The 130,296-nt window shown below is 41.2% G+C and overlaps 7 protein-coding genes across 11 annotated transcripts; 1 reads left to right on the forward strand and 6 right to left on the reverse strand.

Annotated features, from left to right (window-relative positions):
* Positions 1 to 3,108: 3,108 nt before the first annotated feature.
* On the reverse strand, positions 3,109 to 24,207 carry LOC145456690 (interferon regulatory factor 8-like). 2 transcript variants are annotated; one of them, XM_080334791.1, is made up of 6 exons: positions 23,533 to 24,207; positions 19,594 to 19,762; positions 18,861 to 19,037; positions 15,585 to 16,162; positions 6,628 to 6,798; positions 3,109 to 5,523 (listed from the first exon to the last, which is right to left on the reverse strand). In XM_080334791.1, the coding sequence occupies exons 1-6, from the start codon at positions 23,719 to 23,721 to the stop codon at positions 5,143 to 5,145; spliced, it is 1,665 nt and encodes a 554-aa protein (XP_080190917.1). In that variant the 5' UTR covers positions 23,722 to 24,207; the 3' UTR covers positions 3,109 to 5,142. The 2 variants fall into 2 exon arrangements, with proteins under 2 accessions (XP_080190917.1, XP_080190918.1); XM_080334792.1 differs by having other exon boundaries at positions 18,921 to 19,037; positions 23,533 to 24,202.
* Positions 24,208 to 28,637: 4,430 nt separating this feature from the next.
* Positions 28,638 to 37,318, reverse strand: LOC145457040 (dual specificity protein phosphatase 22-B-like). The gene is made up of 8 exons (XM_080335197.1): positions 37,147 to 37,318; positions 37,047 to 37,080; positions 36,594 to 36,676; positions 36,357 to 36,406; positions 35,939 to 35,983; positions 33,915 to 33,944; positions 33,291 to 33,462; positions 28,638 to 28,934 (listed from the first exon to the last, which is right to left on the reverse strand). Exons 1-8 carry the CDS (start codon positions 37,219 to 37,221, stop codon positions 28,722 to 28,724), a joined length of 702 nt encoding a protein of 233 aa, XP_080191323.1. The 5' UTR covers positions 37,222 to 37,318; the 3' UTR covers positions 28,638 to 28,721.
* A 1,841-nt stretch (positions 37,319 to 39,159) lies between these two features.
* LOC145457039 (UV radiation resistance-associated protein-like) lies at positions 39,160 to 41,514 on the reverse strand. Its single transcript, XM_080335196.1, has one exon. The coding sequence runs from the start codon at positions 41,384 to 41,386 to the stop codon at positions 39,302 to 39,304; it is 2,085 nt and encodes a 694-aa protein (XP_080191322.1). The 5' UTR covers positions 41,387 to 41,514; the 3' UTR covers positions 39,160 to 39,301.
* A 3,986-nt stretch (positions 41,515 to 45,500) lies between these two features.
* On the forward strand, positions 45,501 to 52,316 carry LOC145457395 (uncharacterized). Its single transcript, XM_080335596.1, has 7 exons — positions 45,501 to 45,661; positions 46,586 to 46,732; positions 46,920 to 47,039; positions 47,163 to 47,319; positions 49,358 to 49,668; positions 50,216 to 50,318; positions 51,745 to 52,316. Exons 1-7 carry the CDS (start codon positions 45,614 to 45,616, stop codon positions 51,825 to 51,827), a joined length of 969 nt encoding a protein of 322 aa, XP_080191722.1. The 5' UTR covers positions 45,501 to 45,613; the 3' UTR covers positions 51,828 to 52,316.
* A 1,195-nt stretch (positions 52,317 to 53,511) lies between these two features.
* On the reverse strand, positions 53,512 to 68,830 carry LOC145457389 (uncharacterized). Of its 3 annotated transcripts, none has more exons than XM_080335591.1 (29): positions 68,649 to 68,830; positions 67,018 to 67,083; positions 66,861 to 66,958; positions 66,706 to 66,787; positions 66,172 to 66,328; positions 65,576 to 65,658; positions 65,444 to 65,518; positions 65,263 to 65,386; positions 64,579 to 64,731; positions 64,081 to 64,255; positions 63,706 to 63,817; positions 63,505 to 63,645; positions 62,767 to 62,849; positions 62,071 to 62,184; positions 61,877 to 62,003; positions 61,680 to 61,809; positions 61,324 to 61,509; positions 60,559 to 60,685; positions 59,686 to 59,782; positions 59,019 to 59,071; positions 58,903 to 58,947; positions 57,957 to 58,099; positions 57,783 to 57,894; positions 57,340 to 57,434; positions 57,248 to 57,276; positions 56,898 to 57,014; positions 56,153 to 56,404; positions 54,198 to 54,278; positions 53,512 to 53,765 (listed from the first exon to the last, which is right to left on the reverse strand). In XM_080335591.1, the coding sequence occupies exons 1-29, from the start codon at positions 68,761 to 68,763 to the stop codon at positions 53,656 to 53,658; spliced, it is 3,282 nt and encodes a 1,093-aa protein (XP_080191717.1). In that variant the 5' UTR covers positions 68,764 to 68,830; the 3' UTR covers positions 53,512 to 53,655. The 3 variants fall into 3 exon arrangements, with proteins under 3 accessions (XP_080191717.1, XP_080191716.1, XP_080191715.1); XM_080335590.1 differs by having other exon boundaries at positions 56,162 to 56,404; positions 62,767 to 62,933; XM_080335589.1 differs by having other exon boundaries at positions 62,767 to 62,933.
* Positions 68,831 to 79,592: 10,762 nt separating this feature from the next.
* LOC145456877 (phosphoinositide 3-kinase regulatory subunit 4-like) lies at positions 79,593 to 97,913 on the reverse strand. Of its 2 annotated transcripts, none has more exons than XM_080335011.1 (26): positions 97,769 to 97,913; positions 96,920 to 97,126; positions 96,217 to 96,401; positions 95,813 to 96,010; positions 94,008 to 94,250; positions 93,224 to 93,356; positions 92,597 to 92,737; positions 92,380 to 92,525; positions 91,258 to 91,443; positions 90,286 to 90,442; positions 89,569 to 89,821; positions 88,893 to 89,044; positions 88,188 to 88,295; positions 88,006 to 88,133; positions 87,794 to 87,881; positions 87,561 to 87,735; positions 84,517 to 84,626; positions 84,337 to 84,456; positions 83,575 to 83,717; positions 82,659 to 82,888; positions 82,330 to 82,491; positions 81,972 to 82,131; positions 81,331 to 81,553; positions 80,594 to 80,682; positions 80,002 to 80,113; positions 79,593 to 79,833 (listed from the first exon to the last, which is right to left on the reverse strand). In XM_080335011.1, the coding sequence occupies exons 2-26, from the start codon at positions 97,034 to 97,036 to the stop codon at positions 79,654 to 79,656; spliced, it is 3,939 nt and encodes a 1,312-aa protein (XP_080191137.1). In that variant the 5' UTR covers positions 97,037 to 97,126; positions 97,769 to 97,913; the 3' UTR covers positions 79,593 to 79,653. The 2 variants fall into 2 exon arrangements, with proteins under 2 accessions (XP_080191137.1, XP_080191138.1); XM_080335012.1 differs by having other exon boundaries at positions 84,337 to 84,453; positions 97,769 to 97,912.
* Positions 97,914 to 104,450: 6,537 nt separating this feature from the next.
* On the reverse strand, positions 104,451 to 114,570 carry LOC145457290 (uncharacterized). Its single transcript, XM_080335479.1, has 2 exons — positions 114,064 to 114,570; positions 104,451 to 107,973 (listed from the first exon to the last, which is right to left on the reverse strand). Exons 1-2 carry the CDS (start codon positions 114,233 to 114,235, stop codon positions 105,098 to 105,100), a joined length of 3,048 nt encoding a protein of 1,015 aa, XP_080191605.1. The 5' UTR covers positions 114,236 to 114,570; the 3' UTR covers positions 104,451 to 105,097.
* Between the last annotated feature and the right edge of the window lie 15,726 nt (positions 114,571 to 130,296).

Consider the following 130,296-nt stretch of genomic DNA (forward strand, 5'->3'; position numbering starts at 1 on the left):
GAACAAGTCACACACAATGCACAATGCGATAAAACACAATACGATGTCATGAACAGATAGGAGGAGGTCGAACGACACGCATCAGTAGCGATCCTTTATTCTAACATTCACCTCGGCCTAGAGTGCCCGATTTCACAGTTCTTTTCGATGTTGATCTTTTTTGAAGCCGCGCGGCCCTTTCTACTAGTTCTTTCCATTCCTTGTGAGTGCTTCGGGTCTTTTACTGGGCTTTTTTGTCGCCGTAAGAACGGCAACGGCGGTGGGCCTCAGTATTAGATGCTGTGCTATTTTTGACATGACGAAAAGTGCAGGGGGGTCAGCGAGCGCAATATTTTTGATCATCGCCAAGGGGGCGCATGTCCAAAAAGGTTGAGAACCACTGGTTTAGAGTAAATCTCGTGTATTCCTCACAATGCATAGATACAGGACTATTGTTAGATTACGACTAGAACAAAGCAATCATAACAATATACCAAGTATATCGTCGCTAAAGTCACTGTTTCAGCAATTTATATAACTGTATTCAACCGACCAATCATCGACAATTTGCCAACTCCATGGTTTGCGAATAAAGGTGTTGATAGAATGGAGCCCTCTGATTCGTAGGCTGGAAATTGAGTATTCAAGTGGACAACACGGGCATGAATTTTAAGGTAACATTTTGGAATAATTTGTCTGGTGCGGCCCGCGCGCGATTTGAAGGTTTGAATCCGGCCCGCAACTTGAGTTTGACACCCCAGCCGTAAATACCATAAATTCAAAATGGTCGATATTTCAATTCAAGATTGCACGTCCTTTACTGGTCGGAATTGACTGAAATTTGGTGTGTAGCGTTTTTTTTTTGGCGGAAACCTCACAATTATATCACCAAGCGAGTGAAATTTGGAAAAAAAGGTTATTTTGAAAAACTCTAATGCGCACTTGTGCAGCACACTGAATGAAAAGTAAAAGAAGTTAATATAAAAAGCAAGCAACAAAAGGAAGGGGCATGTCACGAAAGGCGAGATCGATAGGTCAGGTATTGGTCCGGTAGTCTTGAGGACACACTAGTATTCATTTAGTAGAAATGGATGTGGACCCTGGCCAGTGGGCATGCTCGTCGACTGTCGACGAGTTACTGTTCCACACGTCAGGTCAGGCATATTTGATAGAGCGATGATCATTTAGGTTGATCATATGATTATTGGACGAAGTGGACGTGCGACGAGCATGTGTCGTATTTACTAGGGATGGTGTGAACCTCTGAAAGGTTCAGGTTCGTGTGAACGCGAACATTTTTGAAAGGTTCTGTGTGAACGCGAACGTGAACCTCATGACGTCACGTGACATCATATTGCAGAATCCAACCCTACATTTCCGTGAAGTCGTATAGCCTTTGTACACGATAACTAGCGACGACTTGGGCCACAAGATGCCACCATGCTGAAGTACATATTGACGTTTTAAACGTCGCTAAATGTATAAACTGGGGCAATCGAATGATATAATAATCCCATAAAATCAATATAAAACGGGTTTCTATACTTGCTACCGATATTACCCCATTAACTAGTTATACAGCAGTAGCCAACACCCCAATCGCACGGACTTGGGTTTTTATGATACAATAAACATATGAAAGCAAGATTTACCCGTACGCTGCTAGATTTTTCAAATCAGACAACGATGTCAATTTCATTGATTGGTTGAATAAGCATCATTCGCAGACTACCTACATGTAGCGTATTTTGTTCTTGATGTTGTGCGGTTGGAGGTCGAGCTCACAGCAGAGAGTCACTAAATATTCGAGCAAACTTTTGTAACAAAGCAAGTAAATTTTTTGAGATTGCCAAGGTGCATGCTCGTTTAACTCGCCATGCATGTAGTGGCTCGCAGTTGAAATGCAATAAATTTCAACCAAAGATGTTATAATGAAGTGAAAAGTGTAATATATGAAAAAGGTTCACAGTGCAGAACCTACCAAGGTTCGTTTGTGAACGTGAACCTCTAAATTTATGAGGTTCACACGCAGAACGCGAACGTGAACCTCACGTTCACACCATCCCTAGAATTTACGCGCTTTTGATTCCGAGGTAAAGAACTTGGCGATTTCTAGTCTCCGCATATCTTTCATGTTTAGGACACCGAATCTCTTTAGCAGCGACTTGTTGGATGGACAACCAGGCCACTTCGGGGCCTGAGCTATCATAAATGTAGGCCTATGCCCAATGCCCATTATATCTAGAGTAGTCCCAGCCGGAGCGGAATTCCCCACTGGTGGGGATTTCAATGATTTCTGGTATGGAATAGACGCATTTGTTAAACATTATATATACAGGATAGCCTTCATATTGACGGAGGCACATGCGCTTAGCAGTTAACTGCTCTGGAATGTGCATTGTATTTATCGAAGATTATATTGCGTGTTGTTCACAAAAACTCATTTCCAATTGTGGATAACCCATGATGGAGTCACAAACGCATCCAGCACGACAAGTATGACGTAAAATACCGCTTTCGTTAATTTTTTAGGGTTACCGGTATCGGTTCAGAATACGTTTTATGTATTATGTTGCAGTCATAGACGATTGTCTTGCGTAATGGTGTGGTTGTGTGTCTTGTGTACTAAAGCAAGACAAAAGTTGAAATACGACGATAGTTTTGGGTAGTGGGGAATGAAGACTCGGAATAAATCGAAAGTGGGGAATGAAGACAAAAAGGTTGGGAACCAGTGGTCTAGAGCCTCTGTCGACGTCTATTCACTGGAACACCGGGAAAGGCGTCGAAACTATAGGGCTGGACAAAATCGAGTACCTGAAGAATTCCATTCTGAATCGAGTATTAAAGGCCTTGAGTCGTGTCGAGTATCACTCAGTATGACGTCACAGTTATATGAATGATGGATCTTCTATGCAACTACAAAGAATATAATCTTAGTTCTACATCACAATAATATGCCATGTTGTTTCCATTGGCTGATTGCAGAAATCAACGCTCTGAGATATCGTAGGAAGGATCATTATCGTTGCAGTTCCCAGTAGCGCAAGACTTCCAAGTTTTACAACGCCTATAAAATTTGCCCTGTCGAATCCCCAAAAAGACGCAATTTCGCAATGAATCACACTGAAGTACAAAGTGAGAAACATAAAATTACGATAAACGCTCTTTTTTAAGAAAAAAAAACTGGATACATATACAATACACAAATCCTCCAAACCAACGTGGCATTCTTTTTGACGATTCAGCGTAGCGGGATCAGAGCGAATTGAAAGTAGTTCGAGGGGGTAAGCAATAATAAGAAAACTTATCAAACACAATCATCGGCCCCAGTCACTCTACCCGACGAAAGAGTGGGCGCGATATATAGCAGGGTAAATGAGTGATGATAAATATTAAAGATTTTGAAGATATTACAGTCAGTGTTTCAGCGGCCAATGAGGTAAACAATTCACCACAAAATAATCGCCTTCGACAGCTACTGCAGACAATATCCGCCTTATTCGTAGTTGGTGAAGGATTTCTCCCGCTACCCTGACAGGCCAGATGCATACGTGATAAACAGTCTGAGAACTACATCGTTCAAGAATCAAAATAACGGAACTCGATATAATATATGTACACAATTGAAGGGAACTCAGCGAAAACATGCATAGGTTAATAACACGTAACATGCCGGCTGTATTTGCAGTAAACGCGGCTGCGTTTCGTTGACGCATTGAAATGCGCTGCACGCTCGGGGAATGATTGCATATATTCTTGACCGTCGGAACTCACGATATAATATGTGGAACTCAAATAATGGAATGGTATGATAAAAGTGCGAGCGGGTGTAACCATAATGAAAGTATGTTTCGGGGGCGAGTAAGACTGCTAGTAATAGAGCTTAAAATGAATTTCAAGTCCAGGTCATGGGACAGGTGATTTCATTCCTGGATACGCCTAACGCAAATAGATCAATTGGCACCGAAGTGTATGGCAAGCTCATATATCAGGATACTTCCAACCTGAAAGCATGGAAAGGATTTTCCAGTAGAGGATTACCGTAACTTATATTGGCTATAGTTCCTATTCAGCAACTCATATGTTCTTCAGTGTAAAGAGGGCTTGGGGCAGTGCCGTCTAAGTGATGAACGTATAGCTAAGATTAAGATACCAGAGTACTTGCGCATACCTTGAAATCGTACCTCAACGGATGCATAAGAAGAGATTTATAAAAGCGAAGCGAATTATTCCGAAAAGTCGGTGTCGGATAAATATAGATTATGTTGAACATGGAAGGTGGCGGGAAAACAAAACATTACGCCGGTTGTGAAATCACAATTATAACCAACATGGCTAGTGTTCGGAGGTGGATGGAGTTCATACTTAGTAGACTGATGTATGGGACGGTATTGGGGAGCACGAAGCCGGGCCCAGGACGGATCCGTGCAAGATTTTGAATTTTCTATGCAGCCGGAGTGGCATGTGTGGCAGACTGGGACAAGATTACCACTCAAACTGACCCTAAAGCTAAACCTTTGGCCTGTTCGCTATAGCATAGAAGCATCAAGTGGTGTTTTTTGGCGTATTGCATGCCGGAGTCCCATTTTGAAGTCATTTTGGAAAAGCCAAATTGTATGTGGAGCTATAATTTTGGCAAAGGTGCAGCCGGCATACCATAAGTCATCTTGGGCTTCGGTATAGATAATGATAGGCCGGGGCAAATTTCAGTCCTCGCGTCCATCCAATCAAGAGAAGCGGTGTCCGACAAAGCCTACAAAAGTGGACAGTGCTATATAAGTCGGCAGACCACACTAAAGAATATGGGCCCGGTGTTACATGAACGTAGTTGTCGAAACACCACAATTATTAAAACTACAACAGCCCCCCATATACGTCTCTGACATTACAGCGAAACCACGATATCAGCACACCGTTTTTCGTGATCAATTCGTGAGAGCAGGTCGTAAATACGCTGAGTAAGGTCAGAACTTCCTATTCTTTTACTTGAAGGGGCTTCCTTTTATGTAAACTGGACTGCAAATAGTCGAAGACAAGGGCTGAAATCCAACTGCCGGGCTCTGCCAGCACGGTCAGCCTCCATCTCTGCTGCAACGTTATCAAACCGCGTATCCTCGCGTGTAAACGCCACGCTAAGCGAGGAATGTCTTTTGGGCGGGGGTTTTAATACGCGAGGGGAGATTCGTCGATTTGAATCCGCGCTTGAACCTCGTCTTTATGCTGCTGCGCCGCTCTGTCCATGGAAGACTTATCGGAGATGCAGATCTCGTACATCTGATCCTCGCAGTGCTTCTCGATCAGCGACTTGGCTTTGACGATAGACAACGACAGCGTGACGAGATTGCATTCCAGATTCTCTCGCCTTGGCTTCTGGCCCACGGCCAGGTTGATGGTCGAGCTTGGCGTCGGGCCTTTGCCCGTCGACCACTTGTGCATTTCACGCATGAACTCGTTCCCGTCGAAGATCTTGTGCCATTCCATACGTTTCAGGCCTTGGTCTTCGAGAGTCACGCTGTGCTCGACGTTGGTGCCGAACGGAAACACCTGAACGAAACGGGTCGTGGTACTGACGAGGGTATGCATGGGAAATTTTCGGCGAGGTCAACTCAACGTACGTTATTCAATGCAGATTGCTGCAACATTTGTTAGTTATAGTAGTAATTTGAAATATCGTTGTGGCCTATTGCTTTTTTTCATAATTTTAATATATGTTAACGGGTCTTCAAAGTAGTCAGCATTGCTACTCAATTGGTAGATTTCCAAGATACACAAAAACTATTTCACGTAGATGCATATCGTGTAATTAGTTTCAAAGAGTATAGTTTTGGTCGGTCGAGGTGCGGCATAGTCAGTCGGGGATGGGCTATATCTTCGAAATTGCTATAGATGTAATGAATTTCTTGAAGTTGTGTATAATAGTTCCGCATTAGTCAACCTTCCGAATGCACCAAGGAGTATCGTGCATTGTTCCTATGTGCGGTTATTATCTAGGGACAAACGATGGGCACCAGTCAATTTGGTGGGATACATCGATGCCACAACCAAGGGCCAGGATCCAGGTGGACATAGAGAATTGTAGATAGGATATAATATGTTCTCTCCTTGACAGCGACAAGAGATTGTAGTTTATATACTTTAAAGAACGATAGTCTATATCTATAGCCATTCACAGTGTGATGATAGGCTGGCTACGTCAATATTTGTACTGACGCAAATCACAATTCTACGCTGTACGGCGATATCCACGCGGCGGTAGAGCTCAGCATACGACATTACAGTTAGGTAAAGGTCATAAACATAGTTAAAATGAAACCAATTGCACAAAGCACACATCGATTTACAATGCCGATTCCAGCACATGATCAATAGATCAAATACAAGTACGCTGGCTGCCAAGAATACGTTTAGCTTGCGTTACTTCTCATTTTGAGACTTACAAGCTGCATCATGTTCATTAGTTTCCTTGTTCAAAATAAGAGAGTGTATTTAGTCGCGAACAATTCGTGAACTCCCCTGGTAATTCTGCATGCGATGGCATAGCCGCTTCATATACATCATACATATAAATTCAGTAATGCTTCGATGCAATGCGAAACCAAATACGATTGTGGCAGTATACGGGAACTGAATGTCAATGTCAGCACTTACCCGGGTTTGGCAAAGACGAATCGCATACACGCTCGGTATCCCGGCATTCAGGTACGGCATGGCATCGGATTGGTGATGGTCGAGAAGGAATATCACTCCACGATCCATGTTATTGAGAACTTGCGAGGTCCGCATATCTTGCCGATGTGCGCACTCGCGATAAGCGGGCATCTGAAGGCAAACAAAATACGATGTTTTATTAGGACGGGGCTAGAAAATTGATGTGGATGCTGCATAGACACGCACTTATAGAGGTGCTCAAAGTAGTCAGAATTGATGCTCAAGTTTCCAGGACATGCCAAACCTACTTTTCAGTGGAAATATACAACAGTACTTGAGTACAAGGTACTTTGAACATGTAAATTCGGTCGGGGAGTCGAAATTTTTGCAGGTAATGACAGATAACTGCATCTGAAATCGCGAGATGCGTTTTCGCGACTGGCACAGAAGACTAATCACACTACAAACAGGGGCAATCTCAGAATAAGTACTGTGATACAGGGATTGTTCTTATGACAATTGTTGCAAACATATTGCTCATAGAGTGTAAAGCATCACATTGTTGCACAGTATTACATCCATAGTTAACGTTGGTGCCTTCGCTAAGCACCAGTCTGCGTGTACCGAGGGATAATTGTTGCTGCAATAGGATACGGACGAGCTTGTAACGCATTTACACCGGCGCCAATCGCCCTAACGCTAACGGATACTGTTCAGCGGATGTCCGGGATCTAATAGACAAGCGATGACACGATATCGTGGCGTGATACAGACTAAAACTATCTCCTAAACACAAACAATCAATATTATGAACACTGCGGCAGGACATGCTGCGTGTCACGTATTCGCCATATAGCGGATAGAATTTCGAGACCGAAGATCGGAAAACCCGTACCGACCACACAGCATCCTATATATGCACACTAAAAGGGGTTTACGTGTCTCTATCAAAGGTACTCACTATTCATCATCGGAATGGTACACCCTTTTAACTTTCGCACCACATCCCAATTCACGGGTAGTGGTAGCCTATGGCCTAGGCCAGAAGCTGATGGCTAAAAAAGTCAACCATGTCGCCATGTCCCAATATTTCGCCTCTGTCGTCATTAAAAGTTGGTATAGTTTCATTGTATCCTAGCGTGTATCTCGGTTGTATATGGTACACTGTGGGTTGATCGAGACTTCAAAGAAATGTGATTTCCACTAACGTCCGATGCATTGTACTGCATGTGTTGGAAGATGTGATACGACCGATCGAGGTTTCAAGGCTTTCACGGCGTGAGATAAGTATAGAAACTATGATTCTCATTGCTAATGTAACTCTTGGTCGTAAGGACGATACTCACTACTCGAATGACTAATGACAAACGTCGAAGCATCATGAAAATCCACTATATACGAACAAACACATATACGGTCATGGTCATTGGTCAATAATCCGTTTTCGCATTACACAACAAACCCAAGTTCACGCGGAGACACTTATAATTTCAGATGAAGTTACATTCGTTGTCGCAATCGAAACTAATATAAAGCATCGGTCCTCGGGCGTGTTCTAACACAATATATAGGCGCCTGCCGCATTGTACATCTCAAAGCAAACATGAAAGTCAGTTTGCATGCAGCGTGTTATTTCAAGTCTTTGAGGATCACGATGTCGAAGCACTACATGAAACGCAGCAACGTCACAGTTCTCGATGGAAGTCCCACGCTTCCTGGTTCCGAGTGCGGTCACCACGTTACAACAACAGATCAGGTCATGGAGGGGAATTGACGCCACAACAAAGCCATCCCATATCAACTAAATTCAACTATCAACACATACGAAGGCTTGATACACGAGTGGTTACTTTGAACAGGGGTGAGCATGAGCATTGAGCAAGGTAGCACATAAGATATCGAGGTGAATCCGTGGACCGTATATCTAGGCTTGCCATTAAGAAGTCTATCATCACATCAAACTTGATAAAGGTGCCGGCAAAACTTATAAATAAAATTCGGTATCGCACTACAAATAAAAATCATCATACCTGGAGGTAAATCACGCGTAGCGTGAAAAACAATTTTGGATTTTTGAATTAATTTTATTACAAATATTCATGTGCAATTGTGCATAGTCAACATATGCATACATTAATGATACTATTGTTATTTTGTCCTGTCTCTAGTCGTCTTGAGCCCAGCTCAAATGCATCAGAGTATGAGGTAACGTTGAATTCACTGTTCGCCAAATGCATCTTCATTATTAACACAACCCTACATCCCATCAAAGTATGCGAAATGCTAATTCGCAATAATGCTGAAGTGATTTGGTGGCGGGACTTTTCTGCACCGAGATAAAATTACAAACTTATAGTTTTAATATGTCATTTTGGGGTATTCATGGCTTCTACAATGGTATATTACACCAGCCTAATATTCTTCACTACGATTATATCTGCGGCTTTTTAAGACATCGCTTTAGCAGAACAGATGGCGATTAGGAGACTAGACTAAATAAACCTCCAACACTTGTGAAGGAATTCTGGAATCAACCTCGGTCTGACCCGAACCCGCAACCTATTGGTTTTGCAGATATTTTAAACATGGTATATAAGCATGCTCATGCTCAGCTATTTTCCTGTCTTTGGCCATCCGTATACGTCTACTCAAGATCGTCAAAGCTAGGGTTACCATACGTCCTCATTTAGGAGGATTTGCCCTCCTTTTTCAGATTTTTGAAAATGTCCTCCGAGGACGCCTCAATGTCCTTCTTTTTGATATTTGAAAACTGTAATAACCTTTTTTAGTCAACCACCTGATAATGTGAAAGAAAAACAGTATTTTCATCCGGGATTCTAAGTTTGAAAATTTTGAAAAATTATTCTCCTTTCCCGATTCCAAAATATGGTAACCTTAGCCAAAACATACGCGGACCGACGACGGAAGTTGAAATTTATCCGGGGGAACTATTCATGAATCACGCATCTCAACAGCAGTGACATATTTAGCAAAGTGGAAACCGGCAGCATGTATACTGTATGGCCATTGGAAACCATCTTTCGTCGAATAAACAATCAGCTAGGTGGAGCTAAAGTGCCCTCTGGGCTTAGTTCGGCGGAGACTTTCGTTGCTCCAATAAGATTTATTGGCTGGTCAATGAGTGGTCATTAGGGCTCTTCAAAAATGACTTTTTTTCTCAAATCGTACTGGCTACTTGATAAAATTGTTAGGTTTGCCTAATTTAAGCCTACACTCAAAATTTGGTTCAATTCCAGCCAGTAACCGCTTTGCTACAGGAGAAGAAAGTTTCTATTTATTATATAAAAATTTGAAAATTTTCTGTTCACCCCATGAAAGTGTTAGGCTGTCTATAGAAACGATCCTCACCAAATTTGGTCCAATTCCAACCAGTGGAAGCGGAGTTATTGCAGTCGAAAATTTCGATTTGAATAAAATAGTATTTACGGTGAGTACAACTATAATAAATAAACAAAGAATCGGTCACCGTAAATACTATTTTATTCATAATCCAAATTTTTCGACGGCAATAAATCCGCTTCCAGTGGTCGCAATTAAACCAAATTTGTTGAGCATCGTTTCTATAGACAGCCTAACACTTTCATGGGGTGAACAGAAAATTTTCAAATTTTTTATTATTTATTTTTATATAATAAATAGAAACTTTCTTCTCCTGTAGCAAAGCGGTTACTGGCTGGAATTGAACCAAATTTTGTGTGTAGGCTTAAATTAGGTAACCTAACAATTTTATCAAGTAGCCAGTACGATTTGAGAAAAAAAGTCATTTTTGAAGAGCCCTAGACTGGTCATGCAACCGCCAACTACCATTTGCATACAAATGATCCGGTCAAACCCGTACTGCATCCCTTACATTAGTCGATTTAGGGATTCCTTGAATTTGATCTCAAAATCCTAGCAACTCGCAAATGACCAGATCAGCAATATATACCAATCCATATATAGACGCTCTGTATATGTGAGATGCGACGGCGGCGCATACAATTCACAAACAATACATATGTGTCAATGCATCGCGCGTCCCATTCTTCGTAATTTGGTTGTTTCCAATTTTATTACTGAGATCATGCTTCTAATGAGTCGAGATACTGTATGTATGATTATGTAATCGCGCCAGTCACAATATGTGTTGCATTATGACAAGTTCTTGTGGCATCGGAACATGATTCTAAAATCTAAATGAATGTTATTACTCACAGATTTATCCTTTAGGGACAGATTCGAAATCGATGACAAATCTCATGGAACACTATGGACCATATATAGTCTATGGAGTTGGTTTTCACAATGTAATTCCTAATTGGCGTGGCATTAATTGGTGGGACCATGAATTTAGATTTTCACTGTAGTAGGCCTACATTATATACCGAGGTTACTCGTAGACCAGGGTTGGGCAACCCGAGGCCGTAGAATGGCCGTTGAATATACGAATTCACTCCTGAATTTACTTATCTTGAAATTTACTTCGCGCCCTGCGCGATTCAATGAGACTTCATTCTTCGATTTTATTCGGAGCCGAAATCGAAATCGCGTGCTTCTCACGAAAGAAATTTGTTTCTGGTACATTTGGGCATTCTAATATATTTCCACTATACCGACAAGTCTGACGGGAGGTCAAGAAACAACAGCATGCAAGAAAGTGACTAATTAGAATTGGCCCACCCGAAGATGCATAATCAATTAATCATTTATAACTTGCCCCAAATATTCTAAAGCACTCCCTCTGTCAACTCTACCGGTGAATCTGATCACACGGGCTGAGAAAGGATAAATATTTGATAGTAATATGTGATACTGCTACTATTAATGAGGGAATCCATTTGTGAATCAGAAAAATTTTCGCGAGTGGCGCGACCATAACCCATCCCCGTAACTATTCATAAAATTACCACTCGCGATTTCGGTGCGTATAGTAGGCCGATATGGAAAGTAGAATAGTCCGGAGTTCATCGAAAATGGATATGGACAGTTTTACGTAGGAATTTTGCGTCCAGTTATAGTCCATTAAGGATATGCCCTGTAATGCGGCCGTAGGCTACATAAGTAATCGAAATGCGGCCGTGAGTAGCAAAAAGGTTCCCCACCCTTGCGGTAGACGTATACAATTTCGCGAATATTTAAACGCATTGCTTTAAATCACATCCTATTCTCAAGTTTACAAACTGGCTAGCTCGAGTGTATATCCGTAAAAACTAGGTGACCACTCGACACGCGCCGGCATATTTTAGTTTAGCTCTAGATTGCACTTCACAAATCAAAGCTCGGGAAAACGGTCCGTGAACACCTCGCAAGATAAACATTTGAAGCCGGTGTCTGGCGGACTGCAGAAGCTTGACGGATCGCATACGAAAACAATGCGCGGCATGGGCGGAGTCTCAGACAATGCGGAGAATTTAGTCACAGCGAGCCGATGCCAATAATTGCAAAAACTCCGGAAGATATATTGCATTCGAGAAGGAGTAAAGTCATGCTGTGGCTAAGTCGCAACCGCACCTGCGACCATGAATGGAATCCAAGTTTCGATTGCAAACACTGTACACGCCACCTAACATTCACGAACGTGGTAACACAAGACAGGGTGTAAAATACATCAATACGCGAATCCTGCGGAAATTAACGCGGGCCATACAAGCTGGATTTTCGCCGCCGCGAATAATGCCGCCGTTCGCCAGTTAATGGACTCGGCGACCGAAGACGGGATGCAAAGGTACAATCGATTGGAAATGTCCTCGAAAGTGACTAATATTAGCGCCGGATAAACAATGCCTCGCAAAGTGCGAGTGCGGGCCCTTATCACATGATGCGTGGAATCTATTGATAATGATATAATATAGACGGGGGAATTTCTACTTGCGGCAATGATGCAATGAACCTGTTTAGCTGCCCGAGTGTCAATAATGTCGCCAGATTCAAGCGTGGTGCCAGCTGTTATCATACCAGAAACGGTGAAAGCAGTCATCGCTGATACTCAAGTATATAGAAGTAGAAGCAGCGGTCACAAGTAGAAGCAGCGATCCCCAGTCGTGACATAACTACTCAATTTCCAAGTGTAAGTATAGAAAATGAAAGGAAAGAACGTTACGTATTTTTGTTCTTGATGTTTTTGCGGCATATACACCGACTCATGATATACACACACACGATATGTGCATATGCAATGCATACCATGCGTGAATGATGTGCATACCACTTGATGGAGTAGAAAATGTAGATGTACTTCTGCTCATTGCCCATCGTCGATATAACTATTACTGTCCTGGCCGCCTTATTGCATTGGTGCAGTTTCGCCGATTATCAATATCTAGGCCTGATTTGATAATAATAAGTTCTATAGGGATAAATGCTTTGTAATGAGATACGCCAATAGTATCGCATGTAAGTTTATATTGACAACCAATCATGGTATTTATAGCATTCATTCATAGTCCTCATGATTGTCTCGGATACGGCAATTTATCAATCTAAGCAGGAATATATCAACACACGTGTCGTCACGAAAATGCATGGCATCGTTGCCTACTGAATTTTGAAGAAGCGAGCAAGCGATCAGTACCTACACCTACACGGCTGTAATCAAGTTCGCGGCAACCCGACATCACTTAATCGCAACAGGGACAGAGACACCGCCATAAAAAAGGGTGTTACAAAGTGTTAATGTTTCGCAATTATCGTATGGGTCATCATCCACTATTTCTGTATCTGCATTGACTCAGTAAAAGGCGCATCTGTTTTGCTAGATAGTTTCGAAGGTGTAATTGAAACAATGAAGTTATTCTTAACAGCGTAAATCTGCGACACTATAATTTACCATGCTGTCAATATTTGACTTTACCCGGTCGGTAATAGACATTCAACTATAACAACAACCAAGTGTGCCACGCAGACTGTGTCACGCCAATTGTGAAGTCGGCAAGTAGCTGAGTCAACTCGTAGAATTATAAATTACCGGGCCAGTGTCGATTAAATTTCCTGCCGCACATCGGATGACGAAGCGAAATTAGTGCATACAGCATCACAACGGATCTATTGTCAGTTGTATAACGGGCAGGGGTTTTCCAGCCGAAGTGTAACATGACTACGGTAGCTTTTGCGTCGTGATGAGAATCGCAACGTTACGAATTTAATCAAGGATTGCGCCACCCCGATAAAAACCAATGAGGCGTCAAAACCCTGATATGTTTATAGTTTAGTATCTCAAGTTGTGAACGCACAGAAGAGGATTGTCACGTCTCAGGCCTATAACATACCCGGAAGTAACTCTGCGTGACGTATATGACCAAATGGTAACCACACGATGCCTTCATCAGCAGCGTGTAGCGCGTGGAGTTTTCATGGCGCGCGTGACTTCAAAGTCGCGCTAAGCGACAGAAGGAAATGCCGGAGTAGAATATTAACTGCGGCGGACATACAACATGGAAATTGTAATTCTAGTTGAATTTAGACACAACACTCTACAAGTCTACCTACACAGCCTGTGGTTTGTGTTCCATCAAAATTTCTTAAGGCACGTTTCGAGGTGCCTCAATACCCTTTTAAAGTGACTTCTTTGATAGCGAGAGTGTTACTGGGGTAGTCAGCAGATTCGGCCGATACGTAATCGGGTTCCACCGCAGCTTGTGAAATCGCTACGGGTTGCGTACCGGCAAAAGTTAACCAACGCCGGCGTTAAATAAGATCGAAGTTTTAATAGGGACATTGCGAGCGGGCAGTTTTGTATGGCTGATATTACAGAATGACGACACTAGTCGGCAACATCTGAAAAGTACTCATTGGCCTGCATGCTATATTGAGTCCCTTTGGATACGGGTCTTCTGAAAAAGGTTCCACGTCGATAATACACCAGTATTAACTGCTTGTATTTTGCATCAATAATGCCGACATATCGCCTTAGCTTAGCAGCCTTAGCTTCACCGTATTCACATTTCTCATAACCCCATACTCGAATTTCCGAGTCAGTAACAGGATGTGGAAGTTGCTTCATGCGTGATCACAGCACATCCGTGACTTTCGACGATTCAGTACGCGGATAGTATAAAACTATTTGATTCCACGACCGAGTGTCAAATTTGGCTAGAAGCTGTAGCAGTCACATTATTTCACGATATTACCATTCCGTCATGATATCAACAAATGTTTCATAATAACGCAAAGGATTGGGTCGCTGGGTGTTTTAGCAATTTGACAAGATTCGATTAGCCAAAACTTACGGTCAATAGAATCCACTCTGTATCGTGCCATCCAAATCATAGCATAGGCTACTTTGTCTTAATATCACCAAAATGGAATTGCAAGCCCGTACCATATGCCATCAAGTTTAAATACAGTTTGGTACCAGTTTGTAGATCCGGCATAAACAGGAAGTCAAATCCCGCTGACCCCAAATTCCGCCTCAAAGTTTAGAACATATATTGTGTCGTTTTTGATTTATACTTAGATGTTAGTGCAGTGTAAAGAATAAGAAATTAGTGGATTCTGTAATCAGAGAATCCGGATCGAATTTCACTTCAGAAATAATAATATACTACTACAGGGCAAATCTGATTGGAATTCTCAAAGATTTGATGCAATATATTATTGTTTCTGAAGTAAAGTCCGATTCCATTTCGAGAAATTCGCTATTTAAAAATTCGAAAATATCCCAAATTTAGTCATATGATAGAAAATCCCGCAATTATTACAAATTCACGTGTCACCGCTCGTTTTTGGGGCCCATATATTTCTGGGTTGTGCTAAAGTCCCGATTTACGACATCCAAAGACGCATCAGCGTTCTGACTAAGTCTGAAACAGTGTCCGAAAATATCCGAGCCCGGAAACGCGTGCCAAATCCGCATCAAATCGTAACTTTCTGAAATAGGGCGCAATCCGTCCCGAATATAATCCGAAAGCTAATTTTGGTCATCACTGAAAATAATCTACAGCCAGAGATCAAACACTAACCTCGATTTGGTCCACGTACTCAGGCCCGTACAGCTCGTCGCAGTCAAACCTCGTGAGCATCTGAAGCTGCATTCTCTGTTCGTCCCCCAATAACCGCCTCATGTCTGGAATATTGTTCCCGGAATAGAGCCTGAAGCCGCGGGAATTTGTAATCTCCTTCTGCATCACTAACTGTCCGCGGAAGGACACTTTTAGTGACAGATGCTGGGTCTCATGTCCGTTCATATGCACTGGGTGGCCGGCGGTCGAATAGCCCTGTACGGCTAGATTGTTAGTTTGCGGTGTAGGGTAGTTACCCTGAACGCCGTTTGGCATTGTGACACATTGCTGGCCGTTGTAACCGTAGCCACCGCCGTTCGCTTGCCCGTACGGTAGCGTAGGTTCCGGCGTGTTTATCATCTCTTCTATCAGAGTGCCTAACGAAGGCTCTCTGTTTTCTTCTTGCATGGGCGCCGCCGCTGTCACCATCATGCTCGATTGGGTGTACGGAACGATTTGTGGGTTGCCGTACACCGGCGTTTGGCTTGGTGATGGCGTGATTGTGATCGGGCTGCAGTTTTCCCATTCGCGCACGCCGTCTGCGATAAGGAAACGAAAATCTGAAATGTGCCGACCGCGCGTCATTGTCAACTTACAACTGATTCGAAAATAAACAGATTCAACCCTCCCTCGAAATCATGTCAATGTAAATTGTCAAATCAAATTAGGATCGAAATCGTAACAAATTACGGACTGGTCATCGTTCACACTCAGGTGTATAACTGACGCTGCAAATTTCAGCTCAGACAAGCAGCGATTTCCGAGACATGCCAAACAAGTCAAGTAGAAGTGAAAATGAAGGTGTGATGAGTCCTGGAGTATGTAGTTGCAAAAAGTCGATCTCTACTATCGAAATCGGAAGGCACATCTCCACGACGAACGCAAAATGACTTGTGACACTTCAAATCGGTCAATGTTCGATAAATATTCAGCTACCGTGGTGGAGCAGGGGATATTTCGCATGGGGTCATTACTGGCAGTTCCATTCGTAAACATTATGAGAACGCATGCCCAAACTTCTTTCTATACCTTACAGAATTCAAAGTCCACAAACTGATTAATTTCAGATAAAAAGCTGAAGTAGAAGTGGAATAGTCAAAAAACATAGGCAATTTTGTAAGTATGTGCAAGTATAGGCATAACGAACTTGAGTACCCCGAAAAAGTGGTACTTCGTTACCGACCACCTTTGACAAATTATGGAAACAGCATGATCTGTGTTTATACTACATTGGATTCCTTGACACCGTCAGAATACTAGCATAAGTGCGCAATCCGTTTTTGTTACGGTTCTGTCTCCCTATATATACGTATCTATATTTTCTATAGACAGACAAACAGTTTCAAGTTTGAGATGTGGGATTTGGAATATTACTGAAGGACACTCGTCTAGTAGCGCATTTATGGTGTACCCGAGTAAATTGATAATGTTACGTGTTTAGTATACGATATTGAACAAATTTCATTGTATATGTAAAGTATACAGGCTCACTCTACCGCACCGGAATGCCTCGAGGTTGCTTTCATGCCAAAACGATGCCCCACGCCTCAGCGATTATTAGCTACCACGCTGATATAAGCGGCGATGAGAATGCACGGGTGACTAATTACAATCCTTGCAAGTCAAATGCAATCTAGAAAGACATAAAACGGAAATGGCAGCGGCTAGAGCGTTTTTTTGCGTTAAATTAACAGATTCTGCTTCTGCTTACAAATACTATAGAAGAGATTCAGCGGATTTTCTGAATGTCATTGGTTCGATGTATTTTACTTCATATCAGAGTAATGTCAAGGATTTGGGAATATCGGGTTATGACAGGCACCGTGGAGGAGGAGTATATCCAGCGAAAACGTGACGTAGCGGTGCAATCAAATGCGTTAAATATGTATAATGTATATACCGAGATTGCAACGCGCACAATGTGGCACATTACTTTATCTTAAGAAAATGTGTCATCGATAAATGAGTTAAATCAATGCCTATAATCGCAAATATAGCATATGATACCAAAATGAGCCTATACAAAATCCAAACCTACATAATTCCATCCTACAACATCCGAAAGTTTCCTTAATTCCGCACAATGGCCCGATTGAACGTGGCGTGTGAGGGTTTCAATGGGGGATTTTACGGCTGTCGAAGGCACACAATGACCAAGCGTCGGTATTCTTATAACAAACTGCCGTATGCTAACACAATGTGGCCAACGTCACTAGTAAAACATTTATAGAATGCCGTCGCGCGTCTGCTAATCAAGGCATACACTTCGGTGAATTCCTATCCACTCAAAGTGTGCACGCGATAACTGAGTGGCCTCAGGTTAGCTGCAAATGATACTACATATTGGTTCGTTAGGTCACGTTGATGTACGGTCAAAGTTCGCGGGGATACGATTCAGATACTTCATGTAATAGGGGTTAGTCAAAACTGCAACAAGCTATTGTATCCGAAATAATATCAATCATCACTTACACGAGAGAAGTCGTGATTCTAGCGATTTATCTGTAACGTATTATATAATTGTTCCTACGCCCTATACATAAAAAAAAATTTGCATCTACCGAATCACACCGACTGTACGAGTGTCTTGCACGTGAGAGGATATCTTAATGAGATATTTCCTTACAGCGTGTGACTCAGAATGCGATTTCCCTGAAAACAACAGCGCACTGCCAGGGATCCGGTGTGAGTGCAGCGGCCAGAAATTACGTTTTCGCGCCAAGATTTTTAAAGCTGTCTCCCGGAATTATGTGCAAGCTAAGAAGATATTTTACGTAATATTCGGTAAATTTCGACAATAAAATTTAGCGTCATTTGGTAGTATGAACAATAATGTATAGCTAACAGCAAAGTCCCGGTTCTTTCGAAAGCAACCGTGGAATCAAAACCAAGTTTGTGGTTTTTTACCTCGCCTTCCAGAAACTCCACTAGAACCACGCATAAAACGTGTAATATCAGAAACGATGGAGCTAATTTATCATTAAATTGCAGATTCCAATGTTTGCTTATTAATCGCATGCATTTGTTTTAATTACATGTTGGGTAGTTTTTATCAATGAAGATTCTCCAGTCCGCCAAATTTGCTTTGAAATTATACCTGTTCCCGAAGATAAAAACATTGATAATAATCACAGGGGTCAATACACCGCGGTCGCGTATCTATTCATTCAACTCCAAATCAACGAAACAAATTTCAAATCTGCGCCATGCTCGCGGGACACACCGGGCTCAACTTACACATTTCCGGCAATCCCGCTCCTGACACTACCGCGTAAGATGTCCCGTTTTTTCGCTCACCTGGGACGTCCGCGGGGTTCATGATATTATAACCCTGCGCCGCGTGGTGTTGATAGGTCATCTTCTTCGGATCGACGTAAGGCGGCGAATTCCTATGTTCTTTATCCTTTTTGGTGTCTGCGAGGCAGTGGTAGTCCATGTAAACAGGGTCGGCGCACAATAACGAGTTACATTTCTACTCAATTCCAAGGAACAGTTGCAATTTCTAAGACATGTCAAAGGCACTTCAAGCGGAGGTGAAAATGAAAGGTATGGAAACTACTCAAGCAAAAGATATTTTGTACGGATGTCGCAGGTGGCTATACTTTCGAAATTTCAAGAATCATCTTCGCGGCAGACTCAAAATGACTGATCGCACTGCAAATACGCTGAACCCTAAGGAAATAAAATCTATTCTGCTACAGGGATAGAAGTTCTACCTTCCGCGGTTCTTATGACAATTTTGATGACGAATGTGATACAAATTTATCACAAAGTTGCGTTCTGCATTTCTAAATCCAAATTGTCGAAAATAAGTAGTTTCGCATAAAGAACTGTTCAATCAGAAGCGGGAGTAGTCGAACGCAATTAAGAGGATTTCGAAAAGGTAGAAGTACTTCATTACTGCCCGACTCTTCCGAGAGTGACGGAATGAACGGGCGACTTTCGTTGCCTGAATTGCGTCTTAACTTACCCACAAACTCGTAAACTCTGACTGTGTCCGAGGACATTTCTTTTACGTGTCGGATCCCGTCGGCCCGTGCCAGCGCGTTACGGAAGCGGTGCTTTTGCGCGCTCAGCGCTTCGTTTTCCAGTTGGTCTCCGCGGTTCCCGCGTTTTCGGAAAGACAGATACGCCCATTCCTACAAAATAAATCATGTCTTATAACTAGGGCGATTTTTTTAATTAAAAAATGAAAGATTTTTACCTAGCAAATTCAAATTTTGACATTTTTTACCCTAAAAAACTTAATTTTGCCAAAATTTTGCCACCATGTTTGTAAATTAGGTGTTTTCGCACATAATGTTAGAATTGTACTATACTGATCTTCATTTTTGGTTGGAACCGTCTGTACTTACGAAGTAGTTAAGACTGAAATCTACGAAACAAACGAAAAAAGGGTTGCAAAAAAAATTTGAATTTGTAAACGATTTTGTCAATTTTTTACCTAACGCCACAATTTTGATAAAATTCGGACTTTTTTTGACATGTCAAAAAAATCGCCCTACTTATAACCAAATATCTTCAGCAATCGCAAAAACTCAGAGGCGGTCACAGTAGCCATCGTTGATACTAGACTAAAATTGAATTGATATTGAAATAAACCCGGATATATTATTCAACTGTATACTGAGGTTTACGAGAGTTTCTTCAGATACTCGCGTAAACGCAGAAATAACGTCATAAAGTTATACTCAAGTACAAAGAGAGATTTCCAAGTAACTACAGGCTTGGTTTTGCCTAAAACAACAGAAACACGATGCTCTGACATTATCGTGTAAGGGTGCTGCGCAGGGATATCCCTGGTGCTGGGACCGCTGGTGCTAATTCCTTGCTGTCACGTGTTTGTGACCTATAGTCCTTGTCCAGTGTGTACGCCGGTTGTCGGGGTCCTATATGTAATCAGCTCCTATAGCCCGCATTTTATATCAAGTCATCCAATTGCTATGTGAGGCGTTACGAACCATCGAAGTTGAGCAAATGAATATACAAGAACTCCGGCGGTCACGCTTGGGTCGCAACAAAATGTATATTTTTCACACCGTGAAGTATTCGTTATTGTTGTTTAAGCTGGACTTTCAATCACAGATTTTTTCTCCCGTGATGGTAACACGGTCTGCGGCTTCAGTGATGACAGATAACAACTTATAATGCATTTGGCGAAGCTTCGTGATTCAACTTCGACCACTTGAATTGACCTACCGTATGTACAAATTCTAGGGTACGCTGCGTTTGCGTACTAGGAATCAAGAATCGAACATATGTTTCGTATGTCTGTGGATGTGCGCTTTCTTGCCCGTATCGCATATAACGAAGTTACGAGAACCATGTGCTGACCATGCAGGAGGGTCATTTTCGGTAGTTAGTAAGTCATATCATTCGTAGACGTAAACCCCTAATAATGGATTGAGAACCAAAGACTCTAATGTACAAAACTAGTCCTTTATTAAACAACAACCTTTTTGCTATAAATGTGTCGTTATTATAGTGATAGCGCAGCGACTTGGTACTCAATGCACTTTAGATGACTTATGAAGCCGCCAACATTCATCCCATCTATACATAATAAAGATTGGATTACGTCTTTGAAGCATTGTTCTATTGCATTCTGGCGTGTATTTCTCGTGCAAATTCACATTAAACGATGTGTAAAAGGGCACTATTAATTTCTATGCGCGCGCTTCTATTCCATTCAAGATGAATAGACATTAGACACCGTGAAAGCTGCAGAAAAATATCACGCTATAGTCATTTCCCTTGTGGAAGCATACAGATTCCATACAATCTCGCGAGACATAGTTTCGCAGAATTCATTTTGACTGAATCGTAGATGCGTTCAGGTCTTCCAAATGTTACCACACAATGAGTCGATCAAATAGGAAGTTGATACCGTGTTCCGACCCAAGTCGTGGAGAATCGGAATTCAGTTTGTATTGTACAATGTTCAACAAGTACACTTTGGACTGATGCGCTGTCTTGTATCGATTCATATTCATCTACTATTTGTGTGATCGTCTGGAAAACAGTGGTGATTTTTTGCAAGCAGCATGGGCATAGGAATGAGGACGGTAAAACTCTTGATACAATGCATATCTCATTCAAAGTAAGGGTTTGATGCTCTCCCACCAGTTATCAAATAAAGCAAGATATCAAAGCCGTCGCGTAGCAAGCGTGTTGGTATGTCCTCCATTGTATGCGGCTGATCGGTAAATGTCTCTTGTCTATCATATATTGGCATGCGTATTGCGTATGGTCATGATAACAATATCCATATTATAAATGGATTTTGTAACAAGGAAATGGCTCTAAGTGTGTCCATGAGTTGTTAAACGTCTCCTATTACACGATGAAGTAATAATAGCCGGGATCGTTAAAAGTAATATTCAGCGTCACAGCATGCTTGCTACAAATCACATGAGTGTTGCAACGTCTGCAAGGGACATCATTAACACGCACAATAATATACAAAAAATACATCACATCATACTCTATGTTCAGTAGCCAGTCGCGCATTTGCAATATTCATTGTGCCCATAATATATTTATATATATAATTTGTTAATGTTCGGTATATAAGACATACAAAACTAATCTTTCCATGTTTAGGCGGTGCATGTCTTGCGAGCATATAGCTGCCTAATCCACGTGCAGTGCTCAGGCTCACACAAGAAGGTTATCCCTGTCTTCAAATTCAACATTCCATTTTGGAGTTCTTTATCATTTTAAAGTTGGTAACCTTTTCCAAATAAGATTCGTCACCGGCTAGAAGTGTGCATTATATCTGGATTCGAAAATATTTCACCAGAATGTACGAGTATAAGTTCCAACTTGATTTGCATAAATTTTCTATGAACGCGTGCCGTGTGTGGGGTCTCCAACTCATCAGTATTTTCCAACGGCGCCTTCGACCAAATTAAAAATCGCCACTCACACGGAAATCACAAATTTTAGCAGGCGATTGGCTGTCGTATCCAGCGCCTGATTTGAAAACTAGAAATAATATGTGACAAGCGTGTCCACAGCACAAAGCGTATCCAATCCATCCGAAAGGTACATAAGACATACAGCGGTATAAGCAATAAACTTAACATTCAATGATGTAATTTTATGTAACTATATATCTGGACATTGCGTAGCTCATGACTAATGACTACATCTGTACATTTGGTTTTGTATGCAATTATTTCTTCACATGGTGTCAACATGAATGTTATATGCATAGTTGAGAGTTATTTCAAGAAACAACGGTTCGTTTGCGGAATATCTGATCTGGTCATAACGGAACCATTTGCCATACAACCATTGAATACTGCTTTGCTGATATCAACGGTTGCTTAAATTACATAAATATAGCTATGACATGCGATAATGGAGAATATAACGGAATATAACTGGACCGAATTTACTTCTTGGGTATCGATGGAGTATTTTTTTGGGGGGGAGGTGGATATAAGAACGTCAAATGAATAAGTGAGTGATACGGATACTGGGGATACCTAATATGCCCCCATATGCATTGTTCCGGATTTCCACTATAGTTACGAGCGTTATACGATACATTGGCGTGAACAATTACAATGCGGTCAAACATTCTATTTGCCTCTCAATGGATATTTGTGAGCGGTATCGTTTAAGCCGAGCATAATCTGGTTGTAATGTCGTTACAGCTGACATTTCACAATTCCTGAAATACGGATTCTGCATGCTTTAAGGGGCTTACATCACGATCTGCTGCGGTGCATATGCTGTACGTACGACGGTCAAACCAAAATCACCACTCGTGCACAATTAGGTTGGCCTTCGCAATCGAATCGACGAAGCAAGCGCATGATTAGAACGCTTTGTAAGATGTGCAATTGGGAAATGAAGGATGAAAATAATAATGTGACACAATCGATAAAATTATCCTTACTGTGAACATTCCAAAGTTCTCGGATATGTCTTCATTCTGACGCGGCACCGTAAGCCACGGTATTCTGATGAATCTTTTCTGAGGGTCGACATACGTGAGACCGTACTGGCCACGTTCACATCTTTCACGCAAAAAGGCGGCCATCTTTTGAAGTTCTGGTTCCGTATAACCTCTTTTGGTATCCATCATAATGTCTAATATATATATCTCGTCTAACAAATTTAGAATATTATATGGTAAGCATTTCGATATTCCTTGTTGTTTCTGATTCTGATGAAGAACTACTACAGACGATATACTCCGTATTGCTTCAACTAAGCTCGACGTAAAATTCCGCGTTGCACTACGGCTGAACTACTAAGGTAGGGGTATGTTTACATATCTTCGATAAAGCTTGGGCTGAGTTCCGCGTTTCTTGAAAGCGGAACTAATCTGAAGCATACTGGCGAGAGCAGTGAGCAGACGCTCCACTATATTCGCCTACGAATATTTTTACTCAGCGCGGCGACTGCAAACGCTGTAGTGAGAGTAAATAAACCAAATGACAACACTGCAGTGCTCCCAGGATTAGTGGTTCATATCTAGTCTCTCGTTTCATTAATGTTCGAATTCACTCGAATACGAAGTAAAACATGCCAACACGATAAGTATGCATGAAGGCACTGTTATTCTCTTTCTATAGATTCCAACCAGTCTTTCTATCGGACACCGAACCATATGGTGACGGCCATACGGCACCAACGAAGTCAAGACTGAAACTAAACAGACTGCCACAACCGCAACAATATGTCCATGAACTCTTGGCATCAAAATGCTAATGTTGCAGATTACCTCAACTCTGTCACCTAGCGTTTGACTGATATTACTGCTGTAAATGTAGGCGCAAGGATAGTAGGCTAAGCAAAGAATAATAAATCCGCAATAGAATAGCTTGGGCTCTCTTACACTGCAATATATTTTCAAGTTTTAATGTGATTTCACTCCCGAGACTTGTCGGTTTAGCAAGGTATGCCATCCGCTATGGTCTGACTATTAGCGGCAGACTAAGTTGGTCCCGATCGATTAGCATCTATCTCGGGCAGGGGTTGCCAACCTTTCTGCTATTCACGGCCGGATTTCGATTACTTATGTTACCTACGGCCGCGTTCCAGGACATAGTTGCAATTAACTAACTTGACACCGAATAGCCCACTCATGTTAAACTGTCCTTGTCAATTTCTGGTGAACTTCGGACAAATCTACTTTTTCATATTGCCTTACCATAGCACCCCTGTAAATTGGTATGGTCTTACCGCATCGAAATCTCTAATGGTCATGAAATTAATATATCAATAGGGGTGGTCATGGTTGCGAGAAGCGCGGAATCTGTTTAACATTTACGAATGAGCTTCGTCAATAATATTAGTAGTTTCACATATTACTATCAAATAATTATCCTTTCTCAGCTCTTGATCAGATTCACCGGTAGAGTTGATGGAGGGAGTGTTTTCGAAAATATAGGGTGGTGACTCGGAGCAACATTCACGAGTCAATTTCAAGTCATCAAGTAATCGGTGTCGATAAACATCACTGTATCTTGCATATGTTCGGATTGTTCGCGAAACGCTGGTGTAACGCGCGAGAGCGACCAATCACTCAATGATCGTGCGTTTTAGTGAGCCTCTATTGTTCTCTCACAAATAAATTGACCGCAAACGAAGTGATCAAAGCTCACACTAACTCAAACTAATATAGTAAAGTAATTTAATAGCAAAATGTCTATTTCTGTACTCTGTTCTTACCTTAACCAAACATATTGGTATTGAAATTGAATTCGAATATTGTTTATTATAGTCCTCAACTATTGGCGTTGGCTCGAATTGTATCATATCAATTTGTTAATGGATAATGTATTGAATCTTATCAATTTGATTCTCTATTCTCTAGTTTGGCTGGTAACTATAAACTATGGATATGAAATTACTCACGTAGGTTAGCAATTATACCTATATGTAAGCGATACAGCGTCTTCTTGCGTGTATATTCAACTCTATATTGGTTCATCGGCTCAAACTCAATGACCAGTCAATTTGTATTTCAGACACCTATCAAAATCCAATGACATAATCATGCCTCATACTTCCAAAAGGCAACTTGACTTGAATTGTGACTTGACTCGTGACTTGACTTGACTTGACTCGACTTGACTCGAGTCATCTCCAAAATTCGCGTGACTTGACTTGACTCGAGTCACCTTCGAAAATCGATTGACTTGACTTGACTCGAGTCAAAATGTGCAATGACTCGAAATGACTCGTGACTCGAAGTAGTGACTTCATCCCATGCAATTTAGTTTAGCATAGGGTTGCCATAGGTTCGGAGTTTCCCGGACATGTCCGGAATTTCACTGCTCAAACTGCGTCCGGGAGGAAATTGTAAAATATGCCTAAATGTCCGGGATTTTAAAGGCTTGAAATAGAATCATTTTTTCGTAAATCAGCATAAACGATAGTATTCTGGGCAGATTTATGCCACTCGGAATTTTTCCTCGGGCTGCGCGCGACTCAGTGCCCATTTCATTGACCTTAATATGGACCAGAGTTGGATTAATTACAATATTTTAATTCAATTACAATTACTTCCTTGCATGTTTCAATTACATTACAATTACAATTACTCAATGCTAAAAATGTCAAATTACAATTACAATTACAATTACTGTTAAACATGTAATCAATTACAATTATAATATCAATTACAATTACTGTTAAACATGTAATTGATTACAATTATAATTACAATTACAATTACTTTTAAACGGGTAATTGGTTCAGTAAAGAGGTGTTCTTTGACAACCGTAGCGACGTAATTAGCAACAATCTAAATCTTGCTTGCATGTTTCATTTCTGATATGTAGAATACCCTTTAATTATAAAAAAAAAAACTCGAACGTATTCGAACTATTCCTAATCATGAGTACTGAAAACTACAAGCACAGAAAAATGTTTCAAGCGACTGTTAAGAACCAAAGGTTTGAGCGACTAACAGCAAATAGGCTACAGGAGAGTCAATGAAATGTAATCAAACGATTAGGCTACTCAGAGCTCGGTCAGGATAATGAAATGTAATTGGTAAGGCGTCAGCGATAAGGATGACTCCGATAAGGTGCGTGAATTTAAAATAAATGCAAAAGGAAAGAACCTTCTGATAAGTAAGAATTACATTTTCACTTGCTCGGAAACTGTTAGATTGCATTTGATGAACATTAGGGTGCGAAAAGTTACTGGCCCCAGTAAATTTGGCCAAGATTAGAGGTAAGATTAGGATAACATCTCTACAAATGCGTGATCAAGTTTGATGAAGCCTTGGTTGGAAACTTAACATTTTTGAAATATTAAGATTTAGTTTAGCCAACTGGTTCTCTAACTTTTTTAGACACGCCCCCCTTTATGACAGTGAATATTTCGTGCCCCCTTATCTTCATATCACACAACGAAACTACAAAGTTAGAAATCCTTACATATAGTTTGATGGTATGGAAGGTTATGACTGTTGATGAGAGAATTCTCCAATACGAAATTCAGACTATACACCGAGCAATGACCATAAAACGGAGGTGAATCGGGCCAAGCGCGGAAAAGATTTCACTTCACTGGAGTGTCGCGCCCCCTTCAGATGCTTTCACACCGCCCAAGGAGGCACGCCCCCAGTTTGAGAACCACTGGTTTAGGCTATATTGTAATTCAAAAAGTTTTCTGTTGCTACTTTTAGCGTGACTGAATTTTCTAGTTATAACGCAGCACGCATAGAACACCGATGTAAATAGGCTAATTATTACATGTGGTGACTGTGCCTTTAAGGCCCCTCCTCGTCATCCTGGTTCGTACCGGATTGTCACTGGTGCGACGAATAAATGATTGATTAAATTATTATTTTATGTTGTGATTGTCAGGTTTCTATGAAAATGTAATTGAGATTGTAATTGAGCAAAATTTTGATCAAATTACAATTACACAAAATAGAAATGCTTCAATTACAATTACAATTACATGAAAAAATGTAATAATTACATTCAGCTCAATTACAAATTACAATTGATCCAATTCTGATATGGACCACCTCCGACCTTGCAAAACATGCAATCAAAATAAATAAAAATAACCGTTATATACTGAAATAAGTCTAATTGTAATCGCAATTATAGGAGGACGGTATATTCCTAGAGTCGGCTAAGGCCATTTAGATGCTTTAGTTAAAAATAATGGCTCTAAGCCTGGGGGTCGCTTGCCTTTATTCTGGGGTTCGCGAAGATGTTGAACGTCTGGGCAAAGGTGCTGACCGTTGTTCAGTAATCAGCTTATCAAATTTTGAGCTGGGCCACAGAACATTTTCAAATTAGAATGGAGTCGCGACCGTAAAAGGTTGAAAAACACGGGTGTACAACCTGCTGGTGCGGAACGGCATTTACGCTCATAAATAGTCTTTTCCGAGTGACATGACATGACTTTACGATTTATAATTACGTTCCCTGCATTTTCGAAGTCGGGTAAGTATTACCGGACCACGGCTGACCTATCGATCTCGCCTTTCATGACATGTCACCCCATTTCTTGTTGCTTGCTTTCTTCTTTACTTTTCATTCAGGTGCATGCCTCCTCTTTACATCGCTTAGGCCAAGGTGGGTGTCTGATTCCATAGACTACTCCAAGTCGCTTCGACACCTTGGCCTAAGCGAAGTAAATAAGAGACATGCACATTGCACAGCACACTGAATGAAGAGTAATGCAGATAATATAAGACGCAAGCGATAAAATAAGGTGACGTGCAGGAAGGCGAGGTCGATGTTAGGTCGTTGTCCGGTAATCCTGAAGGCTGGCTAGAAGTGAGATAAACTCGATACTGAATTCTCGGACCCGACCCATTGCTCCCTGACTTGACTCGGTGGCGAATTGGAAATAACTCAAGCCGAAATAATACTCAAATTGACTTCCGACTTGGTTACAACCCCGAGTTGTATTGCCAGTTTACTTTAAAACTAGGGAACCAGATCGAGCCACAGTCGCTATTTTGTGACTCATCAATCCTACTTCTAGGCTACTCCCCCTGACAAACACAGCAAGACACAATCTAAATAGCAAACGTGTTCACAAAACAAATTCCAAATCATATAAGTGCTTATTATCTATATCATAAACCAACGTGCGAGCGTTTCAATTAAAATGATGAGATTGTCTATTAAGCGGCGTAGACGACGCGGCGTACGAGCCACTCGTCCTGTCCGATTCCGATTTATTTGACCCCGGAAGCCTCGTGGCTTCGTAGTGGAATTGCGCACTCGCTTTCTTGTGTTCTTCGTAAAGGTTAGCTATAAATTCGTGGTCCTCTTTGTTGACCGGGGCGATCTGCCGGACATGTCTTTTCTCCTGGTGAACAATAGAGTAAATTGCAATGAAAAGTTGGTCTACTCATCCCTCGTCGGAATGGTACAATGCTGAACGGAGGCGGTCGAATTATAGTAGAATAGCAAGACACAAGCAAAGACCCTCGAGTGGCACTATCAAGTTAAGGCGAAATATTGGAGTTGTTAACTCAGCGCCGAACTAATCCGCGAACAACGACCTCCGTGGTGAAATCTTCGACATTGGCATTTGCCCATCACCATCACAATTAGGAACAGGTACTTGGTATAACTGGTGAGCAGTGCACAGTACCGGCAAGTGTGAAAAACATCATGCCATAGGGCAGTGGTCGGGAACCTATGGCTCGCGAGCCATATATGGCTCTTTTGGGTATAAGATATGGCTCTTTGCCAAATATTTATTTTTGTACTGAATTGATCAATATCGCAGCGACTTGTTGGTAAACTTTCATCACGGCCAAAATAACTATTCTCGTGGCAGTATAAACATGTCTTTGAGAGGTAAAGACAATGCCGTCTTCCGGTTTAGGGGCTCGGACCCCCTCTCTTCAAAATCATCAAATTTAAGTTACTGTCACGCCAGCGGCCAATACCACTCGCAAATTCCATGCGCTAGTATTGTTTGTAATATACTGGAGCCGAATCCCGGCACCTGTTACTTGGCAGGCTAATGATTAGTTCTCTGGTTGCGCCGTTTATTTAGTTGCCTGACATAACGACTACTCGTGCTGTTAAGAGGTCTCTTCTGTAATAAACGTTGATCGTGTGGCGACATCGTTTCGTGGTGCAACAGGTAGTACAGGCTCTGTATTCTGGCGTGGTGGCAGCGAAGGGATTCGAACCCACGCCATCGAAATGACTACTGACTCAAACCTCCAGGCGATGTATCCGAATCGAAATCATGAATTGTGCGATACGTTGACTCGAAGAGCACAGCAGATATGGCGCCGCCCATTTCAAAACCCAGTTTTCAAATACAAATTGTCTTCCTGATCTACGGCGCGAAATGAACTGTCGTGGATGTGACACTCACAATTACAAACTCGAATTACAAACTACGCCATAGCTATCCACTTTCCGTTTTCTCCACGTTCCGTGTAGTATAAAATTTATGCGTGTACCGCAACGTTATGTTACCGTCGAATACTTTGAGAATGGTGAAGTCGATAAGTATTTAGGGCGGAGATAATAAAGTTGGATTAGACATAAAAATCGATTATCGCGTTCGTCAGGATTTATCAACCCAGGATTAAGGAAAGCGGTTGATCGCAGCGCATAAAGTTAGTGTCTGTTGATTTATCAAACCAGAACAAACTATGGATAACTTGTTATCTATAAAAACTGCGTACCATTCCTACGCACAAATATTTCTGATAATGACCGTGCCTATGGTCTCCTAGGTAATAGCTTCACTAATTATAAGTAATTATGTACCCGCCATTGCAGAGCGATACCAATATTCTATAATCCATTTCTTAGCTGTACCGAACGAATTGGACACGACCTTCATTTCGCGATGATGATAATTCGACATATTACAGTGGCAGTTTCGCTATCATCAGGCTGCTGTTTCATTCAACAAATTGAACTGGTGGCCTTTAACGCGTTTTCGCATTATGATGCAACAGATAACGCCACTTGATTTAAAACTCGGGACACCTCGACTAAACATCGGGCGTAACCTTTCCAATTTGATGAGTCGCGATTAGCAGTATTGAATCACACGATTAGCAATATTCCGGATCAGCTAACTTTATTATTTCCGCCTGAGATGCGTCCCAATTAGCAATCTTTAATCACATGATTAGCATTCTCCCAGATCAGCTGACTTTATTATCCCCGCCCCAGATTTTTGGAATCAGTGTGACAGTCACATTCGCTTAATATCAGTTATAATAAATTCTAAGCTACTTATACAAGGAATTGCCTTATCCTTGGTGGAGGCTTGGCCCGTCTGCGTCTTACCCCTTGTTTCGAGCATTATATTCGAACAATAAATCCCAGCTTTTACTGAGAAAATGTGGCGCACACGAGGAATCCCATGTTGTGAGTTCGAATTAGTGCTACCATGACGTCACGAATTTCCAATTGTGACGTAACAGTTGATTGACATGTATGGCTCTTTGGGAGTTGAGATGGAAAAATTAGGGCCAATATGGCTCTTCGGGCAAAAAAGGTTCCCGACCACTGCCATAGGGGAACGGAATTTTTTAGTCAAAATTGAGTATTCTCAAGTGAATATGTCGCTTTATGGCGGCCACACGAGTCACCAGGTGTGCCGTGAGAGGTGCCTTTGCGGGCACCCTTCGTTACTGTCACGCAATCAATCAAGTCAAATAATATCCACCTAAAGAATTTCCTTCTCATCGTAGCCACTGAGGGACACTTCACGAAATCCAATTGCATCAATCCTTCGAAAGAGAACATGCCGTTTCTTACCTATCTATGATCCGGCAGACAGACAAGGAATAACTTCCATTGGGCTGTGACATGATACTCACTCTGCCTGATAAGTCATATTGAACTGCACTATTTATGTGGCCGGTTGGTGTGATTTCAGACGCTGACAAATGCTGCAGATGCCACACCCAAGTCTTGTTTCAGCATGACTCAATGCTTGTGGTACCAGCGGTGTCAAATGAATGACAGCACACTTTTTAAAACAATACATAAGGCATCATTATCCGCGTTATACTTCAGTCATTCATTTCTATCCAAATATGCAGGAAAAAAGGTATTCGTGCGTTTTCTTTGCGCGGACATTGATGGTAGATGGACCGAGTCAAGTTATACGCACTACTACGGGAAGAAAAATGCATTTCCCGACTACGCTACCGCAACTGTAGATAGATAACACTGGTCAACACACATTTTTGTGCCAAGAAAGTTTCAACGTTTTTAGGATATTTTCAAGTCGCTGAATTCAAAAATGACACTATTTTTTTGAATTGATTCTATTTTTTGAGATAATCAATATTTTTGTTTCGAAAAGTGCTAATATACGCAGATTTAGACATCGGTAAAATTCTCCTTGTATATTTGTATACGGTACTACGGTTCAAGGGTATTCTTATGTCGCTGAATCCAAAAACGGCAGTTTTTCTGAATTGGCTCCAGTTTTTGCGATATTGCATATGTTTGTTTCGAAAAGTGCTAAAAATACGCAATTTTTGACAGAGGTAAAATTCCCTTTATATACTGCAACTTCGATGAATCTACATCTATCTTTTCAAGTGTGTACATCCAGTATTCTTCTATTTCTGATGTGATATCGTTAAATGACACAGTCGTTAACACAGAGAGCCTTCTATAAGCAAATCTGTTTCATGTGAAAATCAAGCAAAAATTTTATAAATTAGTAGACAACAGATTTTTGAAATGTAAAAACAGGTGACGTCACAGCACAAACACTACTTAGTAACGCTTAAAGTTCACTTTCACAAATTGCTTCATCAAACCAAGTTTAATGTGCAGCGGTGGAATGATGATTTTCCCCCTAGCAACTAAAGGTTCATTTATGATGTTAGCTTCACCTGCTGTCATGGAATCTCTAGGCGGCCACCCTTTCTTCGCCCAGTGAACAGTGCGCGCTCGGCTATCCCACAAGCAGATTAAACATGGCTATTTTTTATAGTCGCTGTGCTGGCCAAGCAACACATCTACCATTTTCAAGTCTACGCAGATCAACCATTGACGAGAGTCATAATCCAGTTTCTGTAATACCGTTTTAATGTAATTGTACCCTTCTTTTAGTTTTGTACGGTGCCTAATTGGAAGATATGCATATCTGTGTTCAAACTCTTTTTCAAACTGTCTATGAATCAGTGCCACTCGTGAGATCTATATTGTGGCACTCCCATTTTCAGCAGAAGCCTTTCGATGCCTTTGCAGTAAAAAAGCTCATCTTGTTAGCTAAAATACGGAAGTAATTATTTTTCTCTTGTAAGGTAAAATGTTATTCAAGCTCCAGTTGCAAGGCAGTTTTTTTCTTGGAATCGAATATACTTCCTCAGAGTGGGGCACAGATCGCCGAGCAGATTCAAAGACGATTAAATTAAATAAATAAAAAATATCGATATCTCAAAAACTAGAGCCAATTCAAAGAAACCGATGTCACTTTCGGACTCAGCAGCCCAAACATACCTAGAAACCTTCAAAATATCTTTTATCACTCAAAATAAGTCTTTTTTTTGGCCATTGTAATAGATCATCATTTCTGTTGTTATAGCACAAAATCACAGGTGTGACAATGCCCCAGTTGCCATGGGGACTCAGCGGCCACTGCTTGGTGTAACAAATACTTTACCACCAAGTATAATGGAACCACTACATTGGAAGTCGCAAAAAAAATCGCACTAACCTCCTCGAGACCACTCTGTTGAAATGCGTGCAGCTGCTTCTGGAATCCGTAATTGGGATTGGCCACAACCCTCGACTGCCGTACGGCGTCGAGACACACCATCCAGTCATGGTCGGTCACAGAGGCGATATACGCCACCGAAACGGTAACGCTTCTTGACACACCTGCAAGGCTGAACGTGACCGATTTTAGCAAAGAAAATCATCGAGCATGCATGAATAGACAAGTCGCTTTTAGCAGCGACGAATTATAAAATACGAGGGACTGCACCACATTCAGACAGGCTGTGCCTAAACGCAGCCCCACTGCAACGATATCATTTTGACCTGACCAGTATTCCAATATTTCATAAGGGTGAAAAAAATTGCTAGAATCTGCACTGTTTGGGTAGAGCACGCCATCTCATCTCTACATATTAGTACTGTGCCGGAGCACACACACGTAGGATACAGGCAGAAGTAGTGCAAATCCGTATAGTCCTGTGTTATTACGATTAGACATGAATCGTTTTCGGACTGCCGGATTGGAAAGCAAAAGACCGAAGGCACCAACAGTCAGCATGACCCCACAGTTGACATCATTCAAAGCTTCCTAGTCCTTGGTATAGAATGGGAACGTACTCACCAGTGAACGAGTACAGAACCGCCCTTTGACCTGCAACAGAAACGAAGTTTGAAATCATGTATTCACGCTCACAAGCCAGTGGGTGCAGAGTAGGTGGATGAATGATCGCAGGACCCCAGTGGGGCCAGTGGTGATTTGACCAGAAGCGATGAAATTGACCCAGAATGCCAGACACGGCCAATGTCCTTCAAAGATCCTTCATCATTGCCAGAAATCACTTCTTCCCACGATAAAGTTCAGTAACAATTTGGTAAAAAAGAAAAGATTGGCAAGTTCCGAGAATAAATCTTTGCCTAGCCAGAAACACGACATAATTGCGTGATCATTTGAAGCATTAAAAAGTTTCAACTTTGGTCAATGGTCATCGTGTCCAGTCAATTCCATCTACTATAAGTCCATGACCGAGAAGGTGGCTACAATGGACATGGATATGCATAATTAAGGGTCCTACACACAGGACGCGGCTTGCGGCGGGCGACCAGCGTCGCCCGTCCAGCGTCCAACTGCGCGTCGGTCGTACGACTTTGACGTTTCACGCAAGGCGCGGGGTCTTTCACACAGGATCATGACCAGCTTCTGACGGCTGCGTAGTGCGTAGAAATGTATTGCCAGTTTTTCAACACACACCATACTTAATATCATTATTGGTTTGTTTATAGGCTTCTAATCACCTAATGAGTAGTTGCAAAGTGCCATATCATTATATATATGTATATAACGGCCAATAATTCTACTACTTCGCGAGCGAAAACTATTTTATATTAATATATTTTCTTTGGTGAACCTGCAACACCCAAATTTTGACTGATACTCTTCCACACATTTTCTGTCAGTTTCATGTCTTTATATGAAGAGAGACTCATATTGTATAGACAAGGGTTATCTTGCACTTTCTGAATAAGCAGCTCATTGAAACGCAATTCCTCAGATTGTGATTGCATAATTTTAGTCACCTCTCACAGAGTCTGTAGCAAATTGTATGTTTCTGAAAAGTGAAATACCGTATGAAAAACATCCCTGTCTGTGCACAATGCTGCGCAGTGCACAAGTGCCATGCCTCAGAAAAGATCCCTCTCTGTGCACAATGCTGCACAGCGCACATGCACATGCTCCATGCCGTATCGAGCTGAATCGCAGACCTCAGACCACCAAATTTAACTATTTCAACTTTTAGATATCAAGGCAAGTACAAACCAATCAAATAAAACTAGAATCCATGTATAAATGGCTCGACACCGTGCGAAAGCTCACCCAAAATGTGGACCACTACGAAAGCGGCGGACGGAAAAGTTAAAATAATTTCAACTCTGCCGTCTGCCGCTTCGGGCAAAAGAATCGCCGCTTTGCGGCATACGCGCAGCCATGTGTGAATTACCAACGCTTGGCGCTGAACGCAGAATCACGTCGCTTGCCGGTAGCCGCGTCCTGTGTGTAGGACCCTTAAGGTGTATGATTAGTACACTTATGAGCAACTAAGGTAAGCTTGTCTGAATTCAAATAAAACCCTATCTACTTTTACACAAGTAACTGATTCCTAATTATTATTCGTTAGGCATCTGTGTGTTTGCACGTGTAGTTTCCAATGTGGCTTACGGTCATAGCAAGAATTGGGTGCGCCTTGTTCACTTGTTGGCGATCAATTAGATGATTAGAACTCAAAAATGGCAAACCAGCCATAAATATCAAACTGGTATTCGTAAAGGCTGCATTAAAGTGTGGATGGGCGGTAGGCTCAGTCTATACTGTCTTACAACTCATCTTAAGTTGCAATTGTGGCATGCTACTCACAAAATCTCGGGGGGGATCGCAGGAAATGACACAATGTACATTTAGCTAGGCCGCTTAAGGAAGAAAGCTTTTGTTAATCTTCAGTATGCTGTCTTATATTACATCTTATATTTTCTGTCATTGTTAGACATGTAAGTTTGGCAACCAACAATTCAAGTGATTATACAAGTTGGGTCTGGTTCCGACTGAACAGGGCAAAGTGCGACATGATCAATCGCAATCTTAGCAGCACTAACCTGGCCTCATGAATGAATGCGATGCACTTGTGGAAATGCTGCGATCTGCAATACACAAGAGATAAGAGATAAGAGATTATATACTATCGATATGTTAACAGGCATGTGTAACTTCGCAACTATATTAAATAATCATTAATAGCACAACACTGACTCTCAAAATCCTAGTTCATGTGCTGATAGATGCATTTGACAATTTCAAGAATTTATGTTATGTTTCAAATGTTGAATTTGCCTACCTCCCCGATCAATCATGGATAAAGCAACAGGAAGCTCTTTTGCACAAGCGGGGCCATTATAGAATTGATTTTAGTAGATTTCTGCATGTAGCAAATGAATACCATGGTAGCACAGTGAGGCATAAGAACTTGTCGAATATCGAAACCAGTTGAAAAACATGAAAATTGCAGTGACTCACAAATTCTGATCCGGTGTATCCGATATGTGAATACAAAGATATTCTTTATTCTGTAAAAAGATTATTCTGTATTAAGATATAGCTTGAACTCAGCGACTGGAAAGTTATGACAGAAAGTTAAGGTTTCCAACCGATTTGCCAACTTTTACCCAATTCCCTATATAAAACCAATACCGGTACATGGATACGAGAAGATCTTCACTATTATGAACTTGGAGTAGCAGTAGAAATTTATACCGGTACAACAGGCTCCGCGTTATCATGAATGGAGAGAATATGAGTGATCCCATTTTCCGTCAATTGCTTCTCGTCTTTTGAATCTGCAAAACAAGCACCTTGCCGTTTCATGCTGCCGTCACAGATCACTAACAGCAATTTAGAAAAACAAAATTATCAATTTTTCAAGCTCCATCTCTAAAGTTGAGACTTTGTGTCTGTATAGTTACGCACTTAGTTTCGCTGTGAAGACAAAAAACATACAGAATTAAATCAGGCCTATGATAAAAGACCGTACATACGAGTTCCTCGTACTAGTAGGTTTCCTCATATGTTAGGTTCTTTCTCAACAAAGAACCATTGGCATAATTAAGATACTGGTTCATTACTCATATCTGCAAACTGTGGTCTAATATGCCAAGGCTAATGAAAAGCAGAATTGAATCTCATTGGTAATGGTAGTCAAGTGCTTACCCCGGATGTTACCGATATAAAGCCCAGGAAGAACCTGCAATAGATAATTACCGGGTGATAATCATTTTTCCGAGAAAAAATGATGCAAACCACGTCCAACCTTGTTCATCCCGTTACCCATCTTCGGAAATGGTCGCGTATCACCCCACACAGAGAAAAAGGCGACACCAGACATTCACAAACAAACCATCACTGATTTGAACGGGGCTCGGATAAATACCCTGGTAATGAATACGATCACAGTATTGAAATGATTTTTGAAACTGATCAATAAAGGGATATACTATGAATTCTCACAATAAATCAAGAACGGCTATTGCAGTGAAAATAACAACCACATTAAAGGAAAACAAGGTTTGTTATTTATACTGGAAAAATATACGAACAGACTGCGTTGAACAAAACTATTTCTCAGTTACAGTAGAAAAAATGCTGTTCAATCTGATTCTCGTTGTGGCTTGAATCCAATGCAGAATACAAGAGGCAGAAATATCATACTCCACATGCCAATTTTGGTCGCAAAACATCAAGAAAACTGTAAGGAAACCTTGAAATTATACCCAAATAACAGAAACAACTTGCAGCGGAGGAGCGGTAACGTGCAAGAAAAATGAATGAAATACACAACCGCGACCGAATCTCATGTGGTATTCTCTTCATTCAATGTCTGGAACAGTACTTCAATTACAGATGGGCCCAACACAAACCAATTTATAAATGAGATCATCAATGGTTGTAAGTTAGGAAAATCAACCACTAGACTTAGGCAATGCTAGTATGATTATGCTACTGCAAACACGAACCATCAAATTCGGGTAAGGGTAAATGTGGAAGGTCTTGAAAACGACGCAGGAATCAGGATTTTCTTGAAGCCTGAGCTTTTCATCCCACATGCACATGAGCACTGTTACATTTTATAAAAATCGTAGCGAACATTGATGAAAATGACCTTCAGAGTGCTCAAGGGATTTAATAAATTTATGGCTTGTAATATAGGACCTGACATGCAGCCATGATAATGATGAAAACCATTTTCCTGTCACAATTAAGCCTAAAAAATACCTTTCAAAGTCTACTCTAAATTAACGAGCATTGAGCATCACACATGTTATTCGGTTGAATCCATTCATCAGTCATGAGCACTACGCCTACTCATTTCAAGAAAAGGAAAATCAGCACAATGACCAGGTCAGCGGTCTTTCTTCGAATTGGCACATACAGAATTTCTACTGCAACTGTGATAATTACACGTCAAGTTCGCCCAAATCGTAGACTAGCAAATAAGATGAATTCCAATGGCAGAGAACCAGTAACGACTTGGATACGACCATGACAAATAGGAATCTGCGTGTTAACTTGCGTGATGGCCGGGTGCCAAAAAGATTTTTCTGCGAACTAACACTCCAGTGCAAAGTTATTGGAATACACCAAGGATTTCGCTATTGATAAAATATCTTGGCATTCATTTCTAAAGCCCAGGTATCAAAATAAGTAATCAAAGTTCATGGATGTCGGAGTAGAATTCGATTTTTCAAAGATTGAATGGAATCTACGCCGAGCAATCCCTGAATATGCTGTTTGGAAAAAGAAATAGGTTTACCAGTACTGCAAATTCTAATCATTATTTTGACATCAAACTTATTTGAATTGGACAATGGTTCCTGGTTAGCCGATTGTCAATTATGTCCATAATAGGCCAAGGATTTGGTATAACTTAACTATTCTACAGGGCAGATAATGGACATAATAATTTGAATAATCGAAATTCAACACGGCCAGGACCGAAAATTTTTGGAGCTGTTCAGAATAGGTACAAGTTCCAAAAAGAAACGCAAGTTTGATCAAATCCTAATTAGGATGGAAATGGAGTTAAATCCAGAACTTTTGGGCGTCATGTAATGCCAATATAAATGTTTCCAATGGAAATATTTGCATAGAAACAACACATTACTTCGGTACTGTTCTAGGCCCGACTGGTGATTGAAAGTTGCTAAGCATGAGATAGGTATTGCAATTAACTTTGCGAATTGACGCAAATTCAGTTAATTCTATGCAATTCACACTCCTATTCTGGTAATTCTTTCGATCCTTGCATAAATTGACATAGTAAAGATGAATCAGGGGCATGAAGACAAAGAAAAATCCAAATCATCGGGAACAAACAAAATAGTGTTCCAGAACAGAAACGGATATTGACTGTGAATACGCAAAATGAACTTTATTGCACTGTATTTGCCTATAATAGCACGCTGAAGTCAACACAGATCGAGGTCATCCGCAAATGAAGAAGCCCCATCGACAGTATCAGCGTCCTTACTGTTGTCATCCGTCAACCCGCGATAATCCTTTGAGTGCAAGTCAGAGTCATTGCTGCCTGACGATGTAGCGGTGGAGGTCCTAGATTTCACACTTTCTTTCTGCCTCACCGTGCGAACCGTCATATTCTTCGCCTTGACGATGGCCGGCCTTCCGCTTCTAGTTTTAAACAGTTCGTTCCTAGCTTCCGCAATGTCGAGAGGTTTTTTGGGATCTTTCTCAATTTTCGCATCATTCTCAAGATCCTCAAGACCTGTCAGGAAGGGGGCCTCATTTTTTGACGCCGGGCTCCTTGTGCCGTTCGAGGTTGGAAGCAGCGAAGGCGATGTCGAGACTGGACGATTCGCTAAAGATTTATGGTGCAAAGGCGATATTGCAACGGGCTTCGACGCTTTTTTACTACCCAACAATTCCTCTCTCATGTTATTCAGTTCCACACTTTTACCTTCAACCTTATCTTGGTGACTTTGCGCCGGGTGCACCACCGCACCGTTGCCGGTCAAAGTCTCCGAATTCGCTGTTGGTAACGGCGTGCCGCTCTTTGCGGAAATTTTGGGACTCGGCTGTCGAACAGGAGATTTAGAGTCACTTCTCGATGGCCGAACTGACAGATGCATTGTGGGTTGTGCATTACGAACGGATACTTCTAATAGGTTTTTCAAATTCACAAGAGTCGGTCTGAGGTTCGCGGTCCCGATACCTAATAACAATCTTAGCTGTGCAATGTTTCTGTTCAAAAGATACATTCCATAATCGAACAGAAACCTCTCCTTGTTCGTTCGTACATACAACGGAAAAATGCGGTCGCGCTCTTGAATCTTGTCGATGATATTATCCACAATCGACGTTTGAGAGCCGCGCAGCAACAAAGGATAACGCAAAGGAATGACTAAAAAGAACGAGATCATGTGAAGCATTTGCGACACGTAACCCATCGCCACGGCGTTTTTAGCGTCTTCTTTTTGCAGAAGGCTCTCGGCTTCGGGTAAATGTATGCCGCAGATAGTAAAATTTGGGTATGACACCGTGTCTTTCACAGATTTCGTAGACGCCTTACCGCTGCTAGGGGGAGTGTAAGGATCTATCGGGAATATATAAGCAAGTTCGGATAAAACCTCAATCCGACGTGCGCTCAATTGCCTATTGAGAACAGCGGTCTTTAATATATTTGCTTTAGATTGTTCTGTAATTTTTTCATACTGTTTTTGTTGCTGTTTATGAAATTTTGTCTCGGAAGTAAGTTTCTCGCGCCGCGTTTTCACATCGTTCTCCAGATTTTCAAGTTCATCCGTTTCTCCTTTCAACATTTCCGTTTCTCGATCCAGCAACAATCTAATCATTTTGATTTTGGTTTTCAAATCCTCAATATCCTTGCGTCTTGTCAACGATAAATTCCGTGCCTCCATTAAATCATGGCATTCGGCAACACAATCAGAGGATTTCTTCTGCGACAATGCTATGGACTTCTGGGAAGTGACCATCCTCCGAATGGAAAATATATTGTATGATACCTTTTCCTCGTCTAAGTTGAATGGGGGGCAATTTCCATGAGGGGTGTCGGTCGAAAAGGTTTCCGCGAAAGAGTAGAAACTGCCATTGATTTGTAGGATTAGCGCGTTAGGTACGAACGCTATCTCCCCGTGATACAGCTTTTCCGCGATATACCGCAATCGCAATAAATCCCATGTCCACACTAACGCTCTTTCCGCGTTTGCGTCTGAACTTTTCTGCATCCACAATTCCAGGTGGAGCATATTGCTTTTGGAAGACGTACATCTCCCGATGCGAAATCCCGACCAGGTAGGATTCCGGCAGAAGGTGATAGCCTCACTTTGAAATATCATCTTTGCGGCTGGAGCGGAGCTTTCTTGGTCGTAGATCCTCACATGTATCTCCCAGGATATGCCTTCGTCGAGCGGTTGCTGCAGGTTACGGATGCATATTCCGTGAATGTGCTGCAACCTACGTTGCTGCAATATTGCGTGGATGTTCCGCTGTCCGGCGGGAGAGTTTTCCTTTTGCATGTTGGGCAAAGCTGGCTAGTTTAGCATGATAGAACATAACACAAAGCTGAGAAGGAAAAAGGAACATTAAATTCGGGGGTAGGCCTACATCGTAATAAGACTGATTAACTATATACACTGTCGGTTCTGGTTGATTTTATCAAACTTTTTATCGGCTCAAAACAACACAAAATTGAGATAAAATGAAAAGATAGGAGGGTGGAAAACGGATGCATTATGTCGCATACTAAAATCTAATTTAATCGTAAACTGATATTTATCCAAGAAGTATTCAACTAAACCAGGGGTCTCAAATACTCGGTCCGCAAGAACATTTTGTGCGGCCTGCGTCGAAAGCAAGTACAAAACCAATTTTATTCAAAGATGTGTTTTTCATCACGCAGGCCTGAATTGCTACACAGTACAAAAAAAACGCATTTTCATGATGGGTGTGGAATGTCATTCTGCAGGGTTCCGTCAATTAAGGCCTAATTGCCTACTTACGAAGACATTAAATACCGGTACACCTATTATTGATGCTGCCGCATCATCAAAAACTAGGAAATGGGCTCGCAAGCAAATTTGACTTTGAGACCCCTGAACCAAACCATTAATATCGGTAGCTGGCATTCTTCAAGTTGAATGGTTAACAAACATGCAAAACCTACTATTGAGAATCATCACTTTCATTCATTTCATGAATTCTGCCGTAACGAAGTTCTATCCGATGCAAAAAGTCTCAAATAAACAGAAAACCGAGAGACTGATGTGTCAAGTTGCATACTGAAATATAATTGAATTATAAATTACAGAATACTCAGCTAAGCTGTTAAATTAATGTCCGTGCACTTTCATTTCAAGTGACGACAATATATGTCAGGAGGGTTGATACGACAAGTGTACACAATAATGGTTGCCAGCGAAATAAGGACAGTCCGTATGTGCACAATAAGGACATTGCGACCGCAGTGTCTAGATTGATACTTCAAAACAAAATTACCTTGGTATAGTCACTCCAAAAGCAAAATCCTAAATCAAATATATCAACAACGGTTTACGTATACGGTACCAACTTCAACTTCCCTTTGAAAGTGGTCAACTGGTCAAAGTATCCATTGGTGATACTGAAGTACAAGTAGAAGTAATGCCGCTTTAAATTACAAGCAAAATTACTGACTTTTCAGACATGTAAAAAATACTTCAGGTATAAATATAACGTCCCGTAGTCAATAAGAAGTCTGACTTCACACACAATTGTAATTCTATCGCCAGTTGGAGCATTCAAAATAGCAAGAAGGATGTTAGTGAAAAATACAGAATATAAAATTGCTTAAATAGCAGCAATCTGAAAAGTATTATCAGTTATAAGTTCTTATCAGTTATCAGTATTATCCTTGTCCGGCGGCAAATGCACATCATGCACTCATGGTATGCATATGCACAGATCTTGTATATGTCTATCATGAGTCGGTGTACATGCCGCAAAACATCAAGGACAAAAATAATCTACGTCTTTTCCTATCGCAATCAGATCATTTCATTAACAAAAATTATACAAATCCATACCAATATACTACTTTCTACTTGACAAAATTTTAAAATGTAGGTTATAAGTTTGCTTCATATACTGTAAAGTAGATATAGCCTAAAACATGATAACTTTCCAATTTCCACTACAGTAGAGTACACCCACTGCTGTGAGAAACTGAGAATCGAATCATGGGAAATTAATTGGGGATTGAATTTTCATATAGAATAAGTATCAGAAATTGGCTTACATTTTTTATTAATTGAGTTTGGAATCTTTGGACTTGATACATACGTTATAATAATATGGCAGGTGACGAGTAGGGCTGGGCAAAATCGAGTACCTGAGTGATTCGATTCTGAATCACGTAATATGCTTCGAGTCGAGTCGAGTATCACTCATTATGACGTCACAACAGAATATAACCGTCAAAGTTAAAATATATACCGTTTATGCCTACACAAAGAATATAATGCCTTTTACCCATCTCATAAATGATACTTTGGTATCTTTCGACCATACCGATTTCATTCCACTTGGTGACAATGTTGTGGGATAATCATCACTTCGGAAATGTGCTACGTCCAGTAACCTTCGTAGCTTTGTACTATATGTTTCGTAAGCTACGACACCGCCAATCAAGGTTTCGAGGCTTCAACAGTGCAAATTAGTATCGAAAGTATAATTCTCGTTGATAAATTTACTTTCAGTGGCGAGAAGCTTATAAATTCAGTACTCGAAATAGTCGTCTTTTACTACTCGACTCGAATCATTAAAATTAATACTCGATTCAGATTCGAGTACTCGAATCATCGTGCCCAGCCCTAGTGACGAGTTGAACTTGGGTTGAGTATCCGTGGACGTGGAGTTGGTGGCAACATTGTCTGCAATTTTAATTTGATTGCTCACCGTAATTATTCTGCAAATAACCCTTCTGTTGCACGAAATTTAATGACGAAATCAACCACTGTTTCCAGTCTCCAGACTGGAAACGGTGGTTGTTTTCGGCAATAAGTTGCGCGTGACAGAAAGGTTTCTTTCATAGAATAATCAAGGAATTAAATGGAAAGTTGCGCGTGACGTTGCCACCAATTCCACTCTGGTCCAGTCTGAGTCTGGATGGAGTAAACTTGATGCAAGGTTACAACTTGCAAGTAAATTTGCGTCCCCGCTTTTTGGAAAAGTCAAATTGCATCAGATAATACATCTGTCTTCATTAATCTAGAAATACAAAATGATGGTTCACCATCAACGATATTGAAAACTTACGCAGTTACGCAAGAGCTAATTGGGTAAAAAGAAGTACGAAGTAAAGTACCGGTATTGGGCCGCAAATAGCGAGCATATGTTTGTCAATTGCGTACAAGAAATTTCGCTACTTCTATAAAATACGGTAAACTACCAACAGACCATATCGCGCAGGTTCCTGGACTTTCACCTTGGTCCTAGAAACCTGCCTCCAATACATGGAAAATCGAAGGAAAATTGGTCAATGTCCAATTTAAATCTGGCCTCAAAATTTCCAGCCTGGACCGAATGACAGTGTATCATTACTACGTCCGTATCAGCAGATCTTGTCCGGGTAGTGATACCGAAGTATGAGTTGAAAGGCTATGGTTGAATAGAGCAATAAATTGGCAAAACGGCTGATTCAAGAAATTATATTTAGAGATGTTGATACCCATTTACAAGGATGGTACACAAAAAATAATTCCGACCTCATGGATCAGCCATAACCGGCTCTCATTATCGGTGACCTGTTGTTTCGAATTTGGTCCATTATCTATGAGTACGATTTTACATCACGGCAAGAAAGATACCGCATTGGGCCAACTCAGCGCACTAAAGGCAGTGCGAAATGTAAAGAAATTATGTTTACCGCAACTGTCATACTTTTAAAGTGCACATTTGATGGATAGAAAACAAGTAGAGCAAGTAGATCAAGTAGAATCATATGCTATACAGCGATGAGACCAGGGATATTTCCATTACATTCTTGAAGACTGTATAAAACTCATGCAACGGCTCAGCCTTGGCATTTCTACCTCTGAGAGTAACGAGCTTTCGTCCATATTTTTCTTGAAAACTCTTCACCCAAGTGTAATTTACCCACGTCGTAATTTTATGTGGATATTACCATTACAGACGGGGTGACTAGACTAGGAACCTTTTCCGCGGACGCTTATAATACCGAATGTTTACATTCGATAGATATAATGTGGTCATATTTTTATCGAGATATTTGGGTGTTTTGATATTATTGCCTTTTTTTAAAGTGATATATTCATTGGACACGATGGCAGACTGATCGACATGTTCGAAAATTGCAGTCTTGAGGGAAGATTTACTCAGAAATATTTCTTATATTATATATTTAGTGACGACGTCGCTCTCTCTCTCTCCCTCTTTTCAAATTTTATGACTACATTTAAATATTTTGAAACTATCATAAATAAAATACCTGAACTATAGATTTTCAAATATTAGGGATGATTATAACGATATGTTTCGCGTATTGTTATCTTTTATTGGAAACTGACAACGGTGTAATAACCTACAGCTTTCACTGGCCGCTTCCGCCTGACCTCCAGCATTATGGCTCAAAAAGTTGCTCGCGGGCCCCTCTAGCATCTTCAAATGTTGCAGACGGAGTGCAAAGTGATCGGCGGATCTGGCGGTTGTTTTGTTGCTGTTCAACCATTGAAAATTTGACCTGAAATATGCTGAAACGGATACAGCTCGAATGCCGTGGCAAAAAACCAGAGCAGGTAAGCTTATTGAACAAATATACGATAAGGATAATTGTTGTTGGCCAACCTGCAGGCTCCTTTACGAAATTATCTTCATCAAGTCGCTTTCACTCCTATTTCTTTCATTCTTTGCACGCTGTATTGCAATTCTTGTAATATCTTGAATCGAGAAAAATATACTAAAATGATGATAATCACATTTGATTTGTATGTCTATTTGCTCATGGTATTGTTTCCTCGTTATCGTGATACTCATATACTTATTTCTTTAACGATTTTGTTACAAATTTCGCTGTCAATAAGCTTCCTGAAAATCGTCAATCAATTATAATTTGATTCACTGTGTTCGTGGTTATATTAAGTATTACCTTCGTGCATACATGTAGTGTTCTGCTCTCCTTTGATATGGAACAGTTTACTTGAGTGCAAGTTGCATCAATTTAATTGACTTAGTCAATTTTAGATGGATCTTATAGGCACACGTTCGTCCTGATGTGGTATTAGGGCTCGCCTATTTGGAATCGGTGTTTCGTGCACAACAAAAACTGATACGGACCCATGGGAATCCGAAAGCAAAGCATGGCGATGGTCGCGACCTGGTGTTAACGCAATGAGATTTCTGCTCATGCACTGCTCTGAATGGCAAAGTGAAGATTCCACGCACTGCACACACCACACCATGGGACACGGGGAACCGTCTTGACACACCAATTATATGAGAGCGCTCTCCATCACCAGCAATAACTTGAACCTTATAGCTTTGGCTTCCGGCTGCCCTCACCATCTGTTTTAGCTATTATACACGTGTCTGACACAGCGTTGTCCCACAATACATAGTGCTCCTGATGATTTTCATTCTATAGGACCCGTTGTCACATTGAGCATACTTTAGGAATACATGCTTAATGTGCATTTGATACCAAAACGTTTATTGTCTTTTAGATCAAAGAACTGAATCTGGATGACCGTAGAACAACGGGTGAAGTAGAAGGATTGACAGACGAGTTCATCGGTCTTGAAACGTTGTCCATGAACAATGTCGGTTTGACATCACTCAACGGATTTCCATCTTTACCCAAACTGAAAAAGGTGACCCATACATCATTACTTGGGGGTGCAATGTTTACTCTGTCAATATGTTGTGTTGATCATGCTGTTTAACTTCGATTACTAGTGACAATAAATCTCAACTGAAATTTCTGTGTAGTTGCAACAACGTCAATCATTCAACGATGTAAAAGTATCTTCAATGCAATGAATGGTTTGCTTTTTCCAGCTCGAATTGAGCGATAATCGCATATCTGGGAAACTCGAAAATCTGAAAGGATGCCAAGCACTGACTCATTTGAATTTAAGTGGAAACAAGATTAAGGACTTTGAAACATTGGAACCGTTGGTAAGTCGCCCGAATACTGTATATTTTTAAATGCTTGTATATTTTTCCATTTAATATATTCTCTCGCCACCCGGTGAAACTGCCTTCGGCATTGTACTAATCTGCCGCGATCCGTTTGTACAGTCGGAAATGAAGCATTTGAAGGTTTTGGATTTATTCAACTGCGACGTCACCGAACAGGAGTTGTATCGGGAAAAGGTGTTCAAGATGATTCCGCAGTTGCAATACTTGGACGGATTCGATCAGCAAGATAAAGAGGCTGCAGATTCAGACGAGGATGGTAAGAACCTTGACTTGAGATCATGTATCATTTTCATTACGATGCCGCAAACCGTGAATCAATATTTTGAATTAGGTATGTGAGCTTTTTGACTCTGGTAAATAGCGGTTGTCGGTTGAAGCTACGATTGTTTATTCTAATTTGTGGTTGAGAATCAAAGTCCGTTATCTTCTAATCGAGACAATCAACGTATATATTACCAACTAATAAGATACCTAGGATCAAAATGGTCAGCCCTACCTAGTCGTCGTCGAAGGCGAGTGGATTCTCAAATTTCGGAATCCGAGTTCGGGATTCATGATTTGAAATCTATTTGAAATGAATGAAACTACATTACCAGCAGAAATAATCTTAAATTTTGAATTTTTCGGCTATTTTAATTGAGAAATTGCCTCTCTTTAGTCCTAATGTCTCTAACTAGATCAGTGGTTCCCAACGTGGGCGATATCGCCACCCAGGGGGCGATTTGGCGGTCTGGGGGGCGAAAATAACGAAGGGGCGATGGCGCGTTAAAACGGCTATATTGGAGTCGAGACCGTAATTACCGCGCCCCAAACCCTCCAATTGGGGGTGGGGGGCCCAAAATCAAAGTCAGCCCAAAATTATTTCGTGAATTAACATGAATGATAGAGTAATTCCTTAGAAATTCATGCGACTTTCTCAAAAAAATTTTGCGCTGCGCACGATTTCAGATTTTCATGTTTCTTGATGTTGGGGTCCCCGTCACCCAACAAAAATGCGCATGATTTATGGACACGGGAGACTTCAGGGTCGGCCATTACTGTGCCACGACGCACCAAGACATATTAAGTTAGAGGTAATGTAACATGCGACTCCGAGAAGTGTGCCAAAACGATCAGCAGCGAGAAGACCGAAAACTTCGATAATGTTTAATTGTCTATAGGCGCCTCAATGGCTAGCGTCGAATGTTCCTGTCCTGGCGACCTTAACCCTACAGGACAAATGCCATCCCGCAAGGAAAAAATTACTTGCCAGTAAAGAAATACCAATATGAAATCATGAGCGTCTTTTAGTTTGGTACGTTTTGACGATTTCCATATCTTCTGACATAGCAGATATAGGAGGTCACGAAATAGCATCATGTAAAGAAGTCAATGTAACAACGATTCGGCCCGAAGATGTTTAATCATTATTTAGGGGTCCTACCCTTTCCAACATACCACATCGACCATATTAACCAATTCAAACATGTATTATATAAATTTGTCGCGCTTGGTGCGTTTAGGCGAAAAACGGTGACTCACCAAACAGTACACGAAATAGGGTATAGCTGATATGTAGCGACAAAAAGCCCACTGGCTGAGGGGGGTCTGGGGCTTGGTTTATCACCCTATGGGGCCAAAGACCAACGTTTTTTTCGGGGGGGGGCTGACGAAGTGCTGTTTTTGGTTCCCAATATTTGGGGGGCGATGATCGGTGTGGAGCTTCAAAAGGGGGCGATGAGTCGAAAAAGGTTGGGAACCACTGAACTAGATCAATCACAGGATATCCCTTCTCCAACAGTGACAAGACACGATATTTGTCTCCTTATTTGCATTGTGTTTCGACCTGTTTTGATTTTTTCATAAATTTTGCAAGACGTCGAAACTTTAGGAGAAAATATTTCTCCGACTATAGACAAAGCTGTTACGCAACGGTAGGCACGCAGGGCAACGACTTTGCAGTGAAGTGTACCCAGATGTACCTGCATGGTTTTTGTGATGTGACACAATGGGGGGCATAATCAAGTTGAATGACGAATGGTTATTTGTAAAGAGTTAGGCCGTTAAGACAGTGTACGAGAAGAAACAATCGGCGAATGTATTCAGAATAAGGGATAAGCGGATTACTCTTTCCGAGAGAACAATGAGGGTCTTTAAAAGGGGCTAGAGTTGGGGTTGGAAAGGCTCGTCCGGTTCTACGCCAATGGCGGTAGCTTACTATTCTTCAAAATTACAACGAAACTCCTGTCTTGGCCGTCCGAATCTCGAGTCTAGTCATTACAACCCTGCCGGAACACCCACTTTGTGTTTCGCAGATGATGACGCCCAGGCGAGCGCAGAGGAGGAAGATGAAGAGGCGGAGGAGTTGGAAAACGCAGACGACGCAAGCGATGATGACGATGACGAAGATGGCGTCGAAGAAAAGGAAGGCAGCGACGAAAGTGAGACTGACGAGCAAAATGGCGAAGAGGAAGACAGCTTGCCGGCGGTGAGCCAAGGAAATGACGTCAGCAACGACGCGGTAGCAGTGGAAGAGGAGGAGAGTGACAATGATGATGATGATGATGATGATGATGATGAAGATGACGAAAAAGTGACCCTCGAGTATTTGTACCAGAATGACCTGGTAAGTGTAACCGCCGAGGACTTGGGCCTGTTTATTCCGGTTTCAAATTTCAGTACGCCGATATATTGACCGGATGACGTGCAACCGGTGACTTTTTTGCCGAATGACGGTAACCAAGAGGTGTCAAAGTGGTAGTAGTCGGTACTCGAGTAGGAGTAACGCCGTAAATTTTTACTCGAGTATGAGCAGAAGTGGAAATTTCCATGCTAGTAGAAAAATAAGTAAACTAATGCCTGGACATAACTGTCTAATAGAAATAGTGTTAACTTCAAGGTCTTTTCGGACTGCATTTGTTTGCTTCAATAATATTCTTATATATTTGAAACGGAGGTCGATGAAATGATAAAATGTTTGTATGAGTATACGTCTAAATGCGGCACGTAAACCAAGTGAGAATACAAGGGTAATTAATTATCTTGTGAAATGGACGTTTCATTAGATGTAAATGAACTTGTCTTGCGATAGAACCTATGCAAGCAATGTCGAGTGGTGTCATATCTCGATGCCTTTACGGAGCCTGGGTAAGTCGATCCGTTGCTGTGTACAGGATGATGAAGGCGACGAGGAAGACGGAGATTACGACGAAGCGGTCGAAGATGGGGAGGACGAGGAGGAGGATGAAATTGATAGCGGAGATGAGGACGAAGCAGGTATGTAGTAAGATGCTGGAGTATGTCGCTGCATTTTCTCGACACAAGTTTTGTTAGCAAGCCACGAAAAAGGTTTTTGCATCAACGCTGCAGTTATGTACAAAATGGCTTACAGACAGGGTTGCCATAGACGTGGATGCAAAATGAAGCGCAACCAAACTAACTGAGTAGTGTAACCGTGAAATTGATCAGACTATTTGGAAAGCTGATGAGTAAAAACCACTTTTTCCCAGTCCCAGTATCATGTCATTACCAAATTGAGTGTAATTATTTGTGTTCCTATCGTTTGTGTAGTTCAGTGGTTCCCAACCTGTGGTACGCGTACCACTAGAAGGTCTTCCAGGTGGTACGCGAGTAGATTCTGTTATTTCTTCGACCGAAGAGAGTTATTAGTTAAGGTAGGGTAGGGTTGAACACGAAGATCGTTCACCAATAAACTTCAGGCTTAGCATGGCCTCCTCATACTCGACTCTAACTTCTCACGCTATTCCCCAGCTGCAAATTGTCCCTTCTACGTGGGAGTGCAAGCAAGGATTTTGATCTCTGATGACTATCAAGTTGAAGAATCAAAACCGACTTGTTGCACCCATGCATGACTTTCAATGCGCTGTGAGCAAACATATGCCACCCATCGACCAGCTAGTGCAATGGTTCTCAGAATTAGGGGGCGCTAAGTTGCGGCAAACTGAATTTTTTTTCGCGTCACACGTGATATACCTCCAAGTCGTTGTTTTTTCTCTGCGTGCATATTTGAGAATTCTCTTATCAACTGTCATATCCTTCCATGCTATCAAATTATTCGTTGGGATTGCTAGCATTCTGGCTGCATTTTGTGATATGACAATAAGGGGGAGGGCGGGATTGGGCGCGAAATTTTTCACTATCATAAACGGGGGCGTGTCTAAAAAAAACTTTCAGAACCACTGAGCTTGTGGAAAATAGGCAAATACAGCCATCGCATTAAAACAATTGACGTTGCTGTTTGCTGTTATTTCATTATGTTGTTCTTCTTTTGTGACTGGTGGTGAAAAACAATGTCATGCATCCCATTAACCCTGGCTGATAATGCCTAATTTAATAGTATTTGCTATTACGCCTCGCTTAGATCAACTATGTCTTTATGACGTCATGAATGACGGAAACATTTTTTGACTGCCTTCAGCGCGCGTAACTTATGTAGGTGGTACGCGAGTACTGCATAAAACCTCGAAATGGTACGTGCGTGAAAAAAGGTTGGGAACCACTGGTGTAGCTATTGTGACTTATGGTGAGCACCGGCAATAAGACAAAATAAGGACTGTCGTTTCATGAGATATTGCTGTTCCTAATAAGAACAAGTCTTTAAAGTACACACAGTATGGCAACCCTGCTCGTAGGATATCTCTGCGGAAGTGATGCATATCGTAATTGCACTTCCCCTGTTCAGGTACGTCTAAAGGCTTGAAAAGGAAGATGGACTCCAGCACGGAAGAGAGCAATCCTGCAAAATTGGCCAAGAGCGACGACTGAGAATATGCGTAACGGGCCGGGCTCGCTATCAAGCGCCGCGGCCCGTGCGGCCGACTGGACTCGTGCATCATGGTTGACAATTCTCTCCCGTTGCAGATATTTAATGCCTATATTACCCGCACGGGTAACGGGGTCACGCAAGAGAGAGTCGAATATATCTCTGTCTCGGTTCTGCCAGTTATTTTCTCCGGTATCTGTGCTAAGCGATCCTATGATCAGCTCGTCATTCTGTTTGCGCTGTGTAGTTACAGCGTGACTTGTGGACGCGCTGTGAGGTTTTCCACATGTGCACCAACCTTGGTTATATTTGGTCAGTGTGAAAACATACAACCGTCTGACGATTTTGGCACATCGCAATTATTTTTTGTTCTACTTGAGTCTGGATGGACTGGAGAAATTTCGCTGATACCCAATTACTGCCCGACTGGATTAGAACTGAAGCGTGTTTTCCATGATATTTTTTAATTCCTATGAATGGTTTTTTGTAAATCCTGTGTTATCTGGTGGTGGAGGAGGGATATGGGAGGAGAGCTTATACGTAGCTAGTATAGCGCAGTCTCCACAGACAGAAAAGGGATAAGTCGATGATATCCAGTACGGCAAGTTCTCACTGCATTGTACACATCTCTGACGTTTCCACCACCAATTATCCGTCTGAGCTGCCCTGGACAGCTAGATTATTCTCTATTATGCTCCAAATCTAATGTCTGGTTTTCCGGTACAGTATACAGGAAAACCTTAGATCATTGCGGAGGAACATAGCTTCAATACACAATTGAATAATACATTCATAGTGAAGTGAACCCGAATAATTTGGCCGACACTCCTCAGAGGTAATTGTCAGAAACCACAACAATTGTATCACAAAATATGACGTCACCAGCATGAAATTTCAAATGAGAGAGTGTTCAATGTACTAATTTTGGATGGTACACGAACGTCCTTGGCTGGTGTATTTGATAAAATGTCGACCCCATGGCACGCAAATGAATGTGTGAACGGCACCTTCCGACGAAGCGAAATCTGTCGTTTCGCACAAGCGAGATTATCTTACAGATGCTTGCCAATAGCAGAATTTATGGCCTTAGTGAGCAACGCATCCAACTTGAGAGGATGGGTCATGGGTGAGCTTTCCACCGAGCGTTAAGCGCATGTTCTAATAAATCTAGGGACATGCTGATTTATGTGTACCTGCAAACGCCTTGACGTTCTTCCAACATAGCCGTAATCACACTGGCACTTATATTCGTTAACTGCATTATTTTGTTGAAATACGGCAAAACTTTACTATGTGTCCACATATATGTTTGAAATTAAAAGAGCTTCTGATTGAAATTAGATGGAAAACCACCGAAATTTAAGTTTTTCATGAGCTCATTCTGTACCACAACAAAACTTCCAGCCCAGGATTCATCATAGGCAATTTCAATGACAGTGTTTGATCTGTTGCCGTTACATGAAATTGAGCAAAATGCAGACTCAGCATTGGATTCAGCAACCAAAACTTTGTCTGAAACAATCAACAAAGTTAAAACCGCATTTTTTTTCATAGACAAGCGTTATATTCCGAATACTTAATTACTTTGGAATTCTTTCAAATACAATCAATTACTGGAAACAATGTAATCGATTACCCCAATACCACATGCCTGAACAACCTGTCTGTCAAGCAAGCAACACCGAAAAATGTATCTTGCACCAATTTAATAACAACCCAATTATAAAATATATTATTGAAAATGATAACATAGCAATGGATGTGAAACTGGTGCAAAGTAGCCACACAATTTAATCGTTAAAAAAAAACAGTAAAGTACGACAAAATCGCTCATTCTAGGAGTCGGACACAATGTAAATGCCTATGCTTCACAGTGTAAGGTGCTGCAGGATTGGCTTTAGCCGTAACAGAGGAGGGAGCACTTCCTTGATTCCCCAAACCTGATGTGAGATAATGAATGGTGATTTAATGTAGCTTGGCGACTAACTGCAGCTTGCATTTACATCACCCAACATTTTATAAAACTAGATTGTCCCGCAAAGGATGATATCAAAGTTCTGTACCTCCAAGAAGCTCTTCAAGGATGATATGAACACGGAAACTGAGTAGGATTGAAAGCCAAAAAACTGCTTTCCATTTTCGTATGATATCTGGGCATAAAATTGCTGCTGCCTTGGTAAACTGTTTTGTGTAGGTTTTACAAACTAAGCATTTCGACACCAAGAAGGGAACATTAAAGCCCGGGATAGGTAGAACTTAAATATATCCCTGATTAAAGCAAGCATTAAGCGAAGGACATAAAAATAACTGAAGATTGCTGGTATCTATTTTGGAAATATGAACAAAGGCACAAGTATCAAGATAACACACACCTTGATCTCGCACCAACAATTTCCGCGGCGGCATCACAGAAGAATTGACACTATTGCACATGTAGATCAATGCCAGTAGTCCTGCAATTTTAAATTCGAGATTCATTTCAAAGAGGGGACTTGCATATTGATTTCCAGTGAAAAGTAGTTCGCGGATTGATCGACATGTCTTTTTTTAAAGGCTTACGCCTACCTGGGATTTTAGCAACCAGAAAAGATAATAAACATAAAGGTATTACTCTTCTGCCAGGTTGGGAAATATTCTAGTAGCTTCACTAAGAATTATTGAAATATGTGCATATTGTACAACTACAACTTTGCCTATATCTATTTCAGAACTTCTGTGCGCCAAAAAAAATACTTCTAGTCTCTATAGTAAACTAGTATGGCTTAAAGCAGGGGTGTGTAGTGCAACCTTTTCGGATACGAGTCATTCTAGTGTTTTTAATGTGTATTCTCCCTTCTCATGGCCCAAGGGTTCCCAACCTTCGAAAAGTTTGAAAAATCAATGGCCCTGCCATTTTCAACCTTTCGAAAATATATTAAGAATTGGTTTAAACCAGTGGTTCCCGAAGTGGGCGCCAGCGCCCCACTGGGGGCGTTCGTAGGCGTGAAGGGGGCGCTGGCCATGGAATGGGCGATTGGTGGGCGCTGGCTATAAAATTGGGCGGTAGGGGGGGGCGCTAAGAGCGAATGGGGACGGACAAGGTTTGAAGGCAACTGTTGCGTAGTGTTGAAACGATTGATAACTAAAGCAGCTAAATTTACAGTAAGAACGCAGAATTGTTCAAGTCGGGGCAATTCAGGGTCGTCCGTCTATTTATTCAGCTGCACGAGAAAGTCCAATGTTACTTGACAATGTTTATCCTGCCCATCGATGGACTAATTTAGCAGGAGGCAGTATCCCTGAAAAGCGTGGTTCATTCATTGGCTGCTGTGAGAAGAACTACGAAGTATTTGAGAAGTTATTGCTCAATGCAAGGTATGATGGCTTAGTGTTGTGACCGTAGCCTTCGACATGGCATTCTGGTTGCGAGAAACGATATCGCTTCTACTTGACGGGGATATTTTCCAAAAATTATTAGTATAATGTATCCGTTCTTAGCAGTGATTAAGCCTGATAAAGATGAAAATGGCACTGCCCGGATTCAGTGAAAAGCCCGTGATATTCCACCGAAATTTTGCGACAGGTGAACCGTTCGAATTCTCAAGCTTGCAGGTCCAGCTCCAATATACCCGGTTTTGATGGAGAAACAAAAATAATCATCTCAGAAAATTGCAAGAGGATATGGTGATTTGATTCAAGGATATATTCCAATTAGAAATTCCCCACCAGATAATTAATCGATTCTGTGAAGTTCCCGAGCATGAACTGATTGAGGAGCTGATTACATTGTAGAATAATATTGAGTTCAACCCAAAGTTCTATATCTCCATTCTCCAATCATTTGTTCTCGATACACAATTAATTCAAATAGAAATACTCCCACTAGAGTCGGGTTGACTATTTTATCGTTGCCTTTCCCCGCTCATATTTGATAGAACGTTTTTTCAGTGCCGTGACAAAGTTTCTGACTCACAGCAGAATCCGACTTGACAGTAAGGGAAGTGGACACTGGAAATTTTAGAATGAGATCGTTCTTATCAAAACTCAAATCAAATATAACTAGATGATGATAATAATAATAATACACCAACTTAATTTGTCTCATTATTAGCTGTAATAAATGCAGAACAACTTTCGTTTTATGATTAAGGCGTGGTGTGGGGGTTGTCTGGGGGGCGCTGGGGCTTTATTCATTGTCCAGGGGGCAGTAGCTTGAAAAAGTTTGGGAAACACTGGTTTTAGCGGTTGTTAAAATGAAAAAATGATGCGACTTCTCATAAAGGCTATGATAGAGGAGGTACACAGGTAGGGAATCCGTGTCATAACCCGATGAGATGAAAAGCGCTACCTTTGTCACCCGGACTGTCAACCGCAGCAGCCGCGACATCATCCGGCGAATGAACGAACGCATCGTATTGCAATTTCCGCGCGTCTGACACCGACACGATTTCGGTAAATTCCGTCATGGTCAGATCATCGATACCGATGAACTTAAAGAAATCGTGCAGGCAGGACGAGTAAAAATTCAAACGCGCATGCCCAGTGTGATCGCTAATGGCGCATCTAGCGTGAAACGAAACTGTGTCAGTGTGGAAAGATCCTGAAATGATAGCGAGAGATTAAAGCCTGCGCACAATTGTCAAGCAAATGTTTCTATATTACGAGCAGACGTAGAAATTTACGACACAGATCGAAAATACTTTAGGTTGAAGTAGAAAATGAAAGTAATTTCGGAAATGGATTTGGTTGTGGTGTCGCATACTTTAGCAGTTGATCGTGGGTGACTGCATCAGAATTTGCGAGATTTAAATTTGTGACTAAAACAAAATCCCACTACAAATAGGTGAAATCCATATATAGTGAGTGAATATTTAGTGCGTTACCCTGATAAAAGGTTCACGCATTGTTATGACAATTTCACTTATAAAAGATTGCAAGATGCAGAATGAATAACAGGATTTTCACTGTGATGTGCTGGCAACATTGGCCAGTTGCTATGAGGATTTTTCCTGATAAATAATAATACAAATATATCCAAATACATACTTTCTACATCTGAATCGTTAGTGCTACAGTGGAACGAAGAAGGGTACCTGGTGACACGGTGACGGATAGAACTTTCATAGGAAAAACATTAACTATAAGCAGCTGGGCGGCTTGAGATACTTCCGAAGATGCATCCGAAATCATCAAATCTCGCAGCATCAATTCTGTTAAACGAGGCCGATTTCAGAGTCACCGGAACAAAACTTCCGGTCACAAATTCCCGCAGGTAACCATAGTTAGCGTCAAAAGCAATCAGTGTCTTCATAGCAAAGTTGATGCAAGCAATCAAGAGAAGCGCAGAAAAAGTAGCATTTGCAACAAAACAGTACTTCAGAGGTTAGCTAACAGAAGTGGTGCAGTGGGCTTGAGACTCGATCCTGACATTGCGAATACTTACCTTTTGTACTGCTGTCAATTGGAAGCAGGCTGAGAATAAAGATAGACCGGATAAGTGAAGGTCTCATAAATAATAATTCATACCAGTCTCACCGAGCACTGTGTATCGTATCACGAGCAGACAGATTGGACGCCAAAGGTATTGACTCCACATAAAATTCAGAGTAGGACCTACAGTAGACATTGCCCTGAAAACACGAGAATGTCATTGAGGCCTCGAGCCATTGACAGCGCAACACCCTATTCGACAATTTAAGATCTGTTCCAGATACCAACACTAAGCACTGGGCTGACACACATGCGCAGCGCGCTCATAACGTAGCACTATCGATCATTCTGTATTAGTTCTTGAGATTGTTTATGAAGTTTCAAAATATATTCGACCAGCTCACTAATCACTGTTTATTACGGTAGTTTTTACCAGCTTAGAAAAGCAGTGCTGTTGCTTGCATTCGATAAAAATATTTCGCACCTCTATCCCACCTCGCCATTTTTAAAAATTGCCGCAAAAACATGATAGTATCATGGAAAATCACCTTTTCGGATCGAAATATTTTCACGGGCCTGATCACCACCACTGACTCCGGTATACAACAATTGGGAATGTTCAAATCGGAAGTTCTTCCCAGATAAATACAGAGCTGCTGCCTGAGTTGTGAACAAGAGTCGAGCTTCAAAATCCTATCCATCAGGGACGAATCGGTGCTTACCCGTCTCGGGCACCATCGGCTGAGCTAAAATATAGCCGCTGCTGATGCAGGTTTCGGTCCAGGAATCCTTTCCGCAACGTGATTTTTCCTCTCACAAGTCGCAGTGGTCTTAGATCTCTCAGAGCCTCGCCGACAGACAAAATCTGCCAAAAATGAACATCCGAACTGTAATATTAATTTCAGGACCCTCACTGCTGCTAATTTCGGATTATTGAACTCCATTACCAAAAATCAAATAGCGGGTTATCCGCATTATTGATAACGACAATGCACGCCCATGCCATCAATAAAATTTGATCAGCACGATTTACAAGATAGCATAAACGGTGAAGCATCAGGCTTCTTGATCGGTAGGTTGTGGGTTCGATCCCCGGCCGGGTCAGACCAAAGACCTGATTAGTAACACTGGTATCCATGACTTCCTCGCTTGGCGCTCATGCATTACTGGGATAGCATGGAGGGGTGGTGCAAGGCTTAGAATGCCGTACAAGGCTATATCTGCACCTTCCTTGTCCAACGGAATGTGCACATCATGCACTCACGGTATGCACATGCACAGATCGTGTGTTACTGTGTATGCATATCATGAGTCGGTGTATATGCCGCAAAAACATCAAGGACAAAAATAGACTTCCTTACAAGAGAACTCAATGCTCCTGTAAAGTATAAGGATAAACTACAGATTCTACTGAATGAATCCTGGCCTCCGCTTGAGATTACCGGACCACGTCATGAAATATCTATCAATTTCGCCAACTCAAACATCACATTTCATTTTCATTGCTTATCCACTTTATGTTTGGTTCTGTTACTTTTCATTTAGTCTGCATGCCTCATTTACAAGCTCCCAATCTTAACATTTGATTGTGATTTAAAGTGAAAAAATCTTGATAATCAACAAACATGTCCATTACTTTAATGAATAGATTCTCATAATATCAATTACCTTTTCTGTTACGAATGGAATTTCGTCTCGCAGTAAACTGCTGCCCTGAAACGCACCAAATATAAGCGGAGGCAATTCGTGCATGTGGCATTATAAGCCTATTGAAGAATACGTACGTGATAGTGTGATATTGAAAAGCTCGAGTCCACAAGTATGACTGGAGAGGTGCCTGCAGAAAATAGAAATTATGTCCAACCATAACAGGTTCTGAAACTTATTAATGGAGGGTCTGAAAGTTTTCATCATCATTTTATTAAAATTTCTATGAAATCAATACACCACAATATTGTGATATAAAGAAAAGATAAGAGGGTGCCAAAACAACTTCGAGTAATCTTGAGGGCTGACTAACAACAATACAAGTGACTTCAAAATAATTACTTAATTTTGACACTTTGGATATTGTAACTTGGAGTTTTTGTGATATGTTTGCATAGTTTTATGAGTGGAATGTTAAAACAACTGAATGAAATACCTATTGTTCCACAGCAAATAAGTATATTTTCGAAAATTTCACGTTATTCACATTAGTCATTATCCGTTGGGTCTCGAAGATGCACCATGTAATTTGGAATATATGCAATTCCACGACTAAATCAACTTTTTAAGACCACTTGAGTACCTATCACACCTTCACTTTGTACTTAAACTTCAAGTATTTTTGACGTGACCTAAAATATGCTACTTCTACTTGCAATTAAAAAGAAATTACTTTGACTTGAGTATCGACGCTGACTACACCGTTTTAGTTACATTTACAGAATTGGTCAATTAGAGGCGAACCTTTGTCACTGGGAAACGACATCTTCAAGACAATCCGGCTTCTGATGAACGGTAACCACCTTCTCGCATTTTTGAAGTCAAACATTATCTCCTGCTTCTAAACGTGATAGAGAGATTTCAAAGAAAAACAGAATGAACTTTGCTACTTATCTATTTAAAACACAACTGACGATTAGGCAGCAGTACCTGACTGTAACATTCAGACCCCATGCAGGAACAATGGGATTTCAGGATGAGAGAAACGCAGAGGTGGTCAGTAAAGAAATACTCTGACTTTTTAGAGTACTCAAATAGGTTTTGGCTACTTGCACTACTTAGTTGAGTGGTTTTCTTACTACTGCCTCTCCCCCTTGAATAGTTTTTGACATACTACATACTTTGTTTTGTGACAAGTTTGCATCACTTTATCAGTGAGATTGCTATACAAAGCACGCGAAAAAGCCCATGTAGCAAGGCAACGGGAAATATTTCTGAAGATAGAAACTATTTGTAGTCGCGAAGATTCATCTTGAAATTTTGAAAGTAGGCACCTTCGATTGGCTGCTAAAAATAGCCTCAGATGAGACTTTTCGATCAAATTTACATTTTTATAATGCTTACATAGTAATTTCATAAATTTTTTTGTCTACTTCCCTTGAAATACTTTAGCCATGTCTTCAAAATGGCTACTTGTACTGGTATTCGAGTAGAAATGTACGGCGTTACTTCTACCTCTACTTTGAGTAGCAATCATGCCTACTTTGACCACCTTTAAAAGAAAAGAGCATGCGCTCATTTGATGTTGAGATCATTTTTCAGCGATAATAGCAGTACTTGATCCAAAGAATTCATGACTATACAAGAGCAGTTATCGGCATTTTCAAGCTAAAGCACCTTTTTGAAATCTTCTACGACAATCCCTCGCATCGAAAACTGGTTGTAAGCGGTAGCTTCCTGGATAACAAAAATGACCATATCCCGCATCGCCTCTTGAGATCCTGATGTTGCAAGTGAATCAATTCTAAAATGATAGATACGGCACCTGAGACTTGTGTACGTAGCAATATAAAGGACACATAGGAAGGCAGCAGTTATGGGCCTGTTGTATTTATCCTATTTCAAGCTTGGCCACATGGCCAGTGAACCAAAATTGAAATAGAGAAATAATTTTAATCCCAGCAAACGACATAATTGTGATAAGTGAATGGTCTCGCGGAATGGCACATGAAAATATACAGACAGAAGTAAAGGGCACAAATCTGGTAGCCTAATAAATAACGGAAAATTAACACTAACACCAATGGAATATTCCCAAGGCCTTCACGAGTCTGTTTACTTGTCGTAATTACGCCACACACAGAAGATGGGGCTCTATTATGACTTGAAGAAGTGGGTAATAATTTCTAAAGTAGACCGCAACCAATGTTCCCTCTCAGCTGCGCACGCGCGCAATTGCGCAGGGCTGACACGGTCTCTGCGCACAGAAAATCCAAGCTGTGCACAAGAAAGCCGAAGTGACGACCTTTTTTAGTCGTTATGCACTGTTGTCCAAGAGACCGCACATTGAGTTGGTGAGTGCGCGCAGACTCGTGAAAAATTAGAGAGAGCATTCACTGGCCGTCACTATAAGTTGAAGAAAGACGTTCTAAGAAATCATACCTGGCACCAGGTCCGGAAGGCGCAGGCATATCTTCAGCCACAGGACTAGCGACATAACCTGAACATCCCAACGTCATTGTCGCAGCAACGCCGTCAGATGTAGCAATGACTTGGACGTCACGGGATTGTGCAACGATGTAAAAATGATATGAGATATCGGAACGGTCGTCGTCCATCACAAAATCACTTGAAAGTATAATTACATTACAATATTTTCTGTTGCTCAAACATTGTAGAAAGCAACAGGGCACAATATCGAGAATCAAAACAGTGAGTTTCAAAATCTACATCTAAACTAAACTAATATTTAGTTCATGGTACCAAGTATCATAAACTGCACTACGCCATCACCATACCTCATCAAACCAGTATCTTTATAATCTTGATTATCAGGTGGCTCATACAGCGCTTCGACGATTATTGAGAAACGTTTAACACGCACGAAACAACCAATATCCTGTGTACACCATGGAAAACGCTTCACACCTTTCAAATCAACAAAGCTTACACGTGTTTGTCCTTACAATCGTTGTGATTACATCTCAATAAATACCATTCACCAAGTCAAAATCATCGGTCAAAACGACGCACTCAATTATTCCCGTGCTATCTTCAATAGTGATTTTTCCTCCTGTACTCAAATCGATTAATCCCAACAAAAATGAACTTTCGTCCCATTTCTGAAAATGCGGTAAAAATGGTATTGTTAGACGCGTAGACACGTAGGGAAATTTTTGTGAGCCGTACCTCATTATTTTCATGCCCGAACATGGCTTCAGACAGCATCATATGGCACCAGTATTCCTTGTAACGATTGTTATTTAAGTTTTGACTCATGTTCAAAGCACGATTGCAGAGTTCCTGAGAGTGAAAAATATGAAAAAATTGTTTTGCTTGCTCACACAAGTCATCTATAACATCATCTGACATGGCCTGTTTAAACGTTTGATAGGGTCAAGGGGTCGCATACGGAGCAGTTAATCCAAGGTGGTCACTTGCTTGGTGGATCTCGCGACTAACAGTCATGGCAGTAAAAATAGTGTAACTTACACAAATATAATCAGGTATCATGAGTATCACGATTTTTTACCTAAAAACAGAAGATTTTGATCTAAAAATCAAAATTTTGACATTTGACCTTAAAAACATAATTTTGACCAAATTGTGAAGTCATGTATGTAAATTAGGTGTTTTCCGACATAATTTTAGAATTGTACTACTTATCTTCATTTCTGGTTGGAACGGCCTGTCCTTACGAAGTAATTTGGCCTGAAAACCTTTTTTGACTTGAAAACTGACAAATTTTATGCATGAAAATACTTTATTTTGATGAAATCTGGACCTCAGCATAACCACTTGCATAAGTAGTGAAAGTCGACAAAAACTATTCGAGGAATTCGAAAAAATAGACGTCTTTCATTACAAACCAACCCCTGCACAAACCTTTATCGTTAGAACATGGTATGTATTCGCAACATGTCCCATTGATCGTAATGCGATACACGAATGTGGATTGTCCAGCACCTCTGCAAACATGTTGACCTTTTCAGAGTACTTTCCATTATCAACAATATGAGAGCTTAAACCAAGCAGCTTATGCATAATGGATTCTGAAAATCGAGAACGTGTAGTGAATTACATCATCAATCCACTCACATACAGTAAAGAGGTGCTAATTTGATAAAATTGAGTCCGTGAAAGAGAATAGGTGAATGAAAGTGTAATCTAAGACCAATAAGGTACATTGTCAACTTGACACATACAAAATACTTTCTAGTTACTTTGGCATGCACCATCTCAACCTATTTCTTAATGTCTTGAGTACTTATCAAACCATTTGATTACTACTACTACGTGGTGCTCTATGTGCTTTCAAAATCGCTACTTTTCCTTAGGTTCAAGTAGAAATTAGACCATCATGTCTGCATGCAAGTGTGTAGCACTAGCGGTACCCTAACAAACTCGAACGATAAGAGAATGGGTTTGCAATTCAAAGTGGAAATTTGCTTTGGTTGCAAGTTATTCTTCAAAACTTTTCAGATTATCTCAATAGGGGCAACATCTCCATGTCAAAATGCCACTTCTACTGAGAACTACTACTTCAGTAAAATTTCAAGCAGTAATTGAATACGCAATCATTCCAGGCCAATGCCGATGACACAAAAAAGGATTAGAGCTCACCGTCTTCCTCAGGACAGAGTAAATTGTACCCGTTCAGGAAAGGGAAATTTGTTCGCAAAGACCGTGCAAAATCCACGAGATAGAGCATCTGTTGCGGATGAAAATTCGCGCAAGATTTGATGTGCTTCACCAGTTTATTACCTGTTCCACGATCGGTCAAAGAAGTCACATCAAGTCAACCATTTCAAAATCTAGACTTACCGCCATACCCGACCAATCGAATGGGCCTCCAATCCTGCAAAGTATCGGAAGGCCTGACAGTCACGACACTGCTTTTTCCGCAGCAAACAAGGTTTAAGACACCGTTAGCATCCTGTCAAAGCCGGGAACAATTCATTGCACACACAAAATTATATCAATGGATGGATCAATGTCTAAATTCGCTATCTTTAACTGATCGGCTGACAGTATACAAATTGGGCTCTTATAGAATTCACAAATACTAGATGATGCTGTTCTGAAAAGCGCACCACATATTACAGGCCTATATACCCTGTACTGCATAACACATCAGGGCCTAATATAAATTTATGCAATATTTAACTCTCGCAATGTAATGAATGAAAGATATCAAACCTGGAAATGGTGTACATATGACGCCATCAGTAAACTTCCAACACGTTTTCCAATTCCATAGTCGATGCAGAGTTGGTATGTGATATGTAGGATTGCCTCGCGATAGTCCAATTCGTAAATTCCCAGTTCTTCACTGATAACACATGTTATCTCGCCAATATAGTTCGTGAAATCACTGAAAATGAGCGTGTGATGAACGTTTTGTAGTAGGTTTGCAGGGTGCATAGAGACATTTGTGAGCTCTACTAATACATCTGCATGAAACGAAGAACCAATTTGAGAAATGACGAGACATAATGAGCATCACCACACCTAACACACAGACTCACTAGAAAAAGTTGGAGATCCCCGATATAATCTGTATTATATGGCTACATCTTCAGCACAAAAATAAGTATATGTTTTGGGTCGAGAACCCAATAACTATGCAAGCTCAAAGCGGACATTTCGCAATTATGTATGTCGCTAAAATAAATTTGAAGTAGCATCAACACTGACTTGTCCCGGAAGAGATTATACTCGAGAATGTGGACATTCATTTTCTCTCGCAGGTACGCCTTGCATCTATCCACACTCATATCAGTGCTCTCCACAAAACTGTCCAAGATATCGGCAGTTTCCGACTCGCATAAGCGATGAAGTGAAATTGCCCTGGAATGAAAGCAATTCAAATCCTAAATGGAAAAATCAATTAAGATAAAAATAATAATAATATAGAAGTTATTAACAAACTAAAAAACGGAGTTTTGTGTTCTCCTGATTACAGCTTGAGTAAATTCAAACAACGCCCTCAATCGACGTCATACGTGTGGAAAATCATCAGTACTATCTTGTATCGTTTTATGCTGTTTGTGCATGGCGTACACTTGTACATTACATACACTTTCAGAAGGAGCTTCGAATATATGAGGATCAAGAACTGCAACACAACAGCAGGCCTTAAAACCGCACTGCTTGCCAGGTAATAGACGTGACGAATTGAGTCGCAATGCTACAGATATTTCAGATACCGCCTTATACGCAAAGTAAACTCATTTTTGAGTGAGTACAGTGTTGCTTCAGCATTGTTGTGAAAATGTCTTTCAGCTGGAACTGGAGGAGTTGCTAATTCAAATTGATTCACTCGATTCTGTACTTAATTACAATACCGAACCAAACTGAATACATTACCACTCACAATACCTGCCACCGAATTTCATTTTGCTTTTTCTCAATGACGAAAAACCAACCACACTTCCAATAGTTAGCATCTGCGACATGTAACTAAGAGATTGATTTTTTACGACTACGGTCCGCACTTTGGAATCTGAAGACAATTTGCATTTACATTGCAATCACATCACCATTATCGAATCATACCGACCTTTGTGTTGCAAAATTGTCACTACATACTCCCACTTATCAAATCGGAGGATAGACGAGACATGTGTCACAGTTCCTGGAAGCAGATAAGTATGTGATAGTTTTGAATCTAAAAAATTCGGAGTCAACCTACCAACTGTTGAAATTGTTGCTGGTATTCCTGTTAATTTATTGGTAGGCAGCAATTCAACAACTTCTCCTGTTACTTCTACATACCTGTAAAATGGGTAGATGCATCACTACGGAAGAATTCACGTAAAATGATTGCTTGAGTTATGATTCAACTAGTGGTACTTGCTTCAACGGTTTTGTTTTCAAGCTAATTTAATGTTACTTTTACTGGCACTACAACAGTTTTCGAAGTCAATTAACTCATTTGACTACTATGTGAATAAAATTGTATAATTTACATTCTTAATAACATACAATATTAAATATTTTGTAATTAAGTTATCTTAAATATTCACATCACAACTCTTTCGCATAGATAGTTACAGATAAAAGTAGCCTGCTTTACAAACAAATTATACTACAGTTTTAGTACCAGATTGAAGTGGCAACTGGCCAAAATAAATTAAGTCATATGACACAAAGCATTCTAAATACCGACTATAGTGCAGCTTGCACCGCTGGAATAGAAAATAAGTACCGGTAGTCCTATCTTCCAATCGTGCACTTACAAGATACCAAATTGATTATAAATACTTTATTCAATGAAACAATCCTTACCCAGGTAGTCTTAGAGGCACGTTTGAATCGAGCCTTAAATATTTCCACGATGTGATTAGTACTATCGAGTTAACAAATTCGGATTTTGCATGAACCATCACGACTATAACATGTCCGCTTCCATCAGCAAGATAAAGGTGATTGCGTATACCACCATCTGAAAATATTCCATCGTAATCAATGTGTACATTGTACAAGCATAATGAATGAGCAAGAATAGTGAATGGAGAGCAATCCCAAAATAATAAATTAAATTAAACTGTTTCACAACATTTATCACAAAAACTCCAGTTACAATGGAAAAAAGGCATGTTTTCATGCATAAAATCGTGGAAATCGTGGCACATTGTGAGTTTGCGATATATGCACAGTTCATAACTCATAATCAAAAGCTCTCAATACGCAATGCAAATTTTTCAAACGACAATAGTGAAGCCAAGAAAATATCGAAAATTAAAACATTAAACTAATAAGAGCTTACTCTGGATTATGCACTACTGATATTTTCAATAAAAAAACTTTCGTTGTTCTCACCTGCTTGTAGCAAACCGATTAATAGTGGACTGGTATCCAATGTCTGTTCTTCCTGTCCAACTTTTGGGACCAGGTATGAATTCTGTTTTCAAGTAATCAGATGTAGATGAAGCATCAAATTCAGTACAGACAGTACCGACACGGAGTACACTTACCTTAGTAATAGAAGATAATATAGGAGCCGATGAGTCTTTCAATTTATAGATGCTCTTAGTAGATTTGTTGATGGGAAGACGAACTGTGTTTGATGAATCTAGTAAAGAAATTAGCTAATATTTATTTCAATCAGTCAAAAGATACTCGGTCACCAACCTTTTCGTCTCAATATCTGACATAGTCTGTAGAACATCAACTCTTCGGCCTTCTCACCATAATCACCTAGGAATAGTGAATCCACTAGTTACAGATGCCACACAAGCTCTTAACTAACACAGTGCTACAGGGGTGGCCTGGTGGGCAACCTCTGGTCCCATCATCATCATCATCATAGGTTTATTAGCAATTTTATCAGTTCCATACACCACAAAAATGCAATACAATAAAAAATAGGATGGTGTCGAAGCGACTTGGAGTAGTCTATGGAATCAGACACCTGCCTTGGCCTAGGCCAGTGGTTCTTAACCTTTTTTCCTCCAGCGCCCACTTTCAAAAATTATCGTGCTCCAGCGCCCCCCCCCCCCCCCCCTCCACCCCCAACCTCATATTGTAAGGAATGTAATAAAGATAATAAGTAAGAGGGAGGGCCATAACAGCACTTCGTCAAACCCCCTAAAAACGATTCATCAAAACGTATAGCGAACATTGTGAGGTGTCTTGGAAACTGTAGGGCCCGTAACTAATATTTAAACATATTCGGGCGGGCGAACCCGTTGGTATGACTTCGTTGCATGATTTTATTTCGTGACCTCCTGTCTGCTATATCAAAAAATATAGAATCGCCCAACGGGGATATCGCCCAACAGGAATATCTAGTTTTAGATGTCCCTGTCGCCCAATCGTACTAAACTAAAAGACGCACACGATTTCAAATTGGTATTTCTTCACTGGCATATCATTTTTCCCTGCCAGATGGAATTCGTCTTCTGGGGTTCAGATTGCCAAGACAGGAAAATTCGGTACCAGTCATTTAGGCGCCCATGGACAATTAAACCTATATGTCTTTTGTACTCTATATATAACGATGTTTTCGGTGTTAATTTGCTCTGAATACTCATTAAGGATATGTCCTACCACCACATCATCTACTGTGAAGCCATTTTTTTCCAGAGCCCCCATACCGCCCTCCTGAGCCCAGCGCCCCCCATATCGCCCCCCGAGCGTTTCTGCCCACTTCAAAATCGCCAGCGCCCCTTGGGGGGCGCTGGAGGCAAGGTTAAGAACCACTGGCCTAGGCGATGTCAAGAGGAGGCATGCGCACTGAATGAAAAGTAAAAGAAAATAGTTTTAAAAAAAGCAAGCGACAAAATTGGGGTGTCCCACCAGCGCGAGGAGTTTGTTGCTGGTTCGGAAAAAGTTTATATATTTTTGCAAGATAAGTAAAGATTCACAATTATTTTGGTCAATATCACTAATCATTTCATTTACTTCAAGTTAATCCCTGTAGTCAGCACATGTGTTACTGTAGGTGTAGGTACGGTATCCATTTTTAATAAAAATATATAATGAAAGAACGAATATAAATTGGATGTGAAAGATGCATCGGGCAAGATGTCACCTAGTTCAATAATTCGTATGGCAGCCTCTAGTTGCGAGGGCTAGGTCACCAGGTGGGTGTCTGATTTCAAAGAATGCTCCAAAAGTCGTTTCGACACCTTCCTATATATTTTCATTGTATCACAGTCTAGTGGTGTTTCGAAAGTATCAAAAAAATATTTTGATCCCGATCGGGAGAGAAAAGAAGGTTGCTAACCAGTCTATGCTACTATAATAAAACATAAACCCACCTTTACTCAGGATAGGGCGAATGAACTTTGCAACATGACGGCGGACTTTGCCATGCCACCGTTTCATTAAAGATGACTTTGTATCCTTCATTTCTGTAGAGTCGACCATCCGCATAGAGCGTTGTGTCTTTTCCGCTGAGTCAATAACAGACCATGACCGTAACTATGTTCTAGAAATGACTATGAGCGGGAGCATGAGCTACTTCTTTCATAAATCCCGCTGCGCATTTTTGTAAATATAAGAGGGGAATACCCTGGATTTTGCAAGCCGAAGCCTTGTAGCGACCACTGGCGATTACACTGGATCAGAGGCCAGAGCCTTCAGCATGGATTTTACACCGAACCTTGGTGGCGAAACTGCAAGAATCGTAGATCAAGACAATGATATATATATCATTGATCAAGATTAGGAATAAACTACAAAATAGAAGTTTAATGTACTTGGTTTACCAAGGGTCCGCTCCACCATGACGTCCTAGGTCAGTAACTGACTAAGGTCCCACAGACGCGAACTAAGGATGGTATGAACGTTCGCGTTCGCGTTCGGTGTGTGAGCCTGAGAATTTTAGAGGTTCACTTTCACAAACGAACCTCGGTAGGTTCTGCACTGTGAACCTTTTCATATATTACAATTTTCCACGTCATAACATTTTTGGTTTAAATTCTTGGCATTTCAACTGCGGGTCACACTATGCATGGCGCTGGCAGCATAAAAAAATCACCACTAAAGGAGCATCAAACTTGAAAATCCCAAACATTCTATTTGCTTTGTAACAAAAGTTTGTTCGAAATATCCAGTTTTCCGTTTGTGAATGTTTAGGGACTCTGCTGTGAGCTTATGGTAGGGTTACCATACGTCCTCTTCTAAGAGGATTTGTCCTCTTTTTTGACTTTTTTGAAAGTGTCCTCGGAGGACGCCCTTTTGTCCTCTTTTTTGAGATTTTGCCCTCTTTTTTGAAAATTTAGGTAAGATTTAGAGCAAATTGCGAGTGATATGCCTTAAATTAGCACAGAAGTGACGCTCCGGCGGGTATTTCGGAGTGTAAAACGGTGATTTTAGATCTGAGCGGAGAGATGGCCTTTTTTTTTAGTCAACCGATCACAAAGTGGGAAAAATTCACCGGTTTTTGAGAATTCTTCTCCGGTTCTGCAAGTCTCAAATTTCTGAAAAGGTGTCCTCTTTTTAGATTTCCAAAATATGGTAAGCCTACTTATGGTCAGCATTCAGCAACCACACAACATCAAGAGCGAAATACGCTACATCTCGGTAGTCAGCGAATGAAATTTATGTAAAGAATGTCTAATGTAAAAAATCTAGGTCCATTTGATTTGACATTTTTATTGTGTCGTAAAAACCAAATCCGTGTGATTGGGTTCAGTGTTGCCAACTCCGGATGGAAGAAAATCGCTAAAACTGGTGTCAAAAATCGCTAGATGGCGCTAAATATTGAGAAAAAGGCGCTAAAAAATAACGCTAAATCTGCATCAATTGCTTAAAGTGTTGAATTGAACCATTATATCGAGATATTCTTCTCAGCTATATTTTACTCGTCTTGGGCCAAAGTCACTTATCATATTTCTAGTTCATAATACGTAATAGTCATATCTAAGTGGGACAAAACGGCAGTGCATTTCGCTAAAGCGGATCGCTTTGCGCAACGATTGCTATACGTGAACACTGACCAGGTTTGCAGGCATAACCGCTCACTATATCAGCGTGCCTTACTCGATGCGTCCGTGAATATGTGATGCGATGTACCGTGGTTATGCGCTTGACTTCTTCTCTAAACTGTGTTGGAGTTGGCCTACTTGAACACGACATGCGACTTGACACACGTGTACACGACATGCGACTTGACCCGACACAACACGACATTGAAAGGGGTTTGTTTGCCACTATAAGTAGAGACCTTAAGAAAATAATCCGAGGACCACCCTGGGGTATGGAATGTAATTAATCTGGTCTTAAACGAATGACCACAAAACAGCCCCCAAAGTCTGGAAATCGGCATTAATAAGAACAATCGCTGGACGAAATTGGTCATTGTTATGTTCATTGTGTCGCGGCGGTGCCATTGTTGGAGCAATAATGCCGGTTTTCAGACTTTGAGGGCTGTTTCGGGGTGCATGGTTCCATTGTCCGGACGAGATTTTATTTTGTATTTTCGAAATCACTGCGACACTATATCTTTCGATCCTGGCCAATTATATTAAATTTCAGTGTTCAGGTCGCCAGATGTAGCACTGCCAACTATGCTACTTTTAGATTACTCAGCAAGAAGAGACACTGTTTTCCCATGTACAATTAAATAGTATATTCATATTGAAATGAACCCGAACATTTTCGGCTGACACTCGTCAGGGGTAATCGTCAGCAACTAGTAGAGAATTGGAAAGAACATTGTATATCAACAATCGTATCACAAAATATGACGTCACCAGCATGAAATTTCGAATGAGAGAGCGTTCAATGTACTATTTTTAGGTGATACACGAACTCCTTTTGTTGACAGAGTTTTGGTTGGTGTATTTTGATAAAAGTTGATTCCAAGGCACACAAATGGAATTGTGAACGGCCTCGACCTACGATTCGAAATCGGTCGTCTCGATAATTATTCGCACAAATCGGATTATCCAACAGATGTTTGCCGATGGCAGAATTAATTGCCTTTGATCGATCAGCATCAATCTTAAGTGGATGAGTTAAGGGTGAGCTTTTCACATCGCGTGACGCACGTGCACTGGCGTAGCCAGGGGGGGCGAAAGGGGCGGTCGCCCCCCCCCCCAAATTTTTGGAAAATTTTCGTAAAATCAATAGATATTAGAGTATTTTGGGGCAAATGTATGCAACCTAAAATTTTTCTTCGCGCTTCGCGCGATTTAGTGACCGTTCATGTCTTGATTTGGTTATCGGTATCACGAAAAAAATTTATTCCGCAAATACCTATTATTGAATTTAGCTGCATTCTCAATTATGAGAATACAACAGTACCAGTAGATACACTAGAGTAGCCCGAGGTCGTTGGGTTGATTGAGTCTGTAGGAGAGTCAGTTCAGTATGGGGTTGGGGACTGTTAGCTCCGGCAACTTCCGTTCCGGGACACACGAAGATATATAAAGTATGCTACATGCTACTCCGCAAAGTGCGCTCCCAAAATGATTGACCACCATAAAACCGACCCATGTATTCCGAAGCCTTCGATATAGATTTTCGGGTGCTTAAATGGCTGGCGCCGAATGATCCTGTCCCTGCAATCAGACCCCTCCAACATAAACGCAACTGGCACAGGAAAATATCACCACTTCCCGTTAAAAATTGCTGATTTGAAATTGAACGAGTCTGATCAAAGGTGTTTTTTAATTTGGTCTGGTATGTATCAGCGATTTCAATCTTTAAAGTAGCGTCAATCTCTACCAGAGGTTACGATCAAACCGTGCTTCAACGAAGTAATAAGAATGGACACCACTTGCTCATATAGACGTACCAATATTATTGATCAAATTCTTTCATTTATTCAAAAAAAAAATTTCCGCTCCGCGCGACTAGGGCCGAAATTCACACTGATTGTTCATCACTTTATGTCAGCGATTTGGGCTCATCCGTGCAACGACCGCCTAATAAGCTATAGTTGGCAACTGGAAGCTTCCATAGGGTATGTGTGTGTGTGCGTCTAAGAATCGTATGTATAAAGGGTAGTGATGAAATTGCCTATGGCAGGATGTACGGTTCTGCGAGATGTTCCCACGAGAGAGCTCCCCTAAAGTCATAATCCCCCACCCCACCCCAAACAAAATAAAAATAAATTGTTTTTCTGGCTACGACCTTGCGTGTGCTCAATCTCTTGAGTGGTGACAGCTTTCTACCCAAGTCATGAAGTAACAGCAATAAATGACAACTGTCCCGTCCGGCGTCCACCCTCTAGAACAGGGGCGGCCAACCCGTGGCCCGCGAGAAGGTTAGAGAGGCTCGCGGGTTAATTCTCGAAATTACTAGTATTATCAAAAAATATATTACCAAAACCGAATAACTAAAATTTGATTAGCCTAACCGCGAAATTTGGGATTTTGCCGACTAAAATATCAGTTCTGAGTTCCGACGCATTGGCGTAGCCAGGGGCCAGCCACATTTTTCGCAGATCGTCGTATATGACTATATAATGTACAATATTTCGCGCGGCTAGGTTGGGGATCCACACCAAGTCTTCATGTCATAATTGTTATTGATTTTGATGCGTATTAATATAAGTATTGTTTTCAACGTTACCTATTATCCTGTACGATTCCATCGGAAGACTAAAAATGGTCATCAACATTCAAGTGGCCCGCGCAATGGTTCGTAAGTCTCATGTGGCCCTTTGGCCACCCTGCTCTAGAAACTCTAACTAGTCTTGCCGTGTGGTATGAACATATAGCTCAAGATGTATAATTAATTGTCCCCTGAATGTTTGATGACATCACTTCTATCAGCCCTGCCGGCAAATCTGATAATGAAAACGTATTTACAATATGCAAAGACCAATATAATGAACCAATTTCATTCATTAACCATAAAAAATTCTTCGCGCTTCGCGCGAAAGTGTTGTCGTCCTGGTTTTCCACAGTCATCGTTTGATCACATCCGTCTGTGGAATATATATAACTATCGCCCCAGATGTTGTGCTAATCATCCAATAAGCGCCCATGTCCATCGATTTTACCTATTTTTTTCCTTATCTTTAAGGGGGGGGGGGCATTTACGTCATCGAATTTTTCGCCCCCCCCCAAATATTTTTTCTGGCTACGCGCACGTGTTCTGATAAATCTGGGGACATGTTTATGCGGTCCTGCAGACGTCTTGACGTTCTTCCCACGTAGCCACAATCACAGTGGCACCTATATTCGTACACTACATTACTTTGTTGAAGTGCAGGAAGCACGTCTTTGCGTGTTGAAGGGAGCAGTTGTGTTGTTGTAAAAATCACATTGGTTTTGACTGTATCGTAACATTTACCGACAGCAGAAATCAATTGTTTTTCAGAGCGGGTGGAAATGGGGCCAATCCAAGGTAGATGGCAGTGTTGGGATGACTCGAGTCATGACTTGACTCGAGTCAGACTCGAGTCACCTTTTTCGTATGACTTGACTTGACTCGAGTCACCTTGCTAAAATGACTTGACTTGACTTGACTCGGCCTATCAGAAATGTGGATTGACTCGTGACTCGGAGCAGAATTCACGAGTCAATTTCAAGTCATCAAGTAATCGGCTTTGATCAAAATCACTGCATCTTGCATATGTTCGGATTGTTCGCCAAACGCAGGTGTAACCCGTGAGAGCGACCAATCATTTAATGATCGTGCGTTTTACTGAGCCTCCATTGTTCTCTCACAAATGAATTGACCGCAAACGAAGTGATCGAAGCTTACAGCTTACATTACGTTGTCGTAAACTAGTATAGTAAAGTAAATTCTGTTCTCTGTTTTTATCTTTATAAACAAACCTATTGTTTTATTGAAACTGTATTCGAATATAGTTTATATAGTCCTCAATCATTGGCGCGGGCTCGAATTGTATCATATCGGTTTGTAAATGCGCAATGTATTGCATCTTATCAATTCGTATCTATTCTCTATCTTGGTTGGTAACTATAAACTGAGGTTTAGCAGTTCTACTTATATGTGATTGATACAGCGCCTGCTTGCGTGTATATTTAACTTTATATTCGTTCATCGGTTCAAAATCAATGACCACTCAATCTGTATTTCAGACAGCTAGCAAAATGCAATGACGTTATCATGCCTCATACTTCGAAAAGGCAACTTGACTTGAATTGTGACTTGACTCGTGACTTGACTTGACTTGACTCGACTTGACTCGAGTCACTTCCAAAAATCGAGTGACTTGACTTGACTCGAGTCACTTTTGAAAATCGATTGACTTGACTTGACTCGAGTCAAAATGTTCAATGACTCGAAATGACTCGTGACTCGAAGGTAGTGACTTGATCCCAACACTGGCTAGATGGATATAAACATCTTTTATTGTTCGTGCGGTGGGCTCTGTTCGTTTTTCTGCGTTGAATTGCGTTAATTTCCTCTCCATGCCGCGGCTGATGACGTGTTCGGGGTAACCGTTATCAAGTAAGATTTTTCGGATGTAGTCAAGTTCTAAACTCAGTTTGTTACCCGAACATATCATCAACGCTCTATGCACGAGTGTGCCTATGAGGTTAATTTTTCTGCGCCGAGGACTAAATGAATTCCAGCGAAGGTATTGGCCTGTGAATGTCGGTTTCCTGAAAACAGACGTTTCAAATTTGTTGGTATTGCGCTTTTCAACTAATACGTCCAGAAATGATAATGAGTTATTGCGTTCTTTTTCTATTGTGAATTGCAAGGCCGGGTGAAGCGAGTTTAAGCGAATGAGAAATTGGTCACACTCCGATTCATTCCTGAAAATGACAAATGTATCATCTACGTATCGGCGGTACAATAGTGGTTTGGCGGACTCACGCTGGGACAGAAGCTCGCCCTCGTAATACCCTACGAAAATGTTGGCCAAAATAGGTCCCAGGGGACTACCCATGGCTAAGCCGTCTATTTGGCGAAACATGACCTCGTTAAAGCTAAATTCCACGCAGCAAGTTGCCGCTTGTAAAAGTTCAACAAAGACGTTACGCGGGATTGATGGTGGCGGTAACTTACCACCGTACAGCGCGTTGGCACAAATATTAATAGTCTCATGCAGCGGAACGTTCGTAAAAAGACTAGAGATATCAAATGAGCTCAGAAACACGTCTGGATTCGGCAAATCCAGGTTTCGTATTTCACCAGCGAACGTGAACGAATCGCGAACACATTCCGTGCCGTACAATTCCCGAACCGGTTCCAAAATGTCAATAAGCCATTTCGCCAGCTGATGGTGAGCAGACCCGATCATGGAAAGTATAGGTCTCACTTACTGCGTTTCCATGCACGGCCGATGGGCCTATTTTCGAGAGATTCGGCCGACGAACGAGAGAATTTTGTTGCGCATGCACAGATTGCACACCCACGTCGGCCGACTCGTCGGCCATCGAGTGAATCCATCGGCTTAGCCCTTCGGCCATGCTTGCGCTGTGTCTTGGATTGGCGAATTGGTATTCGCTACTTCCAATACACTTTTCGTATCAAATTAACTATGGCTGCACTCCGGACGGATCTTGGACGCCTTGAAAAACCCGTTATTTAATTATGATAGCAATGGAATTTAGTAGTACCGGTACTGCTACGAATTACCCCTAGGCTACCGAAATCTTCGCGACATGATCACATACGCTGCTACCACAATTCGAGGGTTTGTGTTCTGGAGCATGGGTACAAAACAAACTATACCGTTTGATCACAAACTAGCTGAACTTATTCACATTCCCCTTGTAAGCAGATCATCAACATGACACTGGAAGTTCATGTCTGAATCATGACGACGAAACAGTAGTACCGGTAGACTACTGGACAAGTTTCTATTCTGCGCTCGAAATTATTAGACCACGATATCCCATATCTATATCCCCCACATGCTAAGATATGCCACCAATTTTCATCTTTTTTCCATTTTATTTTATCTTCTGTTAGTTTTAAGCAATTGGTTCATCAAAACCATTTTACATGATGGATGGATTTAGGCCTACGTGTTCAAGGTCAAAGCGTGTTGTTTGACTGAATGGTCGCTACAAGTCATCTCGGCTCATTCCTACCGAGTCATTTTATCGCAATCTTGTGATTATTATGAAATTATTACATAAAGTAAGCCAAAAACTTCATTGCGATCGCTTCGCTCGCCTAGTTCGGCCAAGTCACGGTCGGATACGCCTGGTCATGGAAACACGGCCGACATGTACAACGCATGCGTCATGGCCTTTCGGCCGACCGTCGGCCGAGCATGGAACCGAAGTAACTGGGACATTGTCTTTGTTTTCCCATGCGTAACCGCCAGGAGTTGCGTATCTACTACTATCTATCGGTAGGTAGTAATCTATAATTATATATCATCGGAGTCCAGTCGTCAGCCAGAACTGATCTTTAGTGGTTATTTTCGGTAAAAAAGCGCTAAATAATCGCTAAATACTTTTTCAAAAATCGCTAGATTTATCGCTAGGCGCTAGATCCATATTTTTTGGCGCTAAACCGGATGAAAAATCGCTAGATCTAGCGCGAAAATCGCTAAATTGGCAACACTGGGGGTGTTGGCTACTCCCTGTATAATTTGCTAATGGGATAATATCGGCAGAAAGTATAGAAACCCGTTTACACTATCTGCTTTAATATCAATGTAGCAATACTCAGACCAGGGATATATTCCTGGCAAGTAGGCCTACTCGTCGAAATTGTTGGCAAAGGGACGGGATATTGATTTTGTGGGATCATTATATCATTTGATTGCTCCAGTTGGTAGCCTACTTTTGGCGACTGTCAAAAAGTCAGTATGTACTTCAGCATTGAGGCATAATGTGACCCGAGTTGTCGCTGAAATGTAGGGTTGGAATCAGCAACATGATGTCACGTGACTTCATGAGGTTCACGTTCGCGTTCACACTTCACACAGAACCTTTCAAAATGGTTCGCGTTCACACGAACCTGAACCTATCAGAGGTTCACCTTCACACCATCCCTAACGCGAACTAACGCATGATCATTGATCAATCATCATCAATAATTTCACTTGATTGTCGCGCTTCAGATATCTTGATCAACGGGTGTAGTGTGGGGTTACCATACGTTCTCTTTTAACAGGATTTGTCCTCTTTTTTGACTTATTTGAAAGTGTCCTCGGAGGACGCCTAAATGTCCTCTACTTTGAGAATTTGTCCTCTTTTTTGATATTTTTGGTTAAATGTACGTGGAAATTGGACTGAGACATAGGATATCAGCGGCCAAGTAACGGTTTTTCGGGACTTGAGCCAGAAAAAAATGACCTTTTATAGTTTTGACTTTTTTTAGAGAAGCCTATTATGGGAAGGTGTGTCGTCTGATAACCTGCTAGAGTTGTAACCTGAGTCCCACGTAACGTGTGGCTGGGTAGATATACTTAGCTCTTTTCGTAGTAGACGCACGTCCCTGCGTTAGTCCTTGATCTGACAACTTCAACGTGAATGCAACGACAGTATTGCCTCAGATAGATATATTGGTCGAATATGTATGGAATATACAGTAGGATATCGCAGATGAGTCTCCTTTGTAATTGAAATGCACGAGCTGATAAATGGTAAGTCACGTGGTAGCGAGAAGATAGATATAAGTCACGTGATATACAGATATGAGAGAGAAGGGGCCAGAGCCCTACACTATATACAGAAAGCCGGTAATTTGATCGAGATCTGAGCCGGAAAGATGGCCTTTTTTTAGTCAACCGGCCACAAAGTCGGGAAAATTTACCATCTTTCCAGGGTTTTACTCCAGTATTGTATGAAAATTTTGAAAAAGTGTCCTCTTCAGATTTCCAAGATATGGTAAAGGTAAACCTAGTGTAGCGATGGTGGCGAAACTTCGGTTGTTGGATGGTTGTGTCACCATAGTGTGACATGCAGTGTTGGGATCAAGTCACTACCTTCGAGTCACGAGTCAGTTCGAGTCATTGCACATTTTGACTCGAGTCAAGTCAAGTCAATCGATTTTCAAAGGTGACTCGAGTCAAGTCAAGTCACTCGATTTTTGGAGGTGACTCGAGTCAAGTCAAGTCAAGTCAAGTCAAGTCACGAGTCAAGTCACATTTCAAGTCAAGTTGCCCTTTCGAAGTGTATATGAGGCATGAATACGTCATTGCAATTTGCTAGCTGTCTGAAATACAGTTCGAGTGGTCATTGATTCTGAACTGATGAACGAATATAGAGTTAAATATAAACGCAAGAAGGCGCTGTATCGGTCACATATGCGTAGAACTGGTAAACTACGTAATTGCATAGTCTCAGTTTAGAGTTACCAGCCAAAATAGAGAAGAGAGAATCGGAATGATAATGATGCAATACATTGTAGCCTACCCAGTTACAAATAGATATGATACTATTGGAGCCGGCGACAATGGTTGAGGACTACATAAACTATATTCGACTTGAATTTCAATAAAACAAGAGGTTTGGTTATGGTAAGAACAGATAACAGAAACAGACATTTTGCTATTCTATTACTTTACTGCTTGAGTTACGACAACGTATACTGTAAGCTTCTATCACTTCGTTTGCGGTCAATTTATTTGTGAGAACAATCGAGGCTGAGTGAAACGCACGGTCAGTGAATGATTGGTCGCTTTCAATGGTTACACAAGCGTTTCGCGAACAATCCGAACATCTGCAAGATATAGTGATTTTTATCGACACCGATTACTTGATGACTTGAAATTGACTCGTGAATTTTGCTCCGAGTCACGAGTCAATCCACATTTCTGATACGCCGAGTCAAGTCATTTTAACAAAGTGACTCGAGTCAAGTCAAGTCATGCGAAAAAGTTGACTCGAGTCAAGTCATGACTCGAGTCATCCCAACACTGGTGGCATGACCAATTTTGACCATGTGTCACCACGCTCTCTGGCATCAAATAGTTATATCTGCTTAAAACTATGCGATATTCGACACCTAGTCGTAGGTATTTTTATTTCCATCTTCTCACCACACATTATTATGTAAATGGGTAAACACAAGAGATAGTGTGACGTGATAAATAGATGAGGATGTTGAAACGATCAATTACGGTATCTCACTAACATTAATCCCTGTCAAGTTTGTGAATCTTATCTTTTGGCTGTCATCCTTCCGACGGTCTTCCCTGATCTCTTTCGCTCGATTTCATGTATACGTCAATAATCACGTATTTTTCTGGGCGATTCAAAGCTTGCTACTGGCAATAATAGAACCATGTTTGCCAGTGTATTGTATATGGCAGTGGATTTCACCACGGCCAAGCGCTTCACGAAAAAAATGAGTCGAAAACGCCAGAACTTCATCACAAATTTATTGCACATCAAAGAAGAAGCAATCTCGTGTAACAAATACATATCATTTCCAGAGTTTAACGACGCCCGAAGTCGAAGCGGTTACCAACAGATTTTGAGACACCTTGAAAGTCGCTATGTCCGTGATGATGTTGTGATGGCACGTTTCGATAGAGCCGGACCTGGTCTCCTGGGCACCTTCCACGGACGGGCCGGAAGCACCCTTCTTCTTAGCAGCGTGCTCCTGGAAAATATCTCAGATCTATATAAAATAAGGCAATCACTGATATCATTGTTTTTTAGTTTCAATCTCTTTTGAATCACTCAGAGAAATCACACCCAGCTGGTAGAAGATATCAGAGAATTCTAAGATATTACTCATAGAAGAGTGGAAAGTAATCGATTGCCAAACCTGAATCACATCAGCACCCTCCACTCTTTTCACTTCGTAAACAACGCCGCCGCCAGCCATGGGCCGGCTGGAGAGAATCTTGGAATTGGGCGGGTCACGAATGTCCCACAACCTGTATGAGAATCAGGAGCACAGAATAGGGCTATGTGAAATACTCCAATAATAACCAAAACTTCTCAAGTCTGAGTAAAAACCAAGTCAAACAGTAACTAGGGATGATGGTTCATACTATGTTCGGTCCATTACTCCAATGATAACCAAAACGTCCCAAGTCTAAATAAAAAACTAAGTGAAACAGTAACTAGGGATGAGGGTTCATGTTATATTCACGTCATTAGCTTCCGGCATTGAAGAACCTATTTTCTATACCCATCTCTGAAGCCAAGGTGATAGCAGTACAAGAAAGTGGAATTCCAAAACTATTCATTCGATTAAAACAATTCAACTCATGAAAACGATAAAGCCCCGTATCAACTATTTTTTCTATTTTGCCGACAAAAGAACACTAACAGACGAATTCGATGCTTCTTGGGGAAAAGTAAAAATGACAGAAATTGTACTAGCCCCCTTCACGCATATGTTACAATTTTACCTGATTGCAGAATCGGTCCCCGCTGTGATAATGTTAATGTCGTTTGATTGACGGGTTACAAGGAGTCCGTTGACAGAATCTTGCGTTCGCTACAAAACAAATAATTTGTTCACAAAGAGAACAGGCCAGCTAACATTGTCAGTTCAAGGTAAAACGTTTGGAATTACCATTTGTCCCAGCACCAAGACTACAATCCAATGAGGGTCGAAGGGACACTGTGCTCTAAATATGACTTGGTGTCAAATTTAAGTGGAAGGTGTGAAAAACATTTTAGCAGCACCCTGCCTAAGAAAGTCTCCATGTTCAAAATGCAACTAAATAAGTTCAAAAATGCCATTCACTCTAGCTATCTCTGTAGCATAGATGTCACACATATGCCATTGCTTCTTTGTGAAACTACTCAACTAAACCGATGTGGTGTCTAAGACAGTTCCTTCATCATATCGGCTGATACCTATCTAAAATTACGTCTCTGACCTGATCGCGTCGAGTGAGGAAATAGTGGAACAACAGTGAAGAAATGCATGCCAGAAATTCCGCGCAAGGGTTAAGAAGAGATGATGTGTGACCTCAATACAGTGGAGATAGCCAGAGTGAAATGGTACCTTTCTTAAAAATTGGTTTGAATACCGTTGCTTTCTGAGGAAAATAGCTGCTGCCAAAATGTTTTTCGCGCTATGGTCTTCTATTTGAGACCACATCACACAAAGTGGTTTGATTCCAAATCACATATTCACCTGCCGCGGCAGCATAACGGGAACGGTGCTGGCCCATAGGGTCGTCGTGCAAGACGAGGTCTCCAGGTCCCAGACGTTGACCTCGTTGTTGCTGGAAACGGCAGATATGATGGACGACGGCCGCAGGGGATGAATGGCCATCCGGCGCACGGCAGCAAGGTGCTGATGCTGGACTTGCGTCACGGGCAGGCGGAATCGCAGGTCCCAGCAGATGTGCTTGCCCCTAAGCACAAGATGTAACGTCGGAATAAAAAATATTCGCTCACAACTGGTGCTTGAGTAGTATTGGATGTAATGATACTTCAAATTTAAACTTAATTACATATAGAAATATCGATGTGCACAAATTGAGATGTCTCGAAAGTGCTTGAGTAAGTACTTTCTATAAGTAGATATATTTGAGGTGTCGCATACTTTTTGTAGTCAATCAGAAATGGCTACTTGGGATTAAGAGATGCGTCACAAAGATTTAGTACTTGAAAAAAGTTTAAATACTTAGGTACTTGCTGGTAATCATCTCTGCTTGTGTTAAAGCCTAGCCAGCACAAAGCGAAATGTATGCCAACATTTCCTACAGGCAAGTCCCATATTGCCGTTTATATCAATTCTCAGATGTAAAAAAAACTTCTAATTCGACAAACTTGTCCGTGGCGACGCATAGCCAGTGCTGCTTCGGGTCCACGACCAAACATGTCATCAAGCCGTTGTGCAGATTGTGAGAGAGGGTGCAGACCGGCTTGTTATCGCGAAGGTCAAGGATGTTGATGTCTCCGTGCGCGGTAATGTAAGACACCAGGGAACCTGAAATATCGCGCGAAACACATTATAAAATAGACTGCTTTCTAGTTAGCAAAATCTCCAAATTCCGCAATTGAGCAAATCATTCCTTTCCAGGTTTACGTTACTTTAACGGCACAAATATGTTCAAGAAATTGAAAGAAATTGAATAAAAGTAATAAAATAATAAAAGTAGACATCCGTACATAAAATCGAGCTTACTGCGATAAAAGGGCGTGATATCCATGACGGAACTACCAGCGTTGCGGTCGCCAGAAAAAATGTCCGTCATCGTCAATATGTTGACGCAGTGAACGTCGCCTTTTGCGCCAGCACAAACGACTTGCTCGTCCCCGTTAAAGGCGCAGCACAACAGTTTTTGCCCTGCGAAAATAATAACGATGATGTCAAAACTTCACATACCGAGTCCAGAGGTGCGAGCGAGACAATTTTTATTCGTCAACCATATCAATCAATAACAAACACACAATTATGAAGACTACATCCGCTCATTTATGGTAACGAGCGATTTCGGAAAAACTAGCACACACCCGATTTGTCCCAGGTGCATTTCGACTGATTTATCACGCCCTTGCCGGACAACTTCTCGCAGTCCCAGAGCTTCAACGTGGTGTCGGAAGATACGGTGGCAAAGTGCTCGCTGGAGGGTGATACCGCGATACGGTTGACCGAGCCGCGATGCTCGAGCATGTGGCCGACGAGGATTCCGCGCGGCCTCCAAACTTCGGACGCCGTTTCGTGCCTGTCCTCTTCCAACGCTCTGAAAATTGCGATAATTTAATGACGCCTCGAATTCAAATCAGAATCAAGGCTTTGAAGGTAGAGCAAGGAATTTTCAACAGAACTGGATACAACTGTCTGAAAAATAGTTCAGGCACCGATGTTTTTCATAAGGTTCTATGCCACTTATTGGCTGAATTCACATAATGTATAAGCAACCCTTAACAAATTAGTAATTGTTGACGCCACTAACCACGTTGCTTGGAATTTAAGAACAGAGAGAGCGAGAGAATCTTCATTTTCATCCCACCTACATACAAAAGAAACAGACGAGCAGCCACGCGTTCGTAGCTGCAACTGATAGCGCTGGTGTTCATCCTTGAAACTATACTTTTGACGTTGGATCCAGAGCAGTGGCATCAATGAGTTCCGAACCAACGGTGGGGCTAATTTATGATAAAAATGGAGCTCCAGAGCTGGAGCAGTTTAATATTTACGACTGCTCCAAAGCCCTGATTTGAATGCCTTCTATATTCAACGGTGAGCATTCTGCAGAAATAACCAGAGTACATCAAAGTAGTCATCGTTGGTACTCAAGTAGCAGTAGAAATAACATGAAAAATTTCTACTCGAGCACTAGAACTGACAGCCCTGAACACCTCTGGACATGGGGAGACCATCGTCTTGTTATCTTGTCCTCATACGAACTCCGGCAACGCGGCTTACCTCCGTTTCACATCTGCCTCGTGCAGATCCCGCTGCCGATGCACCAGGTCGCGCAGATTAAGCTTACAGTTGGTGTACTTCAGCTGCATAGGCGGCATCTTGGCTTTCGCTTGCTTTATCTGTGGAGTCGTCACGCCCTCGAGCTGTGAAGTAGCGTAAATAATGAAAGAACTGTAAGGCGAGCTCGAAAACCAAAAATTGGTTGTGAATCGGATTCGGATTAGACGGCGAAGATGGCACGAATGCCAGCTCCGGCTGTATTCTTTCAATACAAATTAGACTTTCGCAGTCATCCAGTCCCTGAAACTAGCATTTAAATGAGTTCCGGGTTCAAATCCGGTCATTTCGACATTATCATTGTTTGGATTTGGATTTAGATCTTTGGATTCATTAAATTGCCGAACAGGTGTCACCGTGTCATATCCGGATTTTCACAGTTGACACAATGAAATACGAGAAAGCCCCACAAGTAAAAAGAAATAGAAAATATAGCCGACACCAATTCTTACATCTGGCTTTTTGACCATTTTGACCACCAGATTGTCGACGGAAAGTGGACAAAAAAGAGCTATTAAACCATCAAATCAACCAACCGTTTAATACTGGCAAGAAGCGTATATGCTAAAATAACATTAGTGCAAGCATCACTCAAGATAGAGAGAAAAAAATAGTGCCAAAAAAAAACAGTGGAAAAAGAATGAGAGAGAAAAGCAACATAAATGTGCCACAAGTCCGAGAGCGGACACACTCGAATCAACAAACTTGAGACATAGTGATCGGGGCGTCGGCCAAGTTGCGACTTTTCGTCTCATTTTTCTTCTTTTCGGAAACGTTGGCCGGGAGATCCCCATTGCCAAACATGCTCCTCCACTCCTCGTTCTGCTGAAACAATCCGGAAATTGCCAGCGTCCTTACGAGCGCACGATAAGCTAAACGACAAACCTGCACAAAACCTTCCTGGTTTTTGTTACGAGCCGGCGTTTTCTTAGACTGCTTCGGCAAGCTGTCTGTCGAGTTCTTGACTAAATCTGCGTGTCTGCGCAGTAGACTCTCTGAAGGCAAACAAAATTCATCACCATTTAAACCGGGGGTGTGCTGTCTTCTTGACATGTGGGCCAGACATGAGTTACAACGTGATGCCGTTTTCAGGTAATACCACGGTACCAGCATCTCATTAGGAATATATAATGGTGATGATGAGACTTTAGAAGAAAAATTGGTCTGAGGCAACCAGTGTTGGGATCAAGTCACTACCTTCGAGTCACGAGTCATCTCGAGTCATTGCAGATTTTGACTCAAGTCAAGTCAATCGATTTTCGAAGGTGACTCGAGTCAAGTCACTCGATTTTTGGAGGTGACTCGAGTCAAGTCGAGTCAAGTCACGAGTCAAGTCACAATTCAAGTCAAATTGAATTTTCGAAGTATGAGTGCTGATTCAAGGTCATAACAATATTAAAAGCTGTGTGAAAGACAGATCAATTAGCCTTTATCTCGAATCAAATAACGAATATAAAGTTAAATATACATGCACAAAGGCGTTTTATCGCACACGCACACGTAGAACTGCTGATACAATACGTGAGTAACTGTATAGTTATACATGCTACGGTCTGTTATTATCAGCAAAAAATAGAGGACCAAATGCGAAGCCTCGAAAAGTTTAAACGGATTGATATGATAGAATACACTAGCCATCTACACAACCGTGAGAATATAAACGCATAAACTATATTCTTTCGATTTAAATGATGCACTGCGCAATGTAAACACTGCGCCATCTAAGACACATAACCATTAGATTAATGTACTACTACCACAGCAACGTAGCTGTGATCATTTCATTTGCGGCCAATTTATTTGTGATGTAGCAATGGAGGACCAGTGGAAGTGGAACGTACAATAAGTGAAAGACTGGTTGCTCTCACGAGTGTCACTGGCGTATCGCGAGTCGTGACTTATCCGAATACACTAATGATACAGTGATTTAGTCGACATCATTTACTTATTGATGACTTGAAATTGACTCGTAAATTTTGCTCCGAGTCACGAGTCAATCGACATTTCTGAAGCGCCGAGTCAAGTCAAGTCAAGTCATTTTTGCAAAGTGACTCGAGTCAAGTCAAGTCATGCGAAAAAGTTGACTCGAGTCTGACTCAAGTCAAGTCATGACTCGAGTCATCCCAACACTGGAGGCAACACATCACAACTGAAGGCAACTCACGCGGCGCTAATAAAAATTCTCAAATGATGGAATACATTTCGTCAAAATATTCATGCGGAAAGACGACGTATGCATATTTTAGTGATTTTGGCCCTTTCTTAATCCATGTGGTGAGCTTAGCTCAAACGTACCAGACCAGGCTAAAGTACAAACTCAATTCAAGAGCATCACGCCATTTTAAGCTATCACTTCAAAGCGGGCACCACAAATATTCTCTTGCGAACTCCTGATTCCTCAAAATTGGGTTTTGTTGGAATAGCCTCATCTCATACACAGAAGGAATGAAATTAAACTCCTTTTTTCTACTTTTTCCTATGTGAATTCCATGCTCTGTATTGTCAAGATATTCACCCCAAACACAATAAGGCATCCCCGATCACAAAGCATGTCTATGATAAATTTCCCTGCTTTTTAACAGGTGCTTTCTCGCGCTACAGATAGACATCGATTCAAAATTCAAGGCATACACACTAGCGTTGGGACCCCGGGAAATCCCGATCCCGGGATTAACCCCAATGAAATCCCGGGATTTGTGAACCGCATCTACCAAGGCTTACGTTGCGTCATATGTCATTTTTTGGTAATAAAGCAGTGTCACAAACTCGACAGATTGTACAAAACATTGTTTCGTAACCTTACGTCCCTGCAGCGCTCCTTTTCGAAAATGGTCTACGTCTGGCGCCCCCACCCATATTTTAAGGATATTTCGCCAACAAATTACGAAACCGTCCAAGCGACGATAGTCTTGATCAGTGGTTCCTAACCATTTTGAATGTCGGAGCCGCATTTCAAACTTCAGAGTATACGTAGGGCGTCGCATTAAAACACTCGAGTAGACTATATCCTTATAACGAAAATTTTAAAAGTAGCTAATAACCTACCTTTAAATCTCACCATCTAGCAAACTCAAAAGCATGCACATGCTCATAGACTTCTATAGATTGTATATCTGTTATTTTAGCATTGGTAGACGCAGATTGGCAATTGCTAGACATTAAAATAAATTGAAAATTCATATCATTACCACAACATACTATTTTGTTGTTATGTGATAGCTCTTCAGTCTTCATACATTACCGCACTTGATACACAATCTTGCGGGGGATTATTCGCAGAATAATATTGGACTTATTGCAATTTATACTCGACTATGAGCCGTTATTTTGATGTTAGTCAGATTGTGTCAAAATTTACTCTTCAGAAAGACGATATATAAAGATCTACTAGCAGCAGAACTCAAGATATATCGTTGTCTGACGGGTATTCATCCGTGCGTTTGACGCTAGTCTGCAAGAATTCTGTTTCTCTGTTCTCAGAAGCGGCCTTGGACGGCTTTAGACATAACGAATACCCCTAACTTCAGCATTCATATACAGAAATTGCCTATACCTATTTATAGTAACGAGCAACAACTGTCGTCAATTTTAGAGGTCTCTCAGAGCCGCAAGAACGCTACCTTGAAGCCGCGGTTGGGAATCACTGCTCTTGATGGTCGCATGTTTTGAGTCAATATTACAAGGAATAAATGTTGTTTATGTAGCTTGTATGTATGTGTATTTTACTATTTTGCTAATCCCGGAAAATCCTGGGATTGAGAAGCGAAAATCCCGGGAAATCCCGATCCCGGGAATTCAAATTTGATAACGAAGTCCCAACCCTAATACACACCCACAGACACAAATTCAGTTTAACAGTTCTGCCCAAGTTACGACTAATTGCGATTCTCCAAAAGACCCCGTCACTGAAATCAGAATAGCTTACAAACCTCCAGACGGCTTCACGACCATGCCAACATCGATATGCCCGAACTGCGTTATCTTCGAATGCACCCCGTCGACGTTAGCGGCGGTGATACCGGCGACAGTGGAGCGATGCCGGCTTTGACGCTTTAGGAAGTCTCGAAGGTTCAATATTTTTTCCTCTTCTTCGCCGTCCATTCCCTGAAACGAGACAGCATAAAATATATGGCTGCCGTTAATAAAACGCGCCTTCCATTACGTGAGATTCAAGTTTTTGTAGCGTCTGAGTCAGAGAGCTGTCTGGCGATGAAGAATCGTAGATGGATTCGCTGGTGCCGTTCGAGTCTCTGAACGAAAAGGATACAATCTACATTATAGTGTTGCATTACAGTCCTAAAACTACATTGTTATTAATTCTTTAAAAGATCAGTCCTTATTGTTGACTTGTGCAATTAACCTTCGAATACCTACCTTTGAATCTTTCGCTGCTCCAACACATTTATCAAACCTTCGATATGAGGCGACGACAGGATAATCTCGTACAACCGCCGTTTCACAGCACATTTCGTCGCGGACAACAGCACGCATTTATCGGTAGGCTGTTAAAAGCGCAATATTGCACGCGAGTCGAGTAAAACACACGAGCTACGCACCTGTATTATAGGAGTCATGAGATAGCTTTTCAACTTGGGCAACACGTGACAGTGCAAGTCGATGAGGGAAAGCTTTTTAGAGCTCGCTGAAATGAAGCCGATTGTGTTCTAAAAATATAGAATACGGTCATCAATATAAATGATTACTGAACAATTATTTTCTACAGCCCAGTCGCTACAACAATGTCTTCTAGCTTACAAGTGAATTCAGCACTTGGCGACCCTTAATCCTAACCCTAACTTGACCCTAAGTTAGACCGGAACCCGAATAAATTAATACATACACAGATTGTGATGAGTTCCAAAGTGCTGAATTAACCAAGTGACGTATACCACAATTCAAGCTCATATTTAGTGAAACATTAATTTTCGAATTTATTATTACAATATTGATGCATCTCTTTCGTACTACTGATAGATCTATTCTATAAGCGGAGGCGGCCGGTACCGAAATGGATTTTTTCTGCTTGCACCGTTTGTTCATGCATTCAAGGTGTTGGATGGTAGTTCCACTTCCGCTTCTCCCGTTTTTGAAGCAATGCCTTTCAAAATTTGGATTTTATGAATAGCGAGTAGTGTTTGAGATTGTTCGAGTCACTTTTACGAGGGAAACCTTTTCGATCACCTTTGTCCTATCTCACAATAACAGTCGTGTTTTCGATTGCAATGACTAATATAGAAATCAACGTTGCCTAACGCACTCACAAATCGTATCCACTTGCAAGGATGTTGAAGAAGAGGTATTGCTTCGTCCAGCAACTTCAGTGCCAGATGTTTAGACAGCAACCCGGCAGTCGTTAACGACGCCAGGGTATCCAGCGTCTTGCAGATAACGTATTCCTCGCTATCATTCAAACCTGCAATGCAGACACACTGTCAGAGCATTACGTGGGATATGGCTATTTTATTGAAACAGACATTGAATTTTTTAGTTTATAATCGTTTTTCATGAATTGCGTGAAAATTGGCATGCTTTACAATGATAATGGCTTTTCGCGTGCCTCTTATCGAGAATTCCATCATAATTCGCCATTTTCTTCCCTTTATCATGCCGATAAGAGGAACACGAAAAGTCATTGCGGTATTAAACACCATTATGAACGTAATTTTGAAGACTTTCTTCAATATTGTACAAATCAGGTATTCAATAATAAATGAATCAAAAGTCTTGAAAAATGTTGGGCCTGTTACCAGGATAGGGTATAGGAACACAAGGAGGCATAGCAAAGCCTTCTCACCACCTATAAAGCCAATCTAGTAACCAGTACTGTAAGCACGTTCTTGTATTATATATGTTGTTTAAGCTATTCATGTATGAGGATTCAAGTATCTTGTTTAGTTGTGTATTCTATCTCACCTGCAAGTCACAACAACAACCCACCTTGTTCAAGTAACGGCTTCAGCAACACGCTGCTCTGCCACCCGACGTATGACGAAACCCAAACCAACGAATCGAAAAAGGCCGACCTCAGCTGCCAGTCGTGCTTGTCATTCAGAAACGTGATCATGTGACTCAAAATAACGTCGTTGCACTTGGAACGTCCGAAAAACGTGCACAGTTTCTCCACGGAGTTCCGTAACAGGCACTGACGCACCGTGCTGTCCGGATCGCTGAAGAGCGCTTGCACTGTTTCCTAAAGGAGAAAGACATTGTCTAGTCACTAACTCGACAGGATTTGTATTATCCTGTGACAATTTTGGATTTTGGATTTGGATTTTTCAACTTGATTTTTCATTAGTGTTAATTCTACAATTTCTATTTTGATTCCCATAAATTTCTCTGCAAAATTTTCTCTCGTTTTCGCTACCATAAGCATCGACCTGCATAGTATCGTGAATATATCAAGTTGAACTTATATTTTTCATTTTTAAATTCTAATAAATTCTTCTGAATAGCTTCTTGGAGGTATAGAACTTCAATATACAATTGTATAGTATATTCATATTGAAATGAACCCGAATACTTCCAGTTAACACTCGTCGCGGGTAATCGTCAGCAACTAGCAGAGAATTGGAAAGAATATTTTATATCAACAATCGTATCACAAAATATGACATCACCGGCATGCACAATTTTCTCTCACTTCCCTACACCAACCTGCATAGTGTCGTGAATACTTTCGAGTTGAACGTCATATCCTTGGGTGAGAGTGTCTTTCCCGGTCGCTTCAGGGTTGCTGTTGTCGAAGTTGGAGGCGTTGAGGAACTTTAACGCCGTCTCGGCCAGAAGTGCAATGTGGGAAGCAAAAGTTTGTCTGCCAAACGACAAGGAAAGCACTCTCGCAATGAACATAAAAATCTATCGGCGGTTAATAACTACACGACATACGACAACGGCCGCAATCCGGTAGGCAATGCAAATCAATGCAGTAAAATCAGTAGAAGGTAGGTACCGTCCCATAAGTCGCACGCAAAAAGTGATGGCAACGTATTATTATATCGTGATATAAAAAGATTAATGATAGGCAAAATCAAATAACAGATATTTCGAGGCAGACACTGAAGAATTGAGTCGTATCGAACCGCTTTTCAATGTTATTTCGTTGATTGAAATTTCTAGTGGTACAGCAATCAATCAAAACGATATTGAAAACAATTCACACCGAGAAAAATGAAACAATGATGTAATGAAATAACTAAACAATCGTGGGATTCGTGGATCCCAAACGACCCAACGGTATTACAAACATATTGCTTTCAGCAGTTACAACACAGCTGGAGCTTGACGATATTTATCGGCCTGATTGGTAAGCCAATAAAACCATCCTACTAACTTCGAGCCTTGAAAAATCGATATGAGGTAGTAGCTATCCTTCATTACATGCACAAGACGGCCAACTATGTTCACGACAACGAAACTTCTGTAGAGTAGCAACCAATTTGCCGTATTTCGGCTAACATTTTCGCATTTGGAATCCTCTCACTGTTACGAAGTGATAATGAGGCTTGAGACTTTATACTCGACTGAGAAGCGAGTGTAAAAAGGATGTAAAAAGGATGTAAAAATGATGTAAAAACTCGGCAACAGAAAAATATTGGTAGGGTCGCTGCTGTCATCCAAAATTATCACCTTACGAAAACGGCGTTATCACGAGTGAGATGAGCTGATCCAGGGAAAATAAATTCCGGAAATATGTTGACTTCACTCGGCGGCACAGCCTTCACGAACGTCGCGCATCCGGACAGGGCTTGGAACGCGCTTGCCCTCACTCTCGGCATCTTGTCCCGCACCATCTCCATGAGATATGGGATTATACTGCAAGAGAACGCGTCCGTAAATTATTGCAAAAGAACGCAGAGCAAGTGAGGACTCCCACACTTATATCGACAAGGGTTCGAAATGCAGAACGATTCAAGTCGAAGTGGTATTAGGTGGAAAACAGCGAAAATGTTCCAAATTCTGTCAAACGTCTATAAGAGATTATGAGGCTCCACTTTTAATAGAGTCGCTACGATTCTAATCTTGAACTATCCTTTACTATTTTACTGCATCTATAACAAAATTTACATTCTGTACTTTATGTTGAGTAAAGGAAAGGACGTAGTCTCTTTTTGTCCTTGATGTTTTTTGCGGCATATACACCGACTCATGATACACATACACACGATCTGTGCATATGCATATGCATACCATGAGTGCATGATGTGCATATGCCGCTGGACAAGGAAGTGCAGATATAGCCTTTACGGCTTTCCAAGTCATGCACCACCCTCCCATGCTATCCCAGTAATGCATGAGCGCCAAGCAGGGAAGTCATGGATACCAGTGTTACTAATCATTTCTTTGGTCTGACCCGGCCGGGGATCGAACCCACGACCTACCAATCAAGAAGCCGGACGCTTCACCATTACGCTATCTTGTCATAAGTAAAAGTTGTTTTGTTATGCAGATTGGTAGCCACAGCCACAGAATCGGCCTACAGATTACGAATTACAGAAGAATACTGAAAAATGAAACAGTGAAGTAGAAATGTAGGAAGTCTTACATCACAAGACAAAATTCACTTTGAGTACCCCAGTAAACCAGAAGTACTTCATCACTGACCACCTCTTGAGCAGTCTCGAAGTGCCTATGACAATGCAAAATGCTATTTCGACTGATATTCGAGTTGAAATAGACGCATTCACGGAACCTATCCAGTGCAGTACCCATACACTGCACTTCAAACGAGACAGCTTCGGTTTCACCCACCGTTCCAAAATGTCGTGCGAAGTCAAATGCTTTGCGAGCTCCGTCACGATCTCGATCGCTCTCAGCTTGCAAAAACAATACCGAAGTCTCCGGAGACAGGACAACGCGATTGCCGCCACCATTATCAACGATTCCGGAGTCTCCCACTGCATAATAAAAACGCGCAAGTCGTGTTACCGTCGCGGATCGTAGCAATTGCGGCAAACAAAGCGCATACATCTGGGAGGCCACGCACGGTGGCTGGTAAATCAGCATGAAGCAAGTTGATGGTTTGATCGGCCGACAGAAGCGGTGGTTCGCAAAATCGGCCCAAATACTTTTTCAGATGCGTGTAAAACTCGATTGGAAACGCTTTTCCCTGAAGTGAAATCAACAATTACTAGATAACTGGCGTATTCTCTTTCTGCAGATACCAGTCCTTTTTATACGTTTAACAACTCGAGGTAGACATAGACTACTTTCTAAATACGATCAAACCCATCTGCTACAAACAACAACCACTTATAATGCAATGAAATGAGCACTGGGCAGTGATTATCTACTACGAAGACTGAAAATGAGAAATTTCGAGATTAGATATTAGAACTATAAGCGCACGCGCAGAACAGGGTAGCTTGCTGACCCGTGAATCGTTGCTACCAGCAACCAATCATGTGACAGTAGTCCTGCCAATAGCCTGCAGACTATGATGCTATTCAAATATTGTCAGCAGCAACAACAACAACTGGCATTGCTCCTCACTACTCACGGGGGCAACATATAAAGAAAAACACACTGACATGGGGTTGAGTGAAATTTTTTTCATATTACTAACAAAATTAAACAGAACGATTGAGACGCTCACCTTCCATTTGCTGAGATATTGCTCGGCGGTGTAGCGTTTATTCGGCTGCCTCTGGATCATATGCTCGATTAGCGACTTGATATCAGGATCGTCGATCTTCGACAAACACGACGACGGATAATACTTTCCTTCTCTGGGAGAACGAAAAAAATTTGCCACAGTGTTGGAATTTAGTCTTCCAAAGCCTACCCTAGTCTAATAGCGACCATTTCAAAATCTTCAAAAACAAACCAAAACAATAGAGTAATGTGTAGCGGTGTGGGGTTGCCACACCATACCGTTGGTCGCGCCGAGTCGTCCACATCATGATTCGGTATAAGTTTCACCCTGCCCATTCACCTGGGCTCGGACCCGTGCTGGTTTTGCTCGTCACTGGGCGAGAGGTAGTCTGTAGTCTAATGAAGTACTGCACAATTCTACTTGCACTACATCAAGTGGTAATGATATTCGTCTACTTCTAAAAGTTTCAGGATAACTACTCGCTTCCACAACTTTGTATTTAGAAAAATACAAGTAATTGTTTGGTTATTCAGGTATAACTAAGCCTACAATACTACTTTTTACTTTTTACTCACTAGAAAATGGCTACTTAAAGTTGTACTAGAGCAGAAATTTCCGACTTCTACTTGGGCATCAACGATTATTACTTTGATCACCTCTGGCCTGGGTTCTACGAGACAAGCCATGGACTTCCAAAGCAGCGGTGTAACCACCGAGCTATCATCCGCAACGCAAAATTCTCACTTGCCTACAGGCGTCACCCAAGCTTTGTATCTTATCTTACCTAAATGCGAGAAGTTGCGAAAAATCAAAAGGTGGAGTCCCGTCCGTGAAGAGTTCGGCAATGACGCAGCCAGCAGAAAAAATGTCCATAGAGGGAAGCAGCGTAGTCTCGGAAGCGTCGATCATTTCTATGTTCGAATCCAGGAATCGCTCCGGAGCGATATAGCAAATCCGTCTTCGAGACGTGTCGAAGAAATAGTTGAAATCGGCCGGGTTGTCGTCAGGCACCTGTATGGGCTTGTAGCTGCGGATGCAATTGAATCGGTTCTAAGGTCTTCGTTATACTTTGCAGCGTATCGCCATTGAAAAAGCATTTGATAATCCTGTCCCGTGCATTACAGTAACATTTGATACCGTTAGTATACCATTTTACAATACAAAATTGCTGCAAATAGGGTTGCCATTGGCATGGTTCAAAAACAGCCAAAAACGATGAGAAAAAATGGTCATCACTAGGGTGGGTTTTTTTTACCAAAAAAAGGAAAATTTTGACCTAAAAAATCAATTTGGAATGAATTTTGATCAAATTTTGTCCTAACGTATGCAAATTAGGTGTTTTCCCACATAATGTTAAAATTGTACCACTTATCGTCATTTCTGGTTGGAACTGGCTGTCCTAACGAAGTAGTTTGGCCTGAAAAAACGTTTCTGGCTTAGAAACAGTCAAACAGACAACTTTTTACATGAAAAACCAATATTTTAACGAAATCTGGCCCTATGAAGAATTCCAGCTTGGTTACAATACGTATTATGGTAGAAATAATTAAAAAATTTAGTACCATAGTACAACGAGAGATGCCTTCCTACATTCTTGGGTAGAAAGTGCATGTCCTTACTAAGATGCTTGCCAAGGACGTTCAACAGCAGCAGTTGTTGGCTGACAACACTCAAGTTGTGAGTACACTACTGGTGACACGCCGTGTTGCTTCATTCTGACAATGTTGTCTAAATCACAATTTTTCATCATGCGCTTCTTAATACAAGAATGATGCAATGCCCAAGAAGTCTTTCTTCAGTTAGGATATTGCGGTACGTTGACCAAATGACCATAACGCCATGTCTACCTATTTGTTTTATTTGACCGTTTATGATTCACAATGAGCAGACAATTAGCCGTTTACAATGGTAGGCCTATAAAGTAGGCCACAAGCTGTAAAATATCACATGATACGTTCACCGAAAGTGCAAAATCCACGATACAAAAGAAATGCAGACGTCAAAAAAATTTTGACTATATGAACAATTTTGACAAATTTTGACCTAACGCTACTATTTTGACAAAATTTTGACAAATTTTGACATGTCAAAAAATAAAACGCCCTAGTCATCACTTTTGCCAAGTCCTAGTCATCTGACCTGTGGCGACCATTGAAAATATCATAAACTGAGGACGACGTAGTATATAGGACATCACCAATCAAAATAAAGACAAATCTTACAACTATGGGTGGTATGGCAACCCTGGCTGTTTCTACCTAACCGCTAGTGGCAACTGAATCTGTAACAGTCGCCAATCTCGCTTCATTTATGACGGCTGCGTAGCAGTAATGACGGCACTTTATAGCAGTGAGTTGAGTTCTACAGATATTTTTGAAGAATCAATAAAGGTCGGATATTTTCGTGAATACAGTACTCTTGAATGAAACCTCTCTTGTTCAATACCCATAATATGCACAGTCAAATGAGTATGAATGAAGTATGGTATTCCTCAACCATACGATTTACCCACACCATACCACACTATCCAGTCTATTCAAATATAGCTACATGCAATGCAAGAATAATAAATAGAAATTCAAATCTCACCTGGCAAAATCAGTAAGTAACAGCCAGTTCCACGATGTGATCATAATATTTTCACTTTTGATGTCTCCGTGGCATATTTCGAGTTTGGCCATCTGATTCAACGCGCACAGAAGTTGAAACGCCACCCATTTGCGTTCTATTGAGTTATAGAAGGGTCTGGTGCTGATGCGGTCGTACAGATTATGTTTAACATATTGTCTGAAACAAAAATGATATTTCCCAATCCACCCTAGTCTCTGAAGGCCAAAGCATAGTCATTACATATTAGAGTAATTAGACTATATAACAGAAAAGGTATTAGATTTAGCATTGCAATTTGCAATGATACGCCTGAACTCAAGATCCAGTTCATGTGACAAAAATTATCAGACAAATTGGTTTGATATCAAAGCATCAAACTGCACCTGAATAATAAAGCAGCTTTGTCCGTTAACATGATGGTTTGAAATGGCAGACAGTTGGAAGCGTGCTTCAATTTTGAACGTATCTTTTCGACTTCCGTCTTATAAGAGGAAAGGCTCAGACTGGGATCTCGCACAGCAAACACCTTCACGACGGCATATCCTTCTTCGTGTTTGACTCGAGCCACCTGAACAGATATTGCAATTTGCAAATTCGGAACACGTGCCAATACACTCGCCTGAACTATGGCTCTTAGCTCTTTCTTGTGGCAGGAACTTTCAAACATTTACGTATCGTACATAAAACAATAATTTCTATGTTACCATTGTGCGCCGGTTTGACTGATGATGGTGACTAATGGGGCAATGAAGAGACAAATGCTGTGCTGAGAACAAGCAGGTGATGGTGATGTTATAACCAGGGCAGGTGAATCAGATTCGCAATCATAACGTAAAATTTGATTTCCAGTAAATAGGCCTAGGACTTGGGGTTTTTAAGGATTCAATCAAGTGTCAGAATTGCACAAAAATCTGGCTTAACCCAGTATCACATAGTATTATCCAAGAAGTAAAGATTACAGGGTGATTAAACAATAGGCACAAAATCTGTAGTAATAATTCAGTCACTGGAAACATGAAACATGAACATTCTTTATTTTAAGAACCATTATTATGTCATCACTACATCTAAGAACCAATGAGTTACCTTCATGAAACGGGTGCTCCCGAGACTTTTCACAAATTGATAATCTGTAGCATCACCGAGATAGCTGTCAACACTCAAGATTTGTGAAGGAGCCGTGGCAGACAGATTGTTACCCATCGTCGTCGTTTGGATCAGTGCAACTCACAATACATGAAGTGATGTTGTTACTGTACTGATTTTACAGAGGGTACGATAAACAAAATGAACCTGTTGATATTTTACAGAATTATAAGTCACAGCTCGACCTCGAATAAGCGTTACGACTGATTGCACATAAACATGATAGCCCACATAAAATTTATTAATAATGTACAACGGTATGATTAACGACAGTGGATTCATATAATTATGCACCATCAGTCTTTTGAAGAGATTCCACATCATGCCACACTGCCATCAGTTGATTCACCTCTACCAAATTCCCTACATGCATTCATTTAATCATATAAAGAGATGGAAAATATAATGCACATTGCACATGTTTCAGTAATCTTATATATATCAGGATAGCCACAAAGGAAACGAATGAAATCGGTCTCCATTTGAGCTATCTTTCACACTGATTCCAATGTAAATTTGTAATCTAGTCGGGGGCTGGAACGACCCGATAAAATTGACATCTAAAGTGTTGTTCAGAACAAATGCACTTTGCAGTGCTGTGAAACAATGAGACCGTGACACTGCCGTTATATTGTTCGGTAGTAGCATTGCGTATGGAAGAAGTTGACCAGTTGCCATTAGGAGACGATTTTAGGATTGAATTATTTCGAATTGATAATAATGCCACATTCTGACATTGACATTATTTTTACGGCATACGGTACTCCACTGCTTTTCTTTGTTACTCACCGAACCAGCGGGCTCGATCGCACCTGAGTTGGCAATCACTGCTGCAGATAGTAGCGTACGGTGTGCGAGTCCGACATAAACTAGACTGCTATCCTGCCGTAGGTTAGTAATCTATATACATACATACATACATAAACAGCGACCAGCTGACTCCATTGGTTTGGCTTGGGGTTCTTCAGCAGTTTTGTATTGGTTTTTGTTGGTGCCACCAAGTGTCAGGCACCGATCATAATCAATGTACGCCTGGTGGATACCAGAGGTGGTCAGGATCCGGTTCAAGACCGGAGTAGGAGCAGGAGCAGGATTTCATAATAGAATGTAAACGTGGAATTATAGAGACTGTAGGATGGAGTGACGACTGATTTAAATGCCTAATTAATATTCATCCGCGACATATTTTGTTTGCGTGGTTTTTCAGCAATTATCTTGTAAAAATGGATATTTATGGTATTTTTGCCCATAATACTATAAATATGAGATATTATACCGGTATTAGTGCATTGATATACCGAAATATCTATATAAGTTGAACTACTCTATTTACACTGCGCGCAATAATATTTTCAACTCCCTTTAGATAGGTCACGCTCCGCTTTGCGGAGGGAGCTACCCATTGTTACGTGTACCATTAATAATCCCACATTGAATTCAGACGGTGGAAAGTTGAGTGTTTGGTTGGTTTAATGCATGCTTATCGATGGGAATGAGTCGGAGTATTGGAGGTTGAATACTTATAACGGACTCTGTGACTAATTGGACGTCTTAATATGTTTGGCCTGATTAGTGAATATCTTGGATACTCGCGTGACGGTCTTGCGTTTGTTGCCGTACGAAGCGATGAATATACCGGTATATAATCGCTGCACAATGCGCACGGTCGGTGAATACCAGCGATGATTTATGATATAATAGCTATTATAGTGGCGTATTATATGATTATAGAGGATAACAATAATAGGGCAGGCGATGAAAATGAAACGGCAATTCGTTGCAGGCGAATTGGGTATGCCATATCATGGTCCTTCTGGAAGGCGTCATTCAGCAGAATCTGTATGTATTTTAACTTGCCGACGAGAAAATATAAGTCACTTACCGTACTATTGTAGGACATTGCTGTGATACTATAGAATTAGCGAGCTATCTTCATGTACTGTTCCGGTGTGGTAATTGTTATTTGATTAGCAAAACGGAAATAAAATTCTGAGTATTATGCTTTCACAGAAATTTTGATTCCTTTATAACCGATACTTTTTCGTAAAAGTTATGGCCGAAGAATCATTGTGGGAGGATTGGGAATCCATCACCGAGGAGGAAATTTCCCAATGCTTTGAAGGATTGGATGAGTGGAGTGGAATAAGTTTTTACGTCTGTGAAGCCATATTTCCCACCGTAAGGGAACTCAAGAAGCACGGAAAAGTGCATAAGCTGAGCAACTGAGCAACTGAGCAAATTGACATCGACCGAATAATGGACATTTTGAAGATTGCTTGCCGTAATTGTCATTCTATTTCCAGGCGTGGACCACGATTTGAGGAATTGGATTTAAATCTTATTGTTCCACTTGTCAAACGCTTGAATGCTGTGTTCTGTGACGTTGGTACTGATGGTATTTATCAATACTACTCCAACATTTGCCAGCAGGCAAGCAAACTTCTTGGACTGCAGCATCAGCTTCTTGCTGCATCTTTGCTCGTGAAGATTGTTGATGCACTTGTTCACCAAGCTGAGGAAAAAGTTTCCACTGCAAGAATGTCTGGTATCAATAGCAGGGAATCGAGTATGGTATATTGTACCAAATCTGGAATATTTTTGTGCCTCACTGTCTCTGGCAACTCTTTTCTTGGAAAAGGTATCTTCCTTTCTTTTTATATGAATAAATATATCAATTGGAATCGTTTGGTGCATTGGTTTCTTGATCTGAGTGAGAGATACCCTGCATACCTTTATGATTGTGCTACATCTTTCAGGCAAATTTAGCTTAGGCAGAGCTCCCACTTTGAGTTGCTTTGTGGTTTTGAGCTGAATGATGTCGCTCTCCTCAAAATGATTTTCGCAGATTGCGGCTCTATTATAAATTACACTGTTAATTCTGTTGAAGTTGAGACAGCTGCTTTACTTACGTCTCCTTAATGGAGCAACGTCTTGATACGATCTCCTTTTGAGGGGTCCCTGATGGAAAGGAGGCTGGCCATTGCTGCGTGCTGCTTCTGGGCCGCTTCATTCCTTAACAGCTCTGGTCTTCGTACCGTGAATAAGGACCTCTTACGAGATTGATCACTACGCGGAATGTTCACATAGGTACATCCAGGGATAGCGCAGTTTTTGGCCATAATTGCCGCGGAGGATCTATTATTTTTAACTGCTAAAGACGCGAAATGTACAATGGGATATAAGACAATGCGATGTAGCCTAGTGAACAGAAAAGAAGATGTCAAAACGAACAAGTACAGTCTTCCAATGTAACATAGGCCTAATGCCCGATGAAACAGTGTACGATATTGATCTTTTGGATGTAGTGATAATCTTTTCGTCGCTCTTTTTCATCCGCTTTCCGTGTAGTCTATTCGTTTTTTTCATCGGTTGCTTATGCACAGAAAATAGTTTGGGCAGTTTTGTATCGGTATCAGCGGCCACTCAGTTACCGCATAAAGCCTTATCAATTATAGCATTGTCTACGAGTTTACGGGATTCGGCCGCGGAGAGTTTATCGCTGAATAAGGGATTGCGGGAAATTGATTTTAAACGTGTTCTGGGTGGAGGCCAGTTGTGAAATTTTTCTAGTGAGAACATATTGATGCTTCCTCGTAACATGCAAAATTTGAAACGTCTAGCTAGAATATTTCCACCCTTTTTCGGCGGTCAAATTCGTCCATGTATTTCCGAAATCGCCTATACTTTTACATGTAAAATAGGACAATCGGACTCTCGCGAATGGAATTTTACTCCGCAAAGTCAAGCGTGACGGATCTAAACTTAGAACAATGGGTCGTCGCTCCATCCTACAGTCTCTATAGTGGAATGGCAATGACCGATTTTGCAGCTTCGTTCCGCTTCGCTGAAGCTTTACTCAGACTTATTTTACGGCAGCTACTGTAGAGCTTCTTGGAGGTACAGAACTTCAATATACAATTAAATAGTATATTCATATTGAAATGAACCCGAATATTTTCGGCTGACACTCGTCAGGGGTAATCGTCAGCAACTATTGAAATGAACTAGTTGCTGACGATTACCCCTGACGAGTGTCAGCCGAAAATATTCGGGTTCATTTCAATATGAATATACTATTTAATAGCAGCTACTGTAGGATTTCTGGCAATCCAAAAGTTGTGTTCCAGAGCTCAGAATTTACTGAATCTGGTCTTGATCGAAAGCTACTGTGGCACTGATTCCGAAAATGTAAATGAAAATATGACCAGGCACTGAACCGCTTAGAATTCGCCCTCCAAGTCTGAATTATCGGCATTGTCCGAGCAATCGAAGAGCCGCAATGGGTCATTGTTATGGTCATTGTTTTGCGGTCATCCGATTGTTCTGAACAATGGGGATTTTAGATGTTGAGGGTGATTTTTCATCTAAGTGCGGAGTCTGACCATATATTTTGATTGGTATTTTCGAAATCAGTGGGACAGTAGCTTTCGATCAAGACTAGATTCAGTAAATTCTGAGCTCTGGAAGACCACTTTTGGATTGCCAGAAATTCTACAGTAGCTGCCGTAAAATAAGTTAGAGTAAAGCTTCAGCGAAGCGGAACGAAGCTGCAAAATCGGTCGTTGCAATTCCACGTTTACATTCTATAATTTCATTATAGATTACTACGTAGGTTAGTAATCTATAATTTCTTCGCAGGTTAGCCGGACTGGATCCGGAATTTGAAATTTCGGACTCTGAATTTCACATTGTCGGCAGGAGCAGGATAGATCCTCATTCAGTGTGCATGACTCTTATTTACTTCGCCTAGGCTAAGGTGGGTGTCTGATCTTAATGGCTACTCCAAGTTGTTTCGACACCTTCCTATCTTTTCACTGTATCGCAGTCCTGTGATGTTTTTGAAACGATGAAAATATTAATAAACCTGATTGATTGATTGATTCGGATTCCGATAATTGGGGATATGTCCATCTCTGGTAGATACAAGGATAATATCACTACTAGGCTTACCATATTTTGAAAATGCAAAAAGAGGACACTTTTTCAGAAATTTGCAAGATACAAAACCGGAGTAGAATTCTCAAAAACCGGTGAATTTTTCCCACTTTGCGGTCGGTTGACTAAAAAAAAAAAAAAAAAAAGGTCATTTTTTCGCTCAGAGCTAACTTCACCGTTTTTCACTCCGAAATATCCGCCGGACCGTCACTTCTGTGCTAATTTGCGGCATAACAGACCTGAATTTTAAAAAAAGAGGACAAAATCTCAAAAAAGAGGACAAAAGGGCGTCCTCCGAGGACACTTTCAAAAAAGTCAAAAAAGAGGACAAATCCTCTTAAAAGAGGACGTATGGTAAGCCTAATCACTACGGCCTGGAGCAAAGCAAACATAAAGTAGTGAAAGTACATGGTCACCGGGGGAGATAGCGAAGTGGTGACGATCCCAGGCGGTCCGGGATCTATTCCGCGTTGGGGATTATTCTGGGCTCCTCCTTCCCCGCGTCGCTGCTCTTACTGAGAGAAAAAAGCTCAGAAAAGACCCAATGAAAGAGCGCACTAACAAAGAATGGGAATAGCAAGAAAGGGCAGCGGAAAACAGACTAACATCGAAAAAGGAACTGTGACGCATGTTTGTGTTGAGGCTTTTGCCTTATGTTTGTAACATGGTGATTGCCGATTTATAATCTATAATTAGATTATTAATGATAATTATAGATATGAAGACATGCATGGCGCGATTTCTGATGTGCCACTCTGGATAACGACGGAATCGTGTTCATTGTCCATGTTCAAACATGGGAGACGCGATTAGCCCATAATTCGTATTCGAATATAGCATTATTAACTGTTATGGCAGATTGCGATTCCGTAGAAGGGTAGCATCTGCATAACTGATAACAATATTGTCAGTCTGGTCCTCTAACAACACCTTCCTAACTTTTCATTACACCGAAATTACGATGTAATGAAAAGTTAGGACGAAGGAGTTGAAACAACTTGTAGTGGTCCTGTGATCTACGATTGGCCTAGCCCTATAGATTCATACAAGTTGTAAATAAGATGCATGCGCGCTGACTGAGAAGTAACAGAAAATACAAACGTGACAAGCGATGAAAATGGAGTGGCAGGTATCGTGTCTACACTACAGACGATGTCGATATATGTCAGATTATGGTTCAACATTACTGAGCGCACAGCGTAAATGACATAATCAGTTCCATCTGCAAATGATAGGTGGGTGTCTGATTCCATAGACTACTCCAAGTCGCTGCGACACCTTCCTATCTTTTCATTGTATCGCATTTTGTGGTGTATTGAACTGATAAAAATTGCTAATAAACCAACGATGATGATGACACCAACGGTACAAACACGTCCGGTATGAACTCTCTCATTTGTTGGTTACATGCAATTGTTACCACGAAACAATTTTGTTCGGCATGATAATTTGAATCGATATGATTCACCTCCGTAGCCCGAGTGGAACCGGCCTCCTCCGCGAATGTTACTGTTGACGCTGAGACGGCCAAACAGAGCGAAGCGCCGCTTTGTTCCGCCATTTTGCTTTCGTTCACTGACATCCGATTTCAACTTTCAAGTCAGCGCAAGTCAATTCGATTGAGGCAAGTCTACGTGACTGTGACAGGTCCTCAGTCGTGTTTTTCATCTGACCGACAGATGGGGCTAATTCATTAAAGGCTTCTACTTTACACAGCAAACGTGTAACTGTAACATGCATCCGCCGTAGGTCTTATAACGCATTTTGTAACATGGTAGGCCAGGGCCACCGTGATGCAGCGTTAAAGTGTAAATGATTTGTTCAGGTAACAGCATTAGTGTCGTCAGACGCTTCCTTTCGACTAGTATTGGTGTTTTATTCTCATTAAATAAGATGTGTAACCTACGACTGTGGTTTAATTTGCGTGATTATTAACTACATAATTAATAATTATATTCTAAATATGAGGAGTGTCAAAATCGTGCAAATTGTTTGTGATCTTAATTTCGACAGCGGCAAATGCGAGTGCAAGCGTCTCTATTCAGTCATGGGATTGAAATTTGTCTGAAATTTCTGTATACGCTGTCGATGACCGAATTGACTAATCATCATTCATCATGCCACGGCGTGAATGTGATCCATCAAGGCAACATACATGCTAAAGCTTAAAAGCTGACTGTAGCAGATTTGCATTCATCGGCCATTGCGATATATCGACGTATTTGGTATTTGTGTAGTCAACACGAATTGAAAACAGTAATAAACTTATTCGCATCGCTTATCTCATCTTCATAATTTGTCTGTTCAAGGAGTGTATAACATACATGTTTTAAGTAGACGATGTGTTATCGTAAATTACGTTCCTGACTCAATCGCGTTTCCATCCAATCCTTTGTAAACTCCTATTCTCGCCTAAAGACTCCGAATGACTCCCGCCTGACTAAGAAACAGGACAGCTTTCTTTGATATGACTCCGGAAACCAGTCCAACAACCTGCACAAGGAAGCCGATATCAATAATATGCTTGGCACCAATCCCCGGTAGCTTTGACAAGATGTAATGTGACTTCCGAATCAAATAAGAAGAGATAAATACGAAACGGAGACAGTCTCCCCAGAAATTGTTTAGTCACCGAAAACATGAATGAACGAATATTTTCATTTAATTCGAAGGAATAGAAATAACACAAGCAAGAAACAAAAAAGCCTATCAATGAACGATTTAATGCACGCCAAAAGCATTCAAACGGATTCAAAAGTGAATTGACAATGCAATCAGAATTGCGGACCATGAAATTCACACCGTCAGAACGGCAACACAAAATAAAGCATACTAACAGGAAATTTGTATGTTACAGCGAATATTCTTGCTTGCATAAACTGGGGCACCGGTTAATTGAAAAAACGTTGATCCAAACAATTTCAAGTGAAACAAGTGATCTACACCTCGCAATGACATTAAACATGTCACCATAAAAGAAAGTTTCGGCGCAAGAAAGGTTATCCCTCAAATGCTGACTAATCGAAGAAGTGTATGTTGTGAAATCTTCGTATGAAACTGTTTTGCAGCATGTACTTGACACAACCGGCTTGTCTGTTCCATGAATGAATAATAACTGAACGAATGAATAGAACATCGGCTGCTGATATGAATACTCGGAACGGATCCAGTTGGAGTAAATTATTATCCATCGCCAGGTTCTAAAATAAATGCAGTTGGAGTTGCAGTTCTTCGCTGACGCTGAGGCAGGCAATTTACAATTGACCGCTGTTTCCAGCCTCGTACGTCAAGGATACTACGATGTTTGGATAAACCGTACCTTCCGTCCCCGTCACGATAGAGCTTAGCAATTTCATTAACGGTGTCGAGATAGTTATTTCCGGGCATGGCGATAGGAAACGAGATGTCGAGTGGTATGGAGATAGGTACTGTCGGGAATAGCCAATCCACAATTGCCCGTTGCGCCAACGTCCCATCGTCTGGACCGGTGTTTAACTTTTGTGATTCCATCGCCGAATTGAAAGAGTCGACAACTCCCCCTGAACCGCCCATGTTCAAAGCTACGTCGAGCGCGATACAAAACTCTTTGCCGACAGCCGTGAAAAATTCCTCGTTTTGATAGAAAGTTTTGTAAAATTCACGCTCGTCAAGCCTACACGCGTATACATCCTGTCCGAATTTCAGTTTGTATTCATTTTCGATTTCGGATTTACGGCGGGACACTTCGAAACCGTCCAACGTCACCCCGTTCGGGACGACGCGATCCGCTGAGTCGCACTGGAACCATTCTTGGCGACAATTCGCGAAATCCTGATATAACACCAAGTGAATTGCTCTGCGCGATAAAATCCACGCCTGTTCGCAAAAACGCGGATCTAGATGCAAAGATCGTTCTCCGCAAGCCAATTCTCGCACGTGCTTCAACGAACAGACATACTCGAAGAAGTTTGCAAACTCGGCAAGGCCGTTTTTCTTCCAATTTTCGCTATCCGAAGAGGATATCACGGCCTGGTGCGCGTCGAAACAGTTTGCGAGTTCACGCGCGGCGATCGGCGTGCATTTTTCGAACCTAGCGTCGATTACGTCGACGAGATTTTCGGTCAACGCGCGAATGTCATTGATGGAATCTTCCGGATACCGGTAACTCTCGACCGAAGAAGTACGTGTCCCGCCTTCAACCTTTGAAACCGTCCGCAACCAACCTTCTACCAACGATTGCCCGTGAAATTTGCTATCGTCTTTATCGGTTAGGATCAGCCAGTGTAGGTTAAGTTTGGGCAGGAGTGTGGAATCGGGGCCATTCGATCTATCAAAATTTCTCAGTTCGTCGATTTTCTCGAGCATGATTTGTTTGAGACGCGGCCACACCCGTGCGATATCCCAAATATGATTATTATCAGTCGACTGCAAATTTATTACGATATTTATCATGGGAGCTAAACAATCCAATACTCCGCATAAATCGACGGCGAAATCGCGACAACGGAAGATGCGGGCTTCAAAGCCATAGGTACGCGACTCCATAAGAGTAGCAATCAGCGCAGCGTAATTACTGTAAATATATTGAAATATAGCGAGGGAGCTGGTGCCAAATCTCGAGCTGCCGGTTAATCTCGACTGGAGAATAGCCCTAATGTGTAGCGGAAGTTCCGGCTTGTTGTCGCGATCTTCGTATTCCACGTATTCCCTTCCAGCCGCTCCGAACAGACACAAAAAGTCATCGCATCGATACATAAATTTGCGAAGCATTATAATTCCATTTTCTCCCACGTCCGTAAAGCACTGGTCCATCCATTGCGCCGCATCGCACCGAACGACCAAGTACTTCTCCCAATCCGCGGGCACGCAATCGGCGTGCCCGGTTGAGATCAAGGCCTGCCGAAATCCAGAAGGAACATCTTGTTGGCAATCGGCTTGATGAGACGCGAGTCTGGAAAGCATGTCCCCTTCAAGGTTTAAGTTTAGGGTCAAAGTCTCGATAACTTGCTGAGCGAGGTTAGCCTCAGCTTCACCGGTAACTTCATCGTCAGCGGTCGCATTGTGCAAGGCGCGTGCCGCTATTGGTATGGAGATTTTTCGTCCTTGATACATGGTCAATATCATCACAACATGATTATTTTTCGCTGACACAGTACTGAAATGGGGTGGAATCCCGGTTGAGGGCAATTTCCGCGATAGAAGCTCTTTGGTTTTTATACAAGCATATACACAGAGAGTCTTGACAATTTCGTTGAATTGCTTCAGCCCGTGGCCGTAATCTCCAATAGGCGCATGACACGCATATAACGTTCCAAGCAGACTTTCGTAATTTCTTAACGGATTTTCATCTTTAATCGCGGTCAGTGCGCAGAGTATTAGATTTCTGGCTATTTCTATCATGGATTTACTGATAGCTTCATTCCTCTGACGGTGCAGCAGCGCTTTGAAGTGCTGCGGGCCACCACCAACGTATGCTGAACACTCGAGATGATGCGTCATTCTATGTTTTAAAGCGTACCACGACTTATTCCCGCCCTCTATGAATTTCGCAAATTCGTTCTGTGGGTAGTTTATTCCCCATGCAAATCCCCGGTCCTTTTTCACTTTGCAGAACTTGGAATCGTGCACGAAGTGATGGCAGATGGTGCATATAATTGTCCCGCCTTTCGCCGTGTCCCCGTCCCGCTTGACGATAAATCCGGATCCCTTGATTTCAGACAAGCATTTAGCTTTTAACATCGCGGCTATTCGAATGCCGTTTTCCAATCTATGCGATTCGTCAAGGACCTTTTGAGATCTATTATTGCTGCTCCCTGGGCAATCTGTTGTAGTAGTATTATCGATGAAATTTTGGAATGCCGACATCAATTTTTCGTCGTGCGCAGATCTCTTGCTCACGTTTGTAGAGGCCGTATTATCAGTTGCAGTCTCGGTCAATTCGACCGCTCGTAACGTGGTTTGGATCATTCGCTTGGTACTGGTTTTTTTGTTCTTTGCGCGTTCGCAGACGTCAACCTTTCTCTTTGCTCCGCTGGGTTGGCTGGAAGACACCGTCCCGTCTTCGTTAACCTGACGATGACCTGCGATTTTGTCAATATATTACTACATCATAATGAAATCTGGTAGTGATAGGCTTTGAACAGTAGTGAAGGATGTGATACAACACAATATTGGTCAATCCCCAAACTACCACGGAGACGACATAACCATAGGCGCCGACTTTTAGTTTTTTACGAGGTGGCGAAGTCTTGTGACGTCATAATTGTTCCATATCGATGACGTCATCATCGCACTAAAACGCACTTTACTACACGTGCAGCGTTAAACTATAGAGGATGTACAGTCTCTATAGTTAAACCATTCGTGTGACGTTTTAATACCGGCCCTGCACTCATTGATATCAAACCATGCGGCCGAGTTATCAAACGGAATCTTAAAACGGTATGATAATTTGAAAGTGTAACTGCGCTAACAGTCCGTCCGATGGAATGCATCGAACAAAAATCAGAATTTAAGTCACTGAGAATTTGGAGTTGCATCAATGATATTCACGAGCAATGCGCCGTGTGAGTAACGAAAGACACTGCGCACTGACCTAGCAGCATGCTAGCTGCTAGCAAGTTCGCAAGTAACACACCACAACTCTCGAATATGAGGTTTCAAGCAGACAATGATTACAAACGCGAATTGATGATTACAAACGATGATTACAAACGCGAGATCGCAAAGGCAATCAGTAATTGTCTCTTGCGGTTTCTGGCTTCGCGTTTAGAAGCTCGCGCCGCAGCATTGTTTGCAGACAGCGATTTTGGTGGCATTGGCGCATTTCCCGATTTACGTTCGCGAAGTATCATTAAATCGCGCGAGTCGCGAAGAAAATTTTAAAATTAAAATCTTTCAAAAATTCGGGAGTCAATTCGTAAATTCAATTTGAATGTCCACGGCCGCCAACACATACTAACTGAATTACGTGTTGACGGCCGCACAAATTTTCTTCTACGGCCGCAGGTTGGCCACCCCTGGGCTAGAAATAATTTCACTTCCGGGCGCATGCCGCGATCTTATCAATAGATATCCACTCTCTACCAAATGCCCAATAGTTTAAAATTCGTTATTGTTGTTCTCGATACGAGTATCGAGTACGTCCAGCAATCAATTTTATCAGAATATAGAAGGTTCCCTGTTCAAACAATTCGAATAAATTCAGAAATTGTGTCACCCAGAACCTCGTGATGCATCAACATTTGACAATGGCATGGCGGCCATGGCCTACCGCACGTTAATAACGAAGGGAACACTGACAAATGACATTGTGCGACAATTTTCGAGTGCGAATGTATCAAGCAGACAACCAGAAATATAGATGATTGCAAACGAGAAAGCGTGTATTCTAATCAGTATCGCCACGAATGGGTTTTGAGTCTGACCCGTATTGAGTAGCTTTCGTCGCGACAATTGTTTTCTCATTATATTGCAGGCACTCACTAACACACCCTCCAATTTCGCGCTGCGATTACCAATACTATCACGACGCTAACTAGCTCAAGAATGGTTTTGTAAACGAATATGGGCGTATCTATTTTAGATTTTAGAAAAACAGAACGTCTATCTGGGTGCCTGGTCGGGAGATGAGATCTAGGATGGTGCTTCTCAGTTCTCAACACAAGCTAGGCGCGTAGCCAGTCGGAAAATAGGGGATAGCCGGACAGGGATTTTTTCAAATTTACCAATATCGCATCAATTCAATTCGGGTTAAGTACATGTGTAAATGACGATCATATAATCTCTTCTTATTGACGATTTTAGGCGTATGATAAGCTTGTCAAAAAGTCCGGAAGTGCTGTCAATTAGCGAGTCCCTGATCTCTGGCGAACAATTTAATACGCGCGCGTATTACGCAGCCTCGGCGACAGTTTTCGCAAATCAAAATGTCCGAACCTGATGGCACCGATTTCAGGTGGTTCACACCCTTTTTGGTCTTTTATAACTCAAGCCATGATACACAATACACATCTTCTGATCGTTACGTTCAAGTATTAACGGAAATCAATTACGCACGTTAAAGTCTGTTTGCAGCGATTTGATGTTATTCAGTTTCGTGATGTTGTTCTTTAATCAATATGACATAAAACAATCACTAATCAGCGTAAACTCGACCGCTTGTCTCCAAACCAGCGAGAGATAGGAGTCAAAGCATGCTAGGCCCGAGACGCGACAGTTAAGCCAGCAATGACATCTTTCGCACCAGGACTATTGCAGATGCTATTGTGTAGGCCAGCGATGATATCGTGCACACCAGGACGAAGCCGGCAATGCAGATGCGATTGCGCACTTGCGCAGGCAAGCGATGATATAGTGCAGTGGTTCCCAACGTTTTTAGTCAACCCACGGAAATTTAGTTACAAAAGTGTCAAATTAGGCTGCAAGCCGTAAAGTTGACCCTTTTTTTTAGTCAACCCGCCGATGATTACAGTTTGTATGCCCAATTTTCGGTACACAAAATTTGGGGGGCGATGATCGGTGTTGAGCTTGAAAAGGGGGCGATGGGTCGGAAAAGGTTCGGAACCACTGTGAACTGGGCCTATTGCAGATGAGATTGTTCAAATTCAGTTCAAGGCAGTGGAACCAGGCTTGTTCGAGACGCGATAAATCAGGCTGCGACGATAGTCACGCGCACGGGAAGGAATGACTTAATTTCGCGACCATATCAACGGGAGATCATCACAGATTCTTCTCGCTAATTGACAACATGCTTCTCGAAAATCGGCCGCACGGAACACTGATAACACAGTTATTGAATTTCAACTGAATGTTAGCGTTAGAATGGTCATTTCAAAATGACAGGGTTTCGCGTTTCACCCCCAACCCCCCCCCCAAAAAAAACCGCGGCTACGCGCTTGGCACACGTGCGTATCGAAATCGAAGACATCTCTAACGAGGTCGCATCGATGATTACCAGTTAGTGGTCACAAATCACTTGGGCGCTTGAGCATTTTGTACGAGGTGGCTGCCACCTCGTAAGTCGGCGCCTATGGACATAAATTATGATAATGGATTTCAAATACCAATTACTGAACTTATATCTGTTTTTAAATGGACAAACATATAAGTTGGCTTTCGCAACGTAAAAATCACGAATTTGCGCGTCTCATGGAAGCCAGTTGTCGCCAGCGTTTAATATCACCAATTATCTAGTCCAGTGGTTCTCAACCTTTTTGGTTTCGCGGACCCCTTTTGACCGTCACGGACCCTCGCGGACCCCCTCAGGTTTTAGTTCAATTTTAGCTCTATTATGGTGCAACCTTCATCTATTTCGTGGAAATATGAACTGTAGGCTTGTGATAAACAGCAAACTAATGATTTTTCTTGAAAATAACATCATGTACTATTTATGTAGAAATTGGTAGACTTGTATTATTTCAAAACTAATTTTGCTGCTGTATTTCTTGAAGTACGTGGTCGTGTCTTGAAAATACGCTGAAAATCATTTCCGCAAAGATAGATGGAGGCTAATGCCATATTAACGCATAACGCTTCCGACGATAGTATTGGTGTGAACGCAACATTTATGGCACCAAAATGAGGAAACATATATTTTATGAACATATCACGCTCAGCATCTATAGCGCAGGGACAGGCAACATACGGACCGCGGGCCGGATTCGGCCCGCAGAGAGTTTTTACCGTCAAAGTGAAATCCTAATCTAAAAGTATATATAAATTTAATACGCAAAACAATGGATCCAAGTTTTCCAACCTGAGAAAGACTGTCATGAAACGACTTGTTCTGTTCGGGTTTACGTATATATTTATGAGCAAACACTTTCGACCATGAACAATTGAACATTAACAAGCATACCAATATAACTAGTGATATGAATTTAAGGGTTGGAGCGTAATGCTTTGATAGCAACGAAACACTCTTTGTTCATCAAAAAAAATCCTTATCGAGAGGGCATCCGCAATAAGAATACACCAAATCTCATAGCCGAGCTTTAAAAGTAGGTATATTATTGTCCGATTTATGACGAGTGTTAGCCGAAAACTATTCGGTTTATTTCAACATGAATATACTCTTCAATTGTATATTGAAGTTCTGTACCTCCAAGAAGCTATTCAAATAGTAGTTATGTATATCGCAGGATAAAATGGATTTCGGGCGAGGTTTCAATCCCTGCATTGGGAAAAATTAAGGAAATTCTTCCGGAAATTTTTATTTCAAACGACTGTTCACTAATTTGATGAGACTGACAACTTCAAATCGAGAAGGTTTTGCAGACATTACGGAGTCACCCTGATTGACGTTACTATCTCCATATTTTTATTTCTTCCACAAACCCCAACAAAACGTCTCTAAACAGTAATATGTTTGTATCAGCAGATTATTGGAAAATTGGCATTGAAAATGAATTTCCACACTACGATAGTTCATGTCAGACGATTATTATGATGATGAGTCATGAGGTTTTAGCAGTTGTGGTGCGAAACTGCCTCATACTTTCTAAAATTAAAAAATAAAATAAAAATTAGGTTGTCAACCATTTAAAAAATTTAGAGGTCTCGCGGACCCCCTGAAATTGCTTCGCGGACCCCTAGGGGTCCGCGGACCCCCGGTTGAGAACCGCTGATCTAGTCGCTTAAAAGAATATGACGACAGAATATCGACACTATCAAGAAGGCGGATACAGAGTCGAGAAAAGAAGGTTTGAAAATTTTGCAAAATTGTTGAACACATATATATCGGCTTTCAATTAAATAAAAGGGCAAAAGAAAACAGGAAACAAAGGAACATCAAGATATTCCAAGTTTAACTGTTGCTTTTAGGCTAATCCTCAGGGATCTTGGTTGATTACAAGCAATCAGCCAGCGAAGCGAGAGATACACGTCTGCACTCGGCGACTGACTAGACTAGACTCACAATGATTTATCACCATGCACCATTGTTGCGGTGAAACGTTTATATGAACTCGACTCGTCTCGTATTGTGAATTCGCGATAGAATACATCAATGTAATCAGGTTAAACCTACCTAGAAAAATGGCGAACGCATTTGCAATCAATAAAGAGCCGCAATCAGTGGTTGAAAGAGCTGCGAGTGAGCCGCAGTTTGCCCACCTCTGTTATATACTTTGTAGTCGCATAAAAGGTACATACTGTATTTCAACTTTCCACGTCATTCACACAGATTTGACGTCATACTGAATGATACTCCAATTATAGAATGTAAACATTCTATACTCCAATACTCCAACTCGAAGCCTACTCGCTTCAGAATTGAATGACTCAGCAGGTACCGGTAATAGATTTTGCCGAATACAATACTCGAGACGGCCGCGCGCACAACAAATTACAAACCAGCAGGAGATCTCATGTGCATTTTCCATATAAATGAATATACACATCTCAGCGGGAGATGGCGATCTTCCGCTATGCAGTGCACTTTTCACTGTCGCTAATTGGCACTTCATCCAACCAGATGACGAGATTCCAGTGCCAGCGCGTTTAGAAATCGACGTCTTTAGTATCGAGATCACGATGTATTAATGTCGCGTCGCTTCTAAATACTTACGTTTAGCCAATCTATCACTAATTTTCTCACATAGGCAGTAGCATATTAACGAATATACCTTGCGGATTATTTCTAAATAGCACAATTCACCAGCCACTTTAGGCAGATACATGCCCAATTGCCCAATGCCCATTGCCCAGGGAGTTATGGGTACAGGGCTACCGGTATGCCGCATAACCAAAATATTTACTAGGTATTTACTCAGCCTGGTCAAGGTCATATATGAGACGCCTTCTTCTAATTTATAACAAGCATATGTGAAGTTATTATGCTGTATCATTCAATATATTGTAGATAGTAGTTTCCGTTATCTACATGATGAGGTCGCGGAGCGTCGAAAGTTTTCGAATCATTACCATTAGGTTGTCGTAAAGAGCCTGTATGGAATCGGTGTCCTGTGCTCCCACTATGTTTTATTTTTTAATTAATTTTTATTAAATAACTTCAACTTGGAAAATCATCGCTGCTCACCTGATATATCAGGCAAAAAGGCCAGCGATTCCAATCAGGGTAAAGAATGCTATATATAGGAATTAATGATAACGAGATAGATATGAGAACGGTGCCACGAGAAAGTAGGGAAATATAATAAATTGCTTACCGGATTCCACGGAGACTGATTCGGTGCAATGTAGGCCTAATCCAGGTCCTTCCTCTTTCGCAATCTTGCCGGAGGTTGTATGAATGGTGTTTCCACAAGAACTGCACAAACGTGCTCCTTGGCCAGAACGTATGCAAACATTACAGATTATAGGCGCAGCGTTCGTTGCCATTTTATGAATGGCGATTAATAAGGCTGTTTTACGCTAGCTGATAGTATTTCTGTTAAGATACATATAAATTTCAATCATATGCGCCAAACCTAGGTATGCGGCATTACCACAATTTCGTTAGATATGTATCAGCACAACCTCTCTTGCCAATCGCGCGTCGTAAAATGATCGCTGAACGAACGCTGAACGAAAAACTACCCGTTAATTAAGATGGCTTGGTTTTGTACACGTGATGAGCGAATCGATGCGAGAGAATAGATACGCGAACTTGTAGAAATAAGCCCACCATCATCTTTTATCCTCTCTCGATTTGACGGGAGAACACACGCTCTCTTTCCCTAAACTACATAAAATTAAGATTAAATGATAACAATTATACGTTTTACCCATCAGCGTAGTAAACCGTGTTCCACTTCCACAATATTCAGTTGGCGATTTTCGAGAAAGTCCTTCTACTAATCGGAGCACGGAATTCGCAATGTGTTATTGTCAGAGGTGGTCAGAGTAGTCAAGAAATCTACTCAAGTAGAAGTAGAAGTAGCGACGAAAAAAATCTACTCGATTACGAGTAGACGAACTTCTTCCATAAGCCACGGAACACTGCTTGAAGTAGAAGTAGAATTGTCTGACTTTAAATCTACTCAAGTAAGTAAGTAGTTTTGAAACGGTCTTATTCCGTTCGCATGGACTGTCAGAAGCTGCAAATTGAGCTATGTGGAAGATGCAGAGAGCTTGATTCGTATTGATGCATCCCAGGAGCTATCAATTTTCGACAGAATAAGCATTCTTTCGCATCATGGGATGTAAGTTATAGTATTGATATGAAAATGCGACACTAACCCTTTGTTTACTAGAAGACCCCCTTTTAGAGAATATCATGGCATGGCACCCTACCCCATATTATAAGGCCCCAAGTCTAGGCGAAGAGCAATTCGGAGAAGTTGTATCGAATACGGTCTCAACACTTTGCACGATTAGTATATGTTAATAACAAATGCCATTTATCGTAAAATTTTCATTTACTGTAGCTTTATTTTCGGAAAATAGAGGCCTTTGCTTTTATGCTTCAACAGGTATGTTCTGCAGACAAAAGAACTGAAAGTAATTAGAACTCAAAGTATGATAGTTAGAATTGAAAGTGAAATACAAATACCACTACTAAAAAGCGGAAAATATATTTCATGTCTTTTGTCCATAAAGCTTCTAAGGTGATCTGCTAAAACAGGTGTAACGTTAAAAAAAGCCGGATTTTCCAGATAAGCAGGACACGTCGTAGGCTGCTAGATTACGATATGATGGGTAATTGCTAGATTGCGAAACGGTAGTTTCAAACGTTATGGTGGGCCATATTGACTATGATGAAATATTTGATATGGGCGACAATGCGGTGTGAGCGGAACCAAGCAATCCGGTACCTGAATTATATTCACTGATACTTTCGTGAAAACATATTTGTCACTCCATAACTATTGTGCGCGAAGCGCAACAAACTTTTTTGGCTTTATTTGACTTTTTGAATATTAAATGTTAGTACTCCGTGAAAACAGCCCCGAAATTCCTCAGGCTATCTTTCGTATTGGGGGATTAAACTACTTCTACTTGAGAAACTGAAAATAGCGAAAAGTAAGTAAGTAGATCATAAAATATTACGAAGTATAGAAGTAGAGAAAATCAGATCTACTTGAGTAAGTACCAGAAGTAGAGGAAAACTACTCGAGTACTTCCAAAAAGTAGAAGTACTTCGTTACTGACCACCTCTGGAAGTCAGCGGGCTGGATTTCTCATTATCGGATCGGTACTCTATCGGGCAATGCAGCCCAAGATGCCGTTGTAATCAGCACACAATTGTCGCGATGCGAGCAACTATGCGACGTCAGATTGTGTTGGGGTAGCAGACGAATTATTATTGTTATTATTATTATTGATTAGATGCGTTGGGCTTCCTCCCATGCAACATCGTTGCATTGCCCATTGGGTCATGGATTCGAGTTCCATTCCAGAATACAGCCCATACCTAATTATAGGTTTCACAGACTCCTCATTGCCCAAGCGGGAGCGGCGTCTTACAAAAGCCTAGAACCACCACCATGAATATCAAACATAACCCACCAACGACAACATTACCACCACTCGACCTGATAACATGCCCTATTTGTCTAATAATAATCTGATCTGGAGACACGCATAATTGGATTAACCCAGAAGTATCACTGGTAGGAGCGCAAGTTATTACCCGCATGGAAATAAGTAGCATGAAGCATATAATTCAATTAACTTGGACCCTGGGGATCATTACATGCTCTTCGTAAGAATAGAAATCTTCGGTATTCGGGAAACCGCCTAACATTTTTTATGATCGGTATTCCGTGCGATCTTGTTGCGAACATCATGAAAAAAATCTTCTGGGATTCTGACAAATATCTTCGGCAGACCACGAACACTCAATACCATTCGTGTTCGTACGATCGTCATTCTGGAAGACTTATTTCGGCATTATGGCTGCCCGTTATTTCTTAGTAGATAATAATCGCACATCGTACTTTAGAGGATGTCAAGAACGGTAATATTTTGGCTTGAACAAATGGAACGATAAAGAAGTCGTTACGAATTTACAATGAGCAAATATGAAATCGAATATATCTGTTCATTACCAGCAGTGAAGAATAGCACGGAGCCATTAGGTCATCGTTAGCAGACCTAACCTTATACAGCACAAAGTTTTGGTATCTCTTAAAACGCTCGGTGCAGGAAGCTTTCAGAATTGCAAAGATTTCTTGAAAGTATCCCAGCCAACTCTGAGTAAAGTATTAAGCGCATTTTGGGATTCGATGCTTTCGATAGCTCCCAATTTCATTAACATGCCAAGAAATAACACGGAAGTCGTTGCCGCGAAACGTCGTTTTTATCAAGTAGCGGGTTTTCCTGACGTAATCGGCTGCATCGATGGATCTCATATCCCTATAATTGCTCCACATGATGACGAGTTTGCTTATGTGAATAGAAAAAAATTTCACCCAATCAACATTCAGGGAATCTGTGATGTAAACCTTATATTTACCGATGTTGTAGCAAAATAGACTGGATCAAACCATGATACTTCAAAATTCAATAATTTGTGACGATTTCGAACTGGATATATTAAAAATAATAATATTAAACAGGCATGCTGATAAGCATTTACGATTAGAAAGCGCTCTTACTGTTTCAATATATAGTTGCTAGATAGCCGTGACAATGAAAACAATTATGGCATTTCCGATAGCACAGTAATTGCCATGTCATAATGAGCTGCTATAGGTGGAAACTTTATGTCTCAAAAGACTTTGATTCGTTTTCAGCTCAAGTCAAGTCGTAAACAAATAATCGTTCAGCAAATTCTGAGCTCATTGTCCAAACTTGTGCTTGTACTTCAATGTTAAGTCCTAGAAATAGCCATTCACAAATTTAGATGGGTATACAAACAATCAACGAAACGAAGTGTTAAGTTTCCCACTTCCAACTCATCACGAACAGAAGTCGCGAGTACGAACAAAACATGTAATGCGTATCCCGTAGATAAATATTCTGTTCGGTTGAGCAAATTCCGAACACAAACGCAATTATGAACGCCTTCACGAACGCGATTACGAACACGAATGAGCAATGAGCATGTAATGACCCCAATGTACTGCTGAATAACATCATAAGCAGTTAAGCACGTTCCGATTGTATTGGCATTCGATGAGTCATGGCAAGTATAGTAAATCTTACTCCGGAATATCTCTCTTGAGGTAATTACAACATCAGTGGTTGGTTAATGGTTATTTATGTATTTCGATGTCCTCATTGTAATCTTCCCACTTTCAGTCACAGCAACACTAGGGTTTTGGTTAAATATATGGCAAAATCGACTAAGATACAGTAAATCAGCACTGAAATAACGCTCCGGCGGCTATTTCGGGAGCTGAGCCGAAAAGTTGACCTTTTTTTAGTCAACCAACTGATAATGTGAAAGAAAAACTGTATTTCAGTCAACCGACCATGTTTTCAGGAATTTCCTCCGGTTTTGCAAGTCTGAAAATTTTGAAAAAGTGTCCTCTTTTCAGATTTCGAAAATATGGTGACCCTAAGCAACACACGTTTGAAATGCAGACTCGCGGTGCCTTCATCCAAGACGTATTGTAGTTAGAGCGTGATGAAAGACAGATAAACGCTGCGTACGAAACGACCAGTCAAAGCCAACTCGATATACTATACCAACAAACATATCTGTCAGATTGGAGTAACCAGAATTGATTCGTTCTTAAGTCCAGTAGAATTTCATCCATACATCACCCAGCGGAGCATCTCAGTAGGTCTATTTGTGACTAGGGCAATAAATATGAGATTATGAGTTTATGACACTACTGGAGGTCGGCCCTGTCTTTTGTCACGGAATTTCCCAAACTGTATCAAACGAAGCCAGTTGCATGATTAAGTTCGAATAGTCTGGTTGCTGGTTTCCCAAAGTCTACCAAAATAAGGCGATTAAGACGTTATCAGGCCTGGTGGGAATGTATCGGACGAGATATATTCGGTATAAACGTTTATGAATCAAATAGCCTATTCAGCATGACCAAACCTTCGACTCAATTCCGTTGGGAAGACTGGACCGGAAACTGTGAAGTTACAAGCAAGTCCGTAATGTTGTTCTGCTACAATCTAATACATAATAATATTGTTATCGACCTGAACAGCTATCTAATAATAGCCATATAATAGTATGGTGCGATCCCTTGAAATGCTCATGTTAGTACAAACGGTCACGTCAGATTAATAACCCACTTCTAATCTCTGACAAAGACGTGAACCACGCACCAACCCTGGAGAAACATTAACACACTATACGCCATCATAATTCATAACATCTTGCGACACACCTTCTGTTCGCGTTTTGTTCCTATGTATTTTGCAATCTCTCCTAGCGTGCTGACAAACAACGTAGCCTACCTTATTTCTTTTTAAAGCAATAGTTCCAATGCAGATGATAGATACATTTGGTTTGGTTATTGCACTCGCATGATCATCATTTTATTAATTTATTTCTCAAATCAATACAGCACAAGATTGCGATATAATGAAAATATAGGAGGGTGCCAAAACGACTTGGGGTAGTCTTGTAACCAGACACACACCTTGACCAACAGAATGTAAATAAGAGGCAAGCCAAACAGTGCCTCCATTTCCCTAACTTAAAACAACATACTTGAAATGACTGCAATCTGCATGTACTGGCTCTGTACTTCTCTCGGATATTATAATAAATGGGCGCAGGTATTGCAGAAAATACGGCGCATTGATTCAATAATACTGAATAACTGAGCAGTAAAAACGCATTAATGGAAAGTCACACGGTATTGTTCGCTTCTGACCCTTTGTCACGTCCAGTCAAGGCCCAGGCTCTCTCCTTCAGCCACTTCGTCATCGAGGGCAAGCTGTTGTTACCGACAAGGCCATATCACATAGTGAAAACAGCTAGAAGACTAACTGGTTCGTAACGAGCGTCATACTGTTATGATCTTGAACCGCAGAATATATGATGGCCGATGGGCCATATTGGGCCATAACGAGTCGGTATTGTGATGCCTGGACTAACCTATGCTGATGACACTATTGATGAAATCAAGATTACCCAAAAAAATAACTTTCATATAGAATGAGTGATAGCAATATACCGATGCGACCTATTTCTACACTGAATATTTGATGCAGCGCCGTGGCTCCCATTCCCACTCCCAGTCACCGAAGTATTCCTGCCCAGCTCATAATTCTTGCCCTGCATCACTCTGGAATACTGTTTGAATGACTCCGAAAAAAGTGTTCGAATCTTCGAATTACGCGATCCTGAAATCGCTGTCATGAATTGAAACGATGCCACACAACATTGACATCATTGCATTATCCATGACGGCATTATATTGGTATTAGCAGCACCGTAACTGCAGCACCCCAAACCCCCGAATTGGGGGGGGGCGAGCTCGAAAGGGGCCCAAAATTATTTCGTGAATTAGCATAAATCATTGAGTATTTTTTGAAAATTTATGCAATTTTTTCAAATTTTTTTCGCGCCGCGCGCCAATTCAAGTAGCCATTTTTCTATATTAGTGGGTATTAGGCCATTACCGCGCCACGACCCACCATGACATACAATCAAGTTTTAGGCCATATAAAATGCGACTCTAAGAAGTGTGCCAGAGCGATCGGCAGCGAGAAAAGCTTGGCTGAAAAGGTCTATGCCCTTATGCAGACCGAAGACTTCGTTATATAGGCTATACAAAATACATATAGGTTTAATTGTCCATAGGCGCCTAAATGACTGGCGCCGAATGTTCCTGTCTTTACAATCTGAACCTCACAAGACAAATACCATCCCGCTGGGAAAAATGTTATGCCAGTGAAGAAATACCAATTTGAAATCGTGTGCGTCTCTTAGTTTAGAATCCTACGTTTGGGCGATTCTATATTTTTTGATATAGCAGACTGGAAGTCACGAAATAACAGTGTTGGGATGACTCGAGTCATGACTTGACTCGAGTCAGACTCGAGTCAACTTTTTCGTATGACTTGACTTGACTCGAGTCACTTTGCAAAAATGACTTGACTTGACTCGACGCTTCAAAAATGTGGATTGACTCGTGACTCGGAGCAAAATTTACGAGTCAATTTCAAGTCATCAATAAGCAAATTGTGTCGACTAAATCATTCTATCATGTGCAGGGTGCACGTTCGGATTATTCGCGATACGGCGCTGACACTTGTGAGAGCAACCAGTAAGTCATTCACTTATTGTACGTTTCACTGGTCCTCCATTGTTACATCACAAATAAATTGACCACAAACGAAATGATCACGGCTTACGTTGTCGTAGTAGTAGTAGATTAATAGAAACGTATCTCTGTTTCTTAGTCGACTCAGCGCTTAGATTGAGCAGTGTTCTCCTTTACCAACCCTTCTCTATGATTTAAATCGAATGAATATAGTTTATGCGTTTATATTCTCACGGATGTGCGTAGATGGGTAGTGTATAGTACCATATCAATTTGTTTAAACTTCTCGAAGCTTGGTATTCGATCTTCTATTTTGGCTGATAATAACAGACTGTAGCATGTAACTAGTTAATCACGTATTTTATTAGCAGTTCTACGTGTGCGTGTGCGATGCATCGCCTTTTTGCTTGTATATTTAACTTTATATTCGTCATTTGATTCAAGCTAAATTGCCAATTAATCTCTTTCACGCTGCTGGCAAAATTTTATGACTTTGAATCATCACTCGTACGTCGAAGATTTAATTTGACTTGACTTGACTCGACTTGACTCGAGTCACCTCCAAAAATCGAGTGACTTGACTTGACTCGAGTCACCTTCGAGAATTGAGTGACTTGACTTGACTCGAGTCAAAACCTGCAATGACTCGAGATGACTCGTGACTCGAAGGTAGTGACTTGATCCCAACACTGCGAAATAACATCATGTAACGAAGTCATATCAACGGGTCCGCCCGCCCGAAGATGTTTAATCATTATTTACGGGTCCTCCCGTTTTCAAGACACTTCACTCAGCTCTACCGGTAAATCTAATTACGTGAGTAGAGAGGACCATAAATTGATAACATAATATATATGCAATCGCCGATCTGATTGACCGATTTTATCATAAATTATCGAAAATTTTCGCGCTTCGCGCTGGCTCACAATACAGTGCAGATAATTTCGTGACAAACGCGAACAACGTGATGGGGGGGTCGTTTTATCACCCTATGAGAGACCAAGAACCACGTTTTTGGGGGCCTGACGAGGTGCTGTTTCGTTCTTGCCAACGGGTATACACCCGCAGATGTTTAATTATTATTGAGCGGTCCTACCTTTTCAAACACACCTCACTCAGCTCTACCGGCAAATCTGATTACGTGAGCAGAGAGAAGATAAAAATTGATAACAATATATGCAATTCCCGATCATACTGACCGATGAAATCATGAATTCTATAAATTTTTCGCGCGCTTAGGCGACAAAAGCTGATTCACTAAACAAACTCCCAATTAATATGATGAATAGCGGTAAGAGTGTATCGCCGGAGGGGGGTCTGGGGGGCGAAGCCCCCCAGAAGTTAGGTCTATAACCCTATGGGGGCCCAAGACCAAAGTTTTGGGGGGCCTGACGAAGTGCTGTTACGGCCCTGGGTATTAGTGTGTTCGATTCAGGTCTAACTTGCTTGCTAGAGGTTTCGTCGTACCCAAATTCTAGTTTTGCGGTTCGAGAATGCGGTTTCTGGCACCTGTATTTCACTTGGATATCATGTCTATGGAGAGTGTCTTCTGGGATGTCTTGATATCTGTGTCTAACTCCATTATCTTGTCCGGAGACTCTCTGCTGGCACCTATATTTCAATGACGGGTATCATCATGATGTTTTATAATTTATTGGTCAATCTATCAGGACTCACATCCGGCCCGATCATGCGATAGATCTTGCGATATGTACTTGTTTATACCTTCACTGGATTGGCGGCTTCGGGTTCTCGTCACCACCCAATCCACTAACGATTTGAGTATTGTGTTTGCTTTGCTGGTAATGAGATACATAAACGAACTGGTTGAAAAACGTCACTGGTACTCAGGTATGATGATGTTTGAGGTATCATCTAACGCAGGGCCGTAACTGCCGCACCCGAGCTCGAAGGGGGCCCAAAATTATTTCGTGAATTAGAATGAATTTTTTGGAAATTTGTGGAACTTGTTCAGAAAATTTTCGCGCCGCGCGTGCTTTCAAGTTGCCAGATTTCTTTATTATTGGGTACTCTTCCCCCAAGAAAAAATACGCAACATAGAAATGGGCATATCGGCGTTGGCCATTACCGCGCCACGACGCACCAAGACAGTAAGTTTTAGGTCATGTAATATGCGACTCCAAGAAGTGTGCCAGAACGATCGGCGGCGAGAAAACCATGGCCGAAAGGGACTGCCCTTATAATGACCGAAAACTTCGCTACATATAGGCCTACAGAATACACATAGGTTTAATTGACTGGCGGCGAATGTTCCTGTCTTGGCAATCTGAACCTCACAAGACAAATACCATCCCACAGGGAAAAATTATATGGCAGTGAAGAAATACCAATTTGAAATCATGTGAACTTTTAGTTAAGTACGTTTGGGCGATTCTATATTTTTTTACATAACAGACAGGAGGTCACGAAATAACATCATTTAATGAAGTCATACCAACGGCCGGGTCCGCCTGCCCGAATGTGTTTAATTATTATTTACGGATTCCACAGTTTCGAAGACACCTCACTCAGCTATGCAGGTAAATATGAGTAGATAGTAAAATAAATTCATAACAATATATATGTAATTATACCGACCTTATTGACCGATTTATCATGACTTATCCAAAAATTTCCGCGCCTCGCGCTGGCTCACGAAACGGTACCACTATGATTTCGTGGTAAAAGCGAACAACGTGATGGGGGACGGTTTATCACCTTATGGAAGCCCATGACTCAAGTTTTTTATGGGGGGTGGGGGCATGACGAAGTGCTGTTTCGTTCCTGGCAACGGGTATACACCCGGAGATGTTTAATTATTATTGAGAGTTTCTACCTTTTCAAACACACCTCACTCAGCCCTACCGGTAAATCCGATTATGTGAGCAGAGAGAGGGTAAAAACTAATAACAATATATATGCAATTCCCGATCATATTGACCGATTCAGTCATCGAATTATAAAAATTTCTCGCGCTTCGCGCGATTAGGCGAGAAAAGCTGACGCACTGCATGGACAACCAATGTAGAGGACAAGTAGCGGGTAACAGCGCACTATCTGAGGGGGGCTCAAGACGAACGTTTTTGGGGGCGGGGCCTGACGAAGTGCTGTTACAGCCCTGCATCTAAGTCTAATCACGTTTGTATAGGCTATATATCACCGGGTACGACCAGTAAAATGGATGCAGTATTCAATTTTCGAAAAATCAAATGTGCAAAGCATATTGAAGTGAAGCTGTTATCTATCGCCTTAGCTACCAGTGACGTGCGGTGAGCTTCATGACTGGTGAGGGACTGACCCCCCCACACACACACGCGTAATGTAGCCTATAGAAGATGCGAGTAACCAGTGGCGGCTCGTGACAATATCGGGTGGTGGGGCAAGGGCTGCAAGCGACTTTTTATCAAGATGACGTCACAATGGCATTTTTCAACGTAAACGTTTTACTGTCTATAGCAGTGATTCTCAACCGCGGCTCTCCGAGCCGCATGCGGCTCTCGACTGCTCTCCGTGCGGCTCTCACTAACGATGTGAAATCATTGATGCTTCTACGGAAATTCTAATTATTCATGATCATAAATAAATCGCGCCTTCAACACAACAAATGTACGTTTATGTTCACGTTTACTGACGCGAAGGTCATTCCCTGATCACAATAGAATCCTACGTAATACAAGTTGTACGGGTTGTGACGTAACATTACCGATAGTAATTTCGGTAGGCTTTAAATCCGAACCTTTACTGCTTTACTGAAGGCTCTGACCGTCTGACCTAAGCCTAATCAGGTGTCTGTAATGAGACGGGCGAAGTTTATTTCGCTCGAGACGGCGGCTCATATTAGAATACGGGTGACAAGAGACTCGGTCAATAAGACAATCAACGTTTGGGGTAACTGCAGGTACTTTATTTTCTTACTCTTTGCTTTGATCTTGATAGCGTTAGAAAATATCGGAGACTTTGGTTCAATGATAATGTCAGGTTCAGATCAACCTGCAAAGAAATCTCGCACCCTTGTGCAAGAAAATCGGGCCTTTCAAAGTGAATGGGAAGAGGCGTATTTTCAAATTGAGGAAAACGGCAAAGCGAAATGCCTTCTGTGCCCTATAATAATAAACGGTGTAAAATCTTTCAACGTTAAGAGGCATTATAAAACACATGCGGGAAAATACGACGTCTATCAAGGTGAATCAAGGAAACGGAAGTTAGAATGTCTGAAAGCAGAGCGTAGCAAACAAGGAAAAATGTTTTTAAAAAAAAAAGAACCCGAAGAGGTAACAATAACATCATATAAGATCAGTCATCTATTGGCCAGCAATATGAAGCCATATTCTGATGGCGAAATTACGAAGCAGGCTATTGTTTTGTTTACCGAAGACAATTGTTCTCCTGCCATTCAGCAGAAAGCTAAAAAATTGCAGCTAAGCAATGAGACACATACGCAATTGTTATCTCATAGAATGGGCCTGTCATATTGAATCCAAAACATCATTCTGAAGAACTAAGAATAGCAGCCTTGGAAATTCGGTCTCGGTACAGCATAGGAGATTTTGGCCTTGAAACTGGAGACTGTAACACGACACATACGGCTTTATTACTGTCTATAGGTCTGCTGCGAAATCGCCTTTGGAAAATATATTACCGAATAAATACGTGGATGAAAGCCGTAAACTTAGTACACTGTTACATGACATCATCGAGAAGTGGCCTCAGCATGGCCCTTTTCGGTATGGCACACTGTTAAAATTAATGCGAACAGACCAACACCGAATTTTGCGTAAAATTTACTGAGGAATAGGCTGATCAAGTGATCAGCTGTTAGCCGCCATCGAAGACGAAATAGCTATCGCGCTTGACAGGGGGTTGTAAGCAAATGGCTTGAAGACCACAATTTCACGGTGAAATTGACATTGGAGAATATAATATCAAAGTAAATATTTGAATGCAAACTGAGAATGATATTATCATCTCAGTTAATGTTGCCGCAGATACACCGGCTTTTGCGTGAAATCCGCAATGCGTTGTAGGCTAAACTGTCAGATCGGAGCACATCTCTACCATACTCGACCTTGAAAACGAAATTACTGCCCTAATCATTGAGTGTCAACCTTGAGACTTGGCACAGCGCTCGATACTAAAATCAAGACACACCGTGCAAAAGCTTATGACGGATCTAGGAGCATCGGTAAAATCAATATAGAGACCAATACCGGCTTTGCGTATAATCTGTTAGCGATAAATGACGAGTCAGCTCTCACTCGAATTAGGAAACGAAATTACCACTAATACAGTTCAGTGACAAACTTAACACTTGGTACAGCGTTCCATACTAACATTAAGACTTACCGTGCCAAATGTCATAACCGATCTCAGTATTGAACATCGTCAAAATCAATGGATACCAATACCGGCTTTTGAGTAAAATCTGTTTGCGAAACATGACGGATCAGCACACACTCGACTTTGGAAACGGAATTACTACCCCAAACTTTAAGTAGAAACCATGAAACTTGGGGCAGTGTTAAATACCACCATCACGACATGACATACCAAGTTTCAAGAGTTTTCATGGTGTGAAACACCATCAAAATCGACCTATACCAGCAAAGGTAGACTAAACGCATATGACGGTAACCGAGTTCAGCGATAGATACGATTGTTACATCACACCTTAAGGGCACAGAGCTATTGTGCCCCGGTTGCTCGGTAATTTTATGAATAAGAGAGAGTAAATCACTGTTTCTTTATTGTGCGCGGCTTTGAGAGAATAGACAGTGAAAGCTTGTTATGAGCGCTACCGGGGCATGCCCCGGCTAGGCATTCGCAAAGCGAAAACACAGAAGAGAATTTGATTTTCGCAGTGACTTCGTTATATATGGGCATTTACAAGCGAAAGGACAAGAAGAATACCATTTTCGCTGTGATTTCGGTATATATAGATTGGTGTGCGTCTATAAAGGGTAAAGAATTGTTATTGAACAGAATTTTAGGTGGGGCAATGCCCCAGTTGCCCTATAGGACGAGCCGCCACTGCGAGTAACAATAGCAGCCAGCAAGAGAAAGCGGGTAGGCGAGAGCATTAGACGTTGCAATTCTACAATTATACGGCTACATATTTCAATTTTTTCCTTTAGTGAATTATTCAGTTACTTTAATCGATTTAACACAAATTGCTAATCGAAGAGGATGTCTTCGTCGACACCTTCTTATCTATTAATTGTATCGCATTTTTGTGGTGTATTGAACTGATAAAAATTGCTAATAAACCGAACTGAACTGGAGATGTCCTTTGCTCGTCCACATTCTCCTTTTTTACAATATTGAAGTGATGGACACAATACTAAATAGGCCTACGTCACTTACTAACATCAAACGTATATGGTTGAAGATATCATTAAGACGGCGGAAAATAAACATTAGATTCATGATTGGGGAATGGATGCAGATCCCTAGGAATAAGATTCGCAAATAAAATATATGTAACCGAGAAGGTTAGCTGATTGAGCTGGCGACCTGTTTTTTAAAGGCCATTTTTATATGACCTTAAAAAATCAATTATATGACTTTATTTTTTGGAAAATATGACTTTATGTGAAAATCGTGTATTTTTACATGTAACCAACTCATGGAACTGACGAGTAAAACATTCACAACATAACAGTTGCAGAGAATGGTTGTTGCAGAGCTGAGGAGCGAGTCGTTCTTGCTTCAATCCATTTCCTATGCTTGAGTGTTGCAAGATGCTGTTCAACAAAAAAACGTTTCTCATGCTTCACAATGCAACTGCATACCTGACAGGACACCTTCTCTGTAGGGGAGATTTTGAAGTCCTTAAATTCATTTACAATAGCTTTGACTTTCGCTGCATTAGATTCTCTCACTTTTGGCATGCTGAACCAGATATTCTCTCTGGGTCTAAGTCTCTTATGAATAAACTTGAAGTGAACTGTATATATTCAACTGTTATATTCTTCAGTTTGCTACTAGTTGTAATGTATTTGTACATGCTTAACCAAGACCAAGCTTTTTAGCTTGCCTGCCCACTGACTGAACTTCAAATGACGTCCCACTTCAGTGCACAGAAGTAAAATAAGTTTTGTTGCCACATGATGCAATATCTGACCACATAATGCAATGTGTGACCTCATAGAAATCGCAACAAACTTCACTATCACATCACTTTTAAAAGCTACCATGCGGTAGAAGATCAGCTATTACGTCACATATCTAGTTTATGATGATAAAACATGATCCGTTAATGATTCGTGACTGGAAATTGTGAATTGATTTTGTGCGATCTTTCGTAAGATTACTCGATTTCGGATTGACTGGGTGATTAAATAAAAATTACTCTAGTCGAATCAAACGTTAAAATCGGAGAAGGACTTGTGACTTGGAACGGTGACTTGGCAGTTCTACGGATGCAACAATCTATGAAACTGTCATGGGGAATAGTAATCTATCAAAAGATCGTAGATTGCGTTGCGTAGGGTGTATATAGCTATCTAATCAGGACAGCATGGCAACCATCGGCATTATGTTACTCCCGCGACGCATAGTTGGTTACATGCTGGGTGTTGTCCGATCTCTTTATCCTTGTTATTATTGGTGTCGAGTAAGGGAGTAGTACGCTCCACAGCCGTAACACCAATGAATTCATCGGCGATTGGACATTTCTATTCCATGAGTTCTTAACCAGGGTCCGCAGACCCCTTCGGGGTAAGGAGCACCACATCATGGGGTACGAGATGCATTGTGGAATTAGGCCTATATGCTGTGGAATATTTTCTTGACCAATTTATTCAACTGGAAAATTGTCTTCGCGCTACGCGCGATTTTACGTGTATGGGCTTTCTATTAAATTTGTGTTGAAAATGTCCAGGTGTCACGAGAAATCTTATTGGAAGCACGAGGGGTACGATCGCTAAGGTTAAGAAACATTGCTATTACTATGGCTCAATAATGGTTATATTCAAGTTGTTATTGATATGTTCCAGTAATGATCGAAGGCAAAATATGACGCTGATTTAATTTGACTTCGGCAATGACAAAGTAACAATATCCAACTTATCACGACTATATCATAACCCGGATTAGGCTCCACCGCTCAAATGCTCTGCTATCAGAACAATCTTCAGTATAGATTTTAGAATATTCTACATATAATTGTGGCAGGTCAAAGGTCCACTAGCTGCAATATTATAACCCGACAGTTTGACGATGTCATGATCATGATTCGTCCTCTCGCATGATGTCTATACCTCAATATTTGAACAAATAATGCCCGGCATAAAAACAATTTTATTCAAATATTTGAAAATATGATTTTTTTCGTGTCAAGCGTGAATAACACAATAGTAAATTACATTTTCATGAAGTTTGTGGAATGCCTGTCTTCAAGCTCCCGTCAAACAAGGCATACTTGGAAATTCTGCGTTAAATATCCCTATTGATTTATAGTTTTGATGACGCCGCGGGCCGCACCACCAATAATTATTGGTGGTGCGGCCCGCGGCGTCATCAAAACTATGAAATTGGCCCGCGAGCACATTCGAGTTTGAGACCTCTGATTTAAAGTATACAACAATATGACTTTATAACTCAAATATGACCTAACCAGGAGAATATGACTTTATAACTTTCTTAGTATACCCCATAGGGATGCGGTTTTTACGTTAAAATTGATTGCACGACTTAGGCTACTGACGCATAGAAAAAAATATGACTTTAATGACTTTAAATGGCCCTACTTATCACATTTGCCATCTTCACGCGCTGGCTATTTAGGCTCATTCTCGCCATCTGATCCGCATATAAGCGGTGCCTAGAAGTGGGCCGTGCTACACTACAAGTCGGCAGCATATATGGAATGACAACAGGTAGAATATCGATCTGGTGAAAATGACGACTGCAATTGAAAAGCATCAAAAATGTCACAAACAACAATAACGCAGGGTCGCAGGCCAGATAGCCTATAGCTACCACAATTAAAGTTAAGTATGGATGGCAAATACAAATCAGCTCATAGGGAATATATTTGCTACGGAGTACGTGCTGGCCGTAATCACTATCTTTCGAAGAAGGCAGCAAGGCACTGATGAGTGATGATCATCAGAACAAATTGAACCGTTTCATATGTACAAATGATTATAGGCCTAGCCTACATCACTAATCTGTTATCATCAGTAATATCGTAATCAGACAAAGCGACACCATCTCTTTTTGTCGAAAATGTATTAAAATGCGATAAAAGATTCGAGTCCGTCGCAGTTATTGTCA

Source organism: Botryllus schlosseri, chromosome 15 (genome assembly GCF_051294905.1).
Source record: "Botryllus schlosseri isolate E-star chromosome 15, Bs_hap1, whole genome shotgun sequence".
Taxonomy (NCBI): Eukaryota; Metazoa; Chordata; class Ascidiacea; order Stolidobranchia; family Styelidae; genus Botryllus; species Botryllus schlosseri.

Coding starts and splice junctions, on each gene's coding strand:
- LOC145457290 (XM_080335479.1), bottom strand. CDS start 114,235: ATGGCAACGAACGCTGCGCCTATAATCTGTAATGTTTGCATACGTTCT. Junction 107,974..114,063: donor ATCAGTCTCCGTGGAATCCG/GTAAGCAATTTA, acceptor ACAAAATCGCAG/GTCATCGTCAGGTTAACGAA.
- LOC145456877 (XM_080335011.1), bottom strand. CDS start 97,036: ATGGGTAACAATCTGTCTGCCACGGCTCCTTCACAAATCTTGAGTGTT. Junction 84,627..87,560: donor GGTCGTGAAGCCGTCTGGAG/GTTTGTAAGCTA, acceptor GTTTGCCTTCAG/AGAGTCTACTGCGCAGACAC. Junction 83,718..84,336: donor CCCCGATCACTATGTCTCAA/GTTTGTTGATTC, acceptor GCTACTTCACAG/CTCGAGGGCGTGACGACTCC.
- LOC145457039 (XM_080335196.1), bottom strand. CDS start 41,386: ATGCAAAAGGAAAACTCTCCCGCCGGACAGCGGAACATCCACGCAATA.
- LOC145457395 (XM_080335596.1), top strand. CDS start 45,614: ATGCTGAAACGGATACAGCTCGAATGCCGTGGCAAAAAACCAGAGCAG. Junction 47,040..47,162: donor TTGAAACATTGGAACCGTTG/GTAAGTCGCCCG, acceptor CCGTTTGTACAG/TCGGAAATGAAGCATTTGAA. Junction 49,669..50,215: donor ATTTGTACCAGAATGACCTG/GTAAGTGTAACC, acceptor TGCTGTGTACAG/GATGATGAAGGCGACGAGGA.
- LOC145457040 (XM_080335197.1), bottom strand. CDS start 37,221: ATGTCTGGTGTCGCCTTTTTCTCTGTGTGGGGTGATACGCGACCATTT. Junction 36,677..37,046: donor TTATATCGGTAACATCCGGG/GTAAGCACTTGA, acceptor CTTGTTTTGCAG/ATTCAAAAGACGAGAAGCAA. Junction 36,407..36,593: donor ACGCGGAGCCTGTTGTACCG/GTATAAATTTCT, acceptor ATCTTTTTACAG/AATAAAGAATATCTTTGTAT.
- LOC145457389 (XM_080335589.1), bottom strand. CDS start 68,763: ATGCGGATGGTCGACTCTACAGAAATGAAGGATACAAAGTCATCTTTA. Junction 63,646..63,705: donor TCGATTGGTCGGGTATGGCG/GTAAGTCTAGAT, acceptor ATCGTGGAACAG/GTAATAAACTGGTGAAGCAC. Junction 59,783..60,558: donor TCGTAGAAGATTTCAAAAAG/GTGCTTTAGCTT, acceptor TATCACGTTTAG/AAGCAGGAGATAATGTTTGA.
- LOC145456690 (XM_080334791.1), bottom strand. CDS start 23,721: ATGATGGATACCAAAAGAGGTTATACGGAACCAGAACTTCAAAAGATG. Junction 19,038..19,593: donor CAGAGTTTACGAGTTTGTGG/GTAAGTTAAGAC, acceptor ACTGCCTCGCAG/ACACCAAAAAGGATAAAGAA. Junction 6,799..15,584: donor AGTACGTGGACCAAATCGAG/GTTAGTGTTTGA, acceptor GTTTGCCTTCAG/ATGCCCGCTTATCGCGAGTG.